The following is a 144,179-nucleotide window of genomic DNA, read 5'->3' on the forward strand; positions in this document are numbered from 1 at the left end:
CTGCCCAGATTGGCGCATCACAGCGACCGTACCTGGCGGATGCTCCAGGCGTCGACCGATCCTACCTGATGTGGCTCGCGTGTGCTGCACCTACCGTAGGTGCCCCGCGACGCCACCCAGTGTCACTGCAAAAATTCGTCTGTGCATCTTTGTGAATCAGGTGGCGCTGGAAGCTCGGTCCTGGCGAGCCACCGTAGCTGATGAGCTTACCACTGACCGGATGACCGCTGCCAGTTAGCACAAAGCAAAGCTGGCGAGCTCGTTTGCTAACTGGGCAGAAGGTGAAGAGTTTATTCTCCTTCGTGCCATCAACTGGTTCCTCACAAAAGCTGCAGACCATGTCTCTTTTATGTAGCAGGTTTGGCAGAGCAGCGTTAGGCTTTTAGAAAGTCGGATGATGAATCACACACACTCTCATGGCAGGTTAATACGACCACAGTGTCAACAGTGCAAAGTAGCATGTTGAACGCTTCACAAAAGAATCTGAATGAAAACATCGCCCCTGTGAACAGAGCCATTCATTCCATTGACTCACTTGCTCTGAAATTCATTGATTTTTGCTGCGAAGAAAATGTTGCTGTTTTTCTTTAACTTTCGAGAATCAATACAAAACGTCTACTTTTAGAATTGTAGTCACTTTTCAAAAGGAATAACAAAAATAATAAAAGCAACATTTTGCCACACTTTGTCCTTGAAAAATATGATGAGGTGCTGCTTTTTCTAAATGCTGCTATTGGCTCATAGAGGTTTCACGAGAACTTTATTTGTACAAAAACAAAACAAAATGATTAACATCTGGTGCTGCCTGTACAGCACAGGCCGACACGAGAGCACAGGTCTTCAGTCAGCTGATTTCCGTTTGAAAACCTTAACACTGGATCCAGATGATTGTAAAAATGGCAACAAAACACAATATGGAAACTGAGCTGTAATCCAAAATGAAAAAAAGTGTAACATAAGTAGGAAATGAAACCCTGTTAAAAATGCTCAAACCAAAATACTAAATAATACCAAATAAAATAAATCCACTCACCAGCAGCAAAACAGGAACATAAATACAGCAAGTTGTGAAATGCAACAAAAATTTAAAGCCATACAGGACGTATATTTTTCAGAATAAGGCGCTGTACTAATGTATAATGACAGCACTATAAAAGCAAAGCTTCTACAGAAACTAGTAGCATCTGACTGAAGCTCCAAAAACCTTCATCGCTGTGATCCTGATGAAAGCTGTGACCTCAGTATTCACTCCAGGAGAATAAACTCAGTACATCTGCCGAGCTTCAGAATGAAACTATGAATATGGAGCAGCAAAAAACTGAAAAAAAAATAAAATAAAACATTCATACGCTAAAATGCAGCAGTGCAAAAGGAGCTTTAAGCCCCCAACACAGGAGCTCAGACCACCTTAAATCCACTGCTTTCACAAGAGTAATTACAGTTTGTCTAATGTCTACAACATGACAATCGAGATCAGCTTTGTGTCACCATGGGTTATAAGCTCATGCAAGTTTGTATCACTGGTTACTATATGTGCTGCTCGGTTAAACTTAAAGCTGCACTGGACAAAGATTTTATCAGACTAATGTTAATGTTTGGCCGAACGCAGAGAACTTTATTCTAAATTCCTGTGGAGATCCTCGGGCTTCGTTGTTGAAAGGTGCTATAGAAATAAAGAGAAACTTGCCCAGCCGTTCACAGCTAGCTCGCTGCGTCCATAGAAAACATGTCGACGGAGCTTTACAGGTTGCTGTAGGTCGCCTAATAACTCGGATACCTCCTCAACAGCCGTGGAGAACGTTAGGTGAAGCAACCGCTACCGCAGCCTCTGGAGGGACCGATACGACACGCGCTACTGACTGGATAGGGTCAAACCAAACGAACCCTTCCTAACCAGAAATCGGCCAGCGTGGACAGGGTGTCAGGCCGAATGAACGAAGTGAACAAAATGGCAGTTCAGATTATGGCCATTAGCAGCATTGAGGTAACGAGACTGTAATTCAGCGCTAAATTTGGTGGCGCCTAACCACGACCGACTGTCCCCCCTGTCCCGCTGCCACTGTTCAGCTCTAGGTAACTTTTCATTCAGTGTTGATCCCACATGCCATGAACACAGAACGAATCCTCACATTTCGCTGATTTTGCGTCATTGACTTTTCTGGTTAAATCGCTTTGTCTGGTGCAGCTTTAACGTCTATATCAGCCATCACTGATGTCGCTTCTAAGCCCCACAAAGTTTACTCTAACTTCATCTCCTTCTACTCCTACTATTTTGCGTACAGAAACCAGTCTGACGTTGGATCCATGTTATTTTCTTTTCTCAACAAGGCTTCTCAGAGACCAGCTGAGGCCTGCACGGACCAATTTCACCTCCCTGCTTTTGGCAGTATGTACAACATTATACGTACAGTACATCCAGAGAAAAGATCAAGGCGCAAACTTCACATCAACATTCGTTGCTATCTTTCTTTTTCCTTCGAGCCATCTTGAGCAAATAAACCTCAACCTCATCTGCATGTATACCGTGGTTACTAATCACAACACAGCCTGTTAACCAGCTCACATCTCTGAAATTTGGACTCACAAAGTAGTCAAACTCAGCAGTCTCTTCAGGGACCTTTTTATCTAAAACCCTAAACCTAAATTCCTCTCAGTGCGTTAAAAATAAAGATTCTCACATTCATGTCTGAGTTTGTATCAGATCAGTCGGTTTAAATTTTATAATTGTTAAAAACTGTCAACACAGATAACATGTAATGGAGTAACCTGACTTGAATTTGCAGAGTTAATAAATAACCAGTTCATATAGTGACATCTTTTGTTTCAGTACCAACACCAAACCTCAAGAACTTCTTCCATTTTAATACATTCAAACTAATTGAAATGTCCATCGTTGTTGTCGACCAACCACAGACCTTCCCTCTAAATCTTGCACGAGTGTCCCGCCCTCTCTTCATGTCAGCGCTGTCCTATCACGTCCTGTCTACTTCCTGTAATCCTCCTCTGCTATCCGGGTGGCGCTGGCCTCCTCCACGGGCCCTTCCCTCTTGGTTTCCGGGCCTACCTCGGTGTAGGTGATCGCCGGGCTGTGCACCGGCGACTCCTCGACCTGGGCGTGGATGTGGAGCTCGGGGTCGGCCTCGGCGCCCTCCTGACCCTCGGCGACGGCTCTCTCCTTCTTCAGCTTGATGCGGAAGGTCTCTTTGTTCGGCGCTTTCTTGGCGATGTTCTCCTTCAGCCGCTCGCCGGACTGCTTCAGCCGCTCGCCGGCCTGATGCATCTTCTCCCTCCGTTCGTGCGGCATGACCTTCTCGCCCAGGTTGTGGAACTTGTTGCCAAGGCTGTCTTTGGTTTTGTTCATGTTCTCCTTGGAGAAGGCGGCCTTCAGGGTCGCCCTGCTCTTCACGACTGATTTCTTGAGGCGAGCGGCTCGTGAGGAGTCAGTCTCCTCCACGCTCAGGTACTCTTCATCGGAGGAGAGGTCAGCGGGGATGTCGTAGGAGTCGGGCTCGATATCCAGCCCCTCCAGGCCGGGTCCCTTAGGAGACTTAGTAACAGCGACTGATGGGACCTCTGCCTCACCCTACAAAGAAGAAAAATAGATAGGACAGCAATTTTAGTATCTGTTGTTTTCAGAGATCCATGGAAAGTCCATTTGGGAAATGAGGACTTCCCAAAAAAGACCAGAGGGAAACAACAAAGGCAGTAAGAAGCAACTTGCTTGCAAGCATGGTTGGGCAGCAAAATATTCCATCAGACAATTGACATTTAATCTTTATACCAAGGTCCCATTGACATATCCCGTTGTATAAGGCTGTGACGGGCAATGTTCCAAATCAATGGCCAGGGCCGCTTTATGGTAATATCGGAATTTTGTATCATTTTTGTATCGATCAGGATTTTATTTGCTGAATAAGCCTAAAACAGACATTTGTGTCTGGTTATTTTATTCATAAAAACCTTGTACATTGATTTTACTACATCACAGGACAGAAGTTGGATTTAATCCATATTTCCCAATACGTCTTGGAAGAAGTGAAATCAGCCAAACTTTATGCACGTAACCATGACCAGAGGCATCTATTTAGACTGCAGCTCCATTTTCTTTCATCTTAATGTTGCATTCATGCAATGTCAGCAGAATTGGAAGAACAGGAAAAAAAAAAAAAAACGTGTTTCTGACTTGGGAGCGTTCATACATTATTCCAAGGAGGTTAGGCCTGGTGCTAATCGTAGTCACACCAGAAAAACAGCCTAAATTAGCTTCTTCTGTTTGTTACCAATTGAAACAAGATGCAAATGGATTGTATTAGTGTTAATGTTGGATTTTAGTCGGATGTAAGGTCCAGCTGTGGAGCACGTGCAGCTGTTTTGCCATCAGTTTGTTGACGCGCGTGTGGTTCCTTTCACCAAGTGGGAGATATTGTCGGTGTCAGAGGTTCGTCAGATCTCGGTTACACGCCGGTTTTTCCCACTTGGCTGCTTGTAATTACGATTTAAACGATACGTCAAATCGACAAAAGTGTAGAGCTTTATTGATTTTCTATTGAGCTGTGAGCGCTGCCAAAATGTGTCTGAGCCAAAACCATTGTTGCTGAACACGTCCTGTTTAGACGCTGACAGGCAGAGAACTGAAGAAGCTGCTGCCGTGCTACTGACCTGTTGCACACGTCTTTGTGCTAAGCTAGGCTAATCACGTACCGGACCTATATCTGTACTGGACGCACAGAGATGAAGCTGATAGCCATCCGAAACATCTCTCTCTGGAGAGGATCAAGATTGAGAGAACTGGATCATCCCCAGAACGATACTGATATTGCGTATCGTCTGTCTGGTTTACTCTTTAGAGCTTTGCAGCTGCCGATCAGTTGATAAAACGTTACACTGTGACGTTCGCTTGCAAAACACCCTGGACCTGGATCTCTGTACTGGGCACAGGGAGATGAAAGCGATATCCATCTTCTCGTCCGTCTCTTCTTTCCGTTAGAAATAAATTACTATGCTGGAAGCTCAGATAGAAGACTTGATATTCCTGTGAGATACTGCGTCAGACCTGACCTGCAGCCTCTTGCCTCGAACACACTGGCATCTTCATGGGATCAAGTTTTTCTATTTTTACAGACGAGAAGTAACCGAGACTCGTACGGACAGGAAGCTGCTGGCAGGAACAACACCTGTAACTCAAGACAGCTGGTAATAATAATGACACCATCTGGATTTAGAAGAGGCGCCAGTGATGGTGGGTCCACCACTTTGTTCGGACTGAAATATCTCAGCAGCTATTGGATGGATTGTGATGAATTGTGGTTCAGTGCGTTCGTGCATTTACACATTTGCTAGTGCATCTGTGTGTGTCTGCGTCTTGTTTTAAACATTTAGTTTGATATAATCTTGTGTTTGAAGGCCAACACCCGTCAATTTACATGATTTAACCTGTCGACTAAAAGTTGCATAATACTTTCAATTCCCATCGACCATTTTTGAAATCATGCCATCACATACATTGGTTTTAGTTTATTTCCTTGAAAACCAGCTTACACAGACTAGAAGTTATCTTATTGTAGCTTGGTAAAGCCATTTCCAACCCCGCTTTATTGTTGTTTTCAAAGAAGCTCCAACAACATAGTTAAATATCAGCTTTTCAGTGGAAGAAAAAATGAAATTTACATTAAATTTACATTTAGTTGGCCAACATATCAGGTGAACTCAGGTGCAATTTTAACAACAGGAGGCGCACTTAAAGCTCGGGGTTGATTTAATATGTTTGTTTTAACTCCATCAGTCTTAATTATTTATTAAGACTGATGGAGTTGATCATTTAAGTCCAACAGTCTTAATTATAACAGATTTGTGTTGTTTCAAAATTCTCATAGCAAAATGCTGTGATTTAGAGTAGTCGTGTTTAACTGATGGTTAATTTTAAATTTAACTTTCACTTAAATCAAAGTGACAGTACGAGATCTGGAATAAGTAAAAACATTCCCATTTTAAAAAATGATCAGACTTTTTCTTAGGAAAAGATTAAATGATATTTGAGTTAATGGGATGAACATGAGTTTGCGTGAACATGACTGTTTTAACGTGACTTTGAATAGTTTCATATTTGATATGAAACGACAGAAACAAAGCAGCTCCTGGAGGAACCTCCTCCCAGGCCTGCTCCACCCGCTGCGCCCTACAGGTGACTTTGGATGTGAAAGCCAATTAATCCTAATTAAGCTGCGGCCACCCGCAATGATCACACTCATTAATCAGGGAGGAGTCATCAGAGCGCTTCCAGACACTGTGAATGACACAATAATTACACCGGCAGCGAATGTGGGTCATTGCGTGTATTAATAACCTCGGCTGGTGGTGATGCAGGAGAGGAGCGAGAGAGGGACTGGCAGGGCGTTCAGGCTCACACGCAGAAAGACCGCACGAAAACTCGGGGTTGTTTTTACTGAAACGAATCCAGTAACTATGTGGATACGCACACAATCCGCTAACCAGAGTATCAGTCACACTCTCGTTACGGTTCAACCAAACAAAAATGAACACGACGTCTTTCAACAGACCTCTAGGATATTTTAAAATTCTAGTGGAGACCCCACAGTTCTCAAATTCACCATGTGTCAGGCTGAATTTTTGGGAAAGTGTGTCTCAAATGATACACAGGACCTGTAGAATATCTCCATTTACTGGGACCCGTTTCGGTTTTGGTAAGTATTTGTTTCAATCAGTTGTCACATAAAGCTGTCAGGTACTCTTTGTAGTCACAGCTTAACAAATTCATTTCCCATTTTCTTCTTCATCGTCGTAGACTAAATACTTGGGTTGTTCGGCTGTTTGTCAGATGAAGAGAAGGACTTTAAGACATCCCCACTGGCTCAAATCATTTCTTTTCCTTTTAAGATTTTTTTTTTGTTTGGAGGATAAATTTTGCCTTTGTTTGTCAGCCACAAACGTGGGGAGAGAGAGAGGTGTACGACATGCGACAAGGGCCCCCAGGAATCGAACCGGTGACACTGCAGGTTTACTGGTGCCGTGGATCTGATGAATTTTAACTGTCACTGTTTTTGAACCTTTGTAAACCGAACGATAAACCGATTAAGAAAAATGTGCTCAACGTAGCAAATCATTCATTAGAATCAATTATTAGAAAGTCGTTCTACAACCATTAACACAACAGCACTGATATAGTTCATGTAAAGGGGGAACGCCACAGATTAACATCGCACCTCTGGTCGTGTTTCCGGGTGTTGGGGCGTGGCCCTACAAAAAAGCCTGTAGTTTAAGCTGATGATACTTTATGTTTATAGTTTATGAACTATTTTCCACTAACCTACAACATAATTGCCTATTTTTTTGCTCAAAAACACGAATATGAGCGTAGCAACTAGCACTCTCTCCGTCTCTTTTAAAGTTATTTCCCAACTGCACAGGCCTTTCTTTTAATGATCCTTGTAGTTTACAGCAGACCAGCAAATCGTTTTTGGAAATGATGAGGAAATTTCCAGTTCATTAGGTGGGAAACACGGGACCGTAAAAATAAAGCATCACCAAACGTATCCGTATTAAAAGTCGAACAATGCCCCTGCAACATTTTCGCAGAACTTGTTGAGATGCAGGATGTTATGCAGTGCTATAGCGATGTCCGTGGGTGACCTCTGTTTTAATTGTGTGTTTGCCTGCAGACAGTTGAACTCATAACTTGTCATCGCTCTCATTGCCATGCAGCAGAAATATCACAAACTAAAACCCATTAACTCCTCTAAAATTACACATTGTCCTCTAATGTCCAGTGTTGTGAACAGCATTCGAGGTGGAGTGGCCCTGGGTGTAAACCAGCAGCCATTTGTCTTTTTCTTATTACTGCCCACCGTCCCGGCCGTCATTATTCAGCCGCTGGCGATGACTGTCTCTAACAAACCGCTTGTTGCTTCCTGTTAAATGACCGCAGCTGAAGCTCTATATTAGGAGATGAACGCAGGCCTCAGAATATCCGACAGCACATCAGTCATGGGGAAACTTAACACTGCGACTGTCTCCTCTGCAGAGAGAAAGCCAGAGACTGAACCCAACCCGGGACCGGACTCAACTAAACCTGGACTCACTCTAGAGAAGAGAAAAGTGTGGGACACGTAGAGTAGTTGTCTTAAAGGAACATTTTGAGAAATTAGCATCATTTAGAAGATGGTTATCAGTTGTACCTCCGTGTGCCCCAGCACAGGGAGAGGTCCAGAATGTGTTTAGCCTAGCTTAGCACAAAGACTGGCAGCAGGGGGAAAGTGCTAGCCTAGCTCCATCAATACGGTATGATGAAGTACACCATCCAAAAACTCTGAAGTCGTCTGATTTCACTTGTTGTACATAACAAAAATGTTTTGCAAAGTCAAGGGTCAGAGGTCACAGTGCTCTTGGAAATAGATTAAATAAATATTGAAAGCTTAGACGTTTTTCTTTGAGGGAGGGGTGGTGATTGCCGGTAGTAAACGCTGACGATGTCTTTAATTTCCCGGCTTACAGTATCTATGGAAACTACTCCTTTTTGACTGGCCGGCAGGTGTTCATTTTGATTGAATTGGACAACATGTTCTTCGACACTGCTGTTTTACTGAAATAATTCCATTGGGTTTTGTAACTAAGTGAAGACTTTTTTCATAATCAATTACTGATTCTTAATGATTATCACTTGTAGACACTGCTCTGACAAACATGGTGGCATGGTGTTTTTCAGAACAGCCCACAAACACAAAAAAATAATGGACTGCTTTGAGGAATCGCCCCCTCCGGCTTCATGCAGGTGAATATGACATTTGTTGTGTAATAACTTTAAAAAACTTTCCCCGTATTTTACCGTATAAATTATTTTGACTAATTCATATTTAAATCAAACAAAAATTGAATTGTACAGCGGTTGTTGGTCCTGTCGCAGCGGCAGGAGCCGGGTTCTGTTCCAGTGTCTCCATCTGTTAAAAGGAGGGGATTTTATAGGGCTGCCGCCTAAATGTCAATGATTTGAATCAAGTACAGGAACCCCGGAGTCGACTCTCATGTCCTCAGCACCACTCGTTTCTCTGCTCTGGAGCTGAATGTCAGTGAAGTCGGCTACCTTCAAACCAGACGCCGGTACAAGCTCGGATAAAGCCACCGTCCACGACCTGCTCAGCGGCAAACAGCAGAAAGACACAGTCAGAGACCTGCTGGTGAAGGAAGTGGAGCATACAGCTGCTAAAGGGCCAGAGATTTCCCTCAGGAGCTGGATGCTCAGGAGCTAAAAGGAGAGTTGGACACGACTCCTGAGGGATGATCGTGTTGCTGTGTCTGCTGGACGCGGACGTAGGCAGCTATTTGATGACGTTACCCATAACAGCTTTATAGGTGACATATACTGTACGTTGGGGTTCTGTCAGCTTGTTCCACCTCCCCCACCTGGCAAAGGAAATCAGTTAAGGCAGTTCTAATTTTCCTCGCCTTGTTTTACATACACCCACCAGCCACATCATCATTAATGGCGCTTCTATCGGGATTGAATTATAAAGAAATAGTCGTTAGCGGAGATCTAAACTGGAACTGGCTGCAACCAGTATCCGACGATTTTAAGGCTTACTGTGACTCGGATTGTTGACAGTCCCATTAGACCTGATCTGAAATGTACTGGAAAATCATCTCTAATTGACCTAATCCTAGCAAATGTTCCTCGTAATACACAGCTGCTGTAGTATTTGGAAATTACAGCAGTGATCGCTGTCTTATTGCTACTGTTAGGAAAACAAAAATTCCCAAAAACCAAGCCACTCATCTGACATGTGACATACGACGTGAAACATTTTACTAAACAAGGCTTTGCTCCTGACCTGTTCCACTTTGATTGGGAGAAAATTCATCTCGCTGCTGGTGCTGAAAATTCCCAGAAATTCTTTTATGGTGGTTTTACTGCCCTCAGGAGTTTTTAGGTCAGAACAATGCATGGTTCCCTCCAGGTTTATCCAGCTTTCTTCATGACAGCAATGTGGCCCGGACAAAAGCCAGGGGAACAAGTCTTAATTCAGACTGGCTGCTATTTCAGGCGAATGCACAATGCATGCACAGTTGCCATTAGAAAAGCCGAAGTTGATCATTTCCTCGCCGAAACTTCAAACAATCTAAACAATCCCTGGAATCTTTGAAAGACTATTAAATCCATAGATGGAAATAAAAATGGCGCACTGCTTCCTCCATGCACGGTTAAGGACTGACATAAAATCTCTGATAAGGCTGAAGTGCTTGGTTGTTTTAATGAGCATTTCATTGCCTCTGGTTCCTTGTTCGATTCTCTCAACATCACCCATGAGAACTCCCCTGTTTGTTCTGAAGGTCATGTTATTGTAACTTAGTCCCTGAGTTTTAATCTGATCACAGGCTCAGAGGTGAATAAAGCCCTCAGACTTTCAAACACTAGAAAGGCAGGTCCTGATCATTTGGAGCCTTTCCTTCTAAAGCTCGCAGCTGATTTTGTTGCACCGCCTTTGACGCATCTTTTTAATGTCTCTGGTCTGGTCTGGCTGGTGACTAATGAAAGGGTCTTCCCTTGTTTAAATGGGGTGACCCTACAATTGTAGGTCCATCCCCAAACTGCCCGTCCTGGTTAAGGTTCTGCAAGAACCTTGTGAGTGAACAACTGAACAACTGAAAGAATTTTTAATCTCCTAACAATATTGTTTTAGGCAAAAACAGTCTGAGTGCCCATGCTGACCCCTGTCCACCGCTGAAAGTGCCTACAATGGGCACGTGAGCGTCGGAACTGGACCGTGGAGCGGTGGTTGCCTGGTCTGATGAATCGTGTTTTCTTTTACATCATGTGGACGGCCGGGGGCGTGTGCGTCGTTTACCTGCGGAAGAGATGGGAGCAGGATGCACTATGGGAAGAAGGCAGGCCCGGCGGAGGCAGTGTGATGCTGTGGGCAATGTTCCGCGGGGAAACCTTGGGTCCAGGCATCCATGTGGATGTTCCTTTGACCTGAACCACCTACCTGAACGTTGTTGAAGACCACGTTCTCCCCTTCATAGCAACGATATTCCCTGAGGGCAGTGGCCTCTTTCAGTGGGATAATGCGCTTGCCACACTGCCAAAACTGTTCAGGAATTGTTTGAGGAACGTGACAAAGAGTTCAAGGTGTTGACCTGGCCTCCAAATTCCCCAGATCTCAATCCGATTGATCATCTGTGGGATGTGCTGGAAAAAAAAGTCGGATCCATGGAGGCCCCACCACGCAACTTACAGGACTTAAAGGATCTGACGGTAACGTCTTGGTGCCTGATACCATAGGAGACCTTCAGAGGTCTTGTGGAGCCCCAGCCTCGATGGATCAGAGCTGTTTTGGGGGGGCGAGGGGGACCTACACAGTATTAGGCAGGTGGTTTTAATGCTGTGGCTGATCGGTGTACCTTTACATTGCATTAAATTACATTACTTTGTCTTAGTCGTCTGGCGTTATCATAGAGTCATATGTTTCGGTATTTATTTCATCTTCCATTATCTTTTGCTATAGGTGTTTTAAGGGGCGGTCCTTGCGGCAGCAGGTCAGGATGATTGACCCCCCCCCCCCTCCCACTCTGTATTGTGACCCCTGTAATAAGCAGCCATGTCAGACCCTGATTCTGGTTGACAGCAGTTTATAGCTTGTCCCTGCTGGCAGAGGGGGAGAATGCTGTGATCCCAGAATAGGTCTCTCTGTCACGGATCCACAGCAGCTGTCAGTAGCACATGGCGCTCCAGTTGCTATTCTGAAGTCTGGACGTTAATGAGGACAGCATCTCCATCAAAGACTGACCGCTGAATGTATATCTGCAGAACCGTATACATAAGAAAGAGTGTTTATCTCTGATTTATGATATCACCAAGGTTTTTTATTTATGAACGAGTTTCATTGGAGAGTTACAGACTCCCGTAACGGTTTTTCAGACACTTTTCCAACTGGACATTAAGACATTTTTGTGTGAAAACGGAATGAAAATGCCATTTAAATTTCTAAATGATTGAATGAAAAGATTACAGGCACAAACCGTAAACTTTTGCAGTTATCAGTGGATGTCCAGGAAAAGACCACATACACAAGGTCCAGTATTGGTCTTCCATTCACTATAAAACTATAAAGACCTGAAAATTTCACTAATTTACCCATTATTAGTGGTGTAATTAAGGTATTTTAATGGGATATTAAGGGGACATTAAATGGCTAAATTAAACATATTTTTATGGATTATTTGCTTTATTAAAGGCCTTTTAAAGTGAGATTTAAAAAAAAACAACCCTTAACCTACCTTCAAAGGGACTTCAATTGAGGTAAAAACTCAGTGATGGCTTTCAAACAGTTTGGTTTATTTTTAATGGGGTTTTACCCCCTAAACATCTCTTAAATCCCTGAGAAAGTCATTCAAAAACTCTCTCGTATATCATAACCCATGGATTTATCCATTAATTAACCCCAAATTTGTGATGAAACCCTAAACTCCCTTTGAGGTACAAATTACGGGGCACCTTTATGCAAAAAATCCATTCTTTAGATGAACATGTTTGGTATGTTTTAAGGTGCAAATTAAAAATGAATCAAGGTTGTTTTAAGGGGATGTTTTTTTCTAGTGAGAATCAGGAATGCTAGGATGTGTATAAATAAATAGATCATTGCAATGTCACCTGGAAATGTATTAATTGTGCAAATTAAGATATTTTGTTTTTGCCAGGTAGGTGTCCCGTTTCTTTATCTTTATTATCATTATAGTCATTTGTGCCGTCTAATTACACATCATTACCTTGAAATTACGGTCCTAATTTGTGTACTATACAAACTTAAAGTATTTTGCTCTCTCAATTCAGGGAAATTATATTCCTGAATTTTCATTTATTCCCTTAATTAAGAAACGCTTGCCTCACATTATTCACCTTCTTCACTATCTTCGGCGTCTAAAGTTATGTTTTGGATTAAGAAAAACAGCGTTAACATTATTTTCGACATGGTGGTGAAAGCTTTGCCTTCCATGGGAGAGAAGGAAGAGAGCAAATGAAGTAATCCAAGAGGACATTTGAAGGATTAGGAAAACTGGAAAACTTGTACAAAAAAGGAAAAACGACAGGGACGCAGGATATGCACCATGTCAGCATGATATCAGCTGAAATGATTTTCGACACATTTTTTTCTGCGACAAAGCTCCAGTTTTTGGTTAATAACACATAAATTCATCTTCCTGTATTAGTTTTTATTATGCTTTACTGGTGCGCGTTGCCAGATAAATTTGTAATTAATCAAATTACAACAAATTAAGTGCCATGTAGCAAAAGATGTTCACGCCCGACACCACGCTCTGCACGTTCCTGACTGAGGCTGCAGCTCAAACTTTTGACACTACTCTCCTCCTGTCTGACCAAAGATGCACTAATGCAGCCTGCATCCGTGGTCGTAGTGTCTCTGATCGCAATTAAAAGTCCTCTGAGATCACAGAGATGTCTTTTTCTGTCCGTCACCCGACTGGCCGCTTCCAGGGGAAATCCCGCAGAACTCCAATTTAATGCTCTTATAAAGTCAGTCCATCAGTTTCCTCGATCAGCGCGAGAGCGCCTCAAACTATCCTCGCTCTCTTTGCTCTTTTAAAGGGCGTGCCGTGTCTGTCGGGAGGCAGGACACCTCGTCTGGTTTATTTTTCGACCCTACATGTTGAGAGATGGCTCAGCGGGAAGATTTGCTCATGCAAATGTTGCTGCTCTTTAGGCTCGTGCTTTCTAAAAGCACTTAAACGGCTGTGTTCCTCCGTATTCAAGAGTTCAGTGGAGTGGCTCAGATTAGCAATACAACTCTGAAGTGAATCGTCTCGTTTTCGTGCATTTCACCTGACCTGATTAAGGTCCTTTGCACGTTTGATGAAAGTGTGCCCTCTCCACATGATGAGGATGCTTTTCTATAAATTGTCAGTGTCACGGAGTTGATGGCTCTCAAGTGTTCGAACTTGAACCGCCCTTCATTTCCTCACATCCGCACTCACCCTCTCACAGCGTCCAGCGCTTAATGAATTGAGTCAGAGTTCATTTGAGTTAAGATCTCGCTGCTTGGCACAGAGTTTGTACCGCCTGAGGGAATGAATCTACTTTACTTTTGGTATTTAACTTAATTAGGCTCCAGTTCCTCATAATTTGGAAACCCGGACTGGACCTTGAATCGGAAAATCCAGAGTGGAGCTGTTCTGCCTCGACAACCAGTCACTGCTTCTTGTATTGACTGAATTCAGAGATTCCCATTTGAGCTCTGCAGGTGTTTTTTAAACTGTCCCCGCTGTTAAAGGCCCCAAAAAGCCCATTTCCCCATGAGCTTCTTATTGAGAGGGATGGAGTCCTTCATAAACACCCAGTTTCTTTGCAAAAGTTGAGCAGTTTTGGTTATTTCCTGCAAAAAACTATATTTAAATTTAGAAGAGTATGGCTTAAGTCTAATTTGTCCTTTTCTCTGGCAGCCAACAGTCCTCAAAGCTCCATATTGAATTGTATTTGCTAAAACGCACCCACTAATTTTAACCCTCCCACATCCTCCGTTACACTGGGAAATGTGTCACATTACAGAAGCTAAGACTTGATGCTTATTAAGCATGACTAGGGCTTCAGCCAATAGTTATACTAATTATCAATTAATCTAGTGGTTTAAAAGCTTTTTGGCCCATGACCCCTTAAAATGACCTTTTTCCGCTTGCGACCCCTAATCACAGGTTGCATGTGTCTCTGCCTGGTGGACCCACTACATATCACTTTTTGGAGGCCAGAAGGTGTAACAATGTTCAATAATTCACAATAAAAAATTAAAGAAAGGAAAACACCAAACCATAATTTAGTGTAGCAGAAATGTTTTCTCTTCTTTTAAAAAATTTAAAAACATTTTTCTTCTTAATCAATGAATCATTTAAATGACAAGTTGTAAGAAGAGCTGTGAAACACTGCTTGTTTTTGTCCTAAGCACAAAACAAGTTAAATAATAATGACTCACTTTTAAATAGCTACTGTACTGTCTATCCGCCAGTGGGCTTGCTTGCTCATTTGTATGGCACATTTCTATGTTATTTTACTGGCAAATCATTTTCGTCTTTATTGTGCCGCATTTGTGTCGCTGTCCACTCGCTTTGTTTCTGTTTTGTCTGTGTTTTAATGTGCAACTATGTGCACATGCCTCCTTGTGGGGTCATTCTCAAATAAAGTACTGTCCAAAGTAAAAGTCCAAAATTTGAACTGTAAAACCTGCAAATGCATTTTTGCTTGATGAATGCCTTAAAAGATCCATTGTTAGTCAGATTTGCTCATAAATGACCGGCTTATTGTTTCAGCACTGAAAATTACTGCATAAAGGTGTTGAAAGATGTTTTCCTTTCTACCGTATAAGGGTTAAGAAAAATGTTTGATCGCTGCCATAAAAAGTCCCTCAAAACCCAGATATTTTTGGCATCCAACACTTTTGCATCAGTTGCATCCAAACCTCTGCTCACCTGATAGATGACGACCCGGAACTTGTTGCGGGTGAGCAGCTCATCCTGTGTGGATTCAACCTTCTTGACTCGCACGTTTTGCTTCTCGACGCGCGTCCGGACCTCCTTGACGTTGGCGCTGACTTTGCGGGTCTTCTGCAGGAGCTTTTCCACCGTGCCACTGGTGTCGTTGTGGTCCTTGGCCAGCTTCAGGACGTCGCCCTGGATGGTCTTGATGTTGTTCTCCAGCTCCAGCTGACGCTCCTCCATGCGCTGCTGGCAGGACTGGACGTTGTCGATGATGCCAGCCACGCGCTCCAGCAGCGACAGGATAGTCAGGGCACTGATGGGGTTTCCAGCCTCATCCTCCACCCCGATGATCTCCAGCTTCTCGTGGACGCCAGCCGTGCGATACTTGTGCTGATCCATCGCAGTGTTCCGATGACGTGTGCCTGAAACCTTAAATCTCTTGCTGCCAAACTGTTTGAAACTTGCTTAAAAGTGGCAGATATGAGGTTTAGTTTGGGGAAGGGGGACCAGAGCTGTTGGGGTTACCGGCAGGGAGACTGGAGAGTGGCAACACCCAACTGCTGCGACCCAAACTCAGGTCTGGGGACAGGAGAGAGGGGAAACTCCACCTACCCACTTTAAAAAAGGCTTCAGGATCCAAAGGGGAACCTGAATACAGCCTTCAACTGGATGTGAGCCAGGCGATAAACTCAGAAGGGAGCAGCAATGCTCACACGAACCCCCCCAGCTAAAAATAAAAACTCTTTGTAAGGCGACACTCGGACATTTTTGGGAAGACGCAAACCAGGGGAGGATGGAAATCCCCACCCAGGTCCTGCTCTGCTCTATTAGACCCACGCAGACTGATTCATAATTTTCCGTTATTTGCTCACATGTTCATGCTAGCAGCTGCGAAACATGTACATCAGCAGCAGCTTTAGGAGTGACTCTGCAGCTCTGCAGTGACAGATGGAAAGAAGCCACAGTTGTCTGGTCTGATTACACAGTGCTGGAATGTTTTCAGGGATTAAACATTGCAGCTCTGCCCTTTTTACTTTCCCCCGGGGCGCAGAGTCCAAACATTGACTGAGACTGAGATCTGAAACCCTTTTATAGAGACGACTGACAATCCCAAAGTGCGAGGACTGAGAGTGAAACTATTTTAACACTCCTCTGAACTGCCACAGCACGGAGGGTTTTATTTATCCTGAGCATTATGTATGTGCTAGGAGTACAGTACACATCTCAGACCATGTGCTGTAATTAGTGGAGTGTTTCATTGTGGGTCCGTAGCTCACAGTTTGACTGCATGAAACCAAAGTCATGAACTTTGCTTTGTCATCTATCGATAACAATGCGTTGAAAAATGTGTGTTGTCCATAAATACACACATTGATGGGTTAAAAATAACGCAGGGCTACACTTACAGCTGCTCCCCTAAATTCTGAGAGGATAAGCTTTCCTGACTTCCCTGCACGCGGTGATGGGTCAGTCTCAAAGGGGGGGTAGCTTAGCTTTAAGGCTTGATCAGAGCGAACCTGAAAGTGCAGCGACGCTGTGACAATAAAGCAAATAACGCAGAGCAAATTCTCACCTTGCGTTCATGTGAGTTTGACGGCTGGGCTACTTTTTGTAGTTTAGTTTTTTAATCCGGTCTCTCGCTCTCACTTCCACTTGTCTGTACGAGGATAAAAACACTTTCAACTTGCAGAGACGCGCCTTTGCCTGTGTTTGTGCTGTAAATGCATTAACTTTACATGCAATCGCAGTGAGTCTGGTCTTAACAGACTTAACCGTTTTACCATAACCCAAGCTTTATGAGGCCAAAGACAGCGGGCCATAACACCGGAATTTAATCAGCCTTGAGGTTAAACTTGCGCTAGCCAAGGTTAGCAGTTAATGCTAACCTACACTGCATATGTTTAGCAGGACATAAGCCCTGCGCTAGCCAAGTTAACCTTAACGGTAGTCTTTCTATTGCTACTGCTGGCAGGTGACGCTTATTATATTTTCTCAGGTTGCCTTGACGTTACCCTTGTTCCTCCAGAGTTAGCGGCTCCTGTACATATCTATAGTTTTCTGGGATTTTTCTATTACATGTGGGACACACAGATGACAGAGTTGGGCACTGTCTTCACTTCAGCACATACTTGCTGGCATCAGTGTTCATGTGAAGTTGTTTATGTTTTCTTAGAAAGAAAAGGAGCGCCTCCATTGGTAATATTAGTGGAATCAGATCAAACGCAGCTTAAAAGCTACGTTTCATTTGGAGATGACGAGGAGACATCTATAAAGGGCAGGTATACCAAATAGAATTAATGTTCAGTTTCGTTTTTCACACTTGCTCTCGCAGAAATGATCTCTGCATTCAGTGATGTACAGTATGACGACTCCACCCTGATATTTCCAGGCTCTATTTCAGGATCAGGAGCTTTTTAATGAATGAACGTTGGATCATGATGGGGTTTTTTTGTTTTTTTTTTGTTTTTTTTGTACAGCGGGGTAGTTTGGAGTTGACTGACTGCTGACTCTGTTCGACTGAAGCCAGCAGCTGCTTCTGTCCCTGGATACCCCCCACCCACCACCTCTGGTCTATAACTCTATATTTACCCGGGGCGGCGTGCCTGAGGACCCGTCCCGGGCAGAAAATCATCACACGCACATTGGTTTATTTTCATGCAGAGAGGCGGTGACCTCTGCTCCGGTTCTGGCGTCTGCAGATGAGCAGTTTTTAATTAGACTGAGCATCACTTGATGATTTAGCCCCTCCTCTCTGACGGGTGGGTGGGGGCTAATGATGATGACCACATGGCCACATTCACCCTCACCTGTCCTCATTTACAAACTCCCACAGCTTATATCCGTGGGGGTGGGTTTCAGAATTATGCACACTAAAGTATCTATTGATGTACTGCTGTCAGTGAACTAAAAACTGCAAAATGCTAGATATTAATATTTCAGCATAATATATAAAATGTCAGATTTGTCTGACCACTCCAAAACTTAAAGATATTCAGCAAATCCTCACATTTGAGAGGCTGGAAGCAGAGAATGTTGGCTTTAGTGCTCGATAAAAGCCCTAAGCGATTAAAAGACGAGATCGAAATCTTTTTTGATTAGTGATCTGTTGATTCACTAATCGATGAACCCACTAATGTTTTGGGGCCATCGAAACATCAAAAACTAGGAAAAAAAGCTGAAAAACGTTGAAAATCAGACAGAAAACGGCAACAGTAAATCCTGCAATGGAAGACCAACTTGTAGGCTCCACGTTATCTGTGAAACTGGTACCGGTGATCTACATACATATGAACAATATATCTAAATGATACAGTCTGAGTCTGGCTGATGTCAGGGACAAATTCGTTTTTAACAATTTCCACATTTGCCTCTAACTCTGGCGCTTGTTGAAAATAAATTATCACTTTTGTGAGCATGAATTAGAATTTTTGCACAACAGTAATAATTTTGTATGGACAAATGAACGAAACATTTTAATGGGAAAAATTAGATTTGACATCATAGTGACCAGAAATAAAACTGGAAGCTCCAGGTGTTGGTCCAGAAGTAAGCAAACGTATAAAACAGTAAGTTGTGTGGGTCGCTCCATATGTTTAGATAATGACAATCTGATAGTGCTGTTTACTCAATATTTCTGTTTTTAGCGGCATTTGACGGGAACACGTGACCCTAGATCAACACGGGTCAAACGTCGCAGCTTGTTGAAAAGAGGCGAGTTCATGAGCTGAACGGCGCAACGAGGACTGGACACTGTAGGTTTTGGAGAGTTGAGATTGCAGCTAAAACAGTTGGGAATTTGGGTGAATTTCATGAATATGGACGAAACCGAGTTATGATAATGAAATATCTGCACTGCCACACTGGTAGCTGTCCACTGGAGCTGTAGTTTTTCTTCTCAGCTCAAAAAGTAGTCGTTGTTTAACTTTGATAAAATCACAAAGGTCTCGACCTCTAAAGCGACAGTCGCACCAGGAAGTGACATTCGCTTGTAGACATGGAGCTGCTGGTCGCTGGATGTTTGGTGGCGTGGTGACAGCTTGCAGGGCCAGTGGCGAGCTAACCTTTAGCTCAGTCACAATAACCCCTGGAGCTGCTCTCCATTTTCTCTCCACTGTTCTTTTTACTTTCCCCCGGGATTTTATTCAACGTTTCACACCATCTCATTCAATGTAAAGTTATTGAAGAGGGAAAATGAAGCTAAGCCGAGCTAACGAGCTTGCTAACATTCAGTTAGCAAACTTATTAAGTTCAGCGGACGTATTTGTACCATCAAGTCTTCGTCTCGTAACCGTCTGCAAACTATTGGTCTTCTGAGGAACATAAGAGCTACGATAGCCTTCCCCATGATGGACTCTCCACCTCCCCGTCCGCTCACAGGTCAGCCCTGTCACGGCAGCTTGCTGTTGGTCACCCGTGAAGACTCGTGTGCCAAAGTTCATCGAGGTTGAACTCTTGAAGTTCAGATCCCGCTGCATTCAGGCCGTGTTAACAAGGGCTGTGGTGGATGTCTCAGATTAGCCTCAGAATATGGACGGTAAACCCTGGGAGGCAGTTTTTCGGAAAGACCGGTGAGAGAAATGCAGATTTAGAGATTACGTGGAGCTACAGAAGCTGGCTGAACAGAAGCTAACTCGGACTGATGTGACGAGGTCGTCGTGTACGTGCAGCTATCTGACGGCAGCCGAAACCGCACCGTTTTCCTTAAATGTGCTGCGGCATCACAACTGTATAGTCACTGTGGAGGTGACAATGTAATAAATATCAAAAACTAATCACAGTAATCTGATGTCACAAATTCAGTATTTGTATACAGCTCTAAACTGTTAACTTTACACTATTTCAAGAGGTTAAAAAAATGTACTTTTGTCACCTGCCAGGCAACGTGACATTTAAAGTTCCCAAGGCTTTTCTAGAAGGACTGGTGCCCTTGCAGTGTCACAGATGGATTTCTTGTCAACATTAGAAGATGGTGTAAACTGTGTAGTCAGTATTTAGTATGGAATTAGAACACAGTGTCTCTGTAGAGGAAAAACAAAACAGTCTTTTGTCTGTGTGAACTGAAGAGTCTCCTGTGACTGGTCGTACAGGTCATCTCAATAATTTGTGTTTCTTCAGTCAAATCTCACACACACACACACACACACACACACACACACACACACACACACACACACACACACACACGCGCATGCACGCACACAATGTCTGTGAACAAAACATCATTAACCAATCACAGGAAGTGGAGTAGGTTTTAAAATGGGAGCAGTGTCAGAACAGTGAAACACAAACGAAAAACAAACCTCCCCGGACGCAGAGAACAGAAAAGGAACACTTGAATCAAATGACACATCTGCACCCTGGGGTACATTAAAAAAACATCTCCTTTTTTATTTTGGCAGAGACCAAAAATAGCCTGTCAAAGTCTACATGCAGAATATTAACATGTCAAACACATTCTAGTCACATTTAGAGAAGTTACGGCTGCGATGGTCGACAACAAGTAGAAACACGCTGCTCAGCAAGGGTGGTGGGGTGGGGGTGGGGGGGCTGGTGACCTACGACCTGTAGACGTTACAGAAAAACTTCTCTGACAGAAAATAAAAACTATAAACACACAGAGAAGACTAACCCCCCTCGAACTCGCACTTTGGACCTCAGCACAGCCTCAGCTTCTCAGTTCCTCCTCCACAGGTAGTCACCGAGACAGGAGCCCAAGTTAAAAGCAGCGTTCATGAAATCTGAATCAGGAGCTTCCACTACAGGTAAATGACACATTGCCTCTAACAGCCATGCACAACAGAATATAAACGACGAGTAAATAATTAGGTACGACCTTAAAACAGAACAGACTGTATTCTGGAGAGAAAAATTACTTTAATATCCTGCTACCTCTGCTGCTCGTTAGCTAGTAAGATAAGTATTTTGTTTAGATTAACATTATTATTACTCTTGTTGGATTTTTTGAGAGCGAACTAATGTTCAGGGGCCAGTATACTCTGTCAGAAGTGCTTGTCAGATGGTTGGATAGCTTCGGACCCCCCCCCCCCACACACACACCTTTCCGATGTTGGATCGGGGAGGTCTGACCATCACTGTAACTTCCTGATACCAAAGACTCGACATTCGCACCAACTTCCCACTGCCGCTGGCCAGCTGTACCCAGGTTACGATGTCTGACCCTCTCTCTCCAGCTCTCTTTTATCATTAGTTACACAACGGTTTGTCACTTCTCATGTGAACAACCAAGTCCAACACTATGAATGTCTGAAATGTCTGAAAATGTTTTCCACTATCGCGCCTCCGTCTCTATCAATCCCAGTGTGGGAATAATTACTTTTGATTTCTGGTGGTCAGGCAACACATTCTACAAACTCATTCTTTTCAAGTACAACCTGACCCTTACACTGCTTTATCTCCACAGCTTCGAATCCCTAGACTATAATGTTTACACGAGTGAGCTAAATATTAGTTATCCTGCTAGCTTAGCATAAATTCCCCATTTTTCTGACAACAGTACAACTATCAAGCTTGTGTCATGGCAGCCGGCTAAGTGGTGCCAACTGTGTATGAGGACTGGAACAGTAGGCCATGGTCTGGCACCAGTGAACCAAATGGGAACCGACTGGCCCATATTCAGTTTGGCCACTAGATGTAGCTATGCTTTGGGGTTCCAGGCTGAGAATTACAGCAGCACTCGAGCCAGCTTCGGGCCAGTAGTGCTTGAGCTGATTTTGGGGCATCGTTCTTGATGGCTCCGGCAACCGGGTGTACCCGATTTATCGTCTGATCAGACCAGAAAGTGGCTCCGCCAAGCTTATTCGTGTGTAGTTTTCTGAAACAGTCTTTGCCAGAAGCTTGTGAGCAGTGGCGGTTTGTGAGGCCAGTTGCTAGTCCAACCACCGTGGATAGCGGTAGTTTACTGGTAAGATGCTAGCTACCTGGGCACATGCTGGCTTGTCACCAGACTGGCTCTACACATGGTGCTGCACAGCTAATATAATAGCTTCTTCCATTGGGACTCTTTGGCTCTCCGTTACCTTAAAGGTCAGCACTGTCAAGATGGTTTTCCTACTGCTCGATGTCCACCAAGTTCACCACAGTTGCCCTCTACACAAGAGGTCAATGCGGATTTAGTTGAACTGCAGCCACTACCCAATCCACTTATGCTGGCAATTCCATCGAAAATAATAGATCTTGGTCCAAACTTTAGATGCTGGTGCGTCCCGAACCTAGAGTGGTGCCGCTCTAGGTTCGGGACATTTTAGCTACCTAACTTTCCATCTATTATTTAATTATCAACAGTTAGTTCTCCACTCGCTTTAAGTTCTTCCTCTCTTCTTGCAGTTTCCGTTTTAGTTGTTACTCTTCTATAAGCGGCTAAGTGATGTAAATGGCTGTAGAATTAGTGCGTAGAGAACTGCCCTAGAAGGTCCTGATTCAGAAAAATACTGCGCTACTGTGTTCACAGCACATGAAGAGAAACAGAACATTGAAACCTCTTCTTAGCGTTCACGTCACTGGAACAAATTAACTTTAAAATAACAACAGCAGACATATGTCACTTTCCACAAGCAGGTTCAGCTGTGTTACTGTGAATATAATGTGACAGTTTTGATGCCTGATAAAGATTTGGCATGAACGGATTTTCGTGGCAGCTCGCACTTAGAGAATATTCAACATGACATCGGCAAGTGAGAGTGTGGTTCAGATGCGGCTGGAAAATACTGTGACAGCTGTATGTGCATCAAACGCTACGGAGGTCAGCTTCTGCATTCAGACACCAAACTGTACTGAGCAAGAAAGGATTTCTCCGACGTCCCCAATACTGAACATGACAAATACAGGATACGGCTGCAGTTATGGGAAGGAAAGGAAAGAATCATTTGAATAAATTAACACAAGGTTATTTACGATTACAGCCGTTAGGGCGTCATCGCTGGACGCGACAAGGAGAAAGGTTGCGTTTGGGTTGACCTTACAATGATTGGTAAAACATTAATCATAAAATGTATCATCAAAATCGTAAAAAATCTGACCAGAAACAGCCGTGCTGCGGTGGGACCGAAGTGGAAAATATACACCCAAGAACGACACAATGCAGTTCTGACTTTCTGACCATTTGCAAAGACGCGATGTGACTTTGATATAAAACTTAGAACTTGAGAAAAAAGAATATAAAAACCGGTTGTGTTGCGGTGAAGTAAGGGACACAAGGGAACAATTCAGAGGAGGCATTTTCCTTCATTGGATGTACAGTTCCCATCGAGACAGTTGTATGATCGTTGTTTGACCAAATCTGCAGTATACTTTCTTATCTGTCTGCAGTCACTGCTGCCATATGACTGTCTACGTACAGTATCTGTCTGTCTTCTCGGTTTAATGCTAAGACCTGTTAATATTATTACGCTAAGAGACTTTACTGATAGTGAGTTGGCGGCCCACCACTAATATCTGTACAACCTGTATCTGACCACATGTTCATAGCAGAAAGAAACTGGGTCTTTAGGTGATATTTGTACTGTGAAGTGTCTTTGAAATATTGACCATAGGTTTATTATAGGTTTTTCTGTAAGGGAGTCTCTGTGCTTACAACGTCTCACTGAGGAGCAAATGCAAAATTTTAACAAACAACAGAAGAAAAAAAAAAAAGACAACATTTTTCTCACATTCAAAGAAAAGCCTTGATTACACCAATCTCAGCAACCAAGACTCTTACTCACTAAAAGTTGACCTCAATTTGCAGACTCCTGCAAAACCCCCAAACAGCCGACGCCCTTCTCTTTACAATCGTCTGAATTCAGATTTACAAATGGAGATGCAAAAACATCCGGGCCTCTAAGCGTTACAATCAACACGAATCTGTTCCTCATTAAAGCAGAAGCAGTTTCAGAAGAACATACTCTGAAGTTTCCCACCATCAATGATGCCGACAAATGTTTTTCCTCCTGATAAAGACAGCAGAGTGGTCTTCAAACATTACGCATCCCGCCATCGGATCTTGGCAGCTCTGAAATGGAGGAGGCGTCGAAGCCGTCGGCTTTTCTTTTTAAAAAGTTAAAACTACACCACAGTACACAGTTTTCACAAGTCATGCGAATATACAGGAACTAGAATTTAGAAAGCAGTGTTTAAAATAAAAGTTAACATAAAAGCACGAAAGTAAAAGCTACTTTGGAGAAAATAATAGTAATAATAATAATGATAATAATAAATCATTAGCTTGTTTAAACACAGTGAAGTCTTTACACAGAATTTCATACCAAAGAATAAATGTAAACATATCTATATCACTGGCTGGCCCCTTCTCACTTCCTACAAAAATGGACAAAAAACAAAAAAATTAAAAACTAACTGCATTTGGTGATCAGCTGCACATTATTAGTCAAAAGTGATACAGAGAGGGGCGTAAAAATAATCGTTTTCAATAAATAGCACATTCCAGAGGGGCGGACGTTACTCTGTTAGCCAGTTTACCAAAGGTACCATAATTATAAAGCATTCGACGAAACCTCTAATGAAGCGGTTAAAATAATTAAGACATCACACGTAGTAATGATGTAAAGTGACAGCGGGTTTTGTCGATTCGGCTCCTTGTACTTGGTCTTGCGGCAAAAAAACAATCAAACAAACAAAAACAAACAAACAAAAAAAACTAAATTATGATTGCACAACTACATGTGCAAGAATTCCATCCAAAACAAAAAGGAGGGAAAATAAGGCCCCTTAAATAAATATTCTCATTCTTCTTTTTTGTGATTTCCCTGGCGAAAAAGAACATAATACCACTCATCTACCGTTAAAAAAAGGCATTCCCACGCCGTAAGAAAAAAATTATCAAAAAGAACTACCAGCAAACACGGCTATACCATCCTGGAGTTAGTGTCCGAGGAAAAGTGTCCGAGGTTTTGTTTTTGCCGGCGACCTCTGTTGTTTTTTGGACATTTCCTAAAGAAATGGAGAGAAAGATTGTTTTTAATTCAGCTGACAATCAAACAGAAAAACCTGAGCAATAAAGCCGTCACATGGGTATCTTCCAGTACCAAACCCCCTTTAGAGATTCCCCTGAGAGTTCGCCTTTCTCAGTCTGCGCTCGTCTGTTCTTGTGTTCTCGTGAAACGCCGTCAGTCACCGCCTAAGCACTGTGCCAGCGTGTTCCAAAAGAAAACTTTCCTGGCTTATGCACTCGGCAGATGATTTTCATTCAAGCTTTGAATTTTCTCACAGACAGTTTTACGTGACTCAAAGCTTAGAGCACTTCCACATCTTGGATGGACATGAAACTCTCCGGGTGGGAAAAGTAAATTAGATGAACAACTGCGTTGGGAAGAATCTGGTTCTGGTTTGTGACGGTGAGAAGCCAACTACATGTCCCAAGGTGCATTTTGGTCAGACACATCCAATCATGACGCTTGAAATTCGGTTACGTATGCTTCAAAAGGGCGAGAGGTTAGACTGAAAACTGAAAATACATTCAGCCTTTTAAACCAATTTACTCTCTGGGTTCGTTTTTGATGAATTCGGCAACCGTCCGTGGCACCGTGATTTCTTCACAACTGCAGCAACAAAGCTTTATAAATTCACAGCTCGATTCGTGCCTCTGAATGGCTTCTTTTCGGCCGCCATTTATAGGCTCCTGGGTATTAACCACTTAGATTTCAAATATGTGGTAAGTTTACCAAAAAATAATGCCTATTTGAGCTTACTTAAGATGCATGAGCACCAGCCGATCAGGCCCCGGGGGCCTAATGGTCAAAGCACATACCGCATTTGTTTGCCTACAATGAGAGACATGGGTCTCTCATTGTAGGAAAAACAAAGGCAAAAAAAAAAAAACCCAAAAAAAACAATTGCAAAGAAAGGGTTCTGTGTGCTCTTGTTCTCAGGAGGCTGGAACCCAAGAACATGGGTTCAAACCTGTCGTACTGTGCAGGAGTTCAGTACTGTGTACTGAGAACGGTCTACGGCAGAAGGTCACATGTACGTAGACAAGAGTCCACATTTATTTACAGATTCATTTACAACATTTAAATGCAGTGATCTGACTGTTTTACTGTCGAACAGCTGCCAAAAGCTTCTACAGTGAACAGAGACTAATGTTTGATTTTCTCCTCAGAGTGATGGAGTGAAGTCGGTCTGCTGCCCTCAGCGGAGAGAAACGAGGCCAAATCAAATCCCGTTAATTCTCCTCAGCTTTAAGTCTTGACTGTCGCCAGCAGCTCCGTCCTCAGTCCTCTGCAGAACCTGACAGACGTCACACCCCGACGCCTCAAGTGTGACGGAGGAACAAAGAGGTCCAGAGCTCTTTTTCTGGCTTTAGTCCAGCGTGTTTGTCCAACAACATTTAAATAACAGCACCAAGAAAAAGTGTGTCTCTACAGCCCTGAAATGTAAACTAAAGTACTGAACAATAATCTGATCTATAATCTAATAGTATGTCTGGTGCAAATAGATGATTATATATGTATAAGATTGTGTTGTAGAAGAAGTGGTGTGTGTCAGTTCACACTTTCCCATGCACATTTCGCATTGGGGGATTTTCATCAAGCATTACACAGTGTTATTATGGACTTTAGAGTACTTTTCCACAGGTTAACAGTGTGGATTAAAATCACTGTAGTGGAAAACACAATCCGTCTCTTCATCGTTATTTCCCCTCACGTGCTTCTGTTCCCCCCGAGGGATTAAAACTCTTCTGAATCCACTCTGTGTCTGCATTTTCCACAGGACATCTTAATTTCGGGCCTGAAGTTTACGTAGAGTTTCATTCATTTTCAATTCTCAAGATTCAAATGTATAGATAACTATGTATGTTGTTTCTAAAACTTTTCTTTTTTCAATGTTTTTTTTAATTTTCTTTTAAACTATACATAAGTATTGTACAAATGCCAAAAGTATTCAATGTACTCATCATAAAATATTAAAAAATTAAATGAACTAACAATCAATGATGATCTTGTGTAAATCACTCACGATAATTAATGGGTAAATTAATGAACAGTTCTATATTTTAATGGGTTATCTGCACCCCTAAAGGGCTTTTTAAGGGTAAAAACCAAAGGCTGTAACTAAAGTTATACCTTCAAAGGGTTTTAACCACTTAAAAAACATTGAACATATCATAGTCCATTAATTTATCCATCAGTTAATTCCAGCGTTTCGGTGGAAATGAACCAATGTTAAGGTGTTCTGGACCCCTTAAAACCTACTCTATTTGGTAATAACAGCCTTTTGAAACTAAGCTAGTCTCAATGCTTTCAGCTCCTAGTGGACGGCCTTTTACCTTGTGATGCACATCACCACAGCGACGATGATGGCAATTTGCACGGCGCCGATGATGGCGGCGATGAGGACGTAGTGCAGCTTCTGTCCACTGGGAACCACGTAGAGGATGTTGAAGTCCTGAGGCTCGTCACACTGTGGACCTTTGTAGCCCGCATCACATCTGGGACACGCAGGAAGAGATTTGTGAAATAACCAAACACATCTGTTAGACCACCGAGTTTGGTCGTTCAATGTCTTAAATCTAGAATATTCCGTTAAAATGTTCTCAGTAGCTGTTCATATGAAGGGACTCCTCATTTGGTCGCCTCAGGGTTTGCTGTACATGTCTTATTTATTTGTATTTATTTATTTTTTTGGCAGGCGAGGTTCTGTTTCACAGCAAACAACCAACCGATGCTGCTTCGTTATTCCCAGCCAACCAATCACAACGAGAGGCTGGGCTTTGTTGTTCACGCGACAGCAACAAATCTGGAGAAATGTGTCTTTATAATATGTGGAAACGTAGAGATGATGAAGCACTCATACACACAGTGCGTGGCTAGACTAAAACCTGACACTAATCCCGACTTTAACCGGAGCTGGTGACAGTCTACTGGTATCTTACTGAAAACCTGAACATTTTATTAGCTACACAACTGGAGATACGCACAAGAACTGTGAAGAATTTCTCGCCGTCGCGTAGCTGTGACGCTAACAAGCATCCGATGGAGGCGGCGTTCAACGCGCTGTCAGCAATACGATCATTCACACACAGATGGCAGCGAGCCACCACTCAAGGTGCTGGCCCGACCATGAGGGGCAGTGTGGGGTTTGGCGTCTTGCCCAAGGACACTTCCACATGCGCAGGAGGAGCCGGGGGCTGAACGGCCAACCCTGGGATTGGTGGGTGACCTGATCAACCTCCTTGAGTTGTAGCCGGCAGGATATTCGTCCTAGGGGACAAACTATCTAATGGACGTACAGTTTCTGAAGGAACTCAAACGTATCACTGACACTTGTGGCGACTTATCCGCTGACATTTACGCTAAGACAACACCGCTGCAGTGAGCTCATTTAGCGGCCTAGTTCTGGTGAGTGGTAGTAAAGACAACAGTTCAAGGAGCAACAGGATCACTGACAGACCTGCAGGTGGCCATGTTGTACTTGATCTCACATTTCCCGTGAACACAGAAGCCGGCGTAGCTGTCGGCGCAGGGGATCGGCATCCCGGCGTAGAAACCGTCACCGTGGTCCAGACCTGTGGTTTCTGAGCAGGTGGACGGGGAAAAAAAAACAAATAAGAGATGTGAGAGGCCGATGGTCACTGCTGCAGACACTGCAGGATCTGATTCAGGTGACAATAACGGTAAAACCACCAGCGACATAGAATCGAATCAACTGCGTGCTACCGTGCTGTACGGTGCTCTCGACATGTATAAATCGTACAAACGTATATTCATTGATTTTTGCATCTTAAAATTAAACGGTGTCCTTTTTTGATGTTTCTCTTTTTTACCTTTTCCGCTTTCTGAGAAGATTTTACCAATTTACGACAGACTTTTCATTCTGTTTTCCAGTTCTTTGTCCTTATTTTCTAATGTGTCGTAATGTCAGACACTGAATCCATGTCTCTATCTGGAAAAGATAAAAGTCTGGTTTGTTGTAATTTTTAAAAATGTGTTCGAATTGTGTCGGTAAACCAGACCAAACATTATCTAGGACAGGACAATAATAACATATTGATCTTGTTGAATTATTGTTCCAGAGGAGAAAAAGCAACTGTTTCTGTTAGAAACTCAGTCATCTTCTGTCAGCTGCACTACAGCATGAGTGGATAAATCATGAATTACAAATACTTTGCACATTAAGTGATTCCTCAATCACACAGAGCCGTCTCTCTTCGCTGTAATTCGCTGCAGCAAGAAAGAAACAGCCTACAAAGCGATCTGTGCCGCTCATTAAAATGACTGATATGCAATACACAACAGTCACATTAACATAGAGAAAGCTTTTAATAACAAAGCCTGCGCGTTGGGGTTTCAGCTTCACTGTTCCGGCACATTTATGACTTCAGATGTTACATTTTGGGGTATTTATGAGACAATAAAAAAAGGTTTAATCAAACCTTCGTCAGAAATATGTGGGGAAAGGTTATGAGGAGTTTCACTGGTTTCGTAAGCTCGAGAGCTACACTCTTGATCCGGCCGTCAGTATCTTAGAATTTGAGTAAAACTGATCAACCGAACCGATTTCGACTGGAGCATTAACTTATCGTTGTTTACTCCCAGAACAAAGAGGATAATCAGTAGCAGGACACCTCGACTGCTGAATAGTGACGTTGTAATTACAGATTCGACAGACGTGTCACTGAAACATCCTGGGAATCTTTCCAACGCGCTCCTACGTGTTTCCCTGAGCGGAGAGAGACAAAAACATTAATGACCATCATTTCTTTGTTTGTTCTCAAAGATGATCAAGAGAAGTGTCTTAGCAAAGGGTCCGAATTTTTTTTTTTTTGTCAACCTGATATTTTAGTTTTTTCTTTTAAATACGTTTGTAAGAGAAAAAAAAATTCTGTCATGATGGGGTTTTTAGTGAAGATTGATCAGAGTTTTTCCTGAGTGCTCTCCATGTTCAGATACCTGCTCTGTTCTGATTCTAAGTCTAAAGCCATCGCCGGTAAACAGCTCAAACTAGACTCCCCCACAATGGTGACTGTAGGATGATTGGATTGAAATGAGCTGTTATCTTTAAAACGGAAACTTCTCTTCTATGTGGGAAAGTCGGATCTTGGACTTGACACCTCTACGTCCATCATCTGTTTAATGTAAATGTCTGTCATTTTTTTTTCTTTTCTCTTCTAAGTGAACTGAGCATCGTGAAGGTCCAACGTAAGTTCTGTTTCTATTAAGGATTTTGCTTTCTCTACCTGCTCTAACTTATTTGCCTTTTGTATTTTTTTTACAACCGTTTTGACAGACGTCATGGACGGTCGAGGCTTCCAAGCTGTAATACAATGATCGCCTCGTATGGATGTGCCTCGGTGTCTCCCGGTAAAAAGAGAATAAACGCGACGCTTTTCCTTCGCGCCCGCTGATGAACACATCCAGCTCAACTCTATTTGTACAGTACGGCATGTGAGCGGTGCAATGCCGTGCCCGTGCATGTCGAACTTTATAAAAACAGGCAGCGCAATTTGTTATCTAATAACTTTAATTGATGAAACTGATGTGACTGCATCAGTGGATTCATGGGGGCAAACGTCCTTCGTGCTCGCATGGTCGTTAATTAAGGGCATGGTGTTATTTGATTTGAACGCGGCCTGGAAAACACACGTCAAGGGGGAAAACCATACATTCAGTCGTTAAAGACCAAAAGTGAAGTAATCAACGTGTTTTTCATTGTATGACAGTAAATGCATACATGACAAGGACACACATACAACAATGCCTATGGTACTTAGCTTTATTTCTTTGATTTATTTTTATCTAGGCGTTTTAAGTCTTCCATACGAATCTGAAGTTGAACATTTTTCCATCTTTTGACTTGAACCTTTTTAACCATTGGCTGTGACCAGCCGAGTGATAAAAGTATGTAGTAAATGTCGAGAGGAGGACAGAATGTGGTTTTGGCCGTTTATTATTGAGGTGGGATGATTTCCTCACCCGAAGGACGGGGTCACTGACATCACCTGCTCAAACCAGAGTCGGAAACGCCGCAGGTGAACGGCTGTGAGCGCCGCAGGATTGAACGCAGCCTTCCTCCGCTCCTCTGCCTCACGTCGTTATAGTCAGAAATGTGCTGCTGTGTCCTTCACCGTTTGTGACGTTGACAATGCGGCCGTTTAATCTGACCCTAATATTCCGCCTCTGAGTCAGAGTTCAACCTCAAAGTGGAGGAACCACGTCCCCCTGAGGAGTTTTAGTCAGTGGTGTCAATGCACGGAGCGAGCTGCAGATAGCAAAACCCTCTGGAATCCGTTTCAGCTCCTCTTTGATCTTCCAACCCGACATTAGCGTCGTGCGGCTGGATGGGCAACGCCGCAAAACGCCCTCGTTCCGCTCCGCTCATCTGCGTGTTTGTAAGAAGTTACAGCGTCACACGGCGCTCGGCTGAAAGTGGAGCGTGCTCACGCTCTTCTCGGTATCAGCAGAGATTCAGGGCTGAGAGGGTTTGGATTTTGCTGCTCCGCCCCCACCCCGTGGACATTCTTGTGTATGAAGGAGAACTCCATTAATTTTTATCCTTCACTAATTGCTCTGCAGATGGTTGAGACGCAGGTTAACGGGCTGCTGAGAGGCCACAGGAAGTTTTGAAATCAGCGGCATTAAATGCAGGGAAGTGGATTTACGACGCAGTTACACAGCCTGAGTAAAAGCGAACGCAAAGTCTCCGAGGCGGTTAATGTGTCGTGTGATCTTTGTAAGCCATGTTGGAGGTGTAGCTCTAGGCTGTTGGTCCAGACGCGAATAGACTGATAGATGGAGCGGACGTCCTCGTCGTCCTCGGGATGGATCGTAATAACTCTGGTGGTCCTCTGACTTTTCATCTGGCCTAAAATACGGAGACACCAGACCAAGGCTGGTCAGACACCTATGGATTAACCCCGAGTACTTTTGGATGATTTTCTGCCAGAGTAGTTGGCGTTTGTTGGGGATTCACCGCGGCTGATAAAAAAAAAAAGTCAGCGAAAGTCAGCGATTGGACGTTCGGTTGGATTTCTGGCAGGTCAGAAGGTGTGAAGAGGTCCAGGCTCCAGCAGCGCCTGTAGTAAGAAGACCAGCTTCGTCGTCAGACCTGTGCGCCGCGGAAGCGGATGTGGTAGTCGGCGGGTCGATCGGGGCAGTAACATACCAGTCCTGCTCACTACGAACCAGCTGAGCACTTAACGCTCGTGCTTTTTGACCCGACAGACGACTTTTTAGTGACGTTAACTTGAGAGAAATTACGCTACACAAGTCAGACTGGAGCTGTAAACGACGTTGACCCAAACCGCTAAGTTCCTTACCTAAGACGTTTATTTTGAAGGGGCCGCTGTCGTCTTTCTTCCCCACCTTCTCTTTATCAGCTGTGGAGGAAACAGACGCACAGAGTCAGTTACAGGCAGAACGATACAGAGAGGCTTCCTCTAAATAAGTAAGAACAACGTGACTTTTCCAACATGGTGGAAAGTATTGAACAGACTTCAGCCTTTTCCTCCAGGCGTCACTATGAGTCTGAAGTGCAGTCACCTGAGTGCTTGGCTTCCTTTCTGCTGTCTCATAGTGTCTTTCTCAAATCTGTTTATTGACTGCGTGTGTGTGTGTGTGTGTGTGTGTGCGCGCGTGTTGTTTACTCTTTAAGACAGATTAAAGGACAGGGAAGATGTCGGAGGATGTTTACGCGCTGCCTGAGTCTTGCTCTGTTTGTCAGAATCGAGGTGGTGAAGGGTCAGTCTGAGCCAATCAGTGTGCCCGTGTGTGTGTGTGTGTGTGTGTGTCCGTGAGACGGGGGTGGGTGACAACGAAACAAAACAAAGAACGAAGCGGTGGGTTTTGTGTGTTGTGGTTGTTTTTCTGTCGACAGTCTGCTGGAGGAGGGGCTGCTGGGAATAACCAGCACACACACACACACACACACACACACACACACACACACACACACACACACACACACACTCACACAAACACACACACTCACACAAAGAGGCAGACCTAAAATGCACAAAGAAACAAACACACACACTCATCTATTTTTAATGCTCCATCATTCCTTAGGAAATACTGACAAACTCTCTCTCCCTCTCTCTCTGCTGCCCTCCCCTTCCTCCCCCTCCATCTCTCCTCCCATCTCCATTTCTCCCTCTCCCACCTCGTCCCCATCATCCTCCGACCCCTCTCCTTGCCTCTTCTGTCTCCTCCTCCATGTTTTATAAACACGTCAGTCTCTTTCTCATTATAATTCTACGTATAGCATCAGTGTTACCTGGAAGTCCAGCGATGGCCCTGAAACCAGCTCAAACCTCTAAATTTTCGGGAGTCTCTCCTAACTCAGCCAGCTAGAGGCTCCTTTCAGTCTCGTAACAAAGGCTCCAGATCGACCGAGGATCGTCATAAATCAATTAGAGTTTACTCAGAACCCTGATGCCCGAGTGCTGACGAGGACCAGAAGGAGAGAACGCGTTACATTACCATTTAGGAGTCCGTATATTGGTCGCCTGTCAGTTTCTGTTTTGATTTTAACGAATGAAGCAGGACCCCCGGGTCCTCAGGCACGAGTCTTTTGGTTGTCCCAAAGTGCGGGACAAAAATTTTAGGTGTGACAGCCTTTAGGTTTTATGCTCCTGTCACAGCTCAGGCGGGGCCGACCCGAACGCCGACGCGCACAGAGGCAGGTTGGTGCAGTGGAGGTACTTTGATAATGAAAACTGAAAGGCTTTCAGCCAGATGAGTCGACAACGTGAGTGAGGGGAACACAAAGACTAAATACACGATGGGAGCCAAAGGTAATGAGGACAGGTGAAACTAACCGGGGCGGGGCAGGCAATCACCCAGACGGGAAACAAGCCAGGGCAGGAAGTATACCGACTAGAGGAAACACAAGCAAAGCGATTTTTCAAAGTAAAACAGGGAGAAATAACCGAGTCCGGGGAGAGAAGGGCAGATCATGACTGCTCCAAGTCTGCCCGAGGATCGGAGGGGCGACATCTTTAAACACAAACCTCTTTAGCCTGGCGTTTGATTAGAAGGTTTCACGGCCATTAGGGCTGCAACTAATGACTATTTTCATTATCAATGAATCTGCCGCTTATTTTTTCACTTTACTGTTTAATTGTTTAGGCTGTGAAACATCAAAAGATTGCAAAAAGATTTCATTGCGCTGAAGGCGATGTCTTCAAATGTTTGGTTCCACCAAAGTCCAGAAATCTTTATTGTATTCATATTTTTAAATGTTCTATTCCCTCTCATCAGTTTTATTTTCATTGTCTTTTACCCATTTATATACTTACTGTATTTTATTCGTTTCTTTATTTTTTATTGGTTTCATTATTACTTTTTCACCATTGCTACTAAATATCGAAATAAAGGCAGAATGCCTGAAAATTGATCCAAATCAGCTACATTTGTGCATCCGGAGCTGTTAATGATCCAACAAATAGCTTTGAACTCTCCTGTTTTACAGTTTCCTTCTCTGGAAACAGTAAAAAGACTGAATTTATTTACTTTGATCCTTGACATCAAACCTTCTGACACCGGTTTCTGGTGTTTGGTGAATCCAAGTCTTGGCCCGACGCCCCAAGGGGACAGCAGATCAGGAGAGAGGGCAGGTGCTCTTCACCGCAGGGTGCTGGACACCCACACAACCCCCCCACCCACCTACCACCTCCCTGGGCCAATCAAACGCTTGGTCACCGGCCACCTTACAGCCATGACCACTGACAAGAAATCCATAAATCCTGCCGGGCTACCGTCTCCTGCCAGCACCCGGAGACAGAGAGAGAGCTGAGAGAGTCTCCAGTCAGAGGACTCATTGTGATTCAAGGTGAGTCCATCAACATAAATCAGATCTGAGAAGATACTCGATGTACTGGATGAGACTAGGGGAGCTCTGGGTGCTGGCACAGACTCTGAAAAACTCAAGACAGCAAACTATGACTGCAAATGAGGTTTGTCTCTAACACCCCAACACACCGATCCCTCCTCTGAAAGAAAAAAATCACTCAGTGATATTTCAGAAGAGCTCACTTGACTCATCTTGGTTTTTATCTTCTTCCTTAAATGTTGCTGTGGATATTAAGAATGAAGCGTGGAAGGAGATACAGAAGTCTGTCTGTGCCATTACTCCTGCAAAAGCCAATGAAAATGATCACCACGCAGATCTGCAACAATCTGCACACTCGCTTTCTTGTCGTGTCCCAAGACGTTGCACTTTTGGACCAAAGTTTTTCTTTTTATAAATACGGTAATAAGGGAAATTTCTCTGCAAACAAATTCAACCTCTGCAAAGTTGGAGGTGATTCATGGCAAGAAAAATTAGTGGGAAAATGCACATGTTGCGTACGTTGACTCGGTGAGAAAGCAGCTTCCACAGGAGAAGACAAGCAGATTAAAGGGGAGGTCAGAAACATTCAAACGATAAAATGGCATCCAGTCAATGGAAATAATGTATTCTGCCTGTGAAACAAGGTGAAACCAACAAGTCAATGTTGTCGTTTGTTGTGTCATATTGTTATAATGAATCCATTCACTCACCTTTTATTTTTCTTTCTTAACTTTCTTTTCTGTTTTTAGTTTTCATTCCTGTAACTACTTCTCCGTTTGCAAACTGCTATGAGCGGTTAAAACCAAATCAATACTAAGCTGAAAAAACAAAAGCTGCCGTGAAAACTAAGGAGGGGACGGCAGCATCTGTCACTTGAGGGGAAACAGAATTTGGACCGAGATTTGGAGTTGACCCCGACTCAAACGCTGACAACAATAACCAGATTCCTTAAGGGCAGCAGTGAGTAACTTTTATATAGAGCGCAGCTTTCAAAGCGACTCATTTGCAGGTCATTTAATAACATTTAACGTAACGATACAGACACAAGGGGAAATTTCACCCCGGCCAAATGTGGCATTTATTTTATTTGCTTCAAGGATGATTTTTCTCCTGTTTTCACATGCGATAAGATCAGCTCAGGAAATTATAACAACTACGTGCAGGTCCACGAAGGTGAACAGGCGCTGCACCTGTGCGCAGGTGGTTTATAACCTGAGGAGTGTTACATACTGTAAATGGCTGGGTGTCAAAAATACTTTTTTAGTATTGACCGAACGTGTTTCGGAGTATCAGAAACTACCACATACTTATGGTACCTTAAGTACATTTCGATGCTAATACTTTTGTAGTTTACTTTTAAGGGAGTATTTCTGCTCTGTGGTATTGTGGTATATAGTGGAAAGCGCGGAATGCCTAAAGTTCCTTGGGTTCTAGTTGTCGAAACAGCTGACGCAGACGTCCAACGCCTCACACTTGGTTAAGAAGGCCAAACTTTTGACCTTTGTTCCTCAGGAAGCTGGAGAAGGTCCAGCTCCCACAGAAACTGTGGAGCACCATCGAGAGCGTCCCGACCGACTGCGTCACCGCCAGCTGCACAGGACTTGCACCGCGTGGTTAATGCGGCCCGGCGCATTTGTGGGACGGAGCTCCAAGACTTGGACACGATCCATGCTAGATGACTAAGGGGGAAGGCTGGCAGCAGCATCAAGGACACCACACACTCCGAGCCACAGCCTGTTTGGAGCGCTGCCGTCCGGCCAAACGGTTCAGGAAAGTAAGAGATCCGGCACAAGATCCAGCACCGGCAGGCTGAGGAACTGCTTCTCACCCCTCGCTGCCCACCAGGACTCTGCACACACACACACACACACACACACACACTCAACTCCACCCTCAGAAGCTGTTACCACAGACACAATTCATAAACACAGCAATTCAACATCTATTTATTACTATATTTAACACTCAACCTCTGTAAATAGCTAGATTTAATTTAACTGGTGTGTTTTATTTTAAAGTTGTACTTGCACAAGCATCACTTTTTAAATAAAAAACATTACGCTGATGTTACTGCTGCTTTTTACCGGCTTTGTTCAACCTACACAGGAGAGATGCCCTGCAAATGTCATCGTACCCGGGTGTAATGACTATAAAGATTATTATATTCTACTTTTACCGAAGTTAAAGGTCTGAATACGTCTCCCTTCTTCTTAGTTGCACCACAACAAGCTTCCAGCCCTGAAAAAACCTGATTTCTGACAGAGCTGTAGAGTCACTGTAAAACATGCGTACATACAGTCCAAACCTGCAGTCAAGTCTTCGCCAAAATAATTCCTCTGCGTCAGGTTACAACAGGACGCGGATTAATGTCTTGTGAAATCAAAACTCAGCTCCCTTGGAAACAAACTGCATGCTTGGTTTGTGGGTTAATTGAAAACACTGGAGATTAGAGACATTAATTTGTCTGACACGGTTTCCATAATGAGGCTGATTTACGGCAGAGATGAAACGGTCACAGTTGTACAGTCAGCGGCGTTCACCGGGGGTGAAACGACATCAGTCCTGCATTTTCTCTACATCAGCAAGTTAATGTGGAGTAATGACCGCCGTCTGCAGCGCTTAAATAATGTCGGAGGTGGAAGAATTAAACTGTGTCAGTGAGGAGTAACATCTGGGATTAAAGGATTTACACTGAAAATACACTTTTTTAAGTCTGACAGCGGTGGAAAACCTTCTCAAGTATCAGCGGTAAAATATCCTCAGGTGTCAAAAATAAAGGCTCAGAGTGAAGTGTTTTCCCCTCGGATTAGAGTGTTGAAGCAACGCTATGCAGCTATTTTACCTGAAAGTAACGGCTTCAAAATCATTTTGATGGCACGCTGACTTGTAACAGGGAGAACGGCGCCTCTTTCTTGCACTGTGTAAGGTGGGCCGAGCGGGTCGGATCGCGCTTTACGGCGCTACGTCACACCCCACCAGCTATGGGTCTTCAGCTAGCTATAGGAAGAAGCTAGCTCTGCATTCTCAGTACGGGCATCCTGGCAGCGGCGAGGAGACGAGCTCCCGGCATCTACATTTTAGCACCCGGCTGCTGTGGGTTCGGATGTTTTCCGTCGGTCAGATTAGCCGAACGACGCGCGGCGTGGTTGCTGGTTTGTGCTGAGATGAGGATTTCGTGTTTGTCGCCTGAGCGATTGACGGGCTTTGTTTTCTGTACATGGGCCGTTAGCTTCTAGGGACGGCCTCACCTGTGGCTTCAGAGGCCGCCGTTGCCGCCGCTCAGCAAAAGTTACACAGTCTTGATTTAAATCTCCAGTTTTGGTGACATTTCCTGCTTTCAGATCAACTGGAGAACGAAAGTAAGGACAGAAATGGGGAAAAAGGGAAGGAGGAAACATGGACAGAAAGAAATGATACCAAAGAAAGAAGGGAGGAGAAGGAGAAATAAGAAAAAACTTTAGGAGAGATATAGAATTAAGGAAAGAGAAAAGAGAGAAAAAGGGAAAAAAGGTAAGACAGATGTAAGGAGGTAAGAAAAGTAGAAAGGACAAAAGGTAGAAATGAACGGAAAGATAGACAAAGAGGGAAGAAAAGGACAGAAAAAATAAAGAAGGATAAAACAGAAAACATGAAGGAAAGAAATAAGGGAGGACTGATGGAAAGAAGGGGGAAAAGAAAAAAGGAAAAACCTCAGGAACTAAGGACTAAGGTGATTTTGTCTGCACTGCACAGACTCCAAAATGTGGTGACGGAAAAGTAGCAATTCTAACCTCTAGAATTGGGCCCCACAGAAACGGTTTTCCTCTGAATTCTTTCATCTGTGGATCAGTGAGTGTTTGAGTCTCTACTGAAGAACCGCTGAGACTCTCTAAGGGTCTATAAAATGCTTTTCATTTACAGGGCAGTTTAATGGTGAGGCACGGGCCTCTTTCATAATTCACCAAGGTTATGGCAGCCATTTTCTGAAGCTCAACATGCACGGATGATGGGATCCTCCCATTTGGATTCAATAAAACAGTGATAGAGGCATCAGCAGGTGGATTTATCTGTCTGTGCACAAACTGAGGAGGCTGATATCTGCTGTCAAACACACTCCAGTCGAGGTCGGAGGTCGACGCTTTGAGCGGTTAAGACTGAAGCTAAATCCACAGAAATAGAAACAGTTTACAGAATATAATGAAAGTGCCAGAAAATGTATTTACAGGATGACAGTTTCATTGAGCCGTGGTACAAACATGTCAAGGTTTTCTATGAGGCCGCATGAGGAAGGCAAGCTCCAACCCCCACAAAGCTAAAAGAAAACATGGCAAAGACAAAAACTGAGGAAATGATGAGGAACTGCTGGACATAAAAACCTCGAACTGACAAGAAAGGTACAAACATGACCAAAATTCAGCATTCATGTGACACCGAATGACTCGTTTTTCAGCCTGGTCAGCATGTGGCTCACATCCCTGTTCTTATTTCCACGTTGCCTGCTGCAGGACGGACCCCCGCTCACTAAAAGTCTCCCTTTCTGTCATGACGGTCCTGACATTGAGCGCTCCTCTTGGGCTTAACAATACGTTGGCGTCGGGGCCTCAAGCAGCGCTTCCGACCCGCCGCCACAAACCGGCGCGCGGCGTCTCAAATCCTCCGCCTCTGCCAAGTCGCTCATGCACATCAGAGAACAGCGTGATCACAGCGATCTCAGAGAGTGTAGAGACACGCCGCCATGATGGAAATAGGTCGCATACAAACACTTTAAATGATAAGTCTGCTGATATTTTGTATGTTTGTTATTCTCAGTAAATCCCGTGTGCAGAGTCAAACCAACACTGAACTGATTCTAAAGCCTGATACAGTGCTTCCTTTACTTTTTTCACATCTTGTTATGTTGCAGCTTCGTGCTAAAATCGTTTACATTCATTTTCACTCCTCTTTCAGACCCTTTGCTACGAGGTTAGAAAAATAAAACTGGACTCAGACGAAACCCACGGTGTCCTACAACGTCGCCTCACTCTTCACATGCTTTCCCACCCCTGGGCCAAAATCAAAACACAGGAAGTGGCAGCCTTCACAGAACAAATCAATGCAGTGGACAGCAACATCGGAACATCGGAGGAAATAGTCTGGCCTCCCTGGACTGTGTGGTGCACATTGGAGATGACAGAACCTTCAACACTGAAGTATACCCACAAAACCCGCACACACAGATCAATATTTACTCTTTGATTCTCGTCACCCACTGGAGCACAAGCCGGGAGGTTATCAGAATCCTACACCGTCGGGCTCAGAACGTGCCCACGAGGACTGAGGGGAAGGAGAAGGAGAAAAAACCCATCAGGGAAGCACCTCCAACGGGTGGTTACCCAAACTGGGCCTTTGTCAGAAGCAGAAAAAGGAAAAGAGGAAAAGAACAACATTGTCGTTCAGTACGTTGTGGGAGTACCTGAGGATTTAGAGCAAACACCAAGTCCCTAGACACCTCAAGCCCAGTAACACTCTGAGGCAGAAGCTCAACCACCCTGAGGACAAAACACCCAGACATAAGCAGAGCAATGTAGTGTGAACAGTTCAACGCAGCAAGGAAAGCAAAGACCTGTACACTGGGGAAACAAAACAACGGCTTCAAAAGCGCATGGAACAGACACAGGAGAGACAACCCCTCAGGTCAGGACTCAGCGATCCACCTGCATCTGCAGGACAAGGGACTCTCATTTGAGGACAGCAATGTAAACATTTTGGCCAGAGCAGGCCGATGGTTTGAAAGAGGAGCGAATGTAACCATCTACGTTGAACTGGAACGAAGTCTACGACGCCACCTGTGAGCCACTTACGATGCAGTCTTGAGACCCCAGGCAGCTGAACACCCTTTCCCACCATGACCCATGTGATGCTAACGACTCACACATGACCCACAAGAGGTTAAATACCTGGAACTCCCCACCAATCAGTTAGAAGCTAAGAAGCCTTTTGGATGAGAGGCGGAGCGTCTTCAAGAACCTCAAGCAAGTCCAGTTGCCTTGGAAAAACCATGACCTGCATCACTGAGAGTCTTCACAGGCGTAAGAATTAGGCAATGTAATGATCTTCTTCAGCGTGAACCGCAAAGGTTAGCATCTCCGGCTAACTAGCCTCTGTAGATTTGTCAGCTGCACATTCATGCTGCCAGTCTCCTGTTCTACCACATCACAGAGGTGCTCTACTGGATCCAGGTCTGGTGACTGGGGGGCCACCTAAGTCCACTGAACTCACTGTCATGTTAATGGAACCAGTTTGAGATGACTTTGGCTTTGTGACCTGGAGCATTATCCTGCTGGAAGTAGCCGTTCCTCAGACAGGCTGAGGGATTCAGACCATGATTGGTTGGTGTTAAGGAGCCAAGGTGAGTCAAGAAAACACCCCCCATAACATTACACCACCACCATCAGCCTGGACTTTTGACACGAGGCAGGTTCTGACCCACCATCTGCTGCCTCAGCAGGAATCCAGATTCATCAGACCAGGCCACGTATTTCCAGTCTACAACTGTCCAGTTTTGGTGAGACTGTGTCCACTGCAGACTCATGTTTCTGTTCTTGGCTGACAGGACTGGAACCTGACGTGGTCTTCTGCTGTTGTAGCCCATCCGCCTCCAGGTTGGACGTGTTGTTCATCCTAAGCTGCTTCTCTGCTCACCACAGCTGTAAACAGAGGTTTCCCTGAGTTACCTTAGCTTCTGTCAGCTCCAACCAGTCTGGCCAGTCTCCTCTGACCTCTCCCATCCACAAGGTGTTTCCATCTGCAGAGCTGCTGCTCACTGGGTGTTTGTTGTTTCTGGCTCCATCCTGATTAAAAACTCTGGAGACTGTTGTGTGTGTGAAAATCCCAGCACCAACAATCCTGCTTCGCTCAGAGTCACTGAGATCAAATTTTTCCCCCCATTCTGATGTTTGATGTGACCATTAACTGAAGCTGCTGACCTGTATCTGCAGGATTTTATACACTGCACTGCTGCCACACGATTGGCCGATTGGATAATTGCGTCAATAAGCAGGGGTACGGGTGTTCCTAATAAAGTGCTCAGTGAGTGTATACCATGCTTCTGGTTATATAAACGCCAATAAATGAATGTACTTAATACATAATTGTGGGACTTATCATTCCTGCTGGTTTCCCTTCATATTGTCCTACTTTGAGCGGTATGACAGTAAATATTAAAACAGAAACAGGTACGGGGACTTGAAAAATGTACGTAAACCGCGTTCTCGAAAAGCCTTCAGACCTCATTCCCACGTGGAGAAATCCAAAGCTCGACACACCTGTAGTTTATGGTCAATTAGCTGAGGGGACACCTCTCTATTACCGCGTCATTCTGTGATTTAGGATGATCAGCTCAGCTCGCCCGGGGCAGCTTTAACCTGCACGCGGATCTCATCGCTGTCCGCCAGAGTGATGCAGTAAATCCGCCGCTGCCGCAGGCACTATAGTGCATTTCGTTCGGCCCAGTCTTACCGGGGCACCTGCCCAGGTGTTTGACGTCGATCTGCTCCTGCTTCATGCACGACGCCTCTCGGACCAGACAGGGGTTGTTGTAGGAGTTTCCGTCGGTGGCACACACTGGGTTCTCGTTGTGACCGCTGCAGTCGATGTTACATATGCACCTGAGGAGAGGAGTCATGAGTCAGGACAGGGAAAATAAATGTTCTGTCTTCAGTCTGGGGCCTGAACATGTTTTTGTCACATTGGCTCTAAATCATCAGCTGAGGCTTGTTCGCCGTCTTCTAAATGAAGGCACAGCTCATTAATTTTCCACAGTCTGGGTGTCTGCAGATAAAAAGAACTACTTTTAACTTCTGAGGACCTTTTTCAGACGTGCAGAAGATACAGTTCAGAGAAGGATTAATTTTTTCACATTAATTCACAGATTCATTTTTACAGACTGAAAATAATCTTCATCATTCCGAAACATCTCACAATCAGAAGTCAGTTTTCAACAAAGTGCGGAGATCACAACTTCAGGAAACTCAGTTATCAACTGGTTAAAATCAAACCGTCCTTTAATTCCTACAGAACCTGTTTAAAAAAGGATTTTACCTCTGTTTTATATTGAAAACAAATACAATGGGAAGTTCCTGCTCGCTACTCATGCAAATCACGCAAATCATGGCTTCTCCTCACAGTCAATAGTAGTTAAGTTTATCTCTACACTAAGCCAATTCTTCAACATCCTTCAACGAGTCTGCGAGTGTCAGACAAGGTGAGATCGGCGGCGCTTACGAGTCATTTCAAGCGTCATCAGCAGCAGTTTACACCGAAAGATCAAGTAGTCTGTTTCATTGTCGATCGTAAGTATTGTACAATATTGCATCATGTTAAGATGCTTGTAATATGATGTAAATAATAGATAGTGATCGGTTTACTTGCCACAGGATTAGAGGTTGAACTCTGCTGTCAAAACATTAAACAGAATCTAATTAAAGCTGCAATAATCACTACTTTCAATAGCCACCGAAAAAAATCACTGCCCCTCACGGCGACACAAACCCACAGAGAATCCTCGCCCGACTCTGCACCGCCCCACAGGTTTACGAGGCTTCTTCTCAGTCACTGCTCTGGTTTCACGGCCGGCAACTTTACACTTTTGGCTCACCCTCAGTGCTCTTATGGCATCGTTTCCAGATGCAGCAGGCAGCTGTTTCCCGACCAGCTGGTGAACATTTAGCTGATAGAGAACGAGACGTGCCCCTCAGGAGTCTGGGTCCCGTTCAGTTGTCCCAGAACATTGTGTCGGGAACGCATTGGGTCGAGAGAGGAGGCCGAAACACGCCGGGGTTTCAGATTATAACTGCCTTATAAACCCTAATAACCGCTACAGATGCATGCGTTGGTTCAGTTATTTGTAGCCATGACAATGGATGTCTTAAAAGGGGAAGGGGGCCCACTGAGACTGCTTGTGTACTGGGTCCAGCTTTCTGTGGCTCTCTTAACTTATCAGGCTGAAAATGTTTGAACTGGAGCAGAGCACTTCTACAGTATGTGTGTGTGTTTTCTGCAGCAGCTTCTCAGTAAAGGCCCCCCAGCTGCTGGGGATCTGACTGAAGGAATGAAAGCCGCGTCTCTCTCCGTCGGCCTTCATTATTGGATTTATATATCGTGCCCTCGAATCGGTGACACTCACCACACGTCCTCTGAGTCTTCATCACACTCGGCTCCATATTTACATGTGCTGCACTTGGTGAACTTCTTCCCAACGTCAGAGCCTGAACCTTCGTCGTCTGTGAGAAAAAAAAAAAACGGTGTCATTTCGTATTTACAGGAAAAGACAAACAGTGTTCAGACTGAATCCCATTTTGAATAAATGCATATAAAGTCTGTCTGACGGAGATAAAATTAACAAACAACCTGCCCAGAGAGGCTGAAGGTAGATACCCAGTTTTATTTTACATGTATTTAGGCGACCACCTTAAGCAACCCCTTCGTTTTAGCGCTGCCTTAATCCTTTCTTACTCAGCTCAGTGGTTCATTAAGAGACTCGACAATGAGAGTCACAATCCCAGCAAAGAACTAACAAAGACACCAACTGCAGGTAAATCAGAAGGGTCGTTCCGGATGATGGACATGGACTTTGGATACATCAAGTCACAGGTAATAACCCGTCAGTAACCTGCAGCGGAGGAAAATAAGTCAATTGCTTCACAATAAAGACAAAAAAGCAAATAAAAGAGCAACAGAAATGAAATGCAGACATAAAGAAATAAGCTGATATATAAATATATGTAAGTATACTAAGTATGAAATAAGATCATATTCCAGTACTGTATTTAAATACACATTTAAGGTGCACTTTACTTGATTATGTCCATTTTACGCTACTTTCTACTTATATTTCACTACGTTTCAGAGGGAAATATACTTTTTCCTCCACCACATGATTTATCTCACAGCTAAACTTACTTTGCAGATCAAGATTTTATACATAAAAATGCGGATCAGTGTATAAAATATGCTAATGTTAATGTTACAGATCTGCCAACCCAACAGAACGTAACCTTGTTAAAATTAGCGTTTATAATAAGCTCGACATTTCAATGATACTTTTCCGTTAATGCATCAGTAATAATATTCAGATGATAAACACATCACTCAGATTTTTGCATTATTAGTTCTTCTACTCTTGATACTGTACTTTTACTCAAGCAAGAGTTTGAATGCAGGACTTTGACTTGTAATAGAGTATTTTATCATTTGTGCTACTGATATTTTTACTCAAATGGAAGTTGTCAATATTCAATAACTTAATTAATAGATGGATCAATCGTTTAAAATCCCCTGATAGTTACCTTCACCGTTTGAAGCTGTGGCCTTTTCATTAAGAAATACATCTCGGTTTTGCTATTGCTTTATTCTTTATGATGATAGTACCAATACCACTACTACTACTACTAACAATAATAATGATAAAAATACTACATTTTATTTATACAGTGCTTTTAAAGGCACTCACACACGCTTTACATAGATAAACGGTTAGCAAGAAGAAGTTCCACACAAGATCAGAGCAGCAGGAGAGACACGGTATTTATTCGCTTGACTTTATCCACAGATGAATAAAACTAGGATAAAAATGTGTTTAACGGAGGAAGTGAGGTCCGTTGGAGGAGCGGGGATGGTTGGATTCATGATGGCCACCTATGAAAATGCACTGACGCCGAGACTCCACCGGAAGACACAGACTTCCTCTGACACAGCGGCGCAAATAATCGGCTAAGATTTGAGTTTTGCTCTGGAGTTCGGACGGTTCTCCGGAGGGAAGGTCAAGGGTAAGACACTGAGAGAGGCCAGCGAAATGTGTGCCATGATTCACCTGTGGCACTTCACACGTTGCATCTGGTTCGACTGTAGTCGCTCTTCTCCCCGCGAAGATTTTAGAAAAGCTTTTTAATTTAACCTCACTGTCTTGGCTGCGCTGCTCTGCTTGGCCGGCTGTGGAACATATTTTCATCCCGGAAAAACATGATCAGCTTTTATCGCTATTATCTTTTCACTCCTTTCCAGAACAGCGACTTGATTTCAATTCCAAAACCACCTCCAGCCCACATCAGTTTCTGTTCCGGTGAGCGCCGTCGTGCCGTTAACGCTGATGACACCGTTTTCTATCATCAACACACGACACGGCTCGCACACTTTCCTATCAGCCGCAGCCGAGTGTGTGAGCAGACTCCCGGAGCTTATCGGCAGAATGGAAACAGAGCCACACATTATCGTCTTATGATATTATTATTATCATTACGGGGGGTGCGTTTAATGCCATCTCGCATGACGGCGTCCATTTTCCAGCAGAGAGAGAGTTCAGAGCAGACGAGACGGTAACAACCAGAACATCAAATATCGGAGAGCCGCAGGAATTATTCATGGCTGCCTTTCATCGGGGGAACCATTTTCATGATTCATCAAGTGTAATTTTGTCATGTAATAGAGGAAACGCTTAGTGTTATCAAGGGGATTGAAATTAATCCACAGCAAATTACAGGAAATGTAATGACCATCCTGCTGCTGCAGAAACCCACACCTGGAGTCATTCAAATCTCTGTCCAAACTTCAAGTCTTAGTTTGTTTTTCTTAAAAAACGGGAACGAAATCAGGCAGCGGGGCGAGGTCACTGCAGTCTAATCATTTCCTCCCAAAAGGTAACTGACAGCAATGACGGCACTCAGATCCTTATCAACTTTTACTGACCGTGGCAGGCGAAAGTACATAATTAGCTGTAAAAGATTAGAAAAGAAGGACGGAGGGAAGAAAAGGGAAGGCGAGCTGGAAGTGAATACAAAGAGAAAGGCGAAGGAATACCAATCAACTTGTGAATTTCAAAATGTTCCCTCGTATCATGGCTAGGATCGCATTTTTGGAATATTCCCAGGGTGGTATGTGAAGATCGTATCCTCGTTTCAGAAACCTGGATGAGCATAGATACGCCGGGAGCAGATGGACCCACGATAGTGTCTGCCGAGTGCGCTGGACTGGGTTGTAGCCAGCTTTTCCTCAATGTCTTTCAGAGCTAGTGGTGATAATGGAGTTTGAGGCGAGAGAGGGAGAGGCTACCCATCCGACCTCAGGTGCTAATTTAGTCTCGAGCTGAAACCATCCATCCAGGAAATGAATCGATTCACCGCTTTAGTCATTTCTAAAGCGACAAAAGGAAACCGTTCTCCGCATTGACAGGTCGACGCTTTAGGTTTTGGACGTGCGGTCAGACAAAACAACAACACCCGTAGGCGCCGACTCAGATTCCGCAAAAGTTCTGATCGGCGTTTTTCCCCGCCATTTTCTTTTTCATTTTTTCCTCACACCCAATAATCGATCGATTCATCAAAAACGAATCCGACCAATTCAGTTGAATGTTACAGACGCAACATCGTGTTGTTTAGGGAAGTGTGGGTTAATAGCACTTAGTTAGATCTGCCCAGTTTCTATGTGGTTAGGATCCGTGACGCTGGTTAATTAAGGTTAACACTGACACTCGTCAAGAGTGAGGCCTGCGCACTGTAACCAATAAACGTCATCTTACGGTTTACATCCTTATTAAACAGCATTGTTGATCAAACAGTAGGTCAGCTGGATTTTTTTTTCCATTGGTTTTCTCATCAGGTGCAACCGTTACAGCTGCCAGTTACACTTAATCTCTACACAACAACTAGTTCGTGTGGTGCGGCCTGTTTTCACTGAGTGATACATTTTTACTCGCTTTGTGACTGGGCCTTGGTCTGGACTCAAGAACAGCTGCTACAACCGGCTGCAGGTGCATCCACATCTCAGGTTACGTGGTAGTACGATAAAAAAAAAAAATAAAAAAAATCATGATGACAATGTAATGATGATCCCTGCACCGAGATGAAAGTGAAAGTCTGAGAGTGGGTACGTGGGGATAAGCACTAATTAGCTTGGATGTCCGTGGTAAATGCAGAGACCAACCAGCCAAAAGCCGTAACGGCTTAACTGCTGAGGAGACTAAGTCGGTGCAGACACATCAGAGAGTGCTTGAGATGTGGGGGATTTAGAGACATGTCCGCGCTGAAGCAGAAGACAAGAAACCTGGAGATCCGCAGGAACATGTATGCCGGGGAAAAAAAGGAGTCCGGTTTCTCGTGTTCCATGTAAACATCGCACACGGAATAAGATCGAAGCCGGATTTCTGAGCAGAATACCAGACTGCACGTAGACGTAGTCATTCAAAGGAAGTCTTGTGGCGGTCGATTGTGAACCAAAGGAACCAATGTGACAGGTAGTTTAAACCTGATCTCGACCCAAAAAACAGCCAAATTCATCTCATTTAGGGTCTAAAAAAACAACCAGGGACTTCAGTCACCACATAAATGTGTCGGAAGAAAAGTCAAATTATCAGAAATAACTAAGGAATCAGAACCTCAAACTGTCCCTTAGTACGTGACAACGTGATTCAAATGACTTGAGAGGACGAGGTGTGTGTGTGCAGGGTACATATGCGTGTGCATGCCTGCCGGCTGACAGATTGGCCTGCTGCGTGTGGATGTATTGAACACGGAGAGCTCAGTCGGGGCTCGGAGGCCGCCGATCGATCCACGAGGATCTGCAGCTGAGAGGCTCTTTGTTTCTGCTGGGCTTTGCTGACAGCGGGACGCCGCCGCCGCCGCTGCTGCTGCTTCACGCGGACTCCGCCCACAGCTAGATACACCACAGCTGCATCAGCCATCACCAGGAGCATGGTGTCCGTCCAGTAATCAGCAAAATGAGGATCTGTTGGCTCTTCAACAAGGCCTCATTTAACAGTGCCTCCTACAAAGAAACATGACTCTGGTCTTTCCCGAATAAAGGACTTTTAGTTGCCCAAACTGACATGAATATGGCCCGAACCCTTTTCCCCGAGAAATGATGTTGCTATACAACTAAACTGCATCAGCAAAGAGGTTTTGCTGATGCAGTTAACGAAGTTTTGCTGATCCACTCACAGATTACGTTTTCTATTGATGTCAAGGGGACGCCTGTTTAAACCGGGCGACAACTGAACCAGGTCACTCAATAAAAATACGTGTGGTAAGAATTTTTTTTACCCAGTGAAACCAGACACAAACAAACAGTCTACAGCTCCGACCCACAGTTGCAAGTCAGAGGCTGACGTGGACGGCTTCTCCCACTTGTAATTGGGATTTTAACGATAGGATCTTCACGGTTCTTCACACGCAAACGGGAATAAGTTGAAGGTACTTTCATTTTATTTTAGCTCCTGAGTCGACCTCCGACCTCTGGCTCCAGACTTCCTGGAGCCTTTTTGGTTTGAAAACGCTGTTTGTGACTCCACCGAGGTCAAGATCTGAAGTAACACTCCAGAAATAACAACAGTGGATTCATTGTTTTCTTTTGTGAATCAGTCTTTAAATGAGGCGTTTTCAACCTTTGACCTGTTTACAACCCTGAAGGTGGTGGCGTGTATTTGAACTCTGCAGTGCCGGAGAGTAACTAAGTGCACACAAGAGCTGGACTTTAGTACAAATTTGAGGTACTTGTACTTTACTTGAGTATTTCCACACTCTACGCCTCAACACCACCACATTATCTGATGCGTATAGGTACTAGTTACTTTCCAAGTTAAGATTTTTGCACATAAAAGATGAAAAGCTTATAAAATAGGATATTTTGTTATAGATTAAATCACCCAACAGTAAATACAAGTAGAGCTAAAGTTATTAGTCGACTGACAGAAAACTGATTGGAAACTATTATGAAAATCCTTTGAGTCATTTTCCAGGTGAAGATGTCCAACATTTCATGGCTCCAGCTTTTCAAATGAGACAATCTCCTTCTTTCCATCTTAATAACTTTGAAGTTCGGACCATTGATTGAACAAAACAAGCACTGTGACGCATTTCTCACTATTTGAACTGGTCATTAGCTGCAGTCTTATATAAAGTAGTTTTAAAATGAGCTCCATCTCAGGGGCTACAACAGCAGAATGCTTCTTACACATTACTTTTTAATACCGGCAGTGCATTTTGCTGATGATACTTGACTACTTTTACTGAAGTAACACGTTCAACGTGTAATGGAGTATTTTTACAGAGTGGTATCAGTACTTTTACTTAAGTACGGGATCTGCGTACCACTCAGCACGGCCGCTCACTGGTGTCGCAGTGTGACTTCGACACGACGCCGTCCTCGAGGATGAGAGCGTTCAGAGCCCCGGAGATTCGCAGAGTAATGTCCGAACAACACAAACACGTTTCCCCAGACGGACTCCTCCTGAAAACTGGTGAACCGGAACCAGACTGGATCCGTGGGATCACATCATCTCACCATTTCAACCAGTTCAGTTACACAGAGAGCAGACTGCAGACTCTGAGGCACCCGGGAGCAACATGGAGACGACACACACACACACACACACACTCCGCATCATGGAGGCAGGAAAAGGCTAATTAGATGTCAGCTGAAAAGGTTAAAGGATCAAAGTGACAGATCAGGATGGAAGCTGGGAGCAGCTGAAACAAATCCTCACTGCCATGAAAACACATTCATCATGGAGCGTGAAGGTAGCACCTCTCTTCCACCGCTTGCATGTTCACATACAAATCATTTGCCTTTGTAAATATGTTTTGTGGGAAACATAAAGCTGGACTGTGTTTTTTATCTCTATTTTTTGTATTGATATCTCCACATGTTCACTGACCACATATTTCATTCGTTTCCCTACAATACGCACTCCTGCCACCTAAACCTTGATGGATTTGGTTATGGTTGACGTGTTTTAAGACATTTAGAAATACTCTGCTTGGAATAAAAAAGTATGTCTAATACAGTTTTTCCTTTTAAAAAGGTTCAATTAACCGGTTAAAAATTCTTAAAACTACATCTGCGCCACGTCCCTCGGTGAAAAACACAGAATCTGTGAATATGCGAATGTGTTGTGTTTAAAAAAATGAATTGGTGGACACATCTTTCCATTTTTCCTAACTCTGAGAGCTCATTAGAATCCGGACGGGAGCCCCTGTCTCTGGTGTCAAAGTCCGGAGATTTTTACACCCAGCCCTCCATCCCGACCAGATAACTTTGACTTGCTTCCTTGATTGGACAAAAACTCTGCCAGAGAAACAGAATCCAAGCAGCGTTACATGTCCTACCGAACATAATTCGGAAAACGAATAAGTAGGATATCATATAATATTTTGTGGGGGCCAGGGCTGTAGTAGGGAAAGGTAAGTCAGAAGGTTAAATTCAATCGGTGTAGACTGTTGGTAGAACACTACACGCCACAACCTCCTCCAGTAGATTAGCTGATGTTTAGACTTTGTGTCTTTTATGGCTGCACCATTTCATCAAGTCTAAAATATGTAACATCTCTGGAAACTTTGTCATGGCACAGTGGTATTATGACGGAACCACTGGTGGGTCTGAAAATCGGATTAATGGTAATCCCGTCACTGCTGCCCCAGATTCAGGTCTATTTAGTCAAGATGTATCAATATGACAGAATAAAAATGAGCGTTTCCTAAAAAAAATTTCAAACCCTTTTATCTTTCCCTGCAGCATCTGTTTTTGTTGAAAGGAAAGAGGACACAACGCTTTTATGACACTTTTTCAGCCCAAACAAGCCACAGCTGAGAGGACGACCGTGGAACCATTTGGTTTGTCAGTCTCCAGCAAAACCTGGGAGGTACTTTGTGCTAGAGCTGATACACATCGGGTGCTAAAATCAAGAAATATCTACGGGATTATTTCAAACAGTGGCAGATGTATAGACAGTGCAGCGGCACTGGGACCCTCGGTCCGACGAGACCTGTCAAAGTTGAGCCTGACCTATAAAATCCAGGTTTTCTGTAATGCTGGGCGCGCTCGCGGGAGTCGTTGCTGCCTGATGCCACTTATTTCAAATCATTGCAGACAAACGGTTTATCAGAGCTGCGACGGTAGCAAGAAAACCTGTTCTTCCAAAAGTGTCGCATGGATCCTCTTTTTCCCAGTAGACACAGCTTCACAGGTAGACGTTGTTTTAGTTGACAGGTGTGTGCGTGTTTGGAGAGCGAGAGACAAGCAGAGATTAGAGAGCTGAAGTCAGGTTTAATAATTTATCTCCGAGGCTCGACCGGTCCGGCGCCTGTGGGGGGAATCACCGGATCGTCGACTCCACCCACACGCAGATGGTGGAGATACTGTCTCTCCGGAGGCCGCTTCCAATTAAAACCCCCCAGCAGCCATATCGAACATCAAACACCGTGGTCGGCACTCCCAGATGGTTGCAAAATGTCTCTGTTGCCAAATCCGGCAACAGCGAGGCTTTCGGCTCGGCTCCCGCAAGACGGAAAATATCAGTCCGTTCACCAGGGAGGAGTTAATGCAGACTGAAAAGCTCCACATGGCCTTTATTACAGAAGTTCATATTCAACAAGGGGGGGCGGGAGATACAAAAAGACACACAGAGGAAGAACAAGCACTGCATTCAGGCTTCATACGGAAACGTTTTGACCTCAGCAGTGATTAGTTTCTTCATATCAGAGGGGACTCGCAACACAAGCACTTAATGATTGTGGAGGGCAGATAAAGATTCAGCTGTAATTGATTTTTGTTTGACTTTCACCCGGAGCAGACGCGAGGCCGGAAATGAAATCTCTAAATAGCCCTAGGAAGAAAAAAAAGAAAAAAGAAGAACCACTCACCATCTCCGTCTCCTGAACCAGAGCCAAGATCTGTGAAGACACAGGAGACACAACAACTGTCAGTTACATGTTTATGAACTATTATTAAACACTTACCAAAGGGTCAGGTAGAAATTCCGCACATTTTTCTGCGCGTGGTGGCCTCATGCCCAGAGTGAAGCACACTGGAAATATCATCTTGCCTTTTTAAATGATCTCTGAGAAAGAACTACTTTAGCGGTTTCTGTTCAAGTGCTTGTGGATGCTTCATTCTGTGTTCCGTCCGCGGGTTTTCTATCTCTGTGTCCCCAGAAGGCCTTCACCTCAGCTAAAAGCTTATCCATCCATCCATCCATCCATTTTATACGGCGTATCTGCAGTCGAGCTTCAAAACAACTGGCCGCACAAAATGAGTGGCGCAGAGAATAACCCGACGAATCAGTTGCTTCACTATCAACAGTCCAAAATCAACAAAAAAAAAGTGTTGGGTAGTGAGTGAGAAGCTGCACATTATTTTTCACACTGCCTGGTGTCTTTTCTCCTGGAAATGCAGTGTTTTCTTATTTTGTTTCATCTCAGCGTCCTCTTGTTTGCACAGAGCAGCAGCAGACTCACCATCGACCTGTGGAGGTCAGAGAAAAAGAAACAAACGGCCTGTGTAGAGAAAGCTGCCGATTCTGAGGACAGACGGGAAGGACACCAGACGGTAAGTGGTGCACGTACATTCTAAAGCCTGCACCTGTTACATCTTTGCTTTTCTTCTACATTTTACAGCTGTGACGAGTCAGCAGCAGCAGCTGCCTGTTGCAAGTCTAAATCTCCTCCAACATATGGATCATATTGTTTATCCTGCTATAACACTGTCCCCACACAAGTTTCAGATTCAACTATAGAAAATGTAGCCCACTACATCTGTCAGTTGGAGTTTTCCCTCGCCGCTGTCCTCAAGTGTTTCCTCACGTGGGAACGTTGGGTCTCTGTAAATATAACTATGAAGAGTCCTGGTCTAGACCTGCTCTGCGTGAAGAGTTCCCTGAGATGACCTCTGTTATGATTTGGCTGCTATATAAATAGAATTGAATTGAATTGAATTGAAGTTGTTTACTACCGACATTAATGTGCGCGTGCACGTAAAATGTTGCACACATGCACATATCCACTGCAGTCCCTCTTTAAAATCCGCAAACAAGCAGAAATGGGGAGTTGATTTCTGGAACCGATTTCTTGATGAACCACAGTGCATACATCCACCCCGCACCTCTGGCCCAGGTTCCCAAACTGCCCCGATACGATGGTTCCAAAGCTGACAACATTCAGTGAGGTTCGCTGCAGCGAATGAAGACCAAGAAGAAATAGCTCAGGCCCGCAATCACCCCTGAAACCACAAACCTCCTGACAATGATCCTCTCATTTCACACTCTGAAAGAAAGAAAATGCTGAACTATTCCTTTAAAGTTAACATCTTCCGAAACAGTGCAGATATTCTCATCGGTCCCTCGTAAATAATAACGAACTGAATCAAACTGGATCGAATGGATCAGGTCAGTCATGACCTTACTTTTAATTTTTCATGAAATGAAAAACTAATAAATACATTCATGTATTATAAAGCAACTATTGGCGAAAAAGAAACACATATTTGTGTATCGCAGCAGGTCTGAATAAACATCCCGGAGGCTCGTCGCCGAATTGGCGCCGTCTCTGCGCCTCGTTGGCTCAGATCTGCAGCTCCATCAGGAAATGGACCCTGACAGCATAAATCTTGGCGCAGCAACCTTGAATTAAGAAATGGACGCTGTGTTTGGAGTTTCTGGCACGCTGCTGCTGCTGCTGCAGTAAGAAATGGACTCCGGCTGCTTTGTTCAATTAAATTGCACCTTTAGCTGTGGCACTTCTTCACAAAGTCATGATGAGATTGTTTTCTCATGAAAAGGAGGCAGGAATGTACCGAGAGTGAGCTAATAACGATTCTGTCCTGATGATACTGACCAAACGTTGTAGGGGGAACTCTGCTCGAACCTCTTCCCGGGAGAAAACTCTTCCTTGGTGTGGATAGTGTTCATTTACTGATGAGAAAATCGTTTAAGTTTCGTGAAGAGACTGAAACTCTTCCTTTCTATCTTTGAACCAGGTCTGAAATCAGCAGGTGAGTTATTTAACACGGCCTAAGTCTGTGGTTGAGTATTGTTGGTGTTCTTGATGTGGATGGGGCTGCTTCGCAAAAACTCCATGTCTCATATTTCCACCTACTAACCAGGTTTTAACAAATAAGAATCTGAATCAGAACCTACTGAAGGTAAATGTTTGTCTTTATCTGTTGCCAGGGAGACACCGATATAAATCAAATCCCCAAGATAGATCTTGACCGATTCACTGAAAGTGGAATTTAGTGATACAGCAGCACAGAAGCTGACCAGAGGGGTCAGTGGGAACAGGACAGAAGAATATGCACAAATAAAGATAGAAATTAAATTTTTGTTAAATTAAATCACAAGCCAAAGTTTTACTTGTTTCTTGCATAAATACAATGTCTGGAAGGGAGGAAAGAAGAAGGAAGGAAAGAAGACAGGCATAGGTAGGAAAGTAAGCTAGCATAGAGCTGCCACTTTTTATTCAAATTCCAATGTTGTAAATGGAATATTTATCCTGTAGTGATTGTAAAATGTCATGAGCTGTTCAGACCATCTTCTCCTTCATTTGAACCAGTCCAGCAAAAAATGCTGAAGCAGGCTCAAGTTTTGCTGCAACAACACGACCCACCAACGCGCCCCCCACTGTTCTGCTTTAACGCAGGGCTGGTCTTGGTCTGAACGCCCACTAAACTAGACTGTTGTTGTTTCACTTTGTTTATGCAAAATGGAGGAATCTAGCCAGGCGAGCTGAGCAGAATCTTTTTTTCTTCACCTCTGGGCCTCGGGACCTGAACAGAAAATCATGACACCAAACCATCTGAGAGGTTTGGACGCACTTTGGATTCAACGCCCCAGAAGGAAAAACTGTGGATGACAGCTGCTTGCTGACTTTTAAAAAATGCAAAAGTTACCAACAAGTCACCGGTTGACTACATGTGCTGTGTGAAATGCTCTTTCTGATTGGTTCAAACTTGATTTTCTTTTAAAAAATGACAGTAGGTAGGACTGACTGCAGGCAGGCAGGAAGGAGTGAAGAAAAAAGGGTGGACTGGAAGAATATATTGAAACTAAGGGTTCAACTGTTTCATATTTAATCTATGATTTTTATTCAGCTGATTAAAAACAAGCTGTAACTGAGCTGAAGTGTAGAAGTGAGAAGACACCAACTGAATAAACTTCAAGAGAGTTTATAAATTAAGTAGAAAGGCACTCAGAGCAGACCTCCGCCAAGGCCAATGTCAAACAACATACACCAGACATCAGGGGAAAAAAATCAAATTCATAGTAAATGATTCAGATCTGCCCCAAAACGTAATGGGTTCTTCCCAGGGCCACGGCCCATCCCTCCACCAAGTTTGGTACAAATTGGTTTGGTAGTTTTTGCGTAACCCTGCTGACAAACGAGCAAACACACACACACACACGGGTGAAAAGAGAAGCTCTTTGGAGGAGGTAAAAAAACACTTCAAGTCTGAGAACTGAAATCCTTTAAAAACAGACAGAAAAACCAGGAAACCTGCAGCGCCGTCTTTGTTTTCGTTGTACTTTGATCAATACTAAATAAAATGGAAAAATAACTCCAAATATCTTCATGAGAGAATATTTGACCACAAAATCACAAAAAGCCTTTGTAACAATGTGTTTGGTTCATTACTGAGAGGACACATTAACTCAGCTGCAGTTCAACAAATCAACGAATCCTCCTGTGGATTAAAACTCAGAGTCTTTGTCACAGTTGAAGAATCAGAAGCTGCAGCAGCAGAGAGTCAATAAAACCTGCTGAGGAAATTAAACATGGCTGACCCTATGTTTAATGGAGCCGCCCGAAGCTTTTACTGCAGCTCCCTGCATCTTCTGCTGCAGTCCTCATGTGGAAATCACTCTGTGGTTTCTAAAACTCTATAGATCCTTAAAAAGTTTTTTCCTAGTGTCACTGATGTGAAACATAATGGATGGAAAAACGAGCCCCGACACTTTGAATCATGACTCAAAGCAGATATTTGCCTTTCTTATTTCTTTTTTGGCTCTTTCTGCCTCTTTTGAACTTCGCTGATCTTGACAGATGAACAGGGGCAGGTGTTACAATCTAATTTATTGCAACAAAAAAAAAAAAAACGATTCAAAATGTTTCACCAAAATCAAACACAAAAGTCACTTGTAACACTTGGAAACGGAATGTTTTTTCAAAAATAATAAGAGAAAGAGTCAAACAAGGGCACAACATTGACTGTGTTGTCTATTGTTGTCAATGACAAGAGGAAAATTTTGTTTATCTGCAGCTTCGGTTCAACTCTTCAAGGGGCTCCAGGGGTCGTTTCACACCAATTCCAAAAAGAAAATGTGTTGCACTACAGAATTAAAGTTCCTTCTTGACCTCTGGAAAAACCGGAACAACAAAACCAAAACTAACTACATGGCGATTTATGATCAGAGGAGGAACAAGTGAACTCCAGGTCTACTTTTTGCAGGAATGTCGTAAACCAAACATCGATGAAAAGTCAGAGAATCACCAAAGTTATTACAATTCATACTAAATCGGGGTCGTGAATGTCTAAACCAAATTTAATTGCAATCCCTCCAAAAGTTGTTGAGACATTTCACTAAAAACACAGATGGTGGGATTAGAGATAAAGTCAGGGGAGCAACGAAGTCAGTTGGAGTCCTCCTGAAGGAAACGAGAACATTTGTTCATGTCTTTCCAGTCCCTGCAGTCACGCGGCTCGTTCGGCTAACGAAAAGAAGACATATGGAGAGGGCTTGTTGGACGCACCGACTTGTCTGGGCATTCATTTGTAGAAGACGCCGTTCGGTTAGAAGTGGAACTGAAACAATGGGTTTAACGTATGAAGTGGTTGAATGTGCCAGCCCCATAGAGACTGAAGGTCCTGACATCAAATCCAGACTAGCCTCCATTGTGGTGTTAAGGTGTTTTATGGTTATGTTTGAAAGATCCTGGTCTGGCTTGTGACGGAAAAAGTTCACGGTGACTTCAGACACAATGTGTCGATTCAAATTTAACCAAAACCACCGTCTTTCCCCAACCTCAACCAAAGAGCAGTTGTTCCCCCACCATCCACCACGACCACATCCTAGCCACTCCGCTGCCGTTAATAAAATCAACACTTCATTCACTGAAGGCTGAAGGTTTGCTAAAGGCCCATCCTGAAAAACATAACTCCTAAATAACTAAATGATATTTGATTAGATTAGTTTTTCAAAAAACTACTGTCCTTCTCTGAACACGTGGCGAGCCACGTGACATACTGTTGACAAAGGCTCTTTTCTACGTCCTGATTTTTGGTTATTAGCGTAGTCACAAATAGCTATGGGGTTTTGAAGTTTTTCTTACTTCAGGAACAGAACCTGCACGTTCTGGTTTCCCTTTGGCTCGCTCTCAACAGAGAAGAACGTTGATATTGAATGTATCAATGTGTTTAACCTTAATGAACTAAAATCTACGTGAGCTCAGTGCACGGTTGGCGACAAAACAAGAGGACGGGAGCCAACTGGCCCCACCACCCTGTCAGATTCATGTAAGGCCTGCATCCTTTTTTCTTGTTGTTGGCAATCGAGGCGTTCAGATATGTTGACGCCCGTTAGTAGCTGGTACATGCATCGATCAGCCCCAATATTAAAGCCAGTTACCAGTTTTAATGTTGTGGCTGAGAAATCCCTCACAGCTACCAACAAATAGTTTTACCCGTTTATGGCGCTACCTGTGCCTTGAAACTACGGCAGTTAAAATACTTGGTAGAGGTCTAGGAGAGACTGATAATAAAAACCGGACATTGTTCGTCACACCCTTACTTTCCAGCTCTCTACATAAATGAACCCCTTTATCCCACATTTGTACCGACTGTTGGCAACAAACACTGATTGTAAGGTGGAGAGTTGTCCAGTATGGACATAATTCCTGAGGATACTGGTCTGGATGCTCCGGATGCCCATTTTGGGCCATCGACCAGCTTGTTCCAGCTCCAGCAGTGCCCCGGATTGTCAGCAGGTGCACAGTCTTGCATCTCATCTCACTGCATTCACATAAAAATTAAGAAAATCAATAATAAATAAGAAAAAGCCTTCTGACATTAATGTCTGTCCCACAACTGCTTACTTCACTTGTCTACCAAACAGCACATAGTGTCAAAATTAAATAGTGGATCTCGATCTAACCTTTTTATTGGTGTATATCCAAAACAACCAGGTTTGTTAAGTACAGAAAATCGAGGAGGAACCTTGTACCAAAGCCTCAGAGAGTTATTAAAAGTTCAGGTTAGCAAGTAGAAGAACAGGATTCATAAAGTCACATCCTCTTCTTCTAAACTAAATCTGTGAAATCTGAAATCTGCTGTCGGCTGCAGGCGTCTCTCTCTCATCCTTTTCTGTCTTTCTCTTCGTTCAACAAACCAATAACAACACAAGTTTTAAAGACTAATAACTCTGGCCTGAGGGTGGTGTGGAGGTTCAGACCTTTAGCCCTGGAGCTAAACCCACCGCTGACCTGTGATCAGATCCCAGTGAGGAGGCTCAGCCTTTCTACCTCCTATTAACTCACAGTCTCCTCTCTGATAGCAGCCAAATCTCTGCATTTCCTCCTCCTCTCCTGCTCGGGGAAAAAAAAACTCAGCTGGAGTATTTGTGCCGTCGCCTTGGCTCGCAGCCGCCGAATGCTCCAATTACAGGAAGCATAAATCTCAGGGAGGGAAATTGCAGGAGGACAGAAGGGAGGCGAGGGAAGCGGAGGGCATATCGCAACGACGGATCCCTGGTGTAATGGGTAATAAGAGGAGAGCGCCAGGCGGGGCCTCCTGGGAAATCAGGCCACTGCCCCTGCAGATGGAGTTGACCGCCACCACCAACACCACAGCTGTTTTTTTACTATAAGTTTCCCCAACACATTTCTCAAGAGAAGGATGGGAACATAAACCCTGACTGGCCTGTGGAATCCAGAGAGTCCGCTGGGTGTTTGATGAGAAAAATGCTAACTTGTTAGCGCTTTGTCTCTGCCTCAGTGCCGGTCTGATTTATGGCTGGTGATCATCCAGCTGTGGAACAATAAACCGGCAGGTTTCAGGAAATCAAACCCGCCTCATGACTATCTCCCTCACATACAGTATATCTGAGTGCCTTTAGGGATTCATCACGTAGCCGAAAGTTTGTGGACACCCCTGTACCTTTTGTCTGAGTTTCATTTTTTTTTCTGGTATGGGCCTTTTAGATCTAGTGAAGAGAAAATATTTCAGACATAACTGTTCTTCCAACTTTGTGACAGAAGTTTGTGTTTGTCACCTTCCTGTTTCAGCTGCACATAACCAGCTCTGTAAAGAAATGGTTTCCCCATTTTGGTGTGGAAGAACTTGACTGGTCTGCAGAGTCCCCTGGACTCACATCCAACACCTTTGGGGTGAGCTGGAACCCTGGCCAGCGCCAGACCTTATCACCAGCATCAGTGCTGGACCTCGCTGATGCTCTAGTGGCTGAATGGGAGCAAATCCCTGCAGCAGGTTCAACATCTGGTGGAAGGACTGAAACCAGAGGTTTGGAGGCTCTTAGGGCAGCAGGTCAGTGAACATAGCTGTGATATTCAGGTGTCACATACTTTTTGGCCATGCTACCGTGTTACTGTGCAGGATTTCTGGATGAAGGGGGGTAGTTTTAGCCTTGCTGGGTGCCAGGTGGATCACAGTTTTGAATCACAGTTTTGTAAAACTAAAGGAAAGCACCACATGATGATCGGGTCCAGTCACCGGGTCATTTTCAAGTGGTATCAATTAATAAGATGCCTGCTTGGCATCTTAAGTTTAATAATTAAATCTGACACCAAAATCAAGTTTTCAGTGTAACATTTAACTCACAATCAGTGTGTTTACTTTTAATCAACTAATCAGGTTACCTTTTGCCTTCTACAGTAATCTGATTTCTTAGATATTGCGCAGGTGTTGCTTCAATTTGGCTACATAGCCACCCAGACCAAAAACAGGCCTGCACAAAACAACGTACAGGGCAAGGAAGTCCACTTTGAGTGACAGATCTATGAGTTTGAAGGCTTACCAGATGTCGAGCACACTGCACGATTTTACAACTCTGGAAGGTTTTCTCAAATATTTTATTTGATCATTGCGATGATCACAAGGTAAACAGCAGAAATACGCAAGTTCACGTTACGCAGTAATCCACCAGGAGTGTGCCTGCACACATTTGACTGGCTAACACAGAGTCTTGACGGATGATGTTGTGCTGTGGCAAAAATTGGGCCTGGTTCAACATTTCCTGTGTTTCTTCATGCGGAGCTAGAGTTGGTGTGAACGTGGCTTCAGTCTCCCCTAAGTGGTCGTGAAAATATCGTGTGGACCTGATATACCAGTTCACTGCTGGTAATAATTCCCATAACTCAGGTGACCGGGTGGCAGTGTAATCGCTGGTCCTGCCTGTGGTTCGGGCAAACAGAAGCGCTTCGGTTGAGGTTCGGCAAAGAAAAGGGTTTTTGGTTAAATGTAAATAAACAGGTTGTGTCTGAGGTCACGGTGAACTGTTTCTGTATTTAACCAGACCAGGATCTTTCCCGAACCTGAACCAGGTTCTGTGAGAGTATAAACAGAACCATAAAAAATTGTAATAATGCTTGAGTCGCTACGAGCGGATGTTGTGCTGCAGGATCAGATATTTTGGTGGAAAACATGAACATTTTACTGATGAAATGAAAAACGTAATCCTACCATCATTATGTTTCATTCAAAGCGTATTTGCTGTTGCAAATTAGTCGTATATAAATGTAATTTCTGGGAAACAGGGCTGCCATTGTTTTTACAGTGGAAACAATGGAGGCATCAGTGACATCTGCTCACTGCCTGACAGCCCCTTAAAATAAGTGGCCAGAAATCTGATTACTGACCAGCTGCATGTACAGTTAACAAGGATATGCAGTAACCAGGTTACTGCTGTGAAATCAGTAATCTGATTTCTTGTGAAAGCACGCTGACTTCTTTCCTTTGCTTTGCCCTGGTCGCCTGTTTGTCTTTGACCACACTGGGTCGGACTCTCCTGCCGTGTTTGTCAGTAAGATTTTAACCTCCCATCTCTCATATATTTAACTCGTCAGCCTGCTAACACTGCAGAGAAAACACAGGAGAGACCCGTCAACAGCTGAAGCTTCAGGGCTGCTGTTGTCTCTCCTCTGCAGTGAGTAAGGCGCCTTGAGTCTGAACACAGTCTCTACCTGGGACTTTTAATGACCAACAAAGGTCTCCCAAACAGATTAACCTGAGTCCTCTGACACCCTGTATTATTAAATCACAGATTTGCGTTTATGAGTCATTAAAGAGTCTCTCCTGGACTAGAGTGAAATTAAACCAGTCCTCATTGCACTATGGTCCCTTCTGAAACCCCTGAAGGACTTTGGAGGGTCCCCCGACTCCGGTTTGGGAGCCACTCAGCTTTGGGAGGATTCTAACGGTTCTCATCCGCGGCTCCTAATTAAAATCGATCTGTGGTTGATTAACGGGCTTGTTCCCTGAAATCAATCCGACTGATGACGCTCCAGAGTTCAAAGGAAAAATCGAGGACGAGCGCTCTGCGTTCGCCGTTCAATTAAAAACATAATGACAGTGAACTTTGAGAGTGTGATTAAAAATATTATTGAGCAATAAGTATAATGTTGCCTTAGAGACAGTGAGTTGGGTGTGCGGGCACGTGTTTTGTTTACACCTGTAAAGTCCTGCTGGATTGTTGGCTCTGTAACCATGGATACTGGACAATAATCAGTGGATTACTGTTGATACTGAAGAAAATGTCCAAATTTAATGGTTGTGAGGATCTGAAGTTGGAATTTAACGTTCAAAGCCTGGGATACGGAAGCCTTTAAAGGATCAGTTCAACCAAATTTCAAAAATGACCTACGTTCTCTCTTGGCTCTAGATGTATCTCTCCATGCAGATAGGTTTGGCTTTTATTTGTCCAGGTTTTCCGATATCTGTCTCCGAGATTTCTGTCTGCACCCCAATACGACAGAGGTGAATGGAGATTAGTTTGACACCATAAGTACACTGCAGGGATTAAGCCTGATTTCAACCCTGAACTGGTCGCCCCTGACTAATTTTAGAAGTGCGTTGAGGGGGTGGGGGTGAACGTGACATTATCCTTGTGGCGTACAAGTAAAAACATGACATTTTCTATCTCAACAAAGTGGATTTAGAGTTAAGTCAAGTTATCCTTCCAAAAGTTCAATGACAAAATATCTGTCTCACTGTGGATCTTTCTGGAAAGACGCCGCTGTTCATTTTTTCCAGTCAGTTTTCAATGTTCTGTCCTGCACTAAGACCCCCTCTGCAGCGCCTCCTGGTGTGTGGACACCGGCACCTGCAATTGGTTTACATGGGAAACAAGTTGCTCATTCACCAAAACCAAAGAGTGTATCATGCAGATCCGGGTCTCAAAATCATTAGCAACTTACAAGCTGCAAATATGTGAAATTAGAAGTTTCTTATTCTCACTCTTGTTTTGTAATCAACCTGAAGTCTGGCAAACTTGTGGACAGCAAGTCCTTTATAATTCATGTTTTAGTAGGTTCACTGTAAAACAAAACAAAAAAATATATTTTTTTTCAAGGCAAAATTGTGTACTCAATTTCTTATATTTGCATGGAGATAATTCAATTAAGTAATTTCTTCTCATACATTTAATGGCACGAGCGTCCTCTTCATTTTAAGCCATTAACCGTGGTTACTGAGCGTTAAATAGCAGTAGGTAAAATCCGGAGGAAGTAGGCCCAAAACAGTGACCGCAGAGAGGGCGTAACGAACTTCCATTCACCTCCGGCGTACTGCGGTGGCAGCAGACATTCAGAGTTTCAGAGAAATACCGAAAAACTATCTCCATTGGAGGCGTTTTTGTTTCTGTAACCTGGCTGAACTGATAGTTTCTCTCTGTCTCAACAGTTTCCTTTCATAATTAACCCCTTGTTACTTGATGAAAGAGAAACCGGCCCCTGAAAATGGAGACACGCCACGTCTGAATTATTTCCTCAGACGACACTCTAAGAACCTTTTAAATGACTGAAACCTTTCAGCACCGACTGATGTCCTCACACACTCGTCCGCTGGTCGGAACCATGAAATGGAGAGCTGTGATTCATTTTTCTCTTGAACCCGGTGTATTTCCCGGCGGACTCACCAGCGGAGCAGGGACCGTCGGACACCCGGGAGATGAGTCTCTGCTGTTTGCAGGACGCCTGTCGCCTGTAGCACTCGTTCTGGTAGGTGTCTCCGTTTGAGCCGCACACAGGGATGTAGTTTTTGTGGCACTGGAAATCAAACACAATCAAATGTTAATTAGGTTTCAATGTGACCGCTGCTCACAGGACGCTGGACAAACTCCAAACTCGACGGTGATGACTCACAACGGGCCGAGAGCGCTGGAGAGCAGCGGTGAAGGTTCCTGCTGGTTTTACTCTACAATTCCTTTCACCGAAACTTCAGAAAGTGCCCGCGGGCCGTAACTGATGTGTAAAAGCCACGGTCCCCGCGGGGATTCGGCCTGAGTACTGGACCCTCAACCCTTTCGGTCCTGACCAAAATGTGTTCATATAATCGAGTACTTTAAATGTTAAGTGACCAAGGCTGAGACTAAATGCTTGTACAGATTTCCAGGCCCGCTCAGATCTGTGATAACTTCCCATGAAGTTTCTGGGGACAGACAAAAAAACCTGTAAAATGGTACAAATGATAGGGAAGAACAGACAAAGTTCTGGAACAGTCATTTTAGATACGGTTTAGTTCTTTGAGTTGAGAAGCAGTTGTTAATTTCCAGGGGAAGTTACCTGACAAAACTGCTCCATTGAAAACCAAGAAAATCTCCAATCATTCACTGAAACCTTATTTCATTTATATGTTAAATGGTACATTTACTATATCTACATCTTTGCATGTTCATCCGAACTCCTGTACTGACTAAAAGTAGCCTACAAGTACCAAACGTCAGGCAGTTAGTGAGCATCGACGAGGACAGAAATCTTGGGCGTAAGTTATTTGCAGGTAATTAATTACATTTTTTTTTTTATTTCTTATCGCAGGCAGTGTATGAGATGTTTCCTAAAATATGTCGGTAGACCCGCCGAGGCGCAGTCTATCCATAAATGGGTGGGTGGTAGCCCTAATAGATGATTATGTGTGAATAATAATGAATCTGAACTCGTTTAGAACAGAGACACTACGGAGATGAACACTGAGACTAAATGACAAATCGACAGTCTTGCAGGTTATCATCTCAAGTGTTGCACTTTTCACATGTAAGACAAAAACAGATGTCTTAAAAGTGCAAATAGAAAAGTCTACTTCAAAGGAAAGTTTCTCTTCATACGGGCAAAGACACTTCAAGTAAATCCACAAATCAGCAACTTTACTTTGTTGGTTATGTATTTAGGATTGTTGAATAAAAAGATATCTGTCTTCACCACTCGCAGCATAAAATAAAAACAAGAACAGGATCAGTCAGGTAATGCGGCATCAAGAAAAGCAGCAAACAACATAACTTTTAGAGTTTCTAAACAGAAAAAGCTGAGATGTTAAGGGACCAAAGCGGCCGGACCGACACGTCTGCATATCAACAGAGGGGTCAGAGGTCAAGGACACAACAAACAGGACTTTTACCTGAAGCCAAAAAGCCACAGATGTTTTCAGACGGAAAGTGGAGAAAAAGGTAAGAGAGCGGGAAGCTGATATTATGAAAGTCTAGATTCCTGCCGGTAAACGGTTTTGTGGTCCAGTGTATGAGGTTGAGATGAAACGAAGGTGTCAGTTACGTATCACGTGTGGTGTCTTTGAGCCACTGAGCACTGAATATGAGGTGACTCATTCAGCAGTAAGAGGAGGATCAGGGGCCTCATTCATTCTGCACCAAGGTCTGGACAAACTAACCTGACTCTGCATCTGCCAAGGACACATATCGGCGTTCAGCAATCCATATTCTATTAACTCACAGCCATCAATCATTTAGCAGGAATCCCCTGCAGAAATGACCCCGGCGACCTCCGCTGCAGCCGGCACACGGTGTGGGTTTAGACACCGTTTGTCTGAAATCAGCTCCAGTGACGTCTGCAGCTGCTGCTTTATGGAAATTCATTAATGACAAAATGACTGAGCGGCGATCAATCGGGAAAAGTCCAGCACACGGGGACACGATTCAGATCCGCGAGCTCAGAGCGAGTTTCGGGGATCGCGCCGAGACAGAATCAGGGTGCAGTGGAGCAGCGGGACGTCCTTTCGCTTGTTGTCTTCAAAGGCTGCTCGCGCTCAGTTTTGGCAGTTCGTCTCCTTCGCTTCCAAACTCCAGCTGAGAGGAGAGAGTTTTTCTTAGATACGAAGAGATGAAGCGTCATCCTGTCAGGCCGCTTCTCCGCTTGCTTCATCAACATTTTTCATCAGCAAAAATAGATCCTTCTAACAGAGAGATGTGCTTGTTTTCTGTTGAAGCAAAAAAAAACGGCTGGTGAGCGTCCTCTCGCGACGTGAGAATAACACGTTCGTGGTTCCCTGCTTCCTCCGGGGTTCCTGCGGGGTTCATTTCCTCCCACAGACTGTGTAGAGTGGGTGATTGCTGGAGCATTTTAACTCTGCCACGGCCAAGAAACGCTTCAGCAGCTGTGGTGCAGTTTGGGTTTGGTAGAGCACGTTGGGCGCTGATGGCTGGTTTTTGATCTGGTCCCCGGTCGGCAAAATACCCAGATTCCTTAACCTCTGAGGCTGACGAATCTCTTATCAAACCTTTGATCTCTCCCGGTCGACCTGTAGAAAAACCCGCAGGTAGCGTCAGCAACCACCCATTCGTAGCCGTTTCTTTCTCTGTTTAAAATGAGCGACGTCAGCGACACTAGATGATATAATGGTGATGTGGATTCATTCAGTAGCTGCCACTAAAAAACCTGTAGGGTTTCTGTCTCCTGGCCCAACAACAGCTGATCACGGATCTGAATTCAGCCTGCATCTTGGATTTATTTAGAACTTTAGTTACCTCTCGTGATGAAAGTTAAACTTAATGAGATTCAGTGAGAGATTCAAAAGGATTCAAAAGGATCAAGTGTACTTGACACTGGATTCAGATTCAGTAAGATGCTACCAAACCCCAACCCCACATAAACATACTGCCGTGACATAAGGCCATAATGCCGTTAAACCATGCGGAAGACTCCCCAGGTTTCTGTGTAGAGGAACATTGAGCTTCTTGATAAAAAGGAAAGATAATAATAAGAAAACTGAAATATATTTAGAGCCTGGGAGTCTGCAGGGCCCAGGGATTACATGCAGCATCTCTAAAGTCCTGAACTCAAAGTGGGGTTGTTGGTTTGATCTGCTGTCAACTAGACTCAGCTGACTACAGGTGCTGACTAACATGCAGCTCAGACAGACTTGGAGTTGGAGACGAGAGAACCAGCTTATTTCCCAAAAAAGTAAGAAAATCCAAGCTTCCCCTGAAACTTGTTGTTTATCCTGAATCCGTTTTTGCTCTTTACAGACATAATGTGACTTACTGACACTGATTCACAAAGAGCTCACAGAGCATTTTCTTATCTGGAAGCAAAGCAGATTAGGAGACCTTCAGATCACTGCTACACACACACACACACACACACACACACACACACACACCTGCTGCCCTTCTGTCGTAATTACAGTCACATTAGAGAGAAAATATGGCAGCTTTCTAAACTGTCTGAGACGAAGAACAAAGAGCCTCGTCAGACGCTGCAGAGCGTGGTGTTTTCTTCTTCAGTCTGAGGTGAAGGTTTTCAGCGAGTGGGACGAGGATCAGCTGCTGTCTCACAAAACGGCAACGCGCAGAAAGGCAGAGGGCGGCGTTGTTTCATAGACAGGCGTCGGTTTGGTCTGCAGGGGTCTCTGCCGGGAACGTCACGAAAGCAGGTCGGTGCTTGAATCGAGACGAGATTTAAAAAGGTCATCTCAGAAATCAGGATCAGGTGGGAGCGTCTTTTTGTTCTTGCTCGAAATCTGAACCAAGTTTTAAGTGATTACTGGTTAGTTTCAAACCAGCTTTTCGCTAAATCAAGAGACACCTGTCAAATGTTAGGAATGCGTTGGCAGGTAAAGCCCCGAGCTCACAGGGGGTTTCACATGAGCTCCTTTCACCGATTGTGAAGAGTCTTCCTCAGCCTGAGAAAACAGCTGTAACACGTATGAGGAAAATAACTCATCAGGGAAACGTAGGATCCGGTGTTTTTGGACTTTAACCCACATTATGGACTGAAGGTCAGAATATTTCACTGCTGCTGCTTCAGTTGTTTTTTAAATGTCTCACTTGCAGGTGCAAAATTAAATCACTGGAGTCCATTTCCTTTAAGTGAAAATGAGGGCGGTAAATACTGTGTTTCCCAGTCAATACGCTGTTACAATTTCGTGTTGCTTCTTCCTTCTAAATGATTGTGTCTCTGCTTTGGTGCTGTGACCTGCTGCTGCGCCGTGCGAGTTCAGTCTCAACTCCCTTTCTTTTACTTGTCGGTCGAGCAGTGTGAACATTAATCCTGCCTTTTCTCCGTTTTGCTTTTGCAAAACTTTTTAAAATGAGCATGAGCTGTGATGACACACCACCCGTTCCTCAGTTAGGTTTTGGCAACTAACACAATTGGTTTAAATGTTCTCCGAAAAGAAAACTTGCTTGGCCGTAAGTTGTGAATTTAAACCTGAACATTAGAGCAGAAAGTAAATGTCTCCACCCATTCAACCGTCGACCTGTGAACCCGAGAAATACGGTCAGATTAACCTTCTGTCCAACAAAATTGCTCCACATTCAGTATCCCCCCCCCGCCAAAAAAGAAGATGCAGAGAGCAGAGCTCATTATCATCACTTTAAGACAGAAGTTTGAGCTTCTTTGTTCGTTGGTGTTGACTGAAAGTCGTCTCCTGTTTAGAGGAGTGAATGGAAAAGTTTTAATGATCAGGATGTAGACGGATCCCTGCTGGTTTGAGCCGAACAGGAGGTTCATTCAGAAGGAAATCTCTCAGATTAGTCCTTTAAATGAATGACTGCAGAGCAGGAGCGATGAGTTTCACTTGGATGGGGGTGTTTGATATTCTGAATGTGCTGCCCTGCCTGCAGGTGGGCGGGTGGAGCAGATGGAGCAGGAGCAGACTTCTGTCAGACACTGAAATAACTTTGATGAGACTCTGTCATCTAAAACCCACACATGTAAAGGTGTGTGTGTGTGTGTGTGTGTGTGTGCGCGTTTGTGTTATGTACAAACTGTGTGATGTCCAACATACTGTGCATATACACACACCTGCAGAGAAGCTGTGGACTTTTAATATATTTCAAGCTAATTTTAGCACCGTGGAAGATAAATCCGATGAAAAAATCTGACTCAGTGTGTACAGGCAGTACAGTACGGTATGGGTCAGTACGGTTCGGTTCGGTACGGTTCGGTGCGGTGCTGTAAGGTTCGGTTCGGTACAGTACGGTATGGGTCAGTGCGGTTCGGTTCGGTACGGTTCGGTGCGGTGCTGTAAGGTTCGGTTCGGTACAGTACGGTATGGGTCAGTACGGTTCGGTTCGGTACGGTTCGGTGCGGTGCTGTAAGGTTCGGTTCGGTACAGTACGGTATGGGTCAGTACGGTTCGGTTCGGTAGGGTTCGGTGAGGTGCTGTAAGGTTCAGTTCGGTACAGTACGGTATGGGTCAGTACGGTACGGTTCGGTACAATTTGGTACGGTTCAATTCGGTACGGTACGGCATGGTTCGGTTCGGTTCGATACAGTCCGGTGCGGTTCAGTGCGGTTCGGTTAAGTTCGGTTCGGTACGGTTCGGTGCCTCAGCTCTCAGCTATCTTTTACTTTAATGTAGCTGGAAGTGCAATGGGAAGAAGACTGAAATAATTATATTCTGCATCACAGCAGAGCCGACGTGATCTTTAACATTACGCTTCGGTACCGTTCGGTATCGATCAGTGTCGATCGATGTGTCGATCAGTGTCTGCTCAGTCTGGCTGGAATCTGCCTGCTTGCGTGTGATGCGACCTCAGTCTCTGGGGTCTAAGTCCTGAACCCGAACGCTCGCCGTCCGCCCCTACCTCCTCCCTTTGACTCCAGAGCGGTAAGTTAATATACAGCTTCAAAAAACGTTCCTTACTTTTGTTCGGTCCTCTAGCATCAACCAGGACCGGGTATCGACTGGAAATCAAAATACAGATGTGAATTACCCTGAAACCTAAAGAGGTTGAGTCGTTTCATCCACCCAGAGTCTTATCTGCAGGTGGAGCTGCGGTGCAGCCGCAAGAAGGGCAAGACCCAAGGCCCAAAAAAAAAAAAAGTGAGGAGGACATGTCCCATTCCCTCGAAATTAAGTTCATAATAATTACTGTGCATAAAAGTCAAGTTTTATTATTGACTGAATCAGTTAGAACTTTGCTTTTGTGATACTGGGAACATTTACTGGGAACTGAAACTGAGTTGAGTTGCTGTTGCTCGAATGAGGCTGAAGTCTGCCTCTGACTCGGCAGTCGAGGGGAAAGTTAATGGAAACTTAAGTTACATTACTATGAAAGGAAAAAATTGCAGCAACAATAGACGGCAGGCGGCAGGACTTCGGGACCTCGTGTGTAATCCCGTTGTAATCTGAGCTATAATACAGGCCTTTGGTAGTTGTTGCTGCATGCAGCTGAAGACTCTGCTCTTCCTCAGCGCCGCCGTCTCTCCCAGACAGCCGTGAAACTCCTCTGATCATGTTGAGCAGCTCTGGGCCCGGGACGGTCTGCGCTGTTTGTGCGGACGTGGGCAATAAAGGCAGGCTCGGCTTTCAGATCGCCGAGTGTGACGGCCAGTTTGAAACAGTCTCCGTGTGTCTTGTTATTGCAGTAAAAGAGCAGCTCTGTCTTACATTTGCTTTCCAGACACTTTTACTCTGTCTCGTGTTGTTCAGCCAAAACTGCAACAGACACAACAGGCTGACTGGAGAGGAAATTATATTTTGTTTCATGCCAGAGGAACAAACAGCAGGAAGCTCATGTTTCCTGATGTGTGTGAAGGAACTTAATGGTGTTTTTTTTTCTTGCTTTAACCCATCAACTAAGCTGCAGCTGTGTGAGGCGGTGAGAGGTGGTCACTACATGCACGAACGATCGTTTAACACTCAATCTTCGGTCTGAACTAACAAAACCACTGGATCGGGAGCTCCTCGCTGGTGACTGGACGCCCCGTTCAGCCCGGCGTAGCGCACGCTACATACACTACTTCCTTGTTAAAAGCTGAGCATTATAATGCTGAAGATTTGACACGAGTCTGGAATTTTGTGGAGCTGATCAGGAGCAGGTTGTCAGAGCAACAAGTCCTTAAACCCAAACCTGCAAGAGCGCAGTCAGCCGGATCAGGACCGAGACGTTTTAGGCCGAATCCCAAACACGAACTCGTGGCTCATTCTCTCAGATTTATAATCACAGAGTTTTGATCTGATCTATTATTTTAGATGAGAACGGGCAGGTTATTGAGAAGTCACTTAGATCTGTCTGGCGTAAATTATCGCAGTTCAGGTGATCAATGATCAGTCACCCATACTTAGTGTACACATGACAATATACAAAAAAAGTAAAGTTTGTAGAGCCAAGCCAAATGCGGTTTGAGATGCTGTGAGCAAAAAGCCGGAAACTGAATTAAAAGATTCCGACTGAACATGCGGCTTTTAATGAGACGGAACTGACTCTGCTGAAAACTGTTTACGCATTTAAAGCTTTTCTTTTGGAGATTTTACAAAGGCTTCATTTTCGTACCTGCTTTTTCTGATTGTCACATTAAAAGTCTCTCACACACCACTACCAGTATCACTCGTGGTCTGACCACATTCACTGGTAGTGTCTAACTCACAGTAATAAAAACACCGCGGGGCTCAATGTAAAACAAGGAACAGCAGCAATAATGCAGCAAGGCAAAAGGACACTTATGTCCCTTAGTCCTACCTCATGTACCTGAAATTAATCAGCCAATCGAACGAATGCTGACCAGGTTTCAACACCTTACTCATTTTGCCTTAATTCCAAAATAAGAGCACATGGCTATTCGGGATTACTTCATCCAGGATCAACAAATCGATCTTCAAACTGTGCGAATAAACAGGATTATTTTAGCCTGACAGCGGCGTGTTGGCCTGGATTAGTTAATGGGAACCGACAGGCGCCTCATTGATGGGACAGTTTTGGTGACTGTAGTCCTGCATCATCGGAGCCACACGGACCCACAGCTGAGTTCAGCCTGCAACCAGACCTCATCCACAACAGACATGAAACAAAATTTACAATTTCCTCTCAACTCTTTGATCAAAACTACAGGGAGCAGCTGTTTTTACTGAACCTTTTGTTTTTTTAAAGAGATGAAACTATATGTGAGGTGATTTTAAAGATTTCCGTCTTCGGGAGGAACCAATGGGCTCGGAGCTGAGAGCCACCGACAGAGCAGGGAAGGTGACGGGAGAGACGGACTGACTCACTGTGGGTTTGGCCCTGATGACAATGGGAAACATACGGGATATCACATGCGAGGAAGAAAAAATAATCCGATCTACCTGGAACTGGCAGACGCATTTGAGCTGAGCTCCGTCGTCTCTGCAGACGCCTCCGAATCGACAGGTGGAGTCATCACAGACCCGCAGGTCACTCTTCTTCTCTGACAGATCTACAACAGAGAGACAAACAAAGGCAGAGGGTTAAGTAAAACGAGGGACAGACAGACGGCGAGCGGGGAGATCAATAAGGTGGACCGTACCTACAACACCCACGCAAAGACTTCCCCAGTAAATACCCCGCTCTGATCACACGCTCGCTCCGGCTAAAAAGGCCCGACAGTTTTATGAGTTTATGAAGAATAAAAGCAGACAGAGAGCGGAGCTGCAGGGAAAAATGTGGACACATTTCCCAGCAAAGCACAACAGAGGAGACGACTGTTTATCAGACAGAGCAATAAGGCTTCATGTCCCAGCAGACACCTGAACTACAGGTGAGCGCGTCTGCTGTGTTTCCACCGGGGAAATAACAGGTAGACTCACGGAACAGAGGAGAACACGACTCTGTGATCTGACAGTCCTTAGAGGGAAGACTGCTGGGTTGCAGGCATCGTTAACGAGCCAAGCAGAAGTCAGTTTTCAAGACTCGGCTCTTATTTTTGTGGGTATGGATTCTGTCCTCTATCCCTCAGACACTTTGTGTGGTTTCTTTTTGTGACAGACACCAATGAGATTGTGTCGGTACATCGGACTCGCCGCTTTCAGAGTCAAGAAAAGCTCCTAAAAAAGCAGGGGGCGTGTCGGTCTTAACTTTACCACTTTAAGTTTTTCATCTGATTCTGATTTCATCTTATTCGTGAAGTACTTTAGCAGCAGAAAGTCGATCCTAAGCCCGGGAGAACTGAGACTTGCTCACAGTCAGTCACCGGCTGCAGGTGATGTGTCTCATCCTTCCAGTGTTTCGTAAAAATAGAATAATGATGAACTTTTAATCCGGATTTCGATGGCGGCCATTTCATTTTCATTTCGAGGATTCAGTCGGCGCACTGACAAATCCGGACAAGCCAGTAGCACCAGAGATGACAGTTTCCATGACTTTAATGCAAAAACACAGAGTGCACATTACATAATCACCAACTGCCATAAATACTGTAGTATGTTACTGTCCTGTACCAGAGCCGACAGGAAAAGTGGCTGTAAAATGTCAAAACGATTCTGCTGTGCAGGTTGTTGCAGGTCAACTTGGGGAAATAACAACTATTAAATCAACATATTTCTACATCAACATGACAAACGTTGAGTTAACTGCTCCCGGCCGCCCGGTTGAAATGACATCATTTCATGGGACGAATAATGTCCGTCGCTTCCCGACTGGTCGGGGAAAAATAACAATTCCTACCAAACATAAAAGAGCTAAAATTAACATAATAACGAGGGGAAGGATGAAACCGTCTGGAGCCTTCACAATGGATCAGACAGTGTACTCATCAGATCTGGTCGAAGGAAATTACATTTATGTTACCAACGATGGGACGAGTCTGGAAAAGATAATAAAAATGACACTTTGAAAAAAACAACTCCAGAGCTGTCTGGTTCCCGGCTGAGTTGTATTTAACACGTGCAGAAATAGAAAACCAGACCTAAGAGGGACAGAGTCCTGACACCACTTTGGGGCTGACCGCTGTGCTTCTGCTTTCACCGAGTCAATAAATCTCATTTCTTTCTAAGAAATGAAGCACGTTCCTGGAGTTAACTTTGCACGATTCATTTTTCAGATTTTACCAGCACGGCGACAGGAATGCTTTGGTCTTTGTAACTTGGCTTCTCCCTGATCCACGATATCCACCAACATCATTTTTCACTCACCTTCTGACTTTACTGGGCTCTGGGAACCGAGGTTCATTAAAAGCTGCCAAAAACAGACTAGACTGTAGTTTTTATTTATTTTTATCATCCTTTGGGACTTCTAGCACGGAGGGAACCACACAACACACTGAGCAAGTTGATCTCCGGTGAGGTTTTGATATTTCGGGAACAGAATCTGGAAGTTCCAGTTTCTCTTCAGGTCTTTATTGGAGCTATTTGTTGATCAACAACCGCCGGGCGCAGTGACTGCACAAAGCGTCTCCGAGTCCTGAACTCAAAGTGGGGCTGCTGGTTTGGGTTCTATCCTAGTCTGCTTCCAGTCTGAGTCCTGGCTAAAACACATCCCGGACCCGTCTCCGTACTGGACGCAGACAAAACTGAGATCAGTCTTCACAACTGTCTCTGGAGGAGAGAGAACCAGAAATGTAAGAAAATCTAGGTCTCCCCCGAAACTTCGATTGTGTGTGTATGTGCACACGCCTGCACAGACGCACACAGACGCACACTGCTGGCAGCTTTCGAAGGGAGTCGTGTTTTGTCTGATAATAACAGGCCTCCGTGACTCAGAAATGCGCAGGCGACTTAAATTATCCACATTTTCTTTGAAATAAAAGCCACAGATTCCTGCCTGTTTGTGTGTGTTGGTGGAAGTGTCGCAGCCCACAGCTCGGTGGGCTTTGAAGAGCCGTGTAATGGACTGTAATTACTGCCTGCGGACCTCCCGTACTACTAAAAATGGCCACCGCCGGCCGCTGCACCAAACCCTGAGGCTGGGGGGCTGAAGGGGGGACGGAGAGCACTGAACCTCCGGCTCGGAGACCGTGAAACCAGGACAGAGAGCTGCTCGGGAGCAGTTAGAGGGAAACTTAACCTCCAGGTTCAGAAACAAGAAAAATAAAACACAAATGAACAAGCGTAGGAAAAAGTTCCTTAATTCTGGGAGATGAGTGGTGACCCCACAATGGAAAACACGCCAACACTGAAAAATCCACTTCCCTTTCAGAGTTTGCTCCAAGTTGGAAGAAACACAAAATTGGTTTTCCACCCGAGGCCGAGTTTCCCTCTCGATACTGCTCTGTTAGAAATGTGGATTTTATTCTTAAAAAAGTGTTTAACCCTTTGAACCCTGGACTGCGCTGGGGCTTGACAGCGTTTAGATGAATCTAACATTCATGCTTTTTGAATCTTTGCCTTTAGTCTCTAATCATTTCAGGTAACCGAAGTTGACGGACTGGAGACCTGTAATCACGTTGTTTTTGTCTGAGAGCTTTTCAGTGGCAGCCTAACGTTTCTCCCTGAAAATGAGCTGAGCAGCACAAGACGTGCAACGCGTTGAAATAACAGCCTGCTGACTTTTACACCTCCTTTTTCACCAGCTACTAGAACCTGAATCAGAATCGTTGGGTTGATCAGCTGAACTCACTGATGCGATATTAATGAAAGTTTAACCGGGAGATTTTTTTATTTTTTTTGAAACCGCTGTGACCACTGGTTTGGTCACGTCGAACCGCAAAAACACACGTGTGTGGCAAAGTGGCTCTGCCTCGCTTTCAAAAATGATCAAGTACAGACCGTGGCTTACAGAGACCACATGACCCAGACCACTGCTGAGAGTTTCACTTATTACAGAATTAACGTGAATAAACTACAGTTTCCGGCCAGTGATGTTGGTGTGTGAGAGTGAGAATCCAGCCACCTGAATGTTTTGTACATTTCCTTTTGCAGGTATAGAACAAGGACTTGGTTGACATTTGGCTGACGCTTTATTTTACTGGTCCAGTATTTTCCAGCTAATTTCCTGGAAAACTTTCCTTGTAATTGGCCTAAAAATTAGCCGGCTTGTATTTAGCTGTTAATTACAAGGGTATTTCCAAGAAAGGCCCCCAGGACATTCGCCGGACAATACAGGCTCCTTGGAATAAAGCCTTACCGGCATCTGGTAAGAGACTCTACTGAGCCCCTCTAGGGTCAGCTGAGGAAAAAAAAAAAAAAAGCCGTGTGTAAATCCGTGCACACGCTTTATAAAGCGTCAGACTTACAGATTCACACATGGCTCTTTTTTTCCTCAGCTGACCCTAAAGGGGCTCCGTAGAACCTCTTACCAGATGTTGCTAACACTGACCCCAAGGGGCTCGGTAAGATTCATTAGCACCAGCGCTTTGCAAATGTGGGTATCTTGCAAACCAGGACCCAGACTTAATATGGAACTGGCTACCGGAACCCAAACCCAGCTTTCACCACAGTCACTACTCTTAGCCAGTCATACCATACATATATAGTGTTGTGGGTCATAGCGGGAAAGAACAAAAAGACGGAGTTTGACGCTTGATCTTTCACCATGGAAACAGGAGTTGACAAGACAATCTCAGATCAAAGTCCGCTGAAGACGCCTCTAGACTGTGCCATGAGTGTGTGGTGAATCGCGGCGCTATGGTGTAAATAGAAGAAAGGCATCCGAGAGCAGAGACGCGACATCAGCTCCCTTCGTCCACCTGTGTCGCTCCTATGTTTTCTGAAAATGCAGCTCCACAAGGTTTTCTTCTTTATGGAGATTGCTCCGTTGTCACGTTTAAACTTTCCATTACTCTAAGCCCTTTGTCCGTCCGTCTGGGTTGAGAGTCCCAGACAGTTCGTCCTTGACCTGTCCTGGGTCACGTAAAGCAGCGGCGGGCATGGTCGAGCCTAAATGCCGACCCCTGATGTAAAAAGCACCACTCAGATGCCAGCTGGTGGCATTTCTGAGTAACTCAACCCATTCTGAAAATCACAATATACCTCATCTAAGATGTAAATGTAGAAAACACCCAGATGTCCAGAGAAGAGCTGTATGTAGCGTAGACGTCTCAAAAGTGGACTTTTCAACCAAATTCAGCCCAATTTCAACCTCTGCCGGACGTCTCTCGACCCGGGAATCACCGAGTCCGCGAACGTCCATGAAGCCTGCTCGTCCGTCCTGGGGACGTCGATAGACGGAGCCGTCCCGCTGCAGGCCGTTCATGGCTAATTAAGTCCAACCAGCAGCCACATCCATCTGCAGCTCAGACCACGGAAGCCGACAAACGCTGCTGAGTGTGCGTGTGCACGCGCGTGCGTGCGTGTGTGTGTGTGTCAGGGAGGCGAGTGTGTTTTGTTTGCTGTTTGAAAGCCCAATTTTTAATACCCAGACAATTTGGGATTATGCTGAACAACAACAACCAGGCTCCAGCTGGCGACAAACGGAAATGCAAATGAGAGCGTCTCTGCTGTGTTCAGAGCAAAGGAAAGGAGCTGCAGAGTGTGTTTCCAGTCTGGAATGTGTGCAGCCGATGCCTGCTGCTGCTGCTGCTGCTGCTGATATAGTTTTCGTATGTCTGCGTGTGTGTGTGTTTGTAGTCGACCCCGGCCTTGTTGTGTTCAGGTTCCTGGCCCTCATACATTTTACAACAGAAACAGGGATTTGAAATGCACATAATTCCCTCCTTTGGATCGGAGCAGAACGAAAGAGGCCGACGGAGCGTGGCAGCAGCCGCCGCTCGGAGCCACATCCACCTCCCAAATCCCCTGAGCCCGTCCTGGTCGTCATGGCCACCCAGCTGGCCGCCCTGGTTCATTATCTGACCCCCGTCCCCGTGCCTCCCTCCTTCCACTGCAGTTCCTACTCCAGGAGAGACGGACGTCAATACCTCACCTTCTGTCTGCTGCTCTGAGGCCGTCAAGACGCTCCACGTCCCTTAACCCTTTCGCCGCCGCAGCGCAGAAACAGGCCGGCTGCTCAGGTTTCACCTGTTGTTTATCTGCAAGTCAGCAGCACTACAAGAGATCCTTCAATACTCTGAATCAGCTCACAGTTGCAGATGCACTGATCAACGGTAACAACACAATACCTGTTGCGGCTCACAGTCAGCCACGCAAGACTCCAGTTTTAGATTCCAGCAAACGTACAGCGTATGCCGGGGCCTCTGATGATGCCACTTTAATCTGTTTAAGATGCACGTCACCGAAAGAGTCTCTGCAGACTTTTCAAGTTAAAATATCAGATACACAACTATGAGATAAACACACACACATGGGCACAGGCAGAAAAGCTAGTTGTCAACTAGTTGTGGACTAGTTATCGAAATAGAAATCAGTTGAATGATTCCCAGGCCAGGGAGGAGAGCACGGGTGAAAAGAGATGGTTTTTCTAAGCCTGGATTTGAAAATCTCTACAGAGCCTCTTGAATTTGCTGCAGGAGTTTATTCCAAAAGGAGCTCGAGACCCCCAAACATCTAGAGACACATTTTGTTAAATCTAGAAACGCTTAAAAAAACAGCATTAATGGAGCATAACGGAGGTGATGGAGCAAATGGAGTAATAAGACTGGAGATGTAGAAGGAGCCGGTCCATTTAAAGCATTGTAGGCAAAAGGAGGACTCTGTATTGGTAGCCAATGCAAAAGACATCAGGACAGGCCTCCCATGATCAAACCTCTTAGAACTTGCGAAGCCTCCGACAACGTTGAACTGGACCTTTTTTCTGCTCTATTTATGGACAAACCCATGAAAACTGATCTACGTCCGGCTGTGTCGACCGGGCAGGTGACAACCGTGGTTCCTCTTGGTTTTTTCCGGCTCTTTGTGAACTTGACGCCCCCACCTGCACTCGTCGTCTTTCTCAGCTGCTCCCATCGCGCTCGACATTAAGAATCTAAAATGACGCCGCAGAAAAGAGAAAGAAACATGCTCACAGGAGGCCACGGCGGGCCTGTGGAATTAGAGGATTCATTATGAGAAGAGGGGGCGAGTGTCCCTCGGGCACACGTCGGCTTCAACGGCTAAATAGGTTTTAATAATCCATCAGAGAGAGCTGAGAACATTTCTTCCCCCTCACGTCATTACTTTTCAACTCGCTGCTGTTTTCCGGCAGCGACGGCGCTTCCTGTCACGCGGCAGGTGCCACGCGTCCTGCAAGAATTGCGGCTCTCGTACCTGGATGAAGCTGTAAGGGCACGTGACTGTAAGAGTCACTTCCGTGTGACAAAAGGCATCAGTTTAACAGACAGAGGAGGCCAGCAGCGTTATGGGGGCCCCAGACGACAGATCGACCGACCACTGGGCCAAAAAATAACAATAGCAATACTTTGTCAAGCTTGGGGACGATTCGTGGTTTGAAGGAGATTTTGTTTTTCAGCAAAATGGAGGAAGACTAAAACATTGGAACATCATATTTTTTAGGACTCGATGTGTAAGACAGCAGTAGTGAATTCACTGCGAGATACAATGAGGAGGACGATCGAGTAATGTCCTCAGCGGAAACATTCATCCGCTCATTCATTCAGTCATTCAGCTCCACTCTGCTCCCGACGACACACCCCTGAAAGAAGCCAAACATTAGCTCGACAGCAACAAAGTTTTGTCGTTTCTCTTCTCCGCTTTGAAAAGAGACAACAACCGCACACACGTCACACATGCACAAACACGGGCTGATATCTCCAGAGTGAGGGTTTCATTTCATAGAGAAGTGAAACCTTCTCAAGGACTGCTGTGCCGTATTGATTTGGTTTTCTCAAAGCAGGGAATTTATCCTCGGCAGAGACGTGAAACAGGGGAGGGAGGCGGCGTGACATTCATGTAAAATACCAAACATCACTGATGCATGATGGAACTTCAAATCCCCATCACGCTCAAAGACACAAATGTTCCAGTTCTCTGTGTCGTTAGGAGACATTATGGACTCGCTGAATAACAAAATATGAGTTTCTGATAGCTTCCTTTGTTATTTTAAAATACTCATGAATCCTGATGTTCACTTACATTTCCCTTAAGCTTCAAAGCTGCTCCTGCAGTACGTTCAGTTTCTCCTTATTCCAGCTATTTATTGAAGCCGTGAGGAACGTTCGAAACCCATGTGGGAAAATTCTTCTTTAAAATAAGACTTTTCAGAGAAAAGATGGTGCGACAGAAGCTGCCGTAGTCATCCCAGCTGCTCCTTAAACCTAATTAAACACAACAAGAGTCATTTCTTTTTGTCTTAATGAAACCGATGTTTCTCAGTGGGAAGGTACCTGCCGAGCTTCCCGCTGCGCTGCCTAATTGCTCCATCTGAATGACAGGGTCCGGCTCAACCTGACAGCACACTGGACCGGTTCACACCTGCTGAACAACAAACACACGCCAACACACACTCCGTAACACTGACAACGCCGCTCAGGTGTCATCCTGGGTGACTTCCCTCAGGGTTTTATCTTCCTAATGTGTTTTGAGGCGTTTGCCCTGTGTGAAAAATGAAGCCTCCACATTCATTTCACAGAGGCCGCAGCGTCGACGCAGCGGGGGTCTCGACATAGAGGGTTGTCTGGAAGAAAGCACTCCATCAGATACATAAACACCTTATTGGGCCGAGCACGAGACGATATTTGCCTGAGGACTTTTATTTGTAGACTCGCCAATGGCGTGTTCACAACATTAGGTATTTGAATGGCGAGAGTACCAGCGTAACGCGAGCTGTGTGCGGCCGCGACGTCTGTTCACAGTGAATCATTCAGAGTTCATCAGCCCCGAAAGTGTTTCGCTAGCCCAGATCAACCCGCGGGAGTTTCTGAAGGCTGCTGTAACGTGTTTTAAATAAATTCATGAGGACTGAAAACGAGCTCACAGCGTCTCACGACGTCTTCATTGCAGAAATGAACCCGGGAGAAAATCTGTCAAAAACAGCCAAGAGTTACAGCCGTCGCTGAGGATGAGCTCAGAAGTGTGGTCTGAAAAACGCTGCCAGGGAAAATGGTCCTGACGCTTCAGCAGTCTGACAGGAGAGAGTGAGAGTCTGTGGCTGAGAGACGAGGTACGCAACAATGTGGGTTCTACATACGACTGGTTTTCATGTTTCCCTTCTACCAGAGACAAGGCTTCAACATCGAGGACTCTGTTCTCTGATCTCAGGGAATCTTTCCCAACAGCGCGAGCGTCAAAGTGTCCTCAAAAAGTCTTTTCCTCAAAAACAGATGTTGGAAAACGGCTGTCGTCTTATAATCTGGGTCGTCCTATATTCGAGCTAATACGGCGGCCGGTTTGGACCTTCATGCACCGGAAACAGATCTTCCACGTGGTAAAAATCTGAGTAACTGTATCAGGACGAAATTAAAATGACCACTGATGGCGCTTTCAGACAGAGAGCAGCAGCAGCAGCCGCCGCCGTTTCCTCTATTGTAGGCTACACTTTGCTCATTTTAGCTCTTTTTGACCTTTCACAGGCTAAATGTGTCTTGGAGATCAGAATCTCTACGGCCTCTTTTAAACAGAGATCCCGCCGGCTCTGTGACTCCCTCCGCTGCTGGTGTAAAGGCGGAACAACAGTGGGGGGGGGGGCACTGTTGGAGATTCAAGTAAGAATGTCTCTATGTATTTATTATATCTTTATCATCTCATCTTGTAATCAAAGCCTTAAAATGCAGAAAATGGTACCGGAATGGGGATTAAAGTCTCCTCTGCATTTTCAGACTTTTGTACTGCAGAACACTGAATTTCCAGTGTTTTTTCGCGGGTAAGCCCAGAGCGTGTGAGAAGGAAGATCCCACAGCAGAGTGAGCCGAGACACGGCGAAGGATGTGAGGTCGCTTCAGTCGCCGCTCGGCTCCTGTTCCTGGATCTGTTTTGGACTTCCTGACCGCAGCAGCTGGATGAGTTCCTGTGTGAAGAGCTTTTCTCTGTTCTCCTCTGCTGTTTGAATAAAACATGAAACCCTGACCGCATCCACCCTTCCTCCTCCTCCTCCTCCTCCTCCTCTAGCTTTACCTTGTTGCTATGGGCAACAAAGCAAACGCTGACGTCCTTTAAAATGAGTATTTAGCATTTTTCTATACAGTTTTGGTTTTAGTTTTTCCTTGGAGGTCAGCTCCTGTCAACGGCCCCCGGCAAGTTTACATGAAACAGACTTTTTATGAAGGAAAAACTACAGTTCAGTGGAAACTCATACTTTATTTTACGAATCCCTGAGGTGAATCTTCTCGGTATGAAGAGGGACCCCCGCTTCGGTCCAGACTGAAGTACCTCAACAGCCACTGGACGAATTGTCAAGACATTCCGCCTGGAAAACCGACAGCCTCACAGAGCTGCAGCTTGGCTGTGGACTCTCAGATGGGACCCGAAGCTTCGAACCTGCAGTGTTACGAAACAGTGTTTTTACAACCGGGTGCTCATTTTTGTTTGATGAAGCACGCGCACCCGTCGGAAACGCTACACAGCCTGCTGCCCATTTCCCGCTGATCGGCAATGGGCCCCACGAAGCAGGAAGAAAAACCACAAGCAAGCAGACACGGATGTAAACAATTCTGGAGTTGAGGTATTTAAACGGACTCACGTAAACAGACACAAATAAGAGCAAACTCCACGGGGCCCCTTTAAGTGTCCTGGAATGACGCAGTGTAGCATGGTAGTGTAGAGTCAACTGAAGCACTCATCAGACGCATCGACGCACAGAAGAGTTACTGAAGGCCTGAAGTAAAGTAGCTGCGACGCCGCTGCCTTCCTGGAGAGTCCATGAGTGTCAACACCACTGCGCATCCTGAAGCTCCGGGGTGCATCGACTGGCACCAGGACGCCGCTGGGTTTTCGCTTTGTTTTTTAAAAGCAGTCGGTGAGGACAACTGGGCTCTCCAGAGGATTTTGCTCCAGTCGATTTAGTGAATATATCATGTATCATCCGGAAATTAAAAAATCTCTGGGCGGGTTTAAAATGAAAAAAAAAAAAAACTCTGGTATATTCATTTATTTGCGACTTTGGTCTGTTTGATATTCATCAGGGAGAAACTGCAGTGTTGTAAATAGACAGAAATACCACACGGTTTGGTTTTGTTTTTTTTACTGAACGTATCAGTATCATCATAAGGCGCTGATCATTCCCTCCCCTATCGGGCCCTGATTAAATAAAGTCTGAGGTGGGTATTAAAAATGATGCAAACGGCGTCTTTAAACTGAAATGAGCGTTTCTCCTCTCACGGCCGTCAGCGCGGGTCAGTAAACATTTTATGTACGAAAGCAGCGGTAGACCAGTTAAAAATATGATGAAACGTGAGGCTGAAGGGAACTGAACCTTCAACCCCGACAGTGACACAGAGCGGATGCGGCAGAAGGATGGCTGTAATCACCGCGCCGCCTTCTGTAGCTTCCACTCATCTGTCCAGTGTTGCGCTCGTTCCTCGAAGGCAGGCGGAGCTGCCCGGGGGCCCGGGGGCCCGGCGGACCCTCGGCTCGTTTGGCTTCATCAGCTGTTGCTGCGGACTAATCTTCACCTGGGAAGCGGAGGGTGCAGCTTTGATGTTTTATTCATGTTGCGCAGATCAGAGCGACACGAAGACAAAGACTCCTTCCAGATTCATTCTGGAGTCTGACGCTGAGGCAGAGCAGGAAGTAATTGACCTCCAGGGAAGTCTCTCCAGCATGAGCCCGGTCACTCGGGCCTGCTGGCAGTTTGGTTTGTTACTAACAAGACAATTAAAACTCGTGTCTACTTCACAGGGGTTTACAGTTTGGATTAAAATATTGTCACAGATTTTCCCAAATTTTTAGCGCAACTTTCTGCAGTGGGGAAAAACCTGAAAAATGAAGGTTCCCCGGAACCCTCTGGGACCTGACAGGGTCTGTAAGTGTAGATTCTTTGGCAGTTTCCTCTCCCCGGATTAATCGTTTATATGCTTCATTTATATATTTATATTTGTACCCTCCAATATCTTAATGTGCTCTTTTGAATTGTTAGCTGGTGCAGTCAGTGGTTTGGCACTGAATCAGACCATGGGTTGGGGGGCCCCCCGGTTCGACCCTGATGCTGTCGGTCTTACCATCAGAGGTTTTTTTGGTTTTTTTTGCAGAGTCACTGTACAAAGAATCAGAGGGTAAGGCAGGCTACAGAGCTTTAGAAAAAGCTGCTCTTGTCTCAGCTTTGGGTCCTACCCGGCCCTTGGTCTGTAATTTCCACGCCTAATGCCGGGACGTTCCTGACGAGCGACCTCAGGCTCAGGTGAATGCTTTGTGACACGTGCCGCATCTTCCTCTTCCCGATGACATTGGTTTTCTTTGAAAGAGAATGAATGTGTGTACGAAACGTCGAAAAGATGAAAAAAAAAAAAAAAAATGTCAATCATAACTTGGCAGAATCCAAGGTGACGTCTTCAAATGTTGTTTTGTTTGACCACAAGGCCAAAATCCAAACATATTTAGTTTGTTGTTGTACACGACAAGGAGAAGCAGGAAACCCTGACATTTGAGAAGCTGGAACCTCAGAATGGGAAGAATTTATCACTTTTTCTTTGTTTGAAAAATGACTCAAACAACTATTTTTCTGTCGTTCATTCAATCCACGAGTTGCTGCAGCTCCAACCGCCAGCGGCCAAACTCCGATCACTACCTTCCTGCCGTTATCCTTGCTTCGTGTCTCCCTGGCACACTGCCTGACAACCCGTAGCTGCCTGAACTGAACCAGACCTCCGCCGGAGAGGTGACCGATCGGAAGCCCAGTTTCGGAAGGTGCTGACGGCGACCTATTTTGTCATGGAGGTATTTTTACATCTTCAAAGGTGTCGTCCCCTGAACCGCTCCTCTGACTTCTCCTGCGCATCGTCGCCGTCTCCGCGCTTCAACCTGCGGCTTCGTCAAACAGCTGCTGAGGTGCGGAAGACTCCTGAGCCCGCTGGGCCGACTCCTTATCCAGCTCAGGGCATACATGCAACAGAACGCGATGACGTGTGTTTTATTCGTCTTACAGCCCGCGTAGCGCATCCACCCGCAGCTGACAGCGCTCGCCTGCGGTCTGTTTGCTGCGGAAACGGACAGAGCTCCCCGTCGCCTCGGTGCTTCACCTGTCCGCCGAAATCCCCCGTCTTTGGGGAAGCTTTGCCATCTACCGCTCCCGTCACTGCCACTGTTTGATTTAGTCATTATTAATACATATGTTCAACAATGTTTCGGTTCACAGAGGTGAGAATATTGCTCCTGTCACGGTGTTTTTAATTAGGGAGTAAATGTTTCAGCAGATACTGCATTTCTAAAGCACGGCCTAGGCACAGAGAGAACCAGTCAAGTGGTTCTTCGATTCACTCCAGTTTCATTCAAGACATTTTCCAGAAGCCACTTATAAAAAGTGCGGGGCAAATAAAGAGAGATGTTCTTAAAGCAACAAAACGCTGTTAATGTTCTCTGCTGATTCACTGCTCTCAACACTGTTGTTCATGTTAATGGAAAAGCTATCTGCAGATGTGGAGCATTTTAAACTGTAAGTCTGGCTGTATTTCATGTGCAGGCAGAATTCTACCTTTGCCTGACTGGCACTGCCCTTACACAAGTGCATATTATGGGCAGTAAGAGGATGGTGAGTACTTTTCAGCCAATTTGATTTCACCACACGAAGTGCTGAACAGCAGGAGCTGCAGGCAGGGAGCGGACGGAGATCAGGTTCAGATTTGGCTTAAATATGCGGATCTCAGAGCTCTTTTCCTGGCTTTAGTCGGTCCCTCTGAGTTCATTATGCGTTTCGTTTTTTCATAAGAGAGGCAACCCTCACTCTGACCACCGCAACAATGGTTTGGGGGTGAAAATTACACAAAAACGAACGACAAACGAAACGGAAAAAAGCAACACGATGCTGCCGTGTCGGGATCATCACAGTTACGAAGGTAACCTGGTTCAAGATGAAAAGGTGTTTCTTAACGTCTCCGTGGACACACGTCAGCGGAGGCTGCCGTAGAAACAGATGATGAACGACAACATGGTGAAACACAGCTGGAACAATTTAAAATATGTCGATTATAAGCCGTTCACTACGTATTGACATACTGCTTGTAAATGTTAGAGGACTCAGAGTAAAGCTTTACCGATGAAATCAAACGACGTAAGTGGAAAAAGAATTCCCCTTATAAAAAGTCTCCTTTTGCTGCTAATTTCCATCTGTGTGTGCAAAACAGAGATAGCTCCGGGCCGTCCTTAGCCGACCTTAGCGCAGAGACTGGAAGCCGGGGGAAACTGTTATCCCGGCTCCGGCCCGGGCTATGTGTGAACCAGCAGCCGCCGGGTCTCCGACTGAGGCCGCTGTCCCACTTCTACCACACAGTCACACCGCGAACGGCGGTTTGCTGGGTTTCCCCTGGGTGCCTCCACACGACCTGGAAAACCGTCAAATGCACGTTTGGGGAGACCCGGTACACGTTGGCTCCTGCTGCTCTCGACTCCTGAAACGGCAGCGGAGATGCATTTGGGAAAGACGTTGCCGTGTAACTACGATGTAGGATCTTATTGGAACTGCGAGTTTCTTCATTACAGGAGACGGAATGAATGAGATTGATCGAGAAGTCACAAGTGCAAGACGAATTCATTCTTCTCTGGTGGATTCGGCGCGCTTCCGCGGAGATGTGAGGGTTTCATCCCGTTCATATTCACCCTGGGAGCCGTTACGTAAAAAATGACGTTTTCCACACGGTCGGTGTGTGTGTGTGTGTGTGTGTGTTGCAGAGCAGTTGTTTACTTAACTAGAGTGGATATTTATACACGGTCAATATACATGTGTAGCAGCACATACCAGTATGTGCATCACATTAGTGGCTCCCAATTTTCCCTCCACCTTGTCGATCTTGCATCTGAAGGTGTGGAAACTGAGATTTTGTTGGGTTTTTTTTACTATTTTCTCTGACATTTAATAACAAAAAGAAATGTCTGAAAACACTAGGAAGATCACCCGATAGTTAAAAATGATGGTTCACTGCAGCCCGACATGAGACGCCTTGGCGTTGAACACGTACAAGATCATTCGCTTTGCTTGAGACGTACAGAGAAGAAAAACGTGGGGAAAAAATACGCGGCGGAGCCAAAGCGACAGACGCTCTGTAGAGATGCTACGAGCGAGTCTGTCTCCTCAGGTCGGATCGGAGCTGAGCAGTGAGGAGGAAGAAAAGAGGAGCAGCGCTGAAAATAACGTCAGCCTGCAAGCGTGCGCGCGCGTGTGTGTGTGTGTGTGTGTGCGGACGGCGAGAGAATCAGGACTCGATCTTTGATACCTATCATCTCAACTGTAAGTAGAGGCCTCCATGAAATGGCTTTCAAGCAGACTGCCATGCAGGACTCATTAAAGACAGAGACACCGGGCGTGTGTGTGTGTGTGTGTGTGTGTGTCTGTGCAGGGGTGTTCACCCTCGGTTTTCATCTGTATAAACAAGCTAGTAAGTGAAGCTTGTTTAGAGTCACGTGGTTGTAGAAAACAAGTAGCGGTTGACACACAGATCAGTGTTTGTCTGAGGACAGTTTGACAAAGATTAAATACGTATAGGCCAGAAAAAAACGAAAAACAAAGGATGAAGTTGTAGCTCACAGTTTACCTCAATGAGTCCATGGCAACATTATACTTCCTGCATACATCCCTGTTCCAAACGGTTCCAAAACTTAGAGCATGAGTAGCTCGTATACAACTCCTGCTGATGTCCATGAGCTGGGGGCACATTTACCACTGGAAGGTCGATTTCACACAGAAGTGGACAAATGCAGCTTCCCATTTCTAGCCTCAGCTGTCACTGAGTCCACGTCCGTCCAGCTGTTAATCTGCGCATTTTCGATTTCTCTATTAAAGAACAACCTATTTGGACACACTGGATATTTGAAAAGTTGAAATATCCCGAGAACGTTTCTAAACCGAGTGAATAAACGCTGACGTACCTGAAGCACGTGACTTAAACGTCACCCGTCGCCTCCAGTGAGGAGAGGAAAACATCGGATCTGTGCGAAACGCTGAGGAGACTTGGAAGCTTCCTCACATTAACACATGAAACCGGCAGAAACGTCAGATTCCCATCATGTTCTCTTTGACTGGATTCACATACCTCTTACTGGATGAAAACACGCATTCATTCACATTCACTTTTGCCGATTTCCCGCAGATTGGATCAAAATTTGTGCTGAGTTTGGCTGGAGACTTGGTTACTGGCGGATTTGATCAGCTGTACTGTAGCTATCTAGCTAATGAACACGGAGTCTGCGTGTTGGCTGGTGGGGCAACAGCACAGCATCCTGCTATTAATGTGAAAGTACTGAAATAAAAGAGAACATCCTGGCATTTACTTTACTGAACACATCATGAATACAAACCTAAGCTTCAATACAGGAACAATGTGCCCTTGTAAGCGCTATTTCTGGGTATAAAAAAACTGCTGCAGAGACGCCGTGGGGCAGCTGGTAAATACAATATTGCATGACTTGGAGCGATGAAAAAAAACCTCTGCATGAGCACTTCTAGGGCACTTTACCTCATTTGGGGTCAAAACTGTTGAAGTGTGAAGCGCCGGAGCAAAATTATTTTCCTGAATTCATCGGTTCAAGATAAATTGAACAAGAAATGAAGGTGAAAGCCAGACCCATTCACATTTTAAAAAGATTTTTCAACTATCGGATGACAGATTTCAGCAATGCGGTGAAGGAAACATTAGCATTTTATGAGGGAATATTTAACATAAAATATTTCCACATAAAGCAGAAATATGGTTCCTTGAAGTTCATTTGTTCTTAGATGAGGCTTATTTATCATAAACTGTCCTAAGTCTTAAACACACGATGTAATTCCAACACTATTTAGACAAAAGGTGCTCGTGTCAACTCTGGACAATCCCTAAGAAGCTGACAACATTTCAGCCATTGGCGGTGGTCCAGCAACAGGGTACATTTCAATGATCTGAGGTTTTATGACGGTGGTTTTCCTTCAGGTTCTCTTTGGCGACGAGTCCTCAGGAGTCTTTTTCCCTATCCCGCCCTCAGTCAGCTGCACTTTTTCTGTCCCTTCTGTCCCTCGAAATCTCCACCCTCCAGCCCCGCGCATTCTTCGAGCTGCTGGTTCTGCAGAGAGGGTGTCCAGACCTTCCCCTGCAGATCGGCCTGCATCCTCGAGCTGCATGACGCGAGCTGCCTCCCCTCCCCCAAACCCTCAGTCTGCCACTGGAGACCGAGACACTCGGGCCGGAAACTAAACACGAAAAGAGGTCTATGACGACAAAGAGCGAGAACCGAGGGCATTTTCATTTCTGTGTTCTGTGTTAGGAGGAAGCTTTTAGCTTTTAGCCTTCAGTCCCTTTTGTCTGTTGTTTTTTTTTTTAACTGAGGAAAAGAAGATAGACCGTCTCTACAGGCCAAAACTCTACCAGCCACTTTCCCCATCGTAGAAGCCAAACAGGTGTTTTAGGCATGAACAGGACTCCAAATTACTTTTAGAGAATAAAAAGGCCCGATCACGTTCAAAAAGCTGTCAGCTGTCAGGGACCGTTTTCCGTATTTGTCCAACGTCACTGTAAAACTCAGAAAGAGTGGGCTCAGGGAAAACTTTGTTAACCATGAGTCTAAAGTTCCAGAGGCTGAGATGACTTTAACTATGGGTCAGTTGCCGCGGTGGCTTTAGCTCTGTGAAGCGAACCCGCTCGCTGGCAGCTTTTTTCTTCAACCGACCCCGAGCTTCCCTCGGTCTCCTCCCGCCGAGCCTGAACAAGCTGTCTGACGCACCGCTTCATTTCCTCCCTCACACAGCGGATATCAAAGATCGTATCGCAGCGCATTAATCTGCAGAGGTTTACGTCGGAAGCAGAAGAAGATCGAAATCGGGGTCGGATTTTAGGCGTCTCCGTCCTCACATTCAAATATTACACATCAAGGATTCATCCTCAGCTCGGAACGAAATGTCTTTATACCACCGTGACTCGGTGGACATTGAAACGGTTGTCAGGCCGTCGGTCACTTCAACAAGCATCGAAACTTTTACCCCACGTTAATCACTAGATCTGTGTGAGGCGTTGGACCCATAAGACACCGATCGATATATAATCATCTCTCATGCTGACAAACTGGACTAAATGTAATATAAGTGAGTGTGTGAATGTAGACTGCATAAAGTACTGACTTGTTTTAACAGCTTTTCAATTACATGTTTAAACGTTTGAATTTACTACACATTGAAATATAATATATCTCAAATATGCTGTAGTGCCAGATTAAAAAAAAAAAAAAAAAGCCATCTAAATGGTGCACTCAGTTTTATCCCAGAGGCTTTGTCAACTGCAAATCACCAGAATCATCACTATTGGGTCGGACATTCATTGGTCTATAAATAAACTTAATATCTCATCTGTTTGATTTCATCTTCCGCTGCCACCTGCATCAGGTTACAGCCGAATAAATACTTCAACATTTCATCAAACAAACAGTAGGATTCCAGCTTCATCGTCCATTTAAGGAACGTGATGTCTGCTACATAAGGACCGAGTGGACTCTGAATAAAACGTTGTAGTGGTGTTAACTTACGGACTCTTTCACCGCTGCTGCTGCTGCTGCTGCTGCTGCTGCCGCTGTGTTTATAAATGATAAATGTTCATTGTCACACATGAATCTTTCAGGCTCCTCTGGATTAAAATGGAGGCTCTGTTCTTTATTTACCCGTTGCCATGGCGAATCGCTTGGATGAGGGCTGTTTTTTTTAATTCATCGGGCACGCACTTGAGTCAGAGGGAGCTTACTCGTTGTTGGCTGAACCAACTCTGATCAGCTGATCCGGAACCAAAAACGGAGTTTCCGTCTCGGGTTTAGTCCAGTCAGAGCTCAGGGTCCGGGTCAGAGTTCGTTAAAGCTGTTTTCTGGAACGGGCCCCCGGAGTTGCCGCCCAACTGAACTGGGCTTATTAACACGTTCACCCGGACCAGTACCTCAATCCACCAACCATCACCCATGAGATAAAGGAGCACTGGCGAGGACCCTCGTACACGGAGCACAACATGGTCTCGGGGCGGTGGAGGATAGAGAGAGGGAGGTGCAGCATGAGTGGAGAATGAGAATCCCACTCCGGCGTAAGGGCGCCCTGTGGAGTTGACTTGTAAACAAACAAGTTATGTTACATTGAATGTTTCTCATCAAAACTCGCTGAGGTCTGACAAACATGTAAAATGCATTGCCTTCCTCGTTGCTGCTATTTTTAAATGTTTGAAATTCCGCACCGCTCCTTCTTCCCTCCCTTTGTTGCTGCGCTTCCCTGTGCGTAACCACCACCATCTGTCGATCAGCTGAGCAGCGTGAAATCGGCGGCAGGAATGTGAATCACGTTGGCTGAATGCCATTGCGGGTCCGTGCGTGTGGACAGCACAAACAAAGCGGGGACCCGCTATGGGGAACGTCGCTCCATAGCGCCACGGGTCAAGTAGCCAGCCAGAGACCATCTTCGGTCAGAGACACGGGTTGTGGTTTCCCGTTATCACTGAATTATCGCCGTCCACAGAGGAAGACCGTGAGACGTGGTTAGAATCTCCGTTTAAAAAAAAAAAAGTGGACCTTGAGTTAAGACGGTCCTGTCGAAGAACTGCTTTAGCAATGCCGCAGCGTTCCCAGAACTCAGCTACAAAGCAGGTGAGTGAAATGATAATCAATAAAAATGACGGACGACAGTAAGACAGTAAGAATATAAAACAAACTTTTCCCCGTAAATGCAAAGTTTCCCCGACTTCCACTCTTTGTGCTAAGCTAAGCTACACGCATCCCTGACCTGTCTTTGCACCGGACACACAGAGATGAATCTACACATCTGACTCTGAAGACTGCTGCTCTGAAACAAACCCAATGTGCTAGTCTGTCTCTCAACACCGGCTTTTCTCCTCTGTCTGTGGCTCTCAGCTCCGGGCCTCCCAGCTCGGGTCCCTGCTCAAGACGTAAATCTTTCAAAACAGCTCACAAATATATAGTTTCACTTCTTAAATAAGGTTCAGTGATTTCCTAAAACATCTGCTCACTGTAGTTCACATCAAGCAGACGGGAGGAAATAGTGACCTTGCCGGGGACTATTTTCAGCAGCGAATTAATCCATATATGGTGTAGTGAGTACCGGTAGACCGGCAGTCACTCCCCCTCCAGATGTTTCCATGCTGGACGTGCATCTGCATCGAGCACTTGGAGGCTGTGAAACCTGCTTCATCACCATCACCATCATCGTCGTCACGTTGCTGCCGGCTGTGAATCAGCTCGTGTGTCAGACTCTTCAACCCCCGCAAACCGCCGCGCAATTTGCATAATTATAGCCCCTTAACTTCATACAGTATAATTTGTCTCAATACGATGACGGCTGGTGAATTAATACTGCAGCGAGTGCAGCTTACAGCATGTCAGTGTGTGCTGTTGTTGTATTGTGGCTTTTTCCTGGCGGGGAGGTGTCGTTCTGCAGCTTCCTTTTGTTGTAAAGAGCCACTTCACCCGTAAACCACTCGGGTTATTAACTGTGATCACAAACACCTTCCTTCACTGCTCTCGACTACGAACCCCCCCCCCCCCAAAAAAAACCAACTTCACGTGGAAATATTTCACATTCTGATCTGCAGCCGACTGTCTGACATTTTCCCCTTCAACCTACGGCGATGGTGCAGCATGAAGTGACTGATTGAATTCATTTCCACCTGCATTAATCTGCAGAAGATCTGATCCTCCAAACCACATCAAGGGCTCAGATTTGGCCTGATTAATAAGGGATTGGCAATGTAACATAGGAGCTACAGAAATGAAAATACACGCTTGAGCATGAATTGATTCAGGACGACAGATGTGGATCAAACGGGACCTAGAAAAAGAAAAAAATCTGGACAGGAAACAGACAAGACGACATGTTTGCTGCCAAATACTTGGGAATGTAGACTGTTTATTAGAGAGGAAACGGCACGACTGACATTTTGTGTTTCTGTTGAGGGAGAAGACAAACATTTGAAAGTCAGACACGAACACAACTAAATAGACGTCAAATACCAATGATGACAGTTACACGCAAACTACACTGGTGTGAGGAGGAGCAGTAACTGAAAACATTTACACCAACAGTTTCTATTGCCTAGTGCGTGGTACTGGTTGAACTGGGCCCAAGGCTGGATCCTGCATCTAGGGTGATGCAACACACGAGATATAACGTGTTAATCAGTCAGCTCTAGAGGCTCTGGTGAGTAGATGTTTGAACTTTGGACAGAGCCACGCTAGCTCCTTCCTCCTATTTCCTGTCTTTATGCTAAACTACGCTAATCCTGTCTCCATCTATGTACTTCACACACAGGCACGGGCGACATCGCTCTAAACATCTCAGTCTCAGAGAGAAAGATGCTCGATTTGTATGAAACGAGCAAAAGCTTGGACCATTTCCATGACCAGGAATGTTTTCTATTTACCACACATTGCTCCAAACTGTTTATCCGTGCTTGTGGTCAGAAAGGAACCTCCGCACTGAGCCGCTATCTCGTAAATTAAAAGGTTTTCCTGCCCGACTCTGATTGATGACACTCGAAACGTCAGTTGTACCAGTGACTCATCTGTTCACAAACCCTCTGAGGTCCCGGCTGCCTCCACCAGATTCCCGTCTGTTTGTGGTTTGCGTCTTGCCGCTTGTTTATCACAGTAACTCAGCTTCTTCACTGAGGTTTTATTCTTCCAGCAGTGGACTGACCACAGCGGGAGAGTTTCAGTCTCCGGCATCTGAGGGCTAAATCTCTCTTTTGTCTTCCAGAGGAGACAGAGCAATGTCTCATGTCAAACTGAAGCTGTAAAATCTAATCAAACAGCGCTCACAACGGGTGACGTGTGACGCTGCTCCAGAATCAATATCGCTGTTAACACGCCGACGGTGAGATTTATGTGATTGCTCAGGTTAAGAGAGGATGAGGTTAAAGGCTTATAGCTGAGAACAAGGCAGAAGGCAAGACAGATGGTTAAAAAGGAGAAAACTGAGGATCAAAACAACCTGAGAGCTATAAAATTCAAAATGCAAATCTGAGACGATCCACAAAACCAGAACGACCCTCTGTTCAGCTGTCAGGTGTCTTTGACTTCCTGAGAAACAAAAAGCATCGGTTTTATAATTAAGGCTTCTAAATGTATTCTTCCTGTTGCGAAACCGATTGAATCTCTCTGTTCAGTCTTTGTATTTCAGGCACCTCGGGAGCGGCGGGAGGTTGTGACAGATTTCGGGACGGTTGTGAACTCGTGGCGTCCTGACAGCAGTGTCCATGAGGCTCATAAACAGTCCCGACATGCAGAGAGGCCATAAAAAGTCTGTGAGAAACGCCTGGAAGGGGACAAAAGACCCTCTCAGTCTCTGTTTGGCTCTGCGTGCGCACTCTCTCAAGAGCTTTCCACAGTAAAAGCAGCACTTCACCACAAAAACAAAACAGATTTACTGCAGGCAAATCACAAAGACGGAGCAGATCTGTACACAACCTGCAGAGGAAAAACAAACCCTGTTTTTTATCCCATGACCGGCGTTCTTACAGCAGCAGCCATTCGATGAGTTTAGGTCCAGTAATCAGCTCTATATATGTTTAGTTGCATTGTTTCTGGGGGAGTCTGACCGAGCAGGATTCAGATGGCACAGCAGATATACAAGGAGCGATGCACGCGCGTTCGGGACCTGACGTAGACGGCGACGGCCAGCGCATGCGCGCATTTCCCGTAAAGCAGAGGACCACACTGGACCATGTGACCTGGTCTTCCTCAGTCTTCGTTACGAAACATGACGGAAGCGGCTGCCAGTGTGTACGCTAGGGCTGAACCTCTCTCTTGTGTCGTCTGTTACTCACCTAATCCTGTCACTTTTCACGCGAAGAATCGAGTGCAACACTACGAATGTCTTGCAGGAGAGACCGTCTGACGATGAGAACGTTAGCCCCTGTTTTTAAACGATGTTGTGACGAAAGCGCTAAGAAAAGCTACTAAAGGAGAATTCAGAGGAATACCAGAGTCTTCATGGAACCATGAACATGTTTCGTCTGTAAGCCATGCTGCTGCTGTGGCTAAGAAGGCCAAATATTCCATGTAGTTCCACTGTCTCAAATGTGAGAATTTATGGTAAATGTACAAACAAACCTTTGGGTTTTGGACTGTGTAGACGTGTGAAGACATTATGTTAGGCTTCAAAACTGTGATGGGAATTTTACACTGTTTCAGATATTTTATGGACCAAGAGATCAATCGTTTAATTGAGGAAAAAATGATCAGGTTCACTGATGCGATCGGTCATTAGCTGCAGCTTTCAACTACGCCACTATACTCGCTCAGCACTATTTAAGCTTCCGTGCAAGTGAATTGAATGGAAACCAACAGCAACCTGGGAGGCAGGAAAACACATTCTAGGATCTCAGACTGTGGGGTGCCTTGAAAACACCTAAAAACACAATAAACATCCTTTAAATGTCTGAACATTTGCTCGAAAACGCAGCTTTCACCCTTCATCAAACCTGCTCATCTCAATCGTCCGAATCCCAAACTATGACCCAACAGACTTACAGATTTATGTGTGAGGTACTTTTTCTTTGAGGCCTCCTCCCCCTCCTCCCCCCTTCCTGCCTTGTTGCAGCAATGAATGGATTCACCCGAAGACTCGGCGATGCGAAACTAATCAGGTCCCATTCCAATTCTGGGCACAGCGGAGGACACCAGACCCCGGTCCCCGAGCTCAAACAGTAAACCAGCAGGTGATTTGCACTTGATGCATTTTAATTGGTGCACAAAGAGATCCAGAGCTGTGTGTGTTATGGGCTGTGAAATGCATCTCTCCCGCTCCGCATTTCCCGACTCTGAGGTAACAGGAGCCTTCAGACGCTGCTGTGGGTTTAGCGATGCACAAGAGTTGACCCCGGCTCGAGCTCGAGGCTCTTTGTTCGTCCGCGATCGATGGGAGGGGAAGCTAACCCTGAGCTCCGTGGAGGCTAATGGCTCCGCGACAAACCCCGCAGAGAATATGAGCTCCCGAGTCTCGTAGTGACAAAGGCTGAGGAGAATAAAAGGAGGCCGGATAGGTGCAGCCATGCATACCAGCAAACCACCGTGAGGATGATGTATGACGGATGCAGAATTAAAAAGGCAGCAGCACTGAATTATGAAGCACCTCTGGCCTGAAAATATTGGTTCAATCAATCCCTGCAGGATAAATAAATGTATGAATCGGCCTCCGTTGGTTATTTTGTCATGCAGAATTCATCACCATCAGCAGGAAGCTGCTCTTTATCCTCCAGCCAATAACAAAAGTGACGGGATCTAAAGACAGAGTTCAGTCTTGGGGGCGGACTGCAGGAGGCTCTCAGCTCAAATACGCAGCTTGTTTACACTTACAGTACATATTCATCAGGTTTACCTTGAAAGTCCGGAGGATTTCAGCTCCAAAAATAGTGTGACTTGGTCATGAAGGACTTAAAATCTGCGACGAAAGTCACCAGAACATGCTCGAATAGTTTGGCTCTAAGAACTTTTCATGTGCGGGTGTCAAATTTCACCCCCGTTCGAGAATCAAATGTTCTGTGTGGAAGTGAAGAAGTGACCTTTGCCGGAGAAAATTGTAATGAATAAAAGAATGTGTGAGTCATGCATTTAAAAGGGGGGAAAATGAGTGGCTTAATTACTAGATTATAATATATAAACAGGGATTTATAGCTGGCTCTGCATGGTTTAAGGGATTTTAAGGAAGAAAAACCTATAATAATTGAATGCTCAACATTAAAACCACCCCTGAGTTTTAACCTTAATTAAAAATGAATGCTCGTTGAAGATACAAAGGTTATTAATGGGGAAAATAATGGTTTATTTAACAGATTATAATATATTAAGGAATTTCTAATTGGATTTCACCTTAGTTTTGCTAACAATTGAGCAACTGATATTAAAGCCACCCTTGTATTTGTTATTTGTATATGTTATGTTATTGGTTTTCAGAGGAGAGAAGAAAAAAAACAACATTAAAGTCACCCCTGAATTTGCACCTCAAGTCAAATTTAAGGCCCCTTGAAGCTCCAAATGTTTTTTTCATTTCCTTTAAAGAGGGATGTTAATGGCTTAATGGGCTTAACCAATGGAATCAAGTATTTTTAAGCCATTAAGGCTCCTTGATGGGACAAACATTTTGTGGGGAATGAAAAACATAAATTCACTCATGCTTTCCATATGGTTGAGGAGGTTATTAAGAAGAAAGGCCAGTTAAAGTTCACCAGCTATCACTAATGCTACCCCTGACTTTGAACCTTAATCAAGAAGGGGTGTTTCTTGAAGGTATAGCTGCTTTCTCATAAATTGTTAAGGCAACACTTAATAGATTAATTAATAGATTATAAAATTTTTAAGGACTTTTAATGAGTTATCTGCATGGATTGAGGGGTTTTTTTTGTTTTTTTTTAAGAAGAGGAGAAGAGAAAACCCCATTAAAACCAACCAAAAAAATTAAAGACCCCCTTTAATGTGAAACTTGATTAAAAATTAAGGCCTTTTAACATTAATTCAGAAGTCACTTTAATGTTAGATGACAAATTTTTATGGGGCTTTCTTCAGAAAAAAGAACCACTTAAAATGCACTAAACCCACCCAAAATACCACAGTACAAACAGTATATAGTCAGATTTAATAAATGATCCATTCATTTATCCCCTTATACATTAATCTAAGGAATATTTGACTAAACAGATAATGAACACCAACATGTCTGTTCTCTTTGAAGAGATAACTAGTTTTTCATTATGCGATATGAGTTCTTTGACTCAGATAAGATTAGTTTCCTCATGTGGTCGAGCAGATTTCTGATATTCGGAGTCAGCTGAGGCAAACAGGAGGTCTTAATCTCCACAGTAAACTGACAGGAGAACACTGCTCCAGCCAGTTCCCAGACACAGTTTTTAAGCTTGAGCTTTGTCCTTAGGAAACAGAAAGCCCTCTGCCACGGCCAGATTCGGGAGGAGAGGCTCTACAAAAAAGGAAATGTAGTCAGCAGCAGCGGAGGCAGTGCGGCCACCTGGATGTGTGCTCATGGTTTTTGTCAGACTGGGAGGCTGAAAAACAAAGAAGACGAGTTCCGCAAATGCAGACACAACATGGTGAAAATGGAGGCTGGTGAGGCGCCGGGCGTCTCCTGTTACCATGCTGTTTACCACAATGCAGAGCTTTAAATAAGGGATGTGGTGTCACTGGTAACGGAGAACATGAATAAATGAATCTCCGGACACTGTGGTATTTACATTGGAGGCTGCAGTAGTCAATATCTTCATATTAACAACGGATCTAATGACTATAAAGTGAAAGGTGTCACTCATAGTGACAAACCTACAGCGAAGTATCAACAACTCTGCGGCTTTTCAGCCTCTTTTAGCTCCTAGTTTTGGTTTTAAGGCACAATTCCTGTCTGGTTCGGTGTCAGTGTTTCCAGCAGCAGCAGCGGCAGCTGTTTTCATCCGACAGGCTCCGGTAAAGCCACTGTCGACTACCTGCCCAACACCAAACAGCAGACAGACGCAGTCAGACACCAGCTGGTGGACATAGTGGAGCATTTAGCAGCTAAAGAGCCAGATGTTTCCCTCAGGAGCTGGTGGAGACCAAAACCAGTGCTAAAAGAGAGGGAACATTGGACTTAAAGTGGCAGTCTCAAAGATTTTCATTTAAATCAATGTCTGTAAGATCGCCATCTATTACTGAATAAAGTAACACAATGGTGACTGAGCCTGTGGCCACTAATGAAAGTACTGCAGTATTTATATATCTGCAGTTTTACCGACTGCGTGTTTCTGGCGACATTCCCGGAAAAATGTTGTTTTAAGTTACTGCTAATGCAAATCGTACATTTCCTGCTGCTGGAGCTTGACATTAAAATCATTTAACTGGTGATTCACGATTTGACTTTTATTATGAAGAAGTCACAGGAAATGCAATGTGTTTGTCAGTGAGCTTAGCACTTACTGCCATCCTTCATCAAAAACGCGTCTAAAAAAACAAGCCGTCAATTTTTGGAATGTTTTTGACAGCGGATCAGCTTGAAATATTGCAGGGAATAACGGAAGGAGGAGGAGCAGCCACGGTGAGCTGTTAGACGAAGAGCTGCAGGCCGCAGGCTGCACACCTCCAACTTCGCAGCCAGGTAGCCAGCTCCTTTCACTAAGCCCTGCTGTTCGCAGACTCGGGCCGTGAGCAGCGTTAAAATCGGATCACAGCTGCTCACAGAAAGATGGAAAAAGGCCAATCATTGCCTGACCTCTTTATGAAAACCACAATAGTTTGTGTTGCTGCCCCAAAGAATTCTGGGACCTGTAATATTAAACCACATCGGCTGTTACCACCAGAAGCTACAGGTGTCGCCAAATCAACCAGGACTGAAATCTTCCAGACTGACACTTTAACCTCATCAGGTGGACAATAAGGCAGCTTTGAAGAAGTTATCCAACTATGGTTGATACCTGGAGTACAGCTGCCTTTTATTGAATCCAAATCCACTGTCAGATCCACTTATGAAATCCGAATCCTTTTGAATCTCATTATTTCTCAATGAGATTCAGACTTTAGTTACAGAGACTCTAGTTACTTAGAAGTAACTTTAGATATTTGAAGTAACTAAAGTTCTAAATAACACCAAGTCAGGGATCCAGTTCAAATCTGTGATCAGCTGTTGTTGGGCCAGAAGCCAGAAATCCTACAGCTTTTATTGGCAGCTACTAAATTTATCAACATTAACATTAATGAAGCCTAATTAATGTTGACAACCTACAGCTCCAATCTGAAAATGAGCTGACTGTTGATTATTGATTGATATTGATCGTTGTGACAGTGGAAAAAACAGCCGGAACAAACCGACTTTTACACCTGATTTTTCGCAAACTACTTGATCCAAATACTGGAGCTCCCGATACTGAAATATCCAAACATTGATTTGATGCATAAAAAGCTGAACTGTTACTCTGTTCTGTTGAAGTACGAGCTGCGACCAGCTGATCACTTCTCTGCAGAAGAGTCTCCACTCTGTTGAACTCCAAAAACCCCGTTCACTGGCGCTCGTGGAGAGGTGTTTCAGAGTGACGCCCCTTTGCACCGAGTCCACTCAGCGTCTCGGAGGGAGCACATTAACCAGCAGGCACAGTAAACATTCATCATCTACGGCTGACGCCATCTCCCGCCGCTGACGTCGCTCATTTTAAGCAGAGAAAGAAACGGTCACGAGAGGCCGCTGACGTTACCTGTCTATGGTCTAAAAAAATAAAATAACCGGGAGAGACAAAAGGTTTTGATCAAAGATTCGTTAGCGCCAGAGCTTAACGTATCTGGATATTTCACGGACTGACCTAGAGTGAACGGACCCTGGACAGGCGACCTTCCTTGTAACTTGCCAACTCACCTTTCCGACAAGTCCCCCAAATTAAAGGACGAAATATGATTGTAACCACCCAAAGGAGATGGGTCCGCTAGTGTGCTCCGTGGGTGCCGCATAAAATCAGGTCAAATCTCAGGTAAAACGGGGACCTGGCTGGGCCACGCCTCATGACACCCTGCCCTTAGGCAGTATGCGTCCACCATGTTATATCAATACCGCTCATGTAAGCATCGGCGCTTCAGTGGCGGGATTTCTGATCGACATCTACGGTATTTCTGCTCATAACCGTCACAGGTATTTATATTAAAACCTTACACGGGCTTAAAGGAGGTGTTATTTACTCTTTGAATGCTACCGTCTGAACATTTTGAAACATCTCTCTCCTGATCTGCCTGGATGAGCCGCAGAGGGAGGTCAATCATCTCCACTGACCCCCGCCGAACTAACTGGGCTAATAAAACCCTGTTGAGGCTGATTCGGCATTGTTCATTTCCCAGGTCAGATAAAGCAGAAATCACTGGTCTCGCCTCCCAGAGTTTAAAGTCGGAGAAGCCGCTATCAGAATAAATATCCGCCGGCAAAGGCAAACAGAAAGAATCCCACACATGAAGAACACCTAATGTGAATAAAAGAGACACAGCTGCTTTCTGCAGTAAATACATTCAGAGCCGAAAACTTCCTCCGGAGAGATGGATGTCCGAGAGTAAACAGAGCAGCAGATCAGCCAGTTGGATGATAAAACATCATCTCCTCCTCCACAGCGAAACCAAACACTTCCAGTTTCCTGCCACGTCTCGGACCGGCTGTCAGCAGGGCCACGTGACCTCTGCCCGGCGTCAGATTCACCGTGGCAGACCAACATTCACTGCAGTTAAATGTCAAATATATTTAAAGAACCATACGGCTCTTTAATATCACATTTGCAAATGTCAATAAAACAGATTCAGTTACAGATTTAGTAGAATCTCAAACAGAATTTGATCATTTTTCCATACGGCACGTCAGTTTTCCTTTTTCATTTCTTTCTTTGATGCCGCTTTTATTTACTTTGATTTTATTACCTTTTTCATTCTTTACTTCTACTCTAATATCAAAGATCTTCTTATTTGTTTATTCATTTTCTGTGTGTGAAGCATGTGGGAGGCTACACACTGCACTTGATTGTGTAATCATGTGTTTTATAAAGACAAAAAAAGCTGAATCTTGAAACTTGACATCCTGCCCGCTGAACCGATCCTACCACAAAACTATAATAACAACTGAGAAGACGAAAAGGCTGTTGTTCTACTATTAAACGCTTAGTGCTGGACAATTAACACCGCAGGTGTCCTAATTAATATGTAATGGTAGATACAAGAGGACGGTTAGGGAAAGATTTTGCAATTAGTACCGAACAGCAGCCACAGTTGCCACAAGTGGAAAATACGGGATTACGGCGCATTGAATTTCACTTAATCCTCCTGAGTCTTTTGCTTTAATAATGTCAGGATCACTCGAGAGCAAGCGAGCTACGGTGGGTTTCTCTTTGGTGGCAAATTCATCCGCAACCAGCACCGGGCTGTTTTGGGTTTTGGAGCGTAACCAATGACTTCTTTTGTTAAACGGAAGAACGGTAAGTCACGTGCAAGGTATGAACTGGAAAACAGGTGTCATATGAGCACAAGCATTGAGGAATTTCATAACTTTCATTATTGAATTATACATCAGCATTCTAGCAGCAGTTATTTTGGCATCAGATTTAGACTTTTGATAAAAATATACATTAGTTTTAGTCACATTTTAGTCATTGCAGTTTAGTTTCTGTTATGTGCTAGTCACTGCACTATGAATTGCTCGGCTGTGCCTTGACTGTTTGTCTGCCTCAGTGCCACCAAGACAAACGACTGCGCTGTCACTGCACTCCAGATATGAAGTGATTCTGGCTCCCTGCACCTTGCAAACACACTGCTGTTCAATCCATCCTGACGTGCAAACCAAAAGTAAATCACCACCCTTGTATTTAGCATTTTGATGGGCCCCGATTTGTTTAATCAGACCTGCATTTCACAGGGAGAAACAATCTGGGCGAAAGAGAGCAGCAGCAGCAGAAGCAGCAGCAGCAGCAGCAGCAGCAGCGTAGAGTCCGAGCCGCTCTAAATCTGACAAATGAGGCCTCTGCAATTTCACTGCCTCCATAAACCTGCCATTCACGCCTAATCTACAGAGCAATCGACGCATGCAGTATTACCTCGCGTAATTGACAGCCCACACATTAAGCCAATGTCACAGAAATCATTTTCATTTTCTCAGTGAGGGGGTGGAGCGGGAGGCTGTCGTCAAATCTTAATTGTTCCTTTGGTGGGACGCCTAGAACGTCCCGGAAGATTAAGAGGTGTTAGAGAACTCATGTGGCGGCTAGTGTGAGAGTCTGAAGCAGAGTGTAAGGAACACTGTCAGGATGTGGAGGACACGGTTGTGTTATTTCTTGTTTCACCTCATATCTATGTGGGCTGCGGGAACAGCTGCGTCAGCGCCTGAACACACAGATAATAAGCCCTGAAAATCCACTCTTTACGTCTAGTCTGCAGAGGCCGTCAGATGATGCAACGCACCCTCTGGGCGCCACGTTGGAGGTCCTCACCTCCTGTTGGCCGCGTGTTTGAGGCTTCCTCACTTAATGCGACGGCAACGATGGCATTACTTACACATTAACGTAGCTGCAGCCTTTCTGCTCCTCGCTCGCGACCCTCCGTAAACCACGCTACTTTCAGACGCTCCGGGTTCTTTACTTGCTGCTCCTACATTGTAACAAAACAACTGCCACTCATCCACATTATACGTCTCTATTCGTGCCCGGCATTAACATGCGTCTTGCGTGGTCCGATCGCAAGTGGGCAGCTCTGAGTACGGGTCTGAATGCACCTGAGAGGCGCTGAGTTCCGATCGCTTAGACCACATGCGGAGCTGGTCTGGGCCAAACGACATTCTTTTAGCAGTGTGAACGCAAATGTGTCCAGAGACACATTGAAGGACCAATTAGTCAACTGACGTCCTCTGCGTCACGTACTCATTCGACGTCTGAAATGAGAGATATATTCCGAATGAATCAAACATCTTGGGCGATTTGGTTCGTCTGAAACGCCCCAAGGAGTAGAGCCAAGTTCTCCTTCTTTCTTTAAAGGCACGAGAAGTGCATTGCTGCCCGCCACCAGGTAAAAACAACAAGGCATTTGGTCTCTGCAAACGGAACTGATGTGCGTGTTTATTTGCAAATAGGGCGGGCAGGCGAGATCCGATCACAAGTGGTTGCTCGGGACGCATGTGGAGACGGATTCCAGTGCCAGCTGTGAGCCGACTGACTTGGAGCTGTCCGCTTGTGATCGGATCACCCAGGACCCATGTAAATGCCGGGTATGAACAGGGCCTATGACACAAGGTGAAGTTAAAGATGGTGTAAATGCTCCCAGCACCAGTGAGTTCAGCTGTGTTCCTGGCTCCACGAACTGAAGCAAACATGCACTCGCTTGACGGGTTGTTCAGGATTCATAAGTGTCATTACATCACTATGCACAGAGACAGGAGCAGAAGCCAGCAAAAGCAAAAACAACGGGAGCTCCCGGTAACTCAGCAAATCCAGCCGAGCTGCCAAGAACACGCGCACACGCCTCATCCATTTACTGCCCAGCAACACTCCGATGGAAATAAACTCGCTCTGCGTCGTATCTGAACACGGGTACTCATGGGACGGAGTGCTACCACGAGGTGAGCAACTGCTCATTACGTTACGTGCTTATGTCTGAGGAGACTCTCAGCTTTTCTCTGTGCACGTGGGATGGGGACAAATTGGGGCTCAGCGTCTTGCTTGAGGACACTTTCACATGTCACACTCCAGGTTGTGGAGACAAATAAATTCAAAAAGTATATTTTTTTTATATTCTGAATATATCCAAGAAGTGTGAAGGGACAAGTGACCAGAGGTGTAAAACCACAGCTGAAGCTCAAAATTCAACAATATTTTACCCCGTTTAAAGGCCTTTGATAAGAGGGTTTTATCTTTTTTTTTTTTTTTTTTTTTTACTACATGGTCTTGTTTTTGTAGTTTTGGCCATTTGTCCAGTAGTTATAACATTTTTCTAAGCGACTTTGGTGTCGACATATCACGGAGCGGAAATGCCGTTAAGACACGAGCCATCTGTCACTACGCGATCCGAGTCAACTGTAGTGGGAGTCGCGCATGCACGAGCAAAAACAGTTCACGGCGTGAACTTGGACGGTCGCTTCCGGTTTCAACCGCATTTCACCTAAAGTAGGGACAAAGCGTCCCGCGGCTGGAACGCTTTATTTCAAAAGGGTAAAATTCTCACAGTTAATGGTGGTTCCCAAAGTATTAAGTGTCTTTGAGCAGGGCAGTGACTCTGTGCCACTTCCTCCATGACTGTTCTGTAGCTGTGCTGACCTTTGACCCCCGACCTCACATTGGAGGAGGTGGCAGTGGGGAAGTGAGGTATCACATTCCTGCGGCAGAAAATAATCTGAACTAACGACAGCGAGATCAAAGAGGTGGATCGATCAAACGCTCGCTGCTCCGAACGTCCCCACCTGCGGTCGGAAGGTGCTGAGATTTACATTCGTGGAGTGAACCTGATCTGAGGCTTCGGCTGACTGAGATTGGCCCCGTTTGAAGTGCAAACATCAGTGTTTCATGGCGGCAGAGAGCCGGCGCTGCGGGGCGACGGAGGCGCGTTAGAGAACGACGGGGTGTCGGCTCTTTGTGCACCTGAGGGCCTGCAGGCTACAGCACACCTGTAGAGCTGCAGGATCGCCTTACTGCGACCCACTGCGGCGTCCGCTCACTGCTACTCAGACACATGTAGAGGCCGATGGATGTTTTGTGTCTCCATGACCCCTGGTTTGGTTTTTGGTATTCACAGGTTTCCAGTACAAATCATGTCCATTTTTTCTCATAAGACGATGGCTCCAAAAAGGGTTTTTTTTCTCCTCCCCACAGCAGAAGGACAACGGCAGCACCAAGGAATAAGAGCTTTCTTAATTCCTACACAAGCTGCCGTACGAACAGATAAACAAAGTGAAGTGGAAACCCATCCTGCTGAAGAGCTTTTTAGCCACGCGGGAGGCGTGACTGTGGGGATGGCAATGCCGTCAAATAAAACTACTGGACGGGTCGCTGTAAAATTTTGTTCAGATATTCATGATCCCAGAGGATGAATCCTACTGAATTTTCACCCGGCACCATCACCAGGTCAGACTCTTCGCTCATTAAGAAGGGACTCTCTTTTCCTTTTTCTCCTCCGTTCCTCTCCAGAACGGAGGAGAATCCCCATAAAGTGGGTGGGCTGCAAGGCTTGGGTACCCGCAACGTCCGTGAACACACACACACACACACACACACACACACACACACACGCAAGCAACACATGGGCCTCGTCAATCACAGAAATCACCTGTCAATCAAACAGGGTGGGCGGTGCTGTGACAACTTTGTTCTTGGAATTTCTGTTGATGAAGTTTCTTTTTCTTTTCCTTTTCTGCTGCAGTAGAAATCACAGCCAATGCTAAATACCCACTCAACTACCAACTACTCCTCTTTTTTCTGATTACGGCTTGAATGTTATAATCCGTATTATTCGGACTTAAATATTCACTCAGGCGAATCTCGGAGAGTCGGCGGGTGAACCGCTCAGTTTCATAACAAAGCAGCAACAACAACAACAACAAAAGACTCCAGACAGTTTGATTCTTTCCTGACAGACACCTGTGGTTTCACCCAAAGAGCACCTTGACTTTAAAACACGTTTTATCCTCCAGGCTTAATTAAACTCCAAGAACGATGGCAGATTTAGAAAGTCCACATTCAGCCAGTAGACAAACAGCTTTTATTTCCTCATGAAAGACAATTAAAAGCGCCTGTCACCCTGTAGCGCTGCGGATAATTGGTTTGCCCTAAACTCAGCCGGAGAAAACTGCTCAGTGGATAATTCCTTCTCAGCTGGAGAGAAGCGACGCTCAGAGAAAGTGAACCGGCATCAATGAAAAACACACCACAGGTTGATCCAATCTGGCCTTCGATAATATAATCTGTCATACACACTTGGTCCTGGCATTTCATTTTTTAGGATGCTCTGACTCAAAATGAGCAAGCGGTTTGTCGGTGTTTCTCAGACTAAAAGAGCAACTCAACCTCATGGTGTTTTTTATCCTTGAGGATCAATTAAACTCCAAGAACCACAGGAGTTTGGTTTTTTTTTTTAAACCAATATCAGCAACAAAAACAACCACTGCAAAATTCATCTGTCTCTCTTCTTCGAAAACCTTGACATGTCAGCATAGGTTTCTCAAAGATCTTTTAGCTAGATTTTTCCTAGTGATTCATGGACTTAGAATTATAAATTATCAGTAAATTATACATATATATTATTATAAACAATGACTCGACGATGGGAGAATTGACACTGAACATCCTCAGACAAGACAGTCTGTAGCCATGCAGCAGCTCTGGGAGGCTGTTCTCTGACAGAGCAGTGCTGTGAGCTAAATGCTAACGTGGGCGTGCTAACAGGCTCACATGCTGACGATTAGCAGGCGTAACGTTTCGCATTTGCTAATCAGTGCTCAACACAAAGTACTGGCTTTGCAGGAGTTGGGTCATAAACCAAAGTACTGGACGAATTGAAATGTCGACCTGATGGTGGCGCTAGATGAACAGTGAGAGGACCAAAGTCAATACAGGTCATCCTGAGGGGAACATGAAACGCTGAACATTCATTTAAAAAAAAAATCCAGCAGTTGTCGTCAGATTTTTTAGTCAAAAAAAAATATATGAACCATGTGGGGGGGGCGGACGGGTCAGAAGATCATCAGATCAAAGTGGGGATTCATCATCATCTGACCAAAAAAAATTTGAAATTGGTTTTTTTTTTTTTTCTAGATGTTAACATTTTTCACAGGATAATTGAAAACATTTACCTGCTGGTGGCATTGTATGAAAAACTCATGGTCCACACTGGGTGGTGTGTGGGGTTGGTTCGTTGTTGGGGGTTCCCCTCCTCCCAGGGGAGGGGGGGGGCAAAAACTCAAGGTCTTCCACACCAGGCTCGGAAAACCATTTCTCTACGGAGCTAGCTTTGATCACAGGGGCATTGTCATGTCCAAACAGGAAAAAACACACACAAACTGTGGACACAACGTTGGAGGAACATCATTGGCCCAAACCAGGAAAAACAGACCTAAAGTACACAAAAATTCATATGCAGGGTTGTCCACAAACTAACGATCCAAGTGTGTGCACTGACAGGAGTCTAAACTAAACTAAACTTGTTAACATGCTCCATGTTTCCCATCCAGACCTCATAACTCAGACGCTTTTTAGGACCTTGAAATTATGAAATTAACTTGACGTGCTTTTTCAGACCTTCTGAAAAGTGTCTGTTTCCCAGATCGATGCTGCCAGATGTAACAGGACTTAAAACCTGCCTTTTTAATTGGGGGCTCCACTCAGTCACATAAGCGACGGAGAATCTGAGCAAGTGAGGATAACAAACAGAGAGCTGAGTTCTGACATCTCCGAGCCTCCGGGGACCAGAGGAAACGTCCTTGACTGAGACGCAGGAGTCACCAGCTGCCACAGGGGGGGTTTACCATCTTTAAGTTCCTCCTGCTCCATGAAAAACAAACCTGGCTACAAAAACACCTCGGTTTCTGGATACAGACACTTGATAAAGCCCCAGAGCGGAGCATCAATATATATTCTGTACTATGAAATATATGTAACATAAGACTGTTTTGAGAGCAGAAGTCTCCATCGTGACGACTCTTTTTTGTCCATTATAAAGTCCTAAAACAAATGAAAATATCCACCGGTGCAGTGTTGCCAATTTAGCGCCTTTGTCACTAGATTTATCGACTTTTTAGACCCTTTAGCAACTGCTTTTCGACGTGAATGAGCTTCTAACTTTCTCTCTGACTGATCATTTTACAGTCAAATACACCTGAAATCACTGGACAGTTGTCGTCTTTAACTCATGTGTCTGGTGATTCTGTCAGACGCCGTCTTGGTTATGAAACCAGGATCTTAGCAGCAGGGCAGCAGCTTGGAAACGGCTTGGAAGTGACTGCTGGTTAACCTGTGTGTTAATGGGCCGCGTTTCAGTCACCATGTCACGCCTGTTCCATCGTCTGACAACAGAAACAGAAAAACATGTCAATGAGAACAGCTTTATTGGGACTTCAGCTGCATTAAATGACCGTATATGTGAGCACAGAGAGGAGGAGGGACAGATAAAGGGGGGGGTCCAGCCACGTACTAGGTTTTGACCAGGTCTCGTTTCAAGCGGGTTCTTCAAAACAGTAGCAACTTACACTTTCTCCATTTCCGTTCTAATAGCACCAAACTGCGCTGCAACGACTCAACCAGTCGACTGGGAGACTACAACCCTACTTTAAACTTTCCAGAAAGTGAACCCACAAACAGGTAATATCTGTATTGTATTTTAATTCAAACCATATAGTAATCAGCCCCGGGAGGCATTTCTTTCTGAAAAGTGAGACATTAAAGTCTTATTTTTTAAAAGCAAGAAGAAAAAAAAACTCAACTTGTTTGAGGTTTTTTTGTTTTTTTTAAATCAAGTTTCATTTTTCTTCATTCTAGTGCAGCAACCTGCTTTAATCTTTCCTGTTTTAATTTCCAGAAATATTCTGGTGAATTCTGGTCAAGTGTTGCTTTCAACTGGAAACAGCTGAAATATTCTTGCTGCGTAAAATTTTTTTTTTTTTTCCAAAAATAACGTGGAACAATCGATTTTTTGCAGTTTTATCATCAGAGCAATATCTCAATTTATATATGTAATGATACCAACTGCAATATGCATAATTTAATGGTAGAAATATACTTTTGACATGTGAACTTTAGCTACAATAACTAGAATTCTATCATGATGTGATTGTACATACAGAGATGACAAAGAGCCTCTGAAATGAACCAATTAGTCAGTCGGAGACAACTTCTCACCCCAAACTGTTTTTTTAATGAGGCACAAAAACACCAAAATATACAAGTTCTGAGTCTAATGATCTCAGAACCGCCCACCGCCGCTCATCCTTGTGTTTATTAAAACAAGTGAAGTGTCGTCGATCAGCTGGCTCCGCACTGGAAGTACTTAAAACTCCCGGATATGTAAAATCCTGGGGACGGTGTCGTTACTGTGCCAAAAACATGATTAATGTTCGTCGTTTCCACTGGCGTCTGCTGCGGTTCCAATAAATTGATATTCCTCCATATGGAGACAGAAAGCAGAAGGAACATGTTGTCGTTTATCATCTGTTTCTGCTCCATTACGAGGAATAAAACGCTTGTTAAACAGCATCTAAGCAAAACACCCCTTCACCCAGAATTCAACGGCTTCAACCTGGTACTTTCACAAACATTTTTACCGACCGGAAAAGAGCGTAAAAGTAAAGTTTTAGCCCAGTGTTTAGGGCATCAGCTGCTTTCAAGTTTGATTAAGCGTTCACAACACTTTCCACAGGTTAACGTCAGTGTTTACTGTTTTTAACTGCCAATATCAATCAGCAGTCATTTTTTTTGGACATCAACGGATTATATCAAGAACATTTGCAAAAAAAAAATTTTAAATCCCTCAAGGTCCGTTCAGCGGGTTTTTCTGGGGCTTTTTTCAGACGAGTAAACCTGGATTTCAGTTTTTGGTGAATCACTATTTCCAAGGACAAGAAGGAGCTTTTGTGCTCAATATTCAGACAAAAGTCAGGTCAGAATCTTCTGAATAAGTGTCAGAGTACATGTTTCCAATCTCACCTCTGACTATGCTTCTTGTAAGGACAGAATATTCATATTATATAATAATGTAAATAATCTAATGCAGGTTGAAAAGTCACAGTTTTATGAAAGGTAACACGAAAATTGACTCAAAATGGAAGTTGTTTTTGGAAGTAAATAAGGACAAATGAGATACAAGAGCAAAACCAGACCACATTAAGAGAAATGCCCTCAACATGCTGCAAATACCAAACCACAAGCATAAGAGAAGCAAGCAGGGGAAACACTGGAATGGTCGATGGACTCGGAGGCTTCAGACAGCTTCAGTAACAAACAGTTACAACCGCATGAATCTTCATCAAGGATGGAATCGTTTCTTTCTACACGAGAAGAAAACTAAAATTAAAATAATAGGTTCACATTTTTTACAAATCCACCTTAAAACAATACTCCCATGACCATATGTCTCAAGCTGCGACGATTAGTCCATTAATCGATCTGTCACTCGACACAAAGTCTGCAACTATTTTGATTTTAAAAAAAGACAAAAAGATGAATCCGTCAACAAATATTTGCTTGTTTCAACCTCTTAAAGGTGAAGATTTGACGGGTTATTTCCTGTACATGATGATAAGCTGAATGTCTTTGGATTTTGGACTGCTTGCTTTTAGTGGCCATTCAGACAGTTTTATTTTCTATTAGCCCAGTTTTTTGGGGAGATTTTTGCCTTCGCTACATAACAATGGAAGTCAATGAAATTGAAATTTTTAATTTCATGTGACATTTAGAAAAATTCAGTAGAAACTTGCCTTTGCAGAGGCGACGTCCTGGTTGCTCTGAATAATGCACAAGGACGGGACTTTCAGGGACGCTACTTACTAGAGAAACAGCTTCTCCGAGAGGTTTTCACCGTGAGGTCTGTGGATCATCTACGGCACAATAAGACGTGTTGCTTTTCAGGTTTTTGAATGTCATCTGTCGGTAGTGTCAGACGTTCATCTCTGAGACAGATGACCCAAACGTGGACAAATAAAGCCACGGAAACCGTCTGAGTGGAGAGATAGCGCTGGGGATTTTTTGTGATTTGGGTGAACTGACCAATTAAAATCAAATAAATAAAAAAATCAGCAAAAGCCTGGCCTCAAGCTTTTTCTGTGATTCAGCCTCTGTCGAGGTTGTGAGACTACAACGCTGCAGCTGCTCACAGACTGAGCATTCAACCGTCGTCATCCTGGTTACGCGTTTGCTCAGAGGCACAGAAACAGCAGAATACACCCTCCGCTCGTTTAGCTGCTCATTTCCCAGCAGCCCGAGAGCCGCTCTCGAGAGCCCTCATCGTTATCTGTCGTTTCAGCGAATCCCAGACAGGCCGAACAACAGTTTTCACGCCGAAGAGCTTTACATCCCACGGCGACGCCGGGACCACGACTCCCTCCATGTGTCAGCGCTCCGCCTGGCCCTCGCTGTTCTCCACCGTCCCTCCGGCGCCGCAGGAGGATTACCGAGGAGCTGATTTTGTGCTCGTCATCAGCTGCTCTGGATGAGAGCTCCTGCTAAATGGCCTGAGTGTAACTCGTGAACGGCGTCGACACAACATCGATGTTCGTCTGCAGCTCCGTTAATGTCAGAGCTCCCGTTGAATTTTAATCACTCCTGTTACAGAATATGTGCCGCGGACGCCAGTTTCCCTCCACCCGACACAATCCCGCAACGGGGGGGTGAGGAAGCAGACGAGCAAGGATGAGCCACGGAGCGTCCCCTACCAGCCGAGGCTGAAAGATTTCAGGACTTTCTAAGGGATCTCATTATTCAGTAGGATTTCATTCCTCCATCCCGGCTGTCATGGGACCTAATCTGACTCAGCTCAGATGAAGCTCGAGTGAAACTGCTCCACGGTTTGAAGACACTTCAGGCTGAAGCAAGAGAAAAGCAGCTCAGGAGCAACCGCCTCCTGTTCTGGCCCCTAGTAATGAGGAACCGCCTCTGCTGTCATCTCCCACACTGCCGCCGTGTTTTCAGGTGACGTTTCAGCAAAACTGACACCGCTGCAGAGTTTGGTTTATGACTTCTTTCACTTCATAACTACACATTATACCTGTCAGGGTTTATCCGGGCGCTCGGCCAAGTTCTGCCATTTTACGAGATTTATTACAGAAACTAAAGCTGTGTAACTAATGAGTGGAGCGGTGGAGCTAGAACATCAGCGTGAGTGGAGTCTGTGGCTGTTTAAAGTGTCATCTAGTTTGTTCTCGCTCTTCTGTCCAATAAACCCGTTTATCGTCAGTCATGGGACTAGTTTACGAGCTCTGATTGCCAGGCTGAAAGTGGACACCTACCCTCGGGCTCCAGACACCAAGCTCAACCAAATTCAGCGTTTTTCTGCCGCAGCCACTTGGAATAGTTTAAAAGAACTCGGTATCCCAGACTGAATTCAAGGCACGGAAGGAGGAGGAAGGCGGACACAGCAGCGACAACCACCACCACACGAGGAATGGCGGCACCACCCGTACCAAGAGTCGTGTATGGAGATCATTTGAATTTGAGGCGAGTTACAGACGAGCAACGGCCAGAATGCAAACGGTGCCACGGAGCATTTTGAACAAAAGGAGGAAACACCTCAAACTTATCTAGGCAGCTCAAAGACAGGCATTCGGATCCATACCCAGAATTCAGGGTTAGTGGGCGTCAACCGTTCCCTGTACATTGACAACACATCGTCAAAATGCTCACGGCCCGACATGTTACCACGTTTACACTTTTTTTGCCACGGTATCAAATTTGGTATCGAGAGTCCTGGAATTTCAACAGCACTGGTACCAATTTCCAAATTTCTGGTATCATGACATCTCGAATTCTGCAGTAAATATGAATGAATCCTTTACTCTGTTTTTAGCTCAGTTCAGCTTCCTTAATATTAACAGTTTCTGGTGGTATCCTTCCCCGTTCTTGGCTTTTCAGTTCGCTGCGCCTGTGTGCCTGATGCTGTATGGTCCCGCCGGAGCTCGTGTCGCTGCCGTCCCGGCCACGTCTCCCTTGGGAAAGAGGTCGCTAACCTCAGTGGGATTCTGCCTGGTCAGATGAAGGTTAAAGAAACACGGAAGTCTGAATCGGTGGCAGCGAGGCCGACTCCGGAGCCGATGGTGCTCACACAAGGTTCTTCTTCGCTGATCCGTCTGTTGGGAGTCACCCAGAGAACTCAGAGACCGTGAAACCAGCAGCGCAATGTCTCTCTGTTGTCTCGGGCGATGCCACGGCTACGCACAGCGAAAGAAACAAATATCACAGGTGTACTGACCCAATACAGTCATGGACAGCCAATAAAAAACTACCTAACTGCTTAATGGAAAACATACATCCTGCGTGATCCATATATAAAAACACTACGGTCCGGATCAACTGAGCGAAGGAGAGAGGACTTTGGGTTTTGGTGGGTCTCACCAGCTGAGCTGGACCGAATTCAGTCACAGAAATCACACGCGCTTGAAAAGATGTTGTGAAGGTCACTTCGGTGCTCAAGGCCCGGAGCGCCGCTGTCACTATGCAACCCATCAAGCCCGTGACTGAATTATACTGGGAACACCTGCTGGATGAAACCAGCCGTCTGGTGGGACGGAAAAAGGAGCTGGAAACAATCGAACCAGTCGTGTCACATGTGACTCAACATGCGTCCCGAATCACAAGCCGGGTACGCCGCAAAATTAGATATTACAAACGTGTCTAGGACGGAGCTGCGGCGGCGAGATTAAAGTCAGAAATTCATTCTCAGTCATCTCATATCTCCTCAGAGTGCTCTGCAGACGATCGACACGAGAGTTGGACAGAACGTCAATAACCGACTGTGTCCGGCTGAAGATGACTTCGGTGTAAACGCTCCCCGGCAGGAAGCTGCTGCGATCGTGGAGCAGTTGTCAACGCGCTCACGTTTTGATCCCGGGCAGAGAGACCTGCTCTGAGGACGGCACCACTCTGGTCTCTTACTAAAATCTGACTGAGGACGTCGCGGTTCCGCCTCAGTTTGTCCTATCGATTCATTGGAAACAATTCATGTTTGCGCTGCAGGAACATTTCCAGCGCTTCTCTGATTCTAGGTTGGCAGGATGAAAGATGGCAAATCTGGCGAAATGGAGCAGACAGACACAGAGTGAAGATTTACTGGGCAGGGTAACTCAGACCGTGTTCAAGTGAATTAGAAAACCTCCAACTCCTCTGTAAAGAAATACAGTTTGGCGTCTCAGTGGCTAATTTTGCCACCTTTGATACGTCTTGGTGGAATCAAAGCTTTCAGAAGCTTCCGAGATGCAACGGTTAAGTCTGGTGACCCCGTATTTCTGCGCAGAGTCAAACCAGCAGTGAATGTATCCTACTAGGGCTGCGACCAACCGATATTTCCATTATCAATTAATCTGCCGACTCCTTTTTTGATGAATTGCTTTGTCTAAATGCCAGAAAACAGTGAACTGTATCGTACTGTCTTGTATTTTCGTGTCACGCACACAAAGTGCCCGACCCTCACGGGTTTACAAGACGCCGAGAGTAGAGTTGCAGCGAGCAAACATTTCATTTCATTACAGAATTACAGCTTATTTTACAACTCGGGCTCAAGGAAAATATTCTGCCTTCCCTCCCAAGACTGGCTAATAAAATCTGCTTCAAAGCGAGTTCACTTCCTGAAGCTCCGCTCAAGCTTTTCATAATCACCCAGCCAGAAGAAACCGACGTGAATGGAAAACATTTGACTAAAAAGAGTCCAAACAGTCCAAAATTCCTAAAATATTCAGTTTTGCCATCATGTATGACCAGAAAGAAAGTATCAGGTCCTGATGTTTGAGAAGCTGGAAACAGCAAATGTGACTGAATGATCAAAACAATTGGTCCATTATCAAAATGGTTACAAATGAATTTTCTGTCGTTTGACTAATTGATTAATCAACCCATCGTTGCGGCTCTATGTCCTACCAACTAGTATTGAGCGTGTGTTGTTCCTCTGGCCACTGTTGCACCGTTTCCTCCTGTTTGTTTTCTTAAAAACCACAGTGAGCAGCTGCTCCGGGGACAAATCGCTGAAACAGTACGTGGGCGAGGTGCTCTGAGAGATTCACGTCTTCGGCGGGAGCCGGCGGGCTCGGTGCTGAGAGCCGCAGACAGAAAGTGCTGAGGGACGGACTAACGCACTGGTGTCTCGGGTCTGCACGAGGGATTTGGAGACAATAAGACGAATACGGAATAATACGTCGGCCGCCGCTCGCATCTCCGCCTCATCTTCGCCCCCAGCCCCGCGTTCTTCGCCCAAATGCGTATGTCGTGGCTAAAGTCGCTGAAGAAGATGGCGGCAAAACTAAACTCCAGGCTTCAAGTTGTCCTCTAAGGAATCCGTAGCTGGCGCCAGAGATGCCCTAACCACACTCTCCACGCTCTGCGTTCTACAGTACAGTCACAATACCCCTGAATAATGCTTTGCTGTGGATGCCCGATGCTTTCGCAGAAAGCCCTCCCGCGTCTGGGGTTTTCCTGGCCAACGGCAACAGTCTCGAGAGCGGCGCGGTCCACTACCTGGTGTCAGGGCTCAGCAGGGCGCCCGAAAACCAAGGCGTTCGGCTCGGGCCTCCGCGCGAGGGCCGAGACGGGGGGAATCGCCGCGCGCCCATCTGTGAGGAAAACGAGCTCCATCCCTCAACGCAAACACTGCGAACGGCAGCAGAAAAGTCAATTCATGGGTTCATTAATAAAACATGGCTGAGGCGGATTATTCCAGACACTCCATTGTGACAGCTAACACTCATTTACATGACTGCTGTTTTTTTCTCTTGAATATTTAATAAAAAGCTCTAAAGAGAAAGAACAGCACAACACTATAATGAATTTATGAATATTACATATTCATGTGGCAGGATGCAAACGTGATTGCGAATGGTGTCGACTGTAATCCCCGTCAGGTTACATGGCAGGAATATTAAAGTGATACCTGACGGGGAACAGGCCCAGTGCACATCCACGTGGCCCACGCCCCGGTCAGGTGGAGCAGTGAAACCCCGCTCTTACCCGTCAACGCGTAAAACGTCGTTCAAAGTGAAGATATCGTGACCTTCTGGTGTTTCCGGGGACTCCCTCTACCCCCGCAGTCACTTTTCAGACAATGGCCGATCCACTGTTTGGACTTTTGAACGTGGCGCGCTTCCGTCGCTTTTACTTGACCCCTTTTTTTTTTACCGTCAGAATTTGCGGTTCTTTCTCGCCGTTTTTTCCGGCTCGAGACCGGTGCGGAGTCTCGCCTTTTCCCCGCATCGTCAACTCGCTTCACGCGTCTCTCGTGTACCGTTACTGCCGCGTTACACGCGTCGCCGTTGCACGTTGTTCACTCGCCGCAGCTCAGTTCGCCCGGTGGAGCAAACGGCCCTTTCCGGACAAACGCTGGCTCTGTCGGAAAAATCCCGAAATCGAAACGTTCAAACCGGAGTCTCCGTCTACCGGCGTGAACTGTCGCCTTGGGACTCGATGAACAACACGACAGCTGATTGGTCAACGACGCGGTCCGCGAGTCCCTGTCGGAAGCTGCCGAGGCACAGTCGCCTCGCCGGACCCTCCAGCCCCGGTGGGTGTTCACGACGAGGTGCGGACGTAAGGTCCCGTCCGGCAGGTCGAAATGTGCCGGAGCCGAGGTTCGGATTTTTCCGCGACGTGCCGGGACTTCAGCGCGACCCCTGGTCTCTCACTCGCAGACGGACCAACGCCGAGAGGAGACACTCAAGAGCAGCGAGCTCCTCTATAATTAGACCCGTCCGATACCTCGGGAGGTGTAAAGGTCGCTGTCAACGCCAACGCCGGGCGGACCGACACCAGCGGCCACGACAAGACAGCACGGGCCGTGCCGGGAGACACCGTCCGTCCCCGCGGGCGGATTCCCGGTGTCTCCCGCAGTATGTCAGCTGAGGTGAGAGGGATTCATTTAGAAGGTGCGAGGCGCGCACCCCCACGGCAGAGCAGGCACAGCCACGCGGCGGCGGCGGCGGCGGCGGCGGCTCTTACCTGTGCAGTCCTTCCCTTTGCCTTTGCACTCTCCGCTCTGTGGGTAATAAGACGCCCGAGCCTCCGGCAGGTAGAGCAGCAGGGACAGCAGACAGGCGGACACCAGGTACCGGACAACCCCGCCGGGACACCTCCCAGGGCCTGACACCATGATGATGAGGAGGATGATGGTGGTGGTGGTGGTGGTGATGACGATGATCCGACCTCAGGACGCCGGCAGACAGGTCGCTCGGTTCCCGGCTCACGTGAAAAGACGTGAGATCAATCTAGCGCGAAGCAGGCGGAGATGCACCAGAAAAGAGCCCGGCTGCCTCACGCTGTGTCCCGCTGAAAGGGGAGCACCGAAGACTGGAGAGAGCCGAGAGAGCGCAGGAGTCTGCGGTGAAGATGGAGGAATGTGCGGAGAGCTCCTCGCCCGATTCCGCGTTCAGGAAGCCTCGGAGGCGGGTCGGTTTGTCCGGGGTAGAGGCAGAGGAGGCAGCGGCAGCATCCTCGCCATCCGTCCTTCCTCCGCACCGAAGCTCCGCGTCTTTTTAGGGCAGATTCGTCCAACGCAGCTTTTGTCTGTCCGATGCCGCAGACGTCCCGATCCCCGGGACGAGCGACGATCACGGCGGCTCCGGCGCTGTTTCCGCGCGGTAATGAAGCGGTTCGAGGCTCCGGCGGTGCGTAAAGAGAGCAGCTGCTGCAACCACAACAAAGAGATCCGGACTGAGGAGGGGAGGACAGACGGGCTGGTCACGTGAGAGGATGCAACACACCCCTCCACCTCCACGCCCCTGACGCACGCGCGCACGCACGCCCTCGACACAAATGCGACCCGCAAAATGCAGAGAGGCCACGGTAAGTAACGTGGTGTCAAACACAGAGCCAGACCACAGTGTTGCACAGTGTGGCACTTCCACACATGTGGAAATATCCCTGATCGATACATAAGCATTCGATCCATTATCAGGATTTCATGTTTTTCCGTACACGAGGTGAGTTCGGGTTCCAGCCTGTCACCAGCAAGCAGAGAAAAAAAAAAACGAGATTCGGTTCCAGCAACCGGGGCCACAGGTAAGATGGTCAGAACTGTAGGGCGACAGACATGTGACAGACGTGTGTTACGGAGCAGACAAAATCACATCTTCTCCGTTAATCAACAAGCAGCCAGGGTTGAAAAAAGGTCGGTGTAGTAACTGTCCCGGTCCCGGCCGCGTCCCGCACCAACAACGGCTGCTTCACATCCACGAGCCAAATTCCAGAAACTCTTTTACGGGCCCGATGATTTCCTACTGGGGTGACCGTGACGTAGCAAGTGCTCAGAGCTGATCCTGAGCACGCCTGATCTGGATCTAGACCGAGCATAATAGGGACCCAGTCTAGCTCGCGTCCCGGGTCCCGCATCAGCTCTTCAGACCTTCTGCTGTATTTAGATGGTGTACGAACAGAACCCAATACTGCCTGGGTCAAAAAAGGTCACATCATTTGAATAAGGTTTGACTCTAGTTGGGTCGGTTGCCTGGTGGTTTAGAGAAAGGCTAAAGACTTGAATGTGAACTACTTTAAAATCCTGTGCAAACTATTAAAATCTGAGTTTCGGTTTCAGCTGAATTCAAACTGAGGATTTCACCACCAATGTATCATCACGCGGCGCGATACCTGAGCTGGCTGTTTAAACAGGACCCGACACGGCTCATTAAACCTCCTGTGTTGACTGGATTAATATTTACACAGCTCACGTTGGCTCGCGGCTCCATTTTGGACTCCACTGGCACCCCGCCGAGACGGACTGGTGGACTAATTTGGCGCGCCGCCTTTCATCCAGCGGCTGTTAGTTTGTCGTCCCTCCGTCGCGCTCGGATTTGAGATTGTTCCTCACATTCGGCGGCGGTGATGGCGTTGGGTCCTCTGCGGTGCCGTCGGACGTGGTTGGTTCCACGCCGGTGGCTCCGACTGCTCTCCCGGGCGCTATCACCGCCTGCCAGATGGCAGAGTGGAGCGAGCCTGTCCTCAATCACTCACAACCCTGCTGATTAGCTTTTTGGACGAGGTTAAAGACCTTCCAGAAGGTGTGGAGGGAGAGACCACGGCAGAAATAGAGAAGTCTTCCCCGAGTTTTCCTTCACTTCAGACTGAGACTGAGCCGGAGATCAGCAGTTTAAAATCCCGCCAGGACCGGGAAATGAATGACTCGCCCTGGAAGTGCTGACTGAGATACCTCTGAGCAAGGCACTGAACCTCAGCTGCTCAGTGGGTGAACGTAGAGCGGCGGAGAGGTCGTACTCAGTGGGTCTGACTCAACCTCGCAGCTTATTTGTGTGAAAACTCTAAATCTGCAGGAATAATGAGCAGCAGTCTGATAGATTTATAATGGATAAACCTAGAAACAGGGACGAAGTGACGGGAGGTTGATTCAAACTAAACTCAGCCGCGAGACGTTCTGCTGCCGGTGGACGAGGTTCGTGGGAGGAACCAGGTAACGACGGGAATTTAGCTCCGGACTGACGAGATCAGACAGAGACCGAGAATCCCGTCGACGTCGGATCGAGTCGGGTTCGTTCGCGGCTGATAAATGACAAAAAAAGGGGGGAATTAGTTTCCGAGCTGCAGTCAGTGAGGATCTAACCTGAACCGACCTAACAGAGCTCTGCAGCCGTCTGACGGTTAAGAGACTATTTAGGTTCAAAGAAGTTTGATAAAAGTGTTTTAATAAAGTTTTGGGGTAAAAGTGAAGTATTAAAAACCGGTCCGGATTAAAAACCTTCGACCTATGGAGACCTGTAGTGAGTTGGATTGTGGAGTTCGTAGTTAGGCAGGAGTGAAACTGTGGGAATGATTTTACTTGTCATTATTTGCAGGACTTGGAGGCCCCTGCTACCGACCAAGAAACAGCACCAAGACCCCCCCATAAAACCTCAGTGAGTCATTTTTAATCTTTGGTTTTTTTGTAGGGATTGAACAAATGAGATACATGTTAATCAGTGAGCTTTAGAGGCGCCGGTAGGTGGATCTCGTTACTTTTGGACTGAGCCAGGCTAGCGGCCCCCCCCCCCCCGTTTCTAGTCTTTATGCTAAGCTAAGCTAACCTGCCGCTGGCCGTAGCCTCATATTTACTGCCACGTAAGGTGAGGTGACCACATATTTTAACACATCAGAAGCCGAACTTGATGATCATGTTTTGCATCTTTTACACGCAGACGTAAAATCCCCGTTTTATAAGCGGCAGCACATTTTAAACCTACTCTGAGTTCCTACTTCGTCAGTGCATGAAGCTGGTTTTAAAGGGCGGCAGCCGCTCCGCAGCTCCATAAAGTCCTGTGAAGAAAATGTAAAATGTTCACAGCACTGTTGGATTCACTCCTGCCAGTGTCTGTGTGCTTGAGGCAAGATCATCCACCATTTCATTTTCTTTCTTTATTCCTGTCTGAACACGTGTCATGGTGGATTTTTATCTTCATCCAGGTTCTTTTACAGAAATCTCCACTCATAGTGGACACTCAACAGGTTGAGATTTCTACTGTTTGATTTAAAAAAACAAAAACAAAATTTCAACGCCGAAACAAGAAGCAAACACTAAAACTACTCGTATGACTGTTTAAAACCACCAGGTGACTGAAACGCTTGATGACTACAGTATCAAAGACTCGCTCCCCTGGGCTTCCGAGACATTAGGTGACGAACCGACAGAAGTCCCGTTTTGTGGGACGGTCTCTTGTCCTTTTTCTCTGATCGGCTGAGAAGGTTTTGTCTTAATTTCTCACTAAGCTTCATCAGCTTTGGTCTCCCGTTCGGGGGTTTAAATTGAAGCGCGGCGGTCGCCCGGCAGTCACTGTCAGATTACTCCTCCCACCATATGTCTCGGCCCCCCAACAATCCTACAACACAGAATTACAGCTTACCTGAACCTGACGTATTCAGTAACCCTTCGTTCTATGGGTGGACGTGTAATTTCCTAATACTTTCCTAGGAAGTTTCTCACAAATAACTGTAATTCGTGACCATTTGCAAGACAGACTGTGTTCAATTGGTACACACACAGGTGCGGAGTGAAGTTTCCGATTGTAAAATAAATACTGAATGAATGATTTCCTTGGGTTTAAAGGGAAAACTACTTTAATCTAGTACTAAATCATGTAATTAATCCATCTAATTCCTGGGAAATTATTTGGAAGTTGTAAATAAAGTGAGAGAGATTCTGTTAGATTAGCCCTTTCTTTATTTTTGTATTCTTTTGCATTGCCCGTCTCTCACCTGACAGAACTGTATATCGTGCAGGGGACTTCAGATTTTCTTGAGAATAAACGCGAACTTGATGAAATTTTCTTTGAGCCGAAAAGAGGATGGAAACCTTACAGAGAAGAAAGTAAACAGAAATTGAGAATCCACCTCCAAAACTCAGAGAGGGGGACTGTGTCCCGACACTTCCCGAGACCAGCAACCCACAGTGATGGGTCAGATGTGTGGCGGTGGGAAAAGGAGCCAGGACCTGCGCGTCTTGGTCAGCTGACTTCTATCACCGTAAACGCAACGTTTTCAGTCACTTCCCACGTGAACAACTGAGCGCGACAGTGTGAACGTCTTCCGCGAGACCCAGCGTGGACCCACCGCAGGCGGTCAAGGTTGCTCAAAGCACAACCGGGGTTAGTCAGTGTGTTTACGTGCACTTAACTGATCAGGTTACAGGCGGCTTTCTGCTGTAAACTGATTTGAGAAACCTGGTGAGAAACCTGGTGACCCTGATTGGGTCAGATGACAAGAGAAATCAAATTTTCTCAGCAAGATCTTTCCTGGAGATCACAGATTTCTCGGCCAAGCATCGAAGTTTTGCATTTAGGTCACGACAACTGCCCGCAATTGAGTCACCGAAGCTTTGGGGGGCCTCGTACGTTCGGTGCCCGCGTGCAAAGGGGTCTGTCGGCGCCGATGCGGAAAAGTGTAAATTTGTTTTTTTTTGTGCGCACTGAAGGCAAAAATAGAGAGAAAAAGATGCATTTTCAAATTATGACGTATTCCAGCCTGTCACCCAAAGCCACAGTGGTTGTTTCCACCTCATTTCCACCCCTGTTGCTCAAATTTCAGTTTCACGGTTCCAGCAACTGAACGATGGTGGTAGGCAGGAAATGAAGCCTGTAGTCCTCAAAGCATCCCTTCAGAAACAGACCCGTTTTTCTACAGCTCTACTTTGCTTTTGGCTCAAAATAAGAGTCAATAAGATTTTGAGCTTGTGATATGATGTTCAGAAATAGTTTCAAAGCCTGGGGTAGTAAATCACTCTGTGTAAGCCTGTCAGGAAAACTATGCCTCAGAAATTCCTGTCTCTGTAGAAACGATTCTTAATTTTTGAAGAAAATCTGGGCACCAACTGTATCAACGGTGCATCCAGACGTCTAATAAAGATGAATTTTGGCCTAGCGTTCGGTTGTAAACTCAGGCCAAAATTTGTTCTCTGCCAGAGACATTTAAGTCAAAATCCAAACTCAGACGTAGCTTCTCAGTCTTTGTGGAACCTCGCTGCTGATATAATTTGTGCGCAGATTTTATTTAGACACTCTCTTCAAGTTTTTTCACTGGTTTTAAGGGCGGCACACAAACACGGGCTTTGGATTTTCCTCTGAAAATCTTCTCCCAAGCCTGTAAGTCTCCTTCCTACGTTAAGACACAAGGGCTTTTGTTGGTGGGCCTCCTGCCCGCTGTAATAGAGTGTAAATGGGAGGGGTTTTGGGGTGGAGGGGAGGAGGGGGACGGGGGGGTTTCGTGTGGTTTGCAGGGCCTAAATGGAAAGAGAAGGATGGCAAATCAGCAATACTAATTCGATTAAGATCCATGATAGTTATCTCTAATTGGCTTACTGCCTTTGTTGTGGATTGGCAGACACTGGGAGTCTGTCGTCCCACAGTGGCGTCACTGCAATGATGTCTCGTTGGAAGATAGTTTAAGAGCAGGAAACACTCAGCTCTGTCACTCTAGGAAAATTAGACAGGCTACATCAAGTCCTGCAGTTAAAATTGGACTCAAATAATTGCTGAAGTATTAACCTGTGCGTGAACCATCAGAGTGAAGTGAAATAAAGCAAAATGAAATGTTTACAAAGAGCGGAATCCTCTCTGATGGTCAGAAACCTCCACCTGAGGGGAACAAGGCTGGTTTGGGGGGTTTTAGCTCTGATCCTGATTGTAGCGTGCAGACTCTAATTTCTTCCACCATCTGTAGCATGAGCTCGTCAACGGGGGTGGGGGGGTAATCCAGACCATCTAACGGGGCTGGCGAGGGGGTCGAGTTTAACCCCTTGCTAATCCCCACACATACTTTCAACTGGAAAAAAGTCTTAACGAGCCATTTAACTTGGGAGTCTGCAGCTGAAAGTCCCACTGAGGACACACGTGTCATGTCCTCCGTCTTTCTGTTCTGTGATGTAATTCATTTAGGAGGAGACCGGTTGATCTTTAACCACTTAAATGTTCCTAATTTGTTCTCTTAAAACTACAAATCTCTAACGATTTGTTCCCCTTCAGTACCGTAGCTTCAGAGCAAACGTCTTTTCCAGTCTGTCTTGAAAATTCTGTGTCAGGCTGCACCATTTCATCAGATCTCTGTCTCTGTCCAAAGCCCCAAACTGACCTTGGAGGGGGGGGTCTTGACCAACAACAACGAATCCATCCGCTGAGTGCGTCTGTGTTGTGTCTGCAGCACTGGCTGTAGGTCGGGCTGGCCGGCGCAGATTCTGGTTTTGGTCCAGACAAGGTTATAAATTGAGTATGTTCATGGTAGAGGCAACAATCTCCTAATGGTGAGGAAGTAAAGACAGCAATGGTCTACTGAGATTCTACGAATTTATCACAGAATATTAAATGAATTAAAGTGAACAACCAGCAACAATCCGCAATGATCATCAAACGAAGACAGACGAGCTCCTCAGTACTATTTAGCCAAATAGGGTCCAGTCTCTCTCCACCACAGAGGTTTCAGAGTCTGGACGCTGTGAATGGGAGAATCCTGTCTCCTACAGTTGTGGTCACGTAGTCACTGCACGAGTTTAGACAAACGGTTCAATAACCAGCAAGTTCCGGCCTGCATCTGTCGGCCTGAACCAGTTCGTACAGTTCATCCAAACAACCTTGGCTCAAAAGACGGAGCATCGACCTCAGTGGACGGGACACGGCTCAGCCGTTTACACAGGAAGGGGAAACAGGCATTAAAGGCAAAATAGAACATAATCAAATGAGAAATAAACATTTTGTCATCACAGTCATAAAATTTCATAGTCATAAAAGTGTGTGAATGACACATTATAAATCAGTCTTTATGCGGCAGTTGAATCTGTCATCTCTGGAATGACACATTAGACAAAATGATTGTGACTCATGAGGCTTTTGTAGAAGCAGAGTTCATTTGTCTTGTACTTCAGTCAAGTTTCAATGTCCCGCTACTTTACTCAAGTTTTCTCTGTTTTGCAGGTTTCTACTTTTCCTCCGCCACATTTCTCGGGGGATTGTAGTTTTTCCTCCCATTGACCTGTCGGCTGTTACCGGATACTTTGTAGATTTCAGATTTTACATTCAACGTGAGATCAAACTTTAAAGCGCTTCCCCTCTAAATGTTGATCTTTCAAATTCCCAGTCGAGAAGCTCCCGCGTCGAATCCGGCCGTAAACTTCTCCGAACAGAGTCCGACTCCCAGTAACTGTGACGGAAGCCGAGAGCAGGGCCACTTCTCTTTGTTCTCAGCTCTGGTGCTGAAGGTTAGTGGAGTGGACTGAACTACCTTCGAAGCAGACGCTGGTACGACTGCGCCGTCAGCAGCCAATCGGGACAGAGGAGTTTAAAGTCGAAGCGTGACCAGCACGCACACTTTTCCACGTTACAGATAATGACCAAAGACATTAAAACCCGAGATTCCTACAGGAGTTGAATGTGGGGCCTCTACCGCAAGCGGACGGAGGCTTTGAATATATCGCGGAAAATGTGAAGTTTAGACCTGACGATGGCGCCAGAGGAAAAGCCAGAGGATCTCATCAGTTATTAAAATTAATCCTGAGGGAACGTGAACTCCAGAATCAAATGTCACGACAATACATCCAATAGCTGTTGAAATATTTCAGACTGGACCGAAGTGATGACCGGTGCCGTCACTGATTTGGCTAAACACTCGATTTTTGTAGATTAACAAAGGTAAACCTGACGAGTAGTAAAGAGAGCCAGAGGTTAAAAGCAGACAAAGGTTAAACCAGATTTTAAAAAAAAACAAAACACGAGAGCGCTCAGGCAGGAAACCTGAGGCTGACCGCGGTGGCGGACCGAAGGATCCGGCGAGGACTGGAGCGACGAGCCGGGGTTTAAATACCGCAGGTGCTCGTTGAGTTGATGAGGAGAGGAGTTTCAGGAGCACAGGTGGATTGGCGGGAGGATCAGGATAGCCAAGCCCAGACACACACACACACACAGGGGGAGACAAACAGGCGGGGAGCAAAACAACAGACACACCAGGAAGGGGAGGGAGGCCGATACATGACAGACGCACAAGCAAAATGATGCACAAGTCACTCAAGTTGCAAACAAATACTTCACAGTGAGATGCTCTGCTGGAAACCAGTGACTAAAAGCCTGACATCACTCATCCCTCCATCAGAACATCAGACCGAGCCGAGCACGTCTCGGGATTTTCACACAGATAACTCAACTTCAGGTCGGATTCGTTCGCCCACATCAGAGCCTGAAGAGGAAATGACTTTTTCCTCCATCTGTCACCGAGCCACTGTGCTCATTGAAAGCTGAAAGCACCAATCCATTCAAAAGAAGCCACATTTCCATTTCCATACAAGCTGTCTGATCACAATAATCAGTGAATCTCCTTCCAAAAATTAAATCAAGATGAGTCACAGAGGACATTCAGCACAGGAGGATCATTTGTAACGTTACCTTTGATTTCATCCTGCCACTGCATTAAAGGATGTGATGATTTACAAATTAAATATGTCTGTGACATTCAGACTTTGATGATACTGATTACTGTCAGAACAGAAGAAAACCTTTGAACCCGCCTGACGTTGAAGGCTTCAGCCAAATGTCACAGCGAGCATTTACGTGTTGAATACATGTTGCTGAAGTAGGAGGCTAAATTGCAGGTGAGGTGACGTCTGAAGCTGCTTCCTCAGCTCAAGAATCATTTCAAAAACGTTCATTAAAGCTACCGGAATTTTTTCTCCTGCCCTGACGTATGTCCACGCTGTGTTTGCGTTGACGGGGAACCAAATTGTTCCGGTCGGTCCGCAGCCGTACAGCTGCATAATTTTACATTAAAAGTCAAGAAGCAGAAAGCATCATTTTATAACTGACCCCGGATTCGGGGAGTTGGGATGTGGGCTACGTTTTTTAGCCCATGTATTTGTTTATGTTTTGGCAAACCCTGTACCACCGGGTCGCTGTGATACTGAGGGAAACTTAAAAACCTGATGATTCTCAGGCAAGTTCTGCGGTTACAAGGGGTGTCGTTTGCTTTGATTTTTAACATCAGAGATAATAAAATCCTCAGAAAGAGTAAGTCTCGCCTGAAAAGCGGGTTCGAACCAACATTTGAGTCCAGTATTTCCACAGGTTGCGCCCAGCGTACAGCTCCTCCGGCAAAGAGAACAGCGGGGTCATGCTGGTGGTGCTGTTGCTGAAACGCAGAGCACAAACTACGGAAACGCTGGATTTGAATGTCGGTTTCCAATGCAAGCAAAGTTCTTCTCCTCTCAGACAGACAGGAAACATATGTGATATCAGGTAATGCACTTTGTATTTTCCCCTTAAGATTTGCGACGAGAAGTCTGTGTGGCCGAGTCGTGGAGTAACATTCAGAGCTCAGAGGAAAAAAGCGGGGCTACCTAATGCTACAAACACCTGAAAAATCTGAAAGCTCGACATGTTGTGAGCCCTGGATCCGGGTACGCTCAGGTAACACGACACTCGAACTTCTCGGCACCAGTATTCAGGGGTCACGTCCCACTTTATAGCTGACCTCTCATAAGACAAATCCACCCCCACCTCCACCTCCATGATGAGATTACGTGTTTTAAAAAAAAACGGGTAATTGATGGATTTATTTCTGGTTAAATCGGTTACTGATGCTTCATAGATCTGTTATAAGCCACTAATAAGAACAGCTTTTGTGTTGCCAGGTTGTGGACAATCCTCCTCCAGCAGACACCTCTGTCTTTTTCTCTCTTTAATTCATCAGGGATTCATCTCCAATGGACTGTTTGACCACTGATCCTCTGGAAAAAAGCTGCAGGACATCTGGAGCAAAATCCCTTTAGAAACTGATTATTAACATTTACAACTGCAGACTCGATCCACTATCGTAGAACCTTTCTATTAATTGTTTATTAGCATTTATTGATGACTGACTCAATTTTGCCGATGGCTCATTACAAATTGAGATGCCTGTTGCCCTTATAACTGCAGACTAGGTGGTTTGGAAGAGTCTGTCTAATGATTTCAAGGGCTGGCAAAGTGTCATGCTGGCAGAGGATTTCCCACTACCTGGCAACCCAAACATGACTAATGATAAAAAATGATCAGCAAAGCATCAGTAAATGATTTATTAACCTTTAAAAATTTCATGAATTGCTGCTAATAAACCCTTAATAAATAGTGCCCTTTCGTGCAGGAGAGGTGTTTGCTTCTCTGCTGTTCATCTGTTTATCTAGCAAGCAAACCCTGTCCAGACTATTTCCCATCATCCCCTGCTCTGCCGGACGGTGGGTGTGCAGTACTTGCCCCTTCAGTTCATTCATCATCATCCAGGTTTTCGGCTCAATCCAATAATGAAGAGGACCTGTTTGAGACCTGCAGACTTAATCCTTCAATATAGCATGAGCGTTATCGATAAAGCTCTCGTCACGGCTGCACCATCCAGTTGATTCGGGTTTGTCATATCGCCCTTCCCTCCTCCCACCAGCTCCCTCTGAATCCTCCTCTCGGTGACAATCGATTTAGCCGAGCACCGGATCAGAGAGCAAGCTTACCAAAGCAACTCGTATTGATTTGACCCCCCCCACCAACATTTTATGAAGTCAATTCAGTCTTGACCTATAAGAGACAAGTCGCCCACATAGTAATCATGGATCAGAGAAACAGATATAGCCAGGTAATAACATGGTTGGCGAGCTGCATCAGAGGCGCAGAAAACACTGAGTGCTGCAGCTCGGTGATAAGGAGTCGTGAAAATATACACGACATCTGTCTCTAATTGGCCCTCATGGATGAATAAAGTTTAGTGAACTGAATTCAAATGAAAACTGACTTACAGTGGGATGAAAAATGCCCGCTCAGATATTTTATGTAGCTAATATTTTTCCCATGTACAGTACAATAGACACTTCTGTTGTTTTTTAGTTGTAGTCTTCAGCCATGATGAGTCTAAATGTGTCTCAGGACACAATCAGGTTCCTTCTGACCCATCGAAAGCCTGAAAATCCCCAAGTTATACTTCGGCAACTTTAATCCATCATGTTGCTAGACATAAATGAAAAAGATTTGTATTTAATCTTTATCTAATCAGGAAGTATAATTGAGATTAAGCGCTGTTTTCCAAGGGAGACCTGAGAACAAGAAACTCAATTTCAAAAAGACAATCAGCAAAACACAGACAGCACAACCACACAACACTTGGAATTAAGAAAAACAGTAACAAGAATCATGAAGAACATCAGATAATAAAGCTTTAAAATCTCCGGGAGAAGTGTAAGACTCTAGTTTTAAGGGCAGTTTGAAACCCGTTCAGTAGTTACTGGATCGTGTACTGTAGTTACTAGACTTAGTGGAGAGAAGCGATGTGAGGTAGTTTGGAAGCTTCAGCAGTAGAGCTTTATAAATGAATAACATCAGAAGGTTATTTCTTTTTGACTGAAGCGAGGTCCAACCCGACCCTGTTATACAATGATGAGTACGACTTTTGTCATTTGTGATAAAGCGCAATGCGCTGTGATACACGGGGTTTAACCGCTGGAGTGTAGATGGGCAGCAGGACGATACAGAATATCTCCCTAGTCAAGGACAGGTTGACTGCACAACAGTTTTACAGTTGGAAGAAGACAGAAATCTTCTAATTCTGCACAAGAAGCCTAGTTTGGTTTTTAATTTTTGAATCAAATGTTGAATATGGATCTTGAGAGATGGTCTAATGTCAAGCCATATTGCTAAGTATTTGTATGGCTCAGCAAGAGTAGTGTGTGTTCCATTTCAAGTTTCGATGGCAGGATGATCAGAGTCACAGGTGGAGAAAAACACGTACTTGGTCTTTTCAGCATTTTAAACTAGTCTGCGATGAAGGAGCGATAATTGGAAGTCATCAGTCGTCAGCAACGACAGTCTGAGTTCTCTCTGTAAGGTGAGAGTGAAACCACTTAACCGAGGTTTCAGCTACACCTACAGAACGTAATTTGTGGAGCAGGAGTTTACGATCGAGGTCAATGAAGAGGGCAGCACAAAGTTGTTTTTTAATCAAGGGAGGAGACAACGTTATCAACGATTGAAACGGCAGCTGTTATTGTGCTGTGGCCTGGGCGAACACCAGACTGCTGCTGCTGTAGTATGTTTAGTGAGTCAATGAAAGGCGTGCAGTTGTCTATTAACCAATGATTCCAGGATTTTTGCTAAGAGAGGAAGTTTAGACATCGGACAGTAGTCGTTGAGGTCAAAGACATCAACACCTTTGTGTAAGGGTAGTACTAAGACGCTCTTCCACGAAGCTGGAATCTGGCTGTTAAAAAAGGTGGGTCAAAGATATGAGCTAGATGTGGACAGATCAAGGAGGCACTCAGATGAAGAAGATAAGGCTCAAGATGATCTTCGCCAGTGTTTTTACATGTTTTAAATGTAAGCAGAGCTCTGTAAACATCTGCAGTGCTTACCGAACTAAAAGAAAATTTGCAGTCAGATGAAACTGACGCATTGGGGATTCTTTCTGCTGGACGGATATGGCAATTGTCTCCAGTTGAGTCGGCAGATGACTGTTATCAAGCTCAGACGTTTTGAATGTTTCTTGTAACGTCAGCACTGATTGCCCAGCAGCCGGTTGACATTCAGGTGAGCAAGATTTATTCAGAAAGGAAAATATGTAAAGTACCAGATGGGGTTTTGTCAGTGAAAAAAGAAAAACAGGTCATGCTCATCGCTCAAACACATCTAGAGGAGAAGCCTAAAAATCTTGCTGTTGAGTTGAAAGTGTCTTGTGTTGTTTGTGTCTAACACCTCCAGCAGATTGGTCGGGGCAGACGCCCCCCCTCCCAAGCCATGAGCCGGGTCCTGTTCAAGGTTTCTACCTGTTAAAAGGGAGTTTTCCCTCGCCGCTGTCGCCAAGTGCTTGCTCATGGGGGAATGTTGGGTCTCTGTAAATATAACTATAAAGAGTGGAAATGGAATGAAATGAAAAGTGCCCTGACATCACCTCCTTTATGATTTGGAGCTATATAAATAAAACTGAATTGAATTGAATTTGGGCAAACTATGAAAAAGTAGTTCATAGTCTTATCGTCGTTTGCCATATTTACCAATTTCAATATATAATTTGAACCTACTTTCTACTCAAATACAGTAACTGGAATGCTGTGAACCAATGATTACATACAGTACAACAAAAGACCTGTACACTCTTTTCACCTGCAAATCACATCAGTTCTTCTTTCAGTATAATGTGTTTAGGCGGAACTAGTATAATGTGAGCTGGGACAGCAGAAATTCATACTTTTGAATGATTATTTTTGGGCCTTTTATGCCTTTATTTGGCAGTCATAGTGGCTACATGACAGGAAATGAGTGGAGAGAGAAATGGGGAACAAAAGTTGCCGTCCAGACTTGAAAAATGTTCATGCAATGCATGGTCTTTGCCTTAAACCCCTAGACCTCCTAGGCACCCCAGGTCTACAGTTCAAGCCATCCTAACCCCAGACTATCACTGAAGTGAGTTTAGAAATCATCTATCCATGTTAAAACATACAGGTTGTGCCACCGACAGAATGAGACCAGCTCGGGCCCGTCCACACAGAGTCAGCACGGGTCCACTGCTGTTACTATTCCTGAATTTAGTGTTTACCTTTGCGTTAATGTTTGCTCCGGCTCTGATACGTGACACAAGAGCCAGAGTTTGTCAGTGTTGGTTTATTCCTTCCATGAGACAAGCTAATGTACCCTTAGCTAAGCTCACACCGGTCAAGGCAAGTTCATTTGTATAGCACCTTTCAACAAAAAGGCAATGTAACATTTCTGTAGCTTACATACTTTAACAGCAGCTAAAATAACACAAATTCATCTGATCTATCTCTGAGAATCAAAGACTGAACTCCTGCAGGCTTAGAAGGTAGCTAGAAAATGTAGTTTTCCCCTCACAGAGAATATTAGCTGTAGTCAGCTAATAGAAACTCGGTATTTCTTCAGCACAGTTGACACGTCTGTGAAAAAATCGCTACCTTGACCAGTAAATGGCGAAACAGTGTGAGCTAAGAATGCCGGGTGACTTGCGGTGTGGACTAAACCCCCAGTGGGGGAGTTCAACACACACATTCACAAACCAGCCTTGGGTCAAAAATGAATCTTTACAGTTTAAACACTTCACAGTTCAGACAAGCTGCTGTTGGACAGAATGTCAGTGTGACCACAGCCTTTAGGAAAACACTTCAAAATCATCAGTTTTCGGAAACAGAACCCGATCGATCATGGTGAAATCAGGAGCTGTAAGTATCAGGCCGAGATCCTCTGCAGAGGAACAAAAACGACACGACAGTACTGTAGATGAACCCCACACCCAGCTGACTTCAATGTTGAACTGTGTATGGTTTAGCATTGTTTGCAGTCCCCTTAAACAGTGGACCACACAACTTTATACAGACTCTTGCTTGAACGGACCCTCAAATAAAATAGACCTTTGCTGCCATGGACAGAGCTACAGACCTGTTAGCAGAACCTATGCTGCTCTGCGGAGTGTTGGCATGTTAGCAGTTTAGCTTCTGCTCTGTGGATAGTAGCATGTTAGCAGGCTAACTGCTGTGCTGCTTAGCGGTCCCACGCCACTTTCACATCATATGGTACTAACTGATGATAGGCGCAGCCGAGAGGGGAAAACCATACACATTAGCCTTCTTGCTGTCGTTCAGACTCCAACTCGATGATAAGTAGCCATCCCTGGCAGCCACAGCTAAATAATTACAATATAAGCACAATCGTTTCAGTTAATTAAAAACAAGCTGTATTGTTTATTTGTATCTGTTTAACTTAATTCTAACAAATTAATACATGCATGTGGTATTAAATATATAACTGACAATACATTCCTGCAGTGGAAAAGGCCCCAAGACACAAGTAAGGCAGGGAAGTGTCTCATTAAGGCAGAGACATGCCCTGATTAAATAAACTTCCATTAAAAAAAAAAAACACCGGACGGTTGAGTCTTATCACGCTGTCATTCTGTGTATCTCGGTCTCTGATGGTGACTGGGGAGGTTGATGGGAATCTGTTCATCTCAGCCATCATCAGACTAAATGATATTGACAGCTGCTGTGTCACCGCTCATCAGCCGCCTCAAGGACTTCACCTGACCGCTGTCTCTGCTTGTATGTAAGAAGAGAAATCCAGACGGAAAACAGAGCAGAGTCAACTCTGAGTGACTTTGAGAGTGAAGTAAAGTCAGGTCACGACCGTGTCTCTATTCAGAAACCCTTCGCTGATTTCTTGAGATGAAAGCACAAGATGAAAAACGCTATCATTTATCATTTCATCATCAGTTCAGTTGAAATGAGAGAACAAGATGCTGATGCAGCAGCACAGTAAATGGTGTTTGAATGTCGGATTTATATTCACGGCTCATCGCATTGGCAGTGTTTAGCATGTAAAGGTGCACATTAAAAGTTCATTTTTAAAACAACAAGGCCCCTGGCTGTGGCACTCGTGACTAAGTGTATGCAGATAATGAAGATGAATTTACCGCTGAGCCGTCAGAGCATCGATCGCAGCGATGCTGAGGACTCTACCAACGAATGAGGAGGTCCGTCCCAAACCGGCCAGGGCACAGACAAAACCACGTCCGCATGAGCTCGCGGCAGGTCCAAGCTCTGTCAGGAAAACCTGCAGAGGTAGAAGAAAAACTCCGATCCTTTTAGTCAGAGACTCGGTACCACCAATACTGCAGTACCGATACTCTATCCAAGAAAATGTCCCAGATTCACAATGTCACTAACTATATCAGTAAGTTAGCAGTATCTACAATAATGAGTAAAGGTTCTCATTATGAAGAAGTGTAGAGTTCTGTTTTGCTTTCAGGTGAAACCAAATTCAAGTATGCGTTCAACGTTTTCCTCTAAATACCCTCCTGGAATTGTTTTATATGCAGAAGAATCGCAGTCAAGTGTCCTTCAAGACATTTTAGGGCAAACTGAATCAAATAGAGATTTCATTTTGTGTCTGTAGAGCTTCCTCTCAAGCAGCTTATGGCCCCAGCAACCTCCACCAGTCAGAGGGTTGGTCTGTGCGTCACCTAGGAGACGAAATCCCGTGCATTGCTTCATCCTTGCATGTTGCCTTTTTCACATGGTACCGACTGATGAGTGTATGAATATCTTATGGCCTCCTCCCTTCTCACACCTGGATTCTGGCAGCGGGACCGTCACGGGACCCAGAGGATTTTAGTGAGGACATCACACTGAAGCTGGAAAAGTGAGGGGGGGGCATGTCTACCCCCATCCCCAGTGGAGCTTACGCCCCCGGCTTGTAGAGCGGATGCTCGGTTCCTTCATGGCTCAGGGTCAGACTACACTGCGGGGAGTGCATCACATTTTGGCTTCCTGATTCCTCAGTAAACAATAAAAAACTAAATCATCAAAAGCGGTCTCATAACACATTTGCTTCAACGTTTTGGAAAGAAACGGTACAAGAATGAGCCTGAATCTCACACTCAGCGCCACTATATTTCACGATGTGCTTCTGAATCACTGAGTTGAATAATTGTTTGAGTGTCAGACTCGTTTACATATTGAGTGCATTTCTTGAGAACACGGCAGAAAAAATATAAAAACCATCATGCGTGGGCAGACAATTTCAGCTGAAAGCTGTTTTTCTGTCTTTCACATACATAATGACTCAAAGTCTGAACAATTACAGCCGGTCTAAGCTCACACAGCTGGCCCGGAAACACAGTTGAATATCTGAATATTAATGAGTAACTGATGAGTCCGCCAGTCTGGCAGCGCGGCGACTCACCTGAACATCAGTCCGGTCAGTGACACGGGGAGGCAGAGCGCACTGGGTCGGCGTGATACCGGACTGAAAGAGCAGCCCTGTGCGGCAGCTCTGACCGTCAGTGCCTGTTAAAATGAGCTGTTTTCCGAGCAGAGTTTGGTCAGCTACGACTCAGTCAGTCGTAGAAATGTCTTGTTGAACACAAATTGCTTTTGTCAGTGTTGGTTTGGTGGTTTGTTGAGCAGCACGCAAAGCTGACGCGGCACCATGTCAGTCCAAATCTGCCCCGCTGAGTGACTGAAATCTGAAAAATCGAAACTGATGCCTGCAGATAGTTCTGGTTTTATCTGACCAGGGTTTTGAGATATGTCTCTGAGATTTGTGCTTCCACCTCAGTGCAACGCTGGTGAATGGAATTAAGCTTGTGCTGCGGGATCCCGAATGTTATTGCAATTCATCCTCAGGGGAACATGAATGTCTGAAGTAAATTTCCACACAATCCAGGTTTCAGGATATTTCACTCAAAACCACAAATTTGAACCTTATGGTGGCGCTAGAGGGAAAGTCGGTGGATCAGATCAAATTTGTCCTCTGGGGAACACGAATGTCTGTAAAAAAAAAAAAAATTTTCATGACAATCCTTTAAATAGTTGAGATAGCTGAGATATTTCAGTCTGGACCAGAGTGTTGAACCAACATTACCATCCCAAGGGCCACGCTGTGGTCGCGCGGGATATTTTTCTTACCTGTTTCCGCAAAATATCTGCATGGTTAAACTGAGTAAATAAGACTAAGGGTAAGTGACAAAGAGTCCTTTTAAATAATTTAGGTGAACTGACCATTTAAATGACTGTTTAAAGATGGCAAACAGGTAAAAAGCCTGCCGACATTCGTCCCAACTATTCCTATTTCTGACTAGATTAAAACAGGTTTCACCTCACAAACTAAATCTTAGCTAGAGGTTGGTTCTTACTAAATATGTACACCCACTGACTGACGGGTGCGAGTGCCGTGTAGCTAACTGAACCGAGAGTGACGGGTCGAAGAGGTAACATGGATGACGGTCGACATATCTGACCTGAAACTTGACGAATGCTGTCTACTAATCATGTAGATCTCGCCTATTTTAAATTAGATTTCACAAAAATAACATAACACGCCGTAGCTCCCATTTGAAACGTTATGCCCAAACCGTTAGAGGACATGAGTAAATAACCTCGGTTTGGTTAGCATAATTGGATATTTCCCACTTATTATAAACTGTGTGAACTCTGCTAACACTGAAAGTAGTGGCTCGAGACTTGAGAGAGAATCCTGCTAAACTTGCCATTGTTTTTAGGATTCTTTTTGCCTTGTGTACAGTTACATAGTATTTCATGTATTCAGGGTATATGACGGTGCTGCTAGGCTGCTTAAGGCGCACGTGAAGCAGAGGTACAAGGATAATAAATGGGGCCGGGGATCTAACATCGACCTCGGCCGATCTCCACGCATTCCCAGCAGATCACGCCTAACGTAACTGTTTTGTTGGAGCAATTTCTCTTTTAATTGTTAATGACAGTATCATTCCGTATCTTCTAGTTTAATTGCTACACAACAACAAAGTGTCTTCAATACGAGCTTGTCAGTTGCGCTTCAGTAATTAAGGCTACGGGAATAAACGTTGCTCCTGTAATGTTGGTGCACTTCGGGATTGGCTTCGTTGCAACAGCGTTTCCTCGGAGCGCCGACTGGACTTGCGTTGATCCTCGTGAAGCTCTGGTCGCTCTGAGTAGCAGGAGCTACCTCCGCCTGACAGAAAAGTCTAGCAGCTCTTCATGTTCTATCTTATTTCCATGTGCACATGTCCTGCTTTCCCTCAGAGCGTGATTAAGTGTTGATGCCATTTATTCGTTTAAACACAGAATCACCTCAGGAAGGGTAGTTGTGATAATCTAACGTGCTGAGGGCTGTTTTGGTTTTGTTTTGGTTTTTTTTGGTGGGCAGGGGGGGTTAACATTAACCATGTCCATCTCTGTCTCTTATAAATTACGTTTTAATATATTTGTGTGTATATGTATATATATATACATATATATAACCAAATTGTTTTCCCAATTACACTGTGGTAGCAATGTAATCACTGGCTGGATTGTGTCCAGCGCCAGCGCTCCTCTTTTTGTTTATTTTTTGGGGTTTCTTGAGGTACGTTTGTGGACTGAACCACAGTTAACAGGAGGTGGATGGAGGATGTACAAAGTACACAACTGTCCCACCAGAGAATGGGGTTTGCTTCCAGCGTCCTGTCTGTGGTATAGGCAACGAAAACATGTAGGGGAAGATGGTGGTTTTTGTTAAATGTAAATAAACGTGTTGTGGCCATGACCCCAAAAAAGGCAGAGGTCAGCCCTGCATGGATAGACGGAAGCTGGGGAAACGGGAAATTAGATTTAACACTCGTCTTAAGAGCCGGGGCCCACTGAGACAGATATAGCTGAGATAAAAAACAGAAGGTGGATTTCTTTTGAATCTGCTTTGGAAAATCTCCGTCGTATAAGCTATTTATTTTCACTGTCCCCCTCCTCCAAACAGTACGTCCCAGTCAGACAAGGAAGGTCTCATGTTCAACGGCTTTTTCTGCTTTGATTATTTGTTGTATTCTTTACACGTGATGTGACCTTTAACTGAAACAAATAATTTTATTCGCACACTTCTACTGTTAAAATATAAAACAAACAACACTGACAACATGGAAACAAAAATCTGCTTCAGCATTTGCTCTTTTTTTTTTTTTGGCCTGATGAAGGGCAGAACTCTCAGCAGCTGAGTAAGAAGCCACTGAGTCATGACTTTGATTGAACCGGTCGATGGCCATTAATATATTTATCTGCTGTGGGACAGCAGAAAATCCTATTTCTTGTCTCTTTGATCATGGTAAAGGTGTTGAGGAGTCTGTCATGAGGATAATATACAATTTAGCAGTGATGTGGCTAAAAAGACCAGCAAAAAACACAAAGGAACATAGTCCCAGCTGTCATACGAAACACCAGGACGGAGATGAGTTTGAGAGCGTTTGACGTTTCTCGCGCAGAGAGGAATATGTTAAAACAGACATCTGGAGCACAAAATAAAGTTTCATCATATCCTTTCATGAAAATTTCATCCCATCCATCACATTAAAGCCCTTAAAAAGAAGGTTGATGAAACTCTCAGACACACAGTAAAAGCTTTCCCTGTGAAATAATGACCGTCCACGCAGTCGTCTCTATTTTGACGGTACGTGGGTCGTTCTCTCCGACAGAGTGAATAAACGTTAGGAGGTGAGAATGTCTTCGTTTATCAAGGTCTTTAGACTCGAATCTGAAATAAAGAAAGAAGTGAGTCATTTTCCGCAGTTCTCGCAACGTTAAATCATCACCAGTCTATAGCGAGCAGCACAACACTCCATTTTCCTGCAAAAGGCCGACACTCATGCAAAACATTTAACCTGTAAGTCAAAGGAAAATTCCTTCATTAGCAAGTGTTCATCTTTGCTTAAAGTGAGATGCAAAAAGTCAGCTGTGTCAGCGAAGCCCACTGACGCCGTGCTTCTGTAATTCATTCCACACGTGGACCTGAAACAGCGATGCGGTGGTCAAGTCAGCGCCGGCCACACAAACCCCGGCCCGAGCATCTCGTAGCTCTCCGGTCTTCCCACGACCACTGACGTCACATGGAGTCGCAAGGAGAGCAGGCGATAAAAGTGGAGACGACTCTCTCCGATCCAACTTCGTCACCAGCTCTCCCAATAACAGCAAACGACAGATTTGCTCGGGAGCTTTGGGACGATCCTCAAATGAAAATCATCCAAAGTGCAAAGTAACCAAGTACATTTACTCAACTACTGTACTTGCGTTCAGCTGTGGGGTACGTGTACTTTACTTGAATATTTCCATTTTATGCTACTTCCTACTTCTACTCCGCCACATTTCTGTGGGAAATATTGTACTTTTTACTCCACAACATTCATTACTCTGTAGTTACTAGTTACTTTTCATATTCTGATTTTACTTAATAAATCCATACGATGAGCTTGTGAAATACAAGACACTGTTTACACCGGTGGTTTAATCCTTTTTTTAAAATCTTTTTGGCTTGTGACTCTCTACAAAAACATAATGTAGTTCTGTCTCCTGTATTAAGAGTTTTACTGCTGATACTTTAACTACATGAGGCTGATTACAAATCTGTACTTTTGCTTAAGTAAGTATTGTTGTACATTGTTGTACTGATACTTCAACTGAAGTAAACTGTCTATGGATTTCTTGTTGCACAGATATCTTAAGCAGAAAATGCTGAAGTGACTGGTTAGAGATTATTCACGTGTGTTTTATCCGCTTTGCAGTAAAGGTCATGACAGATGGTCTGGACGTTTGCACGTGTTACACAGTGAACATGCTGATGAACAGCTCAGTTGAAAAACGGCACCACTGGATCATTTCAGGACTCCTGTATGAAAGCAACACAACATGCAAATACTGGTTCCAGAAAGTGAACTATGGATTTGAATTTCAAGTGTTTGAAGAATCTTGATAGTTGTTTTTTGTTTTTTTGCTATATCTGGACTGTAACCGCGACAAAATATTCCCAGAAATGAAGATTTATGTATGTGTTCATTCTGAGATGAGGTGCAGAGCAGAGGCCAGAGGCACAAGTGGTGTATCCTCCCAAATATCCACCACTCTCATTAATGTCTATGACACTTCAGTTATCCAAGCCCCCTAGAGTAGAGGGGGGGGGGTTTGTTGTAAAGGGACGCCCCCTGGTGGAATTATAAAGTAACCACTCCAGTTAAAATCCAGGGACACTGAGGACAGTGGTGTTCTCTCAGTCTATGTTTAGCATATAAACTAACACCTGGAGTTAAATGTATTCACTTACAGGGTCACTGCTATAATCCTGCTATGATAAATGTGTTACAGTAATTTGAACCAGACGCTGTCGCACACTTTGTTAGAGATCCCACACAGATGTACAGTAAGTTAGGCCACAGATCCCAGTGAAGAACAGGTCTAAAGTGCACTTTATATATTTTCTTTAGTTTAGCTTTCAAAGAGTCAACCAAATGCCTACGATTATTAAATGTCAAAGAACAACATGTTGTGATCATCTGCGGTGGCTGATTGTCACTTTGACTGAATATGAACCTGAGCTCCCTGGTTCCTTCGCAAAGTGGAAGAGTGTTGGATGTGTCTTGCCGGTTGAGGAACCCTCAGGCTTAACATTAATAGTTAACGCAAGAATCACCACCTCGTGGCTGGGCTCACGGCGAGTTTTCCACTGGCACAGAGCAGAGACACAACCACTCGTTTGTATGGAGGGTGCTCTGCTCTCTTGGCCTTTCTACACTGTCTGATAAAAGCCCCGGGGTTTTATTCAGGCAGCCAAAAATAAAAGGTGGCAAAGCACTGAATGGAAACCTGTGACTGATGTAAACATGTACTTGCTAAGTGCCTCAGTGTGATTTGAAGAGGCAGAGCAGGTGATAGTTCACCTCACTGAGTGGACTCATAACCCTGTGGTATTAAAATAAGTTAGACTGAAAAAGCAACTGAGTTTTACAATTTTAGCTGAATAGCATAAACTACAGGGGATGTTCAGTCATAACCTTAATGCAGACTTTTTATTTTAAACTATACTGGTCTGACTTTACACCTTTTCTCTAATAATTTTGCCCAATGGATTCCTTGTCTTCTCTAATTTTAATTGTGGGTTCCTTCTTTAATTATATATATATATATACACGTTATTACTACTATTGATACTACTACTACTGATACTACTGCTACTACTGCTGCTACTAGTGTTACTACTGCTGCTACTCCTACTACTACTACTAATAATAATAATAATAATAATGATAAACTTTATTTACATAGCATTTTCTTCACAATGTTAAAAAGTGCTTTAGAAAAAGAAATAAAACCAGACAAAAGCAACAAAAAAAAAGAAACATGAGCACAAAGAAAGTAAAAGCAATAAAATGAGATCAAGATAAAGTAAGTATTAATAAAACACTAAAAATAAAAACCTGTCAAACATTTCCATAAGCTTTCATGAAGAGAAAGGGAAAGGAGCTAAAGACTCCACAGTGTTGGGGCTCTTAATAGCAAAAGCCCAGTCACCCTTTGTCACAAACTGTGACCTGGGAGCAGGGCTCCATCCATGGGTCTCAAAGATGAGGAGGGCACAGACCAGGTACAAGGTACGTAGGTGCCAGTAAACTTTTAAAATCTATTCAAAATCCACCAGGGACCGAATGCAGGGAGGAAATCGCATAGGTGATGTGATCATGTCTCTTTGGCCTGGTAATGAGTCGAGCAGCAGCATTTTGTACCAACTGGAGGCAGTGAAGAGAGCCTGGGCTGATACCCGAGTAAAGTGTGTTGCAATAGTCAGGCCAAGAAGAAATAAAAGCTTGAACAACTTTCTGTAAATCAGCAATTAATTAAAATGAACTAATTTTAAAATGATCTTGAGCTGGAAGAAACAAGACTGAACAACATTTTTGACTTGATTATCGAAACAGAGGTTGGCATCAAATATTACTTCTAAATTCTTAGTAGCCTACTTAATGTTATTTGACAGACAGTCAAGATTAGAGCAGAGCAGATGGAAGTAGGGAGACCAGACAGACTGACCTCAGACCTATCATCATTAAAGTTAAGGAAATTTTGGGACATCCAGGATAATAATTAGTATCAGAGATGCAAGTTGTGAGATCAGCTAGGCTGCTAGGAAAAGTTGCTTTTAACGGCATGTAAAAATTAGTGTTGTCTGCATAAAAATGATAAAGTATATTGTGAGTTTGAATAAGCTGGCCAAGACGCAGCATGTATATGGAAAAAAGAAGAGAACCAAGAACAGAGCCCTGAGGGACACCACATCTCAGTTGAGCAGTGGTGGAAGGAGAGTTACTCAGGGCGACAGAAAAAGTTCTGTTGGAAAGGGACAAATGTAGTAAACTAAGAGCCATGCCCGTGATTCCTAACCAGGTCTCTAAGCGATGTAGGAGGATGCAATGATCAACTGTAATCAAAGGCGGCACTAAATGTAAAAGAACTAAAATCGAGCAGTCACCTCTGTCTGCAGTTAGCAATAGGTGATTAATAACCTTAACAAGTGCTGTCTCGGTTCTTTGAAGTGCTATGAAACCAGAAACTGTTAAAAAAAAACTATTATTGTTCAAAAAATATATCAGGTGAGATTAAATTATTTTCTCCAGAAACTTATATAAAAAAAAGACAGTTTGAAAATTGGTCTTTAGTTAGTTAAAGAAAGGGGTCAAAATTTGGTTTCTTGAACAAAGGGAAAGGAACCAGGGGTGAGTGAATTGTTAAAACTTTGTTAAATAATGGAACTAATAGTGGAAAATACCTCCTGGAGCAGCTTAGCCTGGAGGATGTTTAGGATGCAGGAGGAGGACTGTACTCTCTAACAATGACATTGTAAAGGGTTGAAACTGGGTAAAAGAGGCAGAATTAGCGTGGGGAATGGAGTCAGGCTGGATTTGGGACCTGATAGTCTCCGCCTTATCAACAAAATGAGCAAGAATTTTTTTAAACTCCTCAACATCAGGTTCAGGAAAAGAAGTGGCGGGACCACTAATGAAAGAATTCATTCCTTTAAAAAGAACTTTAGGATTGTGGTTATTTCTAGATAGTCATCCATAAAGGTAAGCCGATCTCGCATGCTTGACTGCTTTCTGATGAATTAACATTTGGTATTTAAGGTTAGACTGTGTTATTTGGGACTTTCCGACCTTCCAGTGCCATCTTTTAAGGGCTCGAGTGTGATCGTTCGGCCAGGGGAGGTTATTTGATTTTTGTTTTCTATTTTTAAATGGTGCAGTTTGTTCAAGGCTGGATGGATAGGCCCCGATTGTTAAACGAATTTAACAGGGCATCTGGATCGGGAGGAGCAATAATGGAATCAAAGGTTGTTGAATTAGAAGCATCACAATATTTGCCCGCAGAACCAGCGTTGAGCATGTGAGAGCGTTATGTAGGGGTAGGGACGGGGAGTAGAGAGCTGTAGTAGAACTTCAAAACAATGGCTTTATGTTCAGTTACAAGCATACCCACCAAATTAAGGCTCTAAGAGGAAAGAGATGAGAGTACAAGGCCTAAGGTACAAGGCCTTTAGTATGCACGCCCCCCTTAACAGATTGAATGAGATTGAAAGAGTCTATAAGATCTAAAAAATGAGAGGTTTGGGAAAGGGAAGGACAACATACATGAATATTAAAATCACCAAGAATAAGCCCCCGTTTCACATTCAGTTATGACGGTTATGGATAAAAGCTCGAAAAACTCAGAAATAAAACTGACTGATTTAGGGGGCCTACAAATTAAGATGCATAGTAGGACAGAAGGGCTCATGACTAAGAAAAACTTCAAGGAAATAAAACTACCAAAATTAATAGGATGGCACTTAATTCCTAAGCTATAGAAAAAGCTAGACCACCCCCTCTTTCACAGGGCCTGGGAAAATGAAAATATGCAAAGATTCATGTCGGTTATATAGACACCAATTTTCATGCAGACTTTTCTCTTCATGCACACTCAGTTGGCGGTTTATTAGGTCCACCTAGCTAAAACTAAAACTTTCTTTCCTTTTTGTAATTTGTCTTTCTTGATATTGTTCATTTGTTACTTTACTTGACTGTAAACATTGTATGAACGACTCAGCTATAAATATTATTTTATAGATGTATTTCTTGATTTTAATGTAAGCACCCAATGTTTATATAATTTTTACCATGTGAATGTGGACATTAACGCCGGAGACCTTTCTATGGACCTTGAATTTCTTTTCTTTTCTGTCTTTTTTTAACTTTACTGCAAGAGTGCATGACATATGTAAATTTTATATCTCAGTCAGATGATTACTGGACTTTATTATGAAGAAGACAGCATGTCCCAAAAATGATCTACAGAATGTAAAATGTATTTTCTGCAGCAGGGACTCTTTTTTATGTCTACAGTGTCTGCGGGATTCAGTTCTTAATACTTTAGAATGGTTTAATATTAGAATCTATGGGCGAATCTCAAATATTTCAAGGTTACACTGTGTTTAAATTCAACATGGTGCCTGCTCAACTTGGTGTGTTAAGAAATTTCAGTCCACAGTGGAGCCGCATTTCATAGGATCCCAAAAACAGAAACACACCCATCCAAGAGCCGCGACTGAGTCCAAAACCAATATTGTTTTTGTGGGCTGGGTGAGAGGCGCTCTCAGCTTCTTTTGAACATTAGAGGGGCAGATGAAGAGCTTACCAGGGAGGCCTCGACCTGCATGATCAGACCCTGCATGTCTTGATCCAGGAGCAGCTCTGGAAGTATTTAAGTTGTTTTCTTACACCACACATGTTTTCAAAGGCTTAGTTCTGGCTAATATTCTAGATTTGTCTTAATGTAAAAATGTCCCATGTGCAGAACCAAACAAACAATGTTGGTCTCCCTGTAACAAGTATTGTGTGTGTGTGTGTGTGTGTGTGTGTGTAGGCAAAGTTTGACGTATCTGGTTCCTCTGAGCCATAGAGCTCCATTGTTGTCCTGAAAATAATAAGTACATCGGTGAGTCACACAGTTGCACTGGGAGTCACATTCCTTCATTACTCCAAACACACACACACTGTAGTTTATTTTGAGTCCCAAACACATTGTCCTGCTGCCCCAGACACTCAGTAATCGCAGCAGATGAGGATTAA

General features: G+C 44.8%; 2 protein-coding genes across 2 annotated transcripts; both read right to left on the bottom strand.

Annotated features, from left to right (window-relative positions):
- Nucleotides 1-765: 765 nt before the first annotated feature.
- Nucleotides 766-16,025, bottom strand: cavin4a (caveolae associated protein 4a). The gene is made up of 2 exons (XM_040123069.1): nucleotides 15,481-16,025; nucleotides 766-3,583 (listed from the first exon to the last, which is right to left on the bottom strand). Exons 1-2 carry the CDS (start codon nucleotides 15,886-15,888, stop codon nucleotides 2,984-2,986), a joined length of 1,008 nt encoding a protein of 335 aa, XP_039979003.1. The 5' UTR covers nucleotides 15,889-16,025; the 3' UTR covers nucleotides 766-2,983.
- A 5,076-nt stretch (nucleotides 16,026-21,101) lies between these two features.
- tmeff1a (transmembrane protein with EGF-like and two follistatin-like domains 1a) lies at nucleotides 21,102-117,963 on the bottom strand. The gene is made up of 10 exons (XM_040123068.1): nucleotides 117,258-117,963; nucleotides 72,574-72,683; nucleotides 64,193-64,322; nucleotides 52,917-52,946; nucleotides 44,414-44,510; nucleotides 42,748-42,896; nucleotides 32,759-32,818; nucleotides 28,894-29,017; nucleotides 27,770-27,931; nucleotides 21,102-25,434 (listed from the first exon to the last, which is right to left on the bottom strand). The coding sequence occupies exons 1-10, from the start codon at nucleotides 117,406-117,408 to the stop codon at nucleotides 25,350-25,352; spliced, it is 1,098 nt and encodes a 365-aa protein (XP_039979002.1). The 5' UTR covers nucleotides 117,409-117,963; the 3' UTR covers nucleotides 21,102-25,349.
- Nucleotides 117,964-144,179: the final 26,216 nt, after the last annotated feature.

Source organism: Xiphias gladius, unplaced genomic scaffold, assembly GCF_016859285.1.
Source record: "Xiphias gladius isolate SHS-SW01 ecotype Sanya breed wild unplaced genomic scaffold, ASM1685928v1 HiC_scaffold_1474, whole genome shotgun sequence".
Taxonomy (NCBI): domain Eukaryota; kingdom Metazoa; phylum Chordata; class Actinopteri; order Istiophoriformes; family Xiphiidae; genus Xiphias; species Xiphias gladius.

Bases quoted from the DNA above. Each gene is read 5' to 3' on its own strand.
- cavin4a (XM_040123069.1), bottom strand. From the start codon at position 15,888: ATGGATCAGCACAAGTATCGCACGGCTGGCGTCCACGAGAAGCTGGAG. The intron at 3,584-15,480 runs GTGAGCAGAGGT...TCTTCTTTGTAG, and splicing joins TCCGGGTCGTCATCTATCAG to GGTGAGGCAGAGGTCCCATC.
- tmeff1a (XM_040123068.1), bottom strand. From the start codon at position 117,408: ATGGTGTCAGGCCCTGGGAGGTGTCCCGGCGGGGTTGTCCGGTACCTG. The intron at 72,684-117,257 runs GTAAGAGCCGCC...TCTCTGTTGTAG, and splicing joins CAAAGGGAAGGACTGCACAG to ATCTGTCAGAGAAGAAGAGT. The intron at 64,323-72,573 runs GTAGATCGGATT...TTTGATTTCCAG, and splicing joins AATGCGTCTGCCAGTTCCAG to TGCCACAAAAACTACATCCC.